At 36.0% G+C, this 144,179-nt stretch overlaps 3 protein-coding genes across 10 annotated transcripts in view; 1 reads left to right on the plus strand and 2 right to left on the minus strand.

The window, feature by feature from the left end:
- Positions 1–22,118: 22,118 nt before the first annotated feature.
- LOC149799862 (uncharacterized) lies at positions 22,119–56,160 on the minus strand. 8 transcript variants are annotated; one of them, XM_089959299.1, is made up of 12 exons: positions 56,048–56,160; positions 46,478–46,555; positions 44,341–44,433; positions 40,645–40,752; positions 39,784–39,852; positions 39,055–39,170; positions 37,004–37,062; positions 36,197–36,360; positions 30,419–30,596; positions 28,864–29,064; positions 26,513–26,633; positions 22,119–25,134 (listed from the first exon to the last, which is right to left on the minus strand). In XM_089959299.1, exons 1-12 carry the CDS (start codon positions 56,064–56,066, stop codon positions 24,988–24,990), a joined length of 1,353 nt encoding a protein of 450 aa, XP_089815425.1. In that variant the 5' UTR covers positions 56,067–56,160; the 3' UTR covers positions 22,119–24,987. The 8 variants fall into 8 exon arrangements, with proteins under 8 accessions (XP_089815425.1, XP_089815424.1, XP_089815423.1 ...); XM_089959298.1 differs by having other exon boundaries at positions 44,143–44,433; XM_089959297.1 differs by having other exon boundaries at positions 43,891–44,433.
- A 44,023-nt stretch (positions 56,161–100,183) lies between these two features.
- Positions 100,184–122,857, plus strand: LOC149799863 (ER membrane protein complex subunit 5-like). The gene is made up of 4 exons (XM_089959300.1): positions 100,184–100,331; positions 106,516–106,568; positions 114,083–114,186; positions 120,886–122,857. Exons 1-4 carry the CDS (start codon positions 100,259–100,261, stop codon positions 120,968–120,970), a joined length of 315 nt encoding a protein of 104 aa, XP_089815426.1. The 5' UTR covers positions 100,184–100,258; the 3' UTR covers positions 120,971–122,857.
- Positions 122,858–140,203: 17,346 nt separating this feature from the next.
- The window catches only part of LOC149799864 (uncharacterized), an 18,171-nt gene continuing 14,195 nt past the window's right edge, over positions 140,204–144,179 (minus strand). The window contains exons 8-9 of the mRNA XM_089957139.1: positions 143,358–143,430; positions 140,204–141,002 (exon numbers count right to left, since the gene is read on the minus strand). Coding sequence (XP_089813265.1) covers positions 140,864–141,002; positions 143,358–143,430 — 212 coding nt within the window. The 3' untranslated portion in view covers positions 140,204–140,863. The remainder of the gene's footprint in view (positions 141,003–143,357; positions 143,431–144,179) is intronic.

Genomic DNA, 144,179 nt, shown 5'->3' on the forward strand with positions numbered 1-144,179 from the left:
AATCGGGTGCTTCTGTTTGTGTTTGAGCGTCCTTCGTTGTTTTAGGATTGCTCTTCACTACAGTGGAGAAGGATGGGCCAGGATGGGCTGTTTTTGCCTGTACAATTTTTCTGGCTTCTGGATAGGGAATATTATTTGTGTATTTTACCCTCTGAATTTCCTTCTCCTGTTTCCAGGTATCGCAATCCTTGGAATTTGCGTGGTGCTCTTTTCCGCAGTTGACACAATGCGGAGTTGCTCTACAATCAGATTCCTGATGAGCATTGTCTCCGCATCGGCCACATATTTGGCTCTTGGAGCAGCGGTCTTCGTGATGGCCGTATTTTTGACACTTATAACACCGAAGGGGGTTGGGAATGTAAATCTCTACCTTTACTTGCAAAAAGCCAACTTTCACCACTTTGGGTACAGTTGGCCTGTTGAAGGTGAGTACAATGGTGTTGGTGTCCTGCAGATTGTTATTACGTTTAATACGTATTCGTCGGACTGCAGTGACACCTTCATCTTTCATTCCTTCGATGATGTCAGCGTCGGTGACTCCAGCCAAGTCACGGCAGCGAATCACGCCTTTGGACGTATTCAGTGTGGTGTGAGCGAATGAGGTTACTGGGATATCAAAGAACGTTTTCATTTTCCTGATATTGTCTGATTGACCTCGTCGCTCACACTCAATAAGAAGACAACCCGATTTCAACTTTTTAACACTTTTAGGTGTGCCAATCGATCCTGTGATAGTCTTTTCGATGACAAATGGAGATAGTGCAGCAAGCGGTTTCGTGGCATCTTTTGACTGTATGACCATGAAGCGTGGAAATGACTCCACACTACATGGTTCATCGTCAGACTCTGATAAGGGTTTCGATCTTTTATTTTGATTTTTTTTGGAATTATCCATGATGGCTAGATTAAAAATTCAGCACCCGTGCTCCCCACCCACCAAGGAGCCCAACAAGGGGACACTTTTCAAGTGTCAGGGATACACAGATGCCATACTCAGTTGATAAAATTACCTTTGAATGACCCTGAAGTCGCCAATTTCTAAGGTCGGTAAAATTACCCCCCGATTGACCCGTTAAGCCACCGCCTTCTAGGAAGCCTTCTAAGACTTGGAAAAGGGAAATATAAAGGAAAAGAATATAGGGGCAACGGTGGTATCAAGAGAGATACAAGGAGAGAGAGAAAGAAGGTGAGAAAGTTAATAAAGACCTCCTAGGGCTCGGCGTGACCAGCCGATTTGTCGGAACCGGGCCCATCCCGACCACCCGTCTAAGAGAAGTAGAGGCCAAAGTAGTGTATTGCAGGGAAAGCCACTGCTCAACTACCAGGATCCTTTCCTCCCCCGACACGGGACGCAACCCACGGCAAACAGGTTGCCTCTACTTAGTCGCCTTTTACGACACGTAGCGAGGCACGTCGGGCCAATTCTACAACCCCGGACCCGCAGGGGGATCATGCAATCAGACGGCAGACTGTTCAACCTGGCACGAACAAAGCAAAGAGCGAAATGCGTGAAGCAAACCATCAGGGACATGCTCTTCGGAGACGATGCTGCCATAGCCACTCATACAGAAGCTGAGCTACAGCATCTGATGGAAATCTTTGATAATGCATGCGATGAGGTTGGGTTGACCATCAGCCTAAAGAAAACAAACGTGATGGCTCAGAACTCTGACCTCCCAAGCATCATCACCAACAACTACGAATTTGAGGTAGTCAGTCAGTTCAGGTACCTCGGCTCTACCTTCACCAACAACCTATCACCCAATGCTGAGCTTAAAAAGCGGATTGGAAAGGCATCAACAACTCTCTCCGGGTTGTCGCAGAGAGTGTGGAACAACTGCATGCAGACGCTGAACACTTAGCTCTCCGTGTATCGTGCTTGTGTGTTAAGCACTCCCCTGTATACCAGTGAAACCTGCCTCACAAGAGAAAAGACCGACCGCCTTTCACATGCGATGACTCCGACGCATACTTTTGATCACCTGGAGCGATCGAGTAACAAACAACGAGGTGCTTGAACGTGCCAAGATTCCCAGCATGGCAACTCTCCTCCGCCAGAGTCGCATCAGATGGCTGGGCCATGTACGTCGGATGGGTGATCTTCTTTACTCGGAACTTGCCCCTGGCAAAAGGTCGATCAGACGGCCACATCTCCGCTTCGAGGATGTTTGCAAGCGCGATATGAAAGCCCTTGACATCGATGTCAACACCTGGGAAGAGCTCGCTCTAGACAGGCCCAGCTGGCAACACGCTCTTATCACTAGTTTGAAAGACTGCGAGGACAAGCTACGCTTGCTAGATGAAAAGCGATCTCGGAGGAAGAAGAAGCAGCTCCAGCTCACACCAGACCCAACCTTCAAGCGCAGCAAGGACTGCAACTCCCATGTTGGGCTACATACCACAGCAGACGCTGCACAACCACCAGCCGGGAAATCTCTCATGGGCGTTTTTCCATCGTCTCTCCAGACTAACCGATGCCAACTATATATATATATATATATATATATATATATATATATATATATATATATATATATATATATATATATATATATATATATATATATATATATATATATATATATATATATATATATATATATATATATGTGTATATATATATATACACACAGAGAGAGAGAGAGAGAGAGAGAGAGAGAAAGAAAGAGAAAGAGAGAGAGAGATAGACAGACAGATAGATATATAATGGATATTCGACTCTCATCCGTTTTTGCATTACGTCCTAGGTTTGTATATAACGGATGATTTGCTGACAGTTATTTATCCTGGCATAAACATCAGTAATATAGTCAGATAGTTGTGTTCAATTCAGTTGTGTGGATTTAATTTGTGTCAATTATTCATTGGACAAAGCGTATACTTTAGATTTAGTAATTGGTTGGAATTACTATGAAGTAATTTAAAGACATTTTGGATGATATGTTTATGATGCAATAAGACTATTAGCAAATCAACACAATATATTGGATTTCATTCGGAACACCACTGTAACTCATTTAGAATAATCGCTTCTTTTGGGCTCGTAATATACCTGTTAGGACTATTTATGATTTCATTCACCTTATTGAAGGCTATTTTTAATTTTCACTTTGTGTTTTAGGGAGAAAAAAATTATTTGTTACATTTTTCAAAACTTGTCTTCGCTCTTTCCTGTTACTTAATTTAAGACGACAGAGTCGAAACATTTGACATGTCAAGTTGTTATGTTCTGACTCGCTTACATCTCTTGGGATCGAAATACATGAAGGCATTATGACTTTATATGCGGTATTGACTCTGAAGTATATAGCACTATGATATTTTATCAGACATATGTCCTGTGTGACTCGCTTTTCTCTATTCGACACTCATTTTTAACTGAATACCTGCTTTATTCAACTCTATACTTGCTTTTCTCTTCTTGATACTCCATCTGTTTAACTGGATACAAGCTTTTCTAAACTTGATGCGGTATGCTCAACTCAGTAACCGCTTTTAAATCCGATCGTCGTTTCTTCAACTTGATAACAATTTTTTTCTACTTTATAGAGTCTTTTTTGACTTGATATTCACTAGTATAAGTACTAAACGTGAATACATATAACTAACATTAATGCCGGTAGTCTAGCGAGTACTAGACAAACGAAAGCTTTTACAATGACATGTTCCTTTTGTGTAAAATTAAATGAAAATATATCAAATAAAATTCATTCTACTCATAATTTACAATAATTTCTAAATGTATGCGCTTTTTATGTAAGTGTACCTGTGCACAGCAATCAGGCAAGTTTTCTAATAGTGCGATCGTATCTCAACACAACGACACTAAACATAATTTAATTTTAAAATAAGAAGAAAATTGGAAACCTGTGTTTTTTCCGGACACTTAATTAAATTGTATTCGTTTTAGGCTACATTATACATGCTGCTGTAATATTTGCTGTACAGCAAAGTTCAATAGCATTTGTTTATGACTAATAATGAATACATGGAAAGCTTGTGACAGTATCTACTACACAATTAAACAAAAATGTCTGCCATCTTAATATACTTGTAACTTTGAGTAGTGATGTCATAGAACAATTATTTCTTTCAATACGAAATGTTTTTTAATACTTCATTTGAATGACATCGTCCTTAATGCAATAGCTAAACAATATTAAAAGCAAATCATGACATAATGTGATTGGTATTTTCTTCTTCGTATTGATCATCTATGGCCGTTCGTTCATTTCATGTCATTACATGTATACTATCTTAATTACAGTTTTCATTTTCTCCATTTTCCTCTCTTGTTTCAATTTCTACTAGAGGTAATATGAAACTTCTGTGAAAATTGTATCTTCATCGTCAATAAATATGCACAGAATATTATTGATATTCTGTCATCCACGGGATATAAACATTCTTATGCATTCTACAGATTTTGATCATCATTCATTTTGTGTTTATCTTTAGTTTACCGATCTTTTTATACTTGATCATTACTCCGTTAGCAACTCAACATATCTGTAGTACATGCTACAACTTCTACACAGCTTTATAACTGGATCTATTTTACACCAGATATTAATCTCCAGTTTTCGGTCCTCATGGAAGGATATAGTACAAATCTGCTGAGCTGGCCAGAAAATTTAGGTTCACAGTTGATTAAGCTTGTACTTCACTCTTGATTTTGTATAAGGTCAAGACCTAATATACAACAAATGATCATATTGATATGGGCACGAAATTCAAAGCCTGAATGTGGTATTTTGGTTTAGTAGTCTGCAGTCTGCTTCAAAATTCCCTTGCACTTTGAAACGAAAGTACAAACATCATTTATGTAAGTTCTGAATTACTTATATTGCAATCGGAAAAGTGTTTTTCCTAACTATGTACTAACACATTCTATAACTTTTCAATTAAATGCCATGATATATGGATGCTTCAGTATCCATTAACGAAAATGACGAATAATGACTTAAGAAAACCATGAAAAACGAGTGTTCATGTCAATAATGAACATATTCTATTTCAAAACATGATTTCTGTAATTACAAATCAAATGATGTATACAGTATTTTGTGATACAGGCCGTTGGTTCATATGACCGTTGCCTATATGTAAGTATACATTACATTTACATCCAAACAGCGTTACAGACACGCGAGGCTTGGGTTAACCTGGGTACTATCAGCATAGACTATGCCAATACTTTTGGGGATTGGGGCTTTTGTGCGTTCACGTAAATTTCAATTATCCTGATATTGAATGTGTCCCTAGTTGAATCAATTACCCAATGTCAGCATGTATTACACTTGGACAAGTGCGTAACGAGGTAGTGTCCTATCGTATCCCATGGACGGAACTTAGTTATTGGGTTATAAAAGAAACTATTTAGACCCCTACCCTATGAACATATATAAATGAAAAGGTTTCTTCGCTCAACTGATCCTAAACCAGGAGCGATTATATGGCATGTTGTATAGCATCCATCCGTTAGCACAAATTTGTCAGCGCTGTCAAATAAAAACTACTCTTAAAATTTCTACAATGGTCCCATTGTCGATATAGCCCCAAACGAAAATGGTGCCGCTTGGACATCCAATATGGCTCCCACCACGGCATATTATTGTTAGTTTTCTTCAACAAAATTCATGTTGACGTAGTGTTTGTACTGCAACATTCTTAAGAATGTTCCATTAGGCCTAAATGAAAACGATTCCCTTTGGAGATCCCATGTCGCCGTTATATAAGCCATCTCGACAATAATTTTATCGCTACCCTTCCTAAGTAAATGGCCACATCAACATAGGGTTTTCAATTACATAGTATGTTGTGATGTCTAGTTGATCATAAATGAAAATAGTGCTGACGTGATATTTTATTTAGCTACTATGTCAGCTGTCTTGAAATTATTGTTTGTACTACTCAACTTTAAAATAAATTTACATCAACTTGAGGATTTTGCCACAAGACACTTTTAAGTGTGTATTCAACAAAACAGTGGTTCCAATCTGAGATCCAATACGGTCGTCATAGCAGCCATCTTTATAATTTAGTTGTTGCTACTTCTCGTGAATGGATGGTAATATAAACACAGGGTTTTCACTTAAATACATTTTATGATGTATGGTTTGTCTTTATTAAAAATTGTGCTGATATGATATCGAATATTGCTGCTGTGGCAGCCGTCTTGAAATCTTGTTATTGCTACTAATAACGGAAATCATGTCGACATGCAGCTTTCACCAGAATAAATCATATTTGTCTACTTGTTCTTTAACAAAAGTATACCAATCTTGCCGGCAATATGGACACCATTGTGGATATCTCTCAAGTCTTGTTAACGCTACTTATTGATCCATGGTCCAATGGATAGTTCCAACATGTCTATCAAACTGGACACATTGGTCGATTAAAAATAGATATAGATTTCAAAGCGTTGTTCAAATAAAACTAATCTCTTACAATTTACTGATTCTAATAGACTTGCAAAATGTTATAACATCAATATATAAAAATAGAACGAGTCACACTAAATAGCGAACAAAAGTCAAAGCGGATGGAAATATATCCCGTCAACGTGTATATTGTTGTTTATTTCGGTGCGCCATTGTTACTTCCTTTTTTATGTATAATGAACGGTTGTACTGACTGAAGCAGGGAGCAGCAATGAGGTCCCCATCCTCAACAATAGTTGCCAAATTATGCATGGCGTTCTATAAGTAAATAGCTTTGGAATCAGCCACGAACCCACCATCACTGTGATTCAGATAAGTGGACGATACGTTGATGACCTACCTGGGTACAGTGTGCAGGAGTTCTCCAATGATCCCAACTCCATTGACTCGCATATTCAATTCGCTTTGGAACAAAAAGAAATAGGCAAACTGCAGAAATGATTATGGATCAGCCAAAGTCAGTGTGTATAGAAAACCATCCCACACTGACCAGAACATTAACTTTTTTCAATCATCATCAAGAACACAAGAAGTTAGTAGTGAGATCACAATTGCACCAAGCTAACACACTAGTCACTGATGGGACAGATCAATTTGAAGAAGTAGCACGTGAATGCTGCACTGCGAGTAAATGGCTAACCAGAGTGGATTTTCAACAATCATGAGAAGAAACAAAGCAAATAAAACCAGCTGTGGCCAAAATAAAAACCAACAACAGTTTGTCACATTAGAAGTCCTAGCAAGAGTATTCAGACAATATGGGATTAACAGATATCATAGAATTATTTAAGAAAGAACAGATTACACAAAATGGAAAATTAAAAATATCTTGTGTGCTTTATCATATCAAATGTACTGTTTGTGCAAATGAATATACTGGTCAAACTGGCAGTGTTAAACACAAGGATTAAGGAACACATCTGTAGAGAATCATAGCTAATACATAAACATTGTAGAAACATGGGAAAATCCATAATTCCCAATCAGACCAAGGTCATCATATCTGAGGACAACACTTGGAACAGGAATGTGGAGGAGGCAATTGAAATACAACAGCTGAGGCCAACACTAGGGGGAGAAGAGGCTTGAATTACCACCCATATACACTAGTCTCCTTGTATCACGTGTCCATTACAAGTAATTTTTTCAAAAGTAAATGCTGATGACGGCAGTGTGTACTGTGATATTGCCGAAAAAATTCAAATATGTATGTTCTGAGTAAGAGAAAAGTCTGAAAATTATATGGGTTTAAGGTAAAGATTCATGGGGAATTATTATACAGGTACGAAGAAGAAGGCTATAATTTCTTAAATCAGATCATTACAGATGACAAACCTGGATACACTATTTTGAGTATGAATCAAAGCATAAGCACTCAAATTCACAAACGTATAAGTATGATTTTCCAAATCTGGTATTCAACACACAAGCAATAATTTTTAACCACATGATACCAGAAAAACCAGTGAATGCAGAGTACTATACCACATTAATCAGGTATACATTATGTGAGGCCATTTACAAAAGTGTCGAGACTTACTTAGGGGTGGATTCTTTCTATACTATGACAGGGACCGCCTCCCAGTCCCAGAATTAGCTCATGCGATTTTCTGGCATTTGCCACAACTGAAAGATTCATCACAGGGATAACATTAGGAAAACAGGAATACTGGCTGATGTATTAGGCTTTCAGTCATACACTGTATTACTACACTTATTGATTGTTTCCTTTTTAAAACAATATTTTTAAATTGCTTTCCTCAAAACACCTGTACAACTAACATTACGCATTCATTTTATGACTGTTTCATTTGCATCTGCAAATTGCATTTCGAAGATAACTGATTATTTTTATATGTACCTGGCTGACCCTATTAATGGATCAACGTAAACTGTTTAGACAATTAATAATATTGCATAGATTCAAAATATAACTCAATGTTCAATGATCTGAGCCATGTACAAGATCCAGGAAGAAACATTCTAGCGGTGCTGAATCACTGCTTTAAATTCCACAGACAGTGTTAGTGGTTACCAAACAGAAGTACTAATTTCAAAGTAGATGCATGCAGGACACTCTCGAGAGACGAGGATGACATCCCTTAAACATTTCTGTAATGATAGAAGAATAATGAAAAGGTCCATCACTGATGCATTTGGGGTATATATGATAAAGATTATTCTCAGAGATTCCATTTTTGGCTGAATTTGTGAGTTTGTCAAAGAGCTCATTAATTTAGCTATCGGCTCATATTTCATTGATAACTAACACACTAATATTAAAATTTAATATTGATAGACACTTGGAAATTTTCACATCAAACCGAAAGTGAATGCAGAAAATGAATTATGGACAAACTTACATATTGCATGGCTTCCAAGAAGGAATTAACTTCTGCTGCATTGAATAGATGTTTCATATATATAACATTCACTTCAATAAATACTGCACCCACTCCCAATCATTTACATCGGGGTTAAGTCTAGTTCCATTTTTTCTGACTTCTCATAGGTTCACCCAATTTTTCATATTATGAAACTGATTCGTGCGCCACTTTTCCAGCTATGTATAAAATCAAATCACGAACCTAACAACAACGCCAAACAAGCCCCAAACAACATGAACTTGTACAAAAATTAACGAAATGGTATCACCAATGATTAAAGACCGCACACCCCAAACCCAAATTTATATTCCTGCGATTTTCAAGCCCGAAGATCATTTTCACAACATGGTCACAACAGGAAAAATCTCAGCCTTAACTGTCGCATAAATAGGTGGTGTACTCCATCAGGACACAGATCACAATTGTTTCTCCTGTATGGTCTCTACGTTTGTTTCTTAAGACCTAACTTTCCACACTATCCATATCCTAACAAATCACATGTTGCTATTTTTGAGAGGTTGAACTGACAACAAAGCACCGTAACAACCGCACCATGATGCTAATTGTTTTAGTTTAACAATTACCTATAAATCAATACACAATGCCTTAATCTAACTCTTATATCACCATCAAAATGAGATAGTTAAAATTGCTTTAAATAGACTGGGACTACATTTGCGGGTACTGAGACACAAGTAACGATTGTGACCCGAGTCATCATAGGCGAAAGACTAAACACATCAAATTGATGTGTATTCCTAAAACCACTTCCGATGTTATTTCACTGCCTGTCGGAAATGGCTGATCTGACTGCGTGTGCCACCACTTCAAAAGTCTGTCCATTAGGTACGGCATTAGCAACTTTGAGATTGATCCTACAGATCCTAATTCCAATGTATGTTGATCGATCAGATTCGGACCACTTTAGCTATTGACCGAGAAGCTACGAATTATTCAACTATATTTTTCATTCGTAGCAATTTGGGTAATCCTATGCTATTCCAACCGCAGAAATAGCCAAGAAAGTCAGAATTGATTAAAGCTTTATTTATTTCCGTCGAAAAAATGTATGTAAATTTGTACGTAAATTAATGCGCTAACTTACAGCCAAGGCATAATTTAGTACTCGGAAAAAACCGAGATTTATCGGAATGCAGGGAAGTCCAAAATATCCCGAATGATGTAAATTCGAATTAACATAATACATTCATATGTTTCTGGTCAGTTGTGGCCAAGTACAAGAAAGCTAACGCGTAAAAAGACACCTGGTCCAATAGATAATCCCCCAAATCTGTAGAGGAGGTTACACATCAATACCATAAACAGTTTAAGGTCGATTTATCGGACTAATAAAACACCATGAAAAAGGAAAATGTTCCATTATCTTGTATTTGCTTTTAAAAAAATTTAACTTTCGCAGTAAAGTTTAAACTAAAGATGAAGAATTTTTTTAATAAACTAACAACCATGAGATAACTGGTTCAGTTTGAAATATAGCACATTGAATTTACATGAAACGAAACAGCCATATCTTTGCAAGTCATTATAGGTAATTTTGTACATGAGATTATGGTTATGACAGGAAATAGATCTATTTAAGTTTGTGAACCAGACAAAGTCTGACACTGCAACCAAATCTGGATGATAGGAAGCCATGGAGCGATGCTGATCACAGGTTCTCGTTAAAGTTAAAGTTTGTTATGATCATTTTAATTCAGCAGAGTGGATGTCAACGTTTGGTTTTGTGATTTACTACAGCCAAATATTTGCCAAAAATACACCTGAACTACTCAGATCAGCGCAGGTATAAAATTGACAACACTACACCTGAACTACTCAGATCAGCGTAGTTATTTAATTGACAAAAATACACCTGAACTGTTCAGATCAGCTTAGGTATATAATTGACAACAATACACGTGAACTACTCAGATCAGCATAGGTATTTAATTGACAAAAATACACCTGAACTACTCAGATCAGCATAGATATTTAATTGACAAAAATACACTTGAACTGATCCGATTGGCGTAGGTATTTAATTGACGACAATACATGTGAATTACTTAAATAAGCGTAGTATATAGTTGTAACAAATACACATGAACTGCTCAGATCAGCGTAGGTATTTAATTGACAAAAATATACCTGAACTACTCAGGTCAGCGTAGGTATTTAATTGACAAAAATACACCTGAACTACTCAGATCAGCATAGGTATTGCATGTTTATTTCCAGATGCAAAATACGCTGCGTGAATAAACAATATTTTTACAACATGATGGTTCATTCAAATACGATAACAATATCAGAGGTATCAATATCAAATATATGATGGTGGAATACAATAGGATAATAATATTATGGTTATGAATATAAAATATGTGCACACATTTATGACGTATTCAAATCAGATTATACTATTAGAGGTATGAGTGTAAAATATGTGTATACAATAATGACGATTCAAGCCAGATAACAATAACAACAAGTTAGGAGAAATGCAGCCATCGTCACAAGGACACGTAATGGGAGTTGGATCAATGAAGGAACGAATGCCAGTTATCAAATTAATATAATTTAAGCAAATATTGTCTAAAATTGTTCTACAATTACCTTAAACACTGCAGCATGAATAACGTGATGAATTACAAAATAAAGCATTGAGAAGTTTTCGACACCATGCCTATTCAACATTATGTACTATTGTATGCATATTCCACACATGTATTATACTATAATTCTGACAACAAAAGGTAAACTGATATCCTGTTCAGTTTGACAGATATAAAACTATTCTGATCGCTAAAGAGATATGAAAGTGGGACCGTATGCTGACTGTATGAAATTATGCAGCTATGCAGTACACATAAAGGACACGAATTTATGAACTTGTAATGTCCAAAACAGCATATATGAATATATGCAAATGCACGGTTCAACAACAGAGATACTCCGGACACAGGCGAAAGTGTAATCATTGGATTATGCATGATGCTACTCTACAATATGGGTTGAAATTCTATTTGTGTACAGGTCACATAATTTGTTCGCTCAGCCTGGTGTATTTTTCTTTAACAGTGTGAATTTTGAAAGACGACAGCGTGTCACGTAATAATCAACACTGATGAATGGGCTTGGCCCGCAACAAATCGTTAGCCAGTGAATGTGTTAATGTTTCTGTTTGGGGCATGATTGATTTTCAATTGAGATAATGGTTAGAGACATAGAGAGACAAGGTTTATTTGAGATTTGTTATGTATATTTAATTTAATTGTCTGTGAGTTTTTCTAATATTTTATTTCATTATATGCTATTGTAATGCAACATTGTATGCTGGACTGGACTTTGTCCAAAACCGAGTTCATTTCCGCTTGACCTGACTGATTTTTTATTTCAGTTTGTGCACACAACGTATAAAAATTATTCTCTCTGTGTACGGGATTAATATCATGATCATTATTAATAGAAAATAAATATGTTTATTTGGCTCACATGTTGGATTTTTCTGTGTAATCCAGGTTATGGGTTTGATTTTGTAAACATCATGATCATTCTAGAAGGATATTTTTCATTAGGTAATGATGTTTGTTTAGCAAATATTAATTGTGACCTGAGGTCAAGTAGAGAACTATAATATTTTATATCTGGGAAGACTTGGTCATTCCTGTTTTAACATCATGCAATTTCAAGTTGTATTATGTTGTGACCAGTTTGGCTGAATTTTATTTCTTCAAATTATTGAATTCAAATGATTATTTTCTCTGGAAATACAAAAGTGTTCTCATACAATTCCTGGAAAAAGACACTCACTGGAATTTACACTGAATTCAAACCGGTTATTAATTTAATGTGATTCAACAAAAGACCGTTGACACATCAACACTCTATAAACTATAACAAACATGTCATCGCCTTCAGTTTCTTGATTCTTCGGGACTTGTACTGACCTTTTTTCATGACTTTAAATTATTAGGACTTGTATCTATAGTTCTTGGATTACTTTGGGATTTAATTTACAATACTTAAGTTCTTTTTTTTCTCATTTTCACTTGTATTTTAGGGAAATAAATTATATTTGTTAACTTTTGTAAAGTTTGATGTCTTTCACTCTTTTATGTTACTTATTGAAAGAGCATAGACTATTAACAGACTGAACAGCGGGAAAATTGTCAAATTTGAAATAATCATGAGAAAATTTGTTGCCATTGGTAATAAGTGTGATGGAATGAGTTTTTCCAGAAATAGCTATTTATAAAGGCTGAAAAGAGATAATTGTTCTCGCTTCGATGAGCGTGTTAAATTTTTGGTGGATACATAAAAATCATTTTGAATGGCTAAGATAAATAAGGAGGACCCAGAAAAAAATTAAATGTTTTAAGTATTCTCACTCGTGAAATTAGTTTTCTAAGTTTATCTGCGGAAGGGGGGTCATGATTTCGCAGGGGGGGGGGGTTAGATTTAAAAAGTATTCTCACGTCATATATTGTCCATGGGACGTGTGTCAGGAAGTTGATGGGCAGAGAACTTAAAGGAATAGAGATTCAGCTGTATAGAAAGAGGGAGTGTCAGGGGGCACGGGGTGGTGTCACAATCTCATCCATTTGTTTACTGATATAAGTTTACAATTCTTTGCTTGAATGTATTTGTTTTAAATTCATAAAACGAAAATTCTGAGTTCCTCAGTTGTTTGCATTAATTTGTCTTGAATATAATATGACTCATGTGTTCTCTAAATCTAGTAAGATAGTTCCTTAATATGAATATTTAGAGAATTGTTCAAATTTACTCGTTGTGTACAATAGGAATCTTGAATTCTAATAAATTCATGAATTGTGAGAACTGTGTAAAGCTATATGTCTTAATGGTATGAATTACGTATTCTAGGAATTGATATTATTATGTCTGGAATATTTAAGGCAATGAATTGCTAGATAGTAAGTAAAGTAGCTAAGGAAAGACGTGAATTCCATTACCGAGAATCGATGGTATTCGTATTCAGTATGCCGGCCGGCCAAAAGTTAGTTCAGTTAGCGATTTATAGCCCAAAGTAGAGCGTGGTACTAGTCTACGAAAAGGTCTAAATGATGGAATAGTGGGTGGCCATCTTAGGGTTGTTGCCTTTGTTTCTTACGTTGTCAACCGGGATGTCGCTGAATTAGTTCAATTATATGGTTGAATTCTCCATGCCATAAAGGTATTTCAGACGAGGGAATAGGAAAATCGTTTGCAGAGGTCAAAGGTGCACCAAAGTATTACAGCTCCTTTCGTATATAGAAGCTTTAACCAATAACCTTGAGTTGGTGCTATACTACCCGACTCAGAACTATGCCAACAAATCAAGTCTAATTGTACATATGTGCCCAAATATTAAAGATGCTAATTGTCGAACTTCTTAGAAACAAGGAAGACTCAAATGAACCCTTTATTACGTTTCCTTACCTTTTAAATTTTCTCATTGGTATCTTTTAAATTTGCTTTGAAAACAAAATATAGGAAAGGCACAAAGAAGCAGTTGCTCTTTAACTACTATATGCATAACTCATAATATCACTGAAAAGGGAAGAAACTCGAATTATTGCAAACAACACTGAATTTTTGTCCCTTGCTTATTAGTTACATTCTGAATATATTTTCATTTGCTTTGTTTTGCTCTACTCAGTGAACTGTTGCTAGTTAAGAATATAGCCAAGCGGTCTAGCTTGAAACAACATTTCGGTTTGTAAAGTCGATGGTAATTTGTCTTATTCGATATAAGCGATCTAGCTTGAAACAACACTTCGGTTTGTAAAGTCGATGGTAATTTGTCTCATTCAGTATGAGCGGTCCGCTCAGAAATAACGCAGTAGTCTTGGAATTCGAGAATATTCTCTTTAATAGTGTGGTCTTGAAATGTTCTAGTTGAATTATGAGATCCTAAAAATGTTACTTTTAAACATTTCTAACTGGCATAGAAACTAAACTTTGATACCTTATATTTTTAAGATGTCGAGAACTCCAAGTGCTTTTATCTTTAAATATGTAATGCATTCCAGAACAGTACAGATTTTCAAAAACTGCTTTAGGATATTAGACTATAAAACTTTAATTTAAAATGTGTACTTTTGTCTTCTTAAAATAAAATTTCTGTATGCATAATTTCTAAAACAAGGACGGTAATGAATGCGTTGCTGTATTTCCAACAGAACTCCAGTAGCTCATGAATGATGTGCTTTCTGCGATCATCAAATTATTGATGGCATTTTTCAGAAGAACGTGCCAATTTCACTTTGAATTGTTTCTGTATTCTTATTGACAGGTGTCTGGTGAAATTTGTAATTAACAGTTTGAGTTATTTCTGTTATCTTACTAACCGATTAGTGGTTATATGTTGGAATACTTTGCAATACTTGTCTCTAACGTTGAGATTCTATTGTTCCGTTTCTTGCAAGTCATATCGATCCATACAAAATGTAAATCTTGTTGTAAATACGCTGTCTCGGCGGTGTCTAAACATTCACATAAACATCGATGATTTCTTTGGGTGAATTAAACATGATCATGCTTTGCGTTATTGTAGTAGCTTTGTCATGCAGTGAGAACACCTCGCAAGTGTAGCCACTCGAAATGGTATTGAATCGATACAGTATCACGAGTCTTACGACTGTACCAACAGCTAGTGTAGGAAATCACAAATGGTATCCTTCTTTTCCATTTAATTAAAGTAATATTCTTAATTATTAGCACACAAAAAACACTGTACTGTAATTTTAAGCACGCTGTTAAATAAAGCATCATGGAAGCAAGTTCAAGGTAATTTTACCGGTGGTATCCTATGATAGGGTATGTCTGTCTATCTATATGTAAGTCTCCTTGCCATAAAGGGATATGACTATATAACTTCTCAAATATATTGTGGAAATTAGATGCATTGAACAAGGTATTTGATATAGTAATGACAGTCTGTCTTGATGTGTATGTATGCATGTATGCCTCAGTATGTATGTATGTATGTATGTATGCATGCATGTACGTAGGTAGGTAGGTATGCATGCATGCATGTGTGTATGTATGGTACGATTTACTTGACAGAAACGTCAACTGTATCTACATTGTATGAAGTGGAACGTGATAGGTCTGAGGAGCATTCAAGCTCTTTCGGTAAATTAACGGGCGTATTTCGTTGGTCTGTTTGTCTACTTGGAATTTAGATAAATAACTACAGAACTTCTAGCGTTTAAGGAACTATGATGAGGTTATGTAATAACGGGACACTGCACAATTGAACTTGCCACTGAAGGGTTAAAGCTTACTCCACCCCCACCCCCAAAATATGACAACACAATATCACAATTATTGTAACTATCAAATGAAAGGCGTGATTCCTTAGGAATTCTCAGTTTAGTTGAGTTTATTTTAGAAATATACAACCTTTTGGTATTTTGTATTTTTCTTTAAGTTATCAAAACGATATACGTAAATATACATGTAAATAGATATACTGATGTAAAATGTCTATAATACTTATACAGTTTGCAAAGACAAACATATACATATATATAATAGATGCATAGGTAGATAAGGGTTTGTAGATTTTTAAGAGAGCGGAGATATTCAGGTAAAAGACCTTAAGCTGAAGTTCAACGTTACACTGAGGAATTTCAGTACATTCCATGTTTACAATAGTACACGTTTCCTGCCTGGAATTCAATTTCTCCCTCTTTTCTCAAAAAAATGCGGGAAGAATTGTAATTATTTCTTGTCATTGTTTTATTTTCTTTGGTGCAGACCTTTTCACAATGCCAAAATATAAAAATTTATTGTTTTACAATAAAGACCCCATTTGTAGCTATATGTTCATTTTCTCCCGAAGAAGACTTTACGTGGGAACATATGGATTCATTCTTATTCACCCCACGCCGTCTTTCAAATTTTGTATCATAATATGTAATATCTGTTTATAATTTGAGTTCCAACGTTTTTATTGAAATTCTTGAAAATCCGTTGATATCAAAGCCTTAGTATTTAATTATATCGGTATGTTGTTTTCAATCCCTGAATGGAATTTCACTGATTCTTTTGCTGTTTTTATGTTGTTAATGATGATTGTCATTGCTATTGTCCTAGCATTTTGGCCACCTTTAAGTCAGATATGGTTTGCCTTTTTTGGTTTGCCATAAAGATTCATTCCAATAAAGTGCATGAATGTGGATGTGACCACTAGAAATCCGTTCTAGAGAAGTGGGTAAATGTTGATATGGTTACCTCTAATCCGCTCTATAGAAATGTGGATATGGTTAACTCTAATCCGTTCCAGTGGAGTGTACTTTTTAACACTATATGTTCTGTATAAAGTTGTATTTTTTGGCAGATGTTCGCATGGCTAATTTTCTGTATCTATCTTTTGAATGGTTCGGGGTTACGTGATATATGTGTAACTAAGTATTGGTAAAATGCAAGAAATGTTTGTGGCATACGTGACTTCATCAGTTATCATATCCAAAAGTATTTAAAAACGTAAAAATGTAAGCAGCTGGAGAAAATGTAACATTTCACTTTGTTTTAATTGAATATCACCACACTATCACAATGCTAATGAGGCATACATGTAAACGCTGATAGTTTAGACGCATTTCGATTAGAACATAGCCATTTAAAACGTGGTGGTCTCCTTAAAGGCGTGCACATTATTGAAATGATTGACTGATTGATTGTTTGTTTTTTAACGGCGCATCAGCACTTTTAGGCTATTTAGCGCCAAACAAAGTGTTACTTGTATAATCTTTTAAAACTTATAAAAGGTTCTATATCGACCAGCGATATAAAAGAACAAATGGTTGAAATTAAAAACGGTAAGATGGTAACGGTGCAAAATAAAGCTTCCCGATCAACGGGAGATGTAAAAAAAAATTAATAGGTATTAAAATGGGACGGTATGTATATTGCATAAAACTGCACAAGGTGATAGCATAAAAGTCAGAGTTTTGAGTAAATATTTACGGCTTTCAAGAACTCGATAATACGAGTGATGTTTATATTATCAAAAAGTTCTTTCATGTCATGCACAACGTAATAACGGTCGCGCGTAGGTTGTAGGTCAAAGCACTCTATCATAAAGTGCTTGACAGTGAATGGTTCATTGCAAGAAACGCACTCTGGTGGGTCTTCACCTTTTAGTATGTGGGTGTGGGTGATATAAGTATGACCAATTCGGATTCTTGCAATGACTACCTCCTCCCTACGAATGGTTCTGTAGGAAGAGTCCATTCTCCTAGAGTTGGCTTGATTGCATGAAGTTTGTTATTCACGGCATCATTCCATGATGCCTGCCACTTCTGACGAAAGAACTTTCTGATACAAGGTTTAAAATCAGTATACGGTATTTTAAAATCAGATGGTTCTTGAGTAAGGGCCATTTTAGCAGCTCGATCTGCTTTTTCGTTACCTTTAATACCAATATGGCTAGGTAACCAACAGTATATTATATTGTGGGAGACACTCAGCTCGGTATTTTTGACGAGTATGTTTTTCAATAATGGGTTCTCCAGTTTTCTATTGTGTAGTGACTGGAGTACTGATAGCGAGTCGGAGAAGATGATACTGTTTAAAATACGGTTCTTTTCTATATGTTGCAGAGCAAGGTCTATTGCTCTGATTTCGGCTGTAAAAATTGATGCTCCATTTGGTAAGCGAACTTGCGTTGTGTGATTTCCACAAACAAAGGCTGCAGCAGCCTTTTCCTCATCCTTTGATCCATCAGTGTAAATTCTGGTGTAGTTTTTAAATTCGGTGAGGAGTTCATGGTAAGAGTTGTGGAAGATAGAAGGGTTTGTTTCGGACTTTTTCCCATCGTGTAGCGTAAAACGTACTTTTGGTTGTTTAATTAGCCAGGGTGGTGTTTCGGAGATGGATGTTTTCTGAATTTTTGAAAGATCTATATTTGCAGTGTCAAAGCTGGATGATATTCTAATGCCAAAGGAAGGTATGGCGTTTGGTTTATTTTCGTATAAAGTTTTGTATTTGGGTTGAAAAACAGCCGAAAAAGCAGGATTCAGAGGGTTTGATTTTAATTTGAGAGCATACTGTGCGGAAAGCATTTCTCTACGATGCGATAACGGTGGTTCATTCGCCTCAGTTAGAAGACTTTCACAGGGGGATGTTTTAAATGCTCCCAGAGCCAGTCTTATTCCCTGATGATGAATTGGATCAAGCATTTTAAGATACGATTTTCTGGCAGAACCATATACAACGCAACCATAGTCTAGTTTGGAGCGAATAAACGTTCTGTATAAATTTAGGATGGCTTTTCTATCAGCACCCCAGTCAGTGTGCGCTACTACTTTAAGTAGGTTAAGTGCTGTTAAGCATTTAGCTTTTAAGTTCTTTAGGTGTGGAATAAAGGTCAGTTTTCTGTCAAAGATTATACCTAAAAATTTGGTTTCCTCAACAACTGGAATAGGTGTTCCATCCAGCGTGAGGTTCGGTTCATCGTGATGTTTTCGTAACTGACAGAAATGCATGCATACCGTTTTTGATTTCGAGAATTTGAAACCGTTTGCATTGGCCCAATTTTGAATTTTGTTTATATTTTGCTGCAGTTGTCTTTCAATTGTATGCATGTGCTTTGACCGATAACATATTAGAAAATCATCAACGTATAACGAACAATCCACACCAGGAGTCAAACACTTGGTGATGCTATTAATTTTGATGTTAAAGAGCGTCACAGATAAAATACTGCCCTGGGGCACACCCATCTCTTGCTCGTGCAGATCTGAGAGGGTACAGCCCACTCGTACTTTGAATTCTCTGTCGGAGAGAAAGTTGGATATGAAAGAGGGCAGACGGCCTTTTAGACCTAGATCGTTCAGGTCATTTAGTATCCCGTACTTCCATGTCGTGTCATAGGCTTTTTCTAAATCAAAGAAAACCGCTACTAAATGTTCTTTCTTAATAAATGCATCGCGAATGAATGTTTCTAGTCTAACCAGATGATCATTGGTGCTCCGGCCATATCGAAAGCCACTTTGGAAAGGAGATATTAAATTGTTAGTTTCCAAATACCAGACAAGCCGAGAATTGATCATTCGTTCCATTGTTTTGCACACACAGCTTGTGAGTGCAATTGGTCGATATCTGTTGGGGTCTTCGCTATCTTTACCGGGTTTGGGGACTGGTATTACAGTTGCTTCTTTCCAGATTTTTGGTACATTACCAGTAATCCATAAATCATTGAAGAGTTTCAAAAGAGATGTTAATGATGATTCTGGAAGGTGTTTCAGAAACTGGTAATGTATCTCGTCAGGCCCAGCGGATGTATCATGGGCCTTATCTAAAGCCTCCCTAAGCTCCGATAGTGAGAACAATTGATTATAACTTTCCGAGTTGTTGGATGTGAATTTTAAACGTGACTTTTCTTTTTGAGTTTTAAGTTTTTGGAAGGCTTCTGAATAATTAGATGATGAGGAATTTTTCGAGAAACTGTCAGCAAGAATATTTGCAATGTCACGTTTTGAACTAAAGTTGTTATTGTTCAGTGTCAGATGTCGGAGAGGGTTTTGCTTTCTCTTTCCGTTTATTTTGCGTATAGTGTCCCAAACTTTTTTAACAGAGGAACGAGAGTTTAAAGAAGAAACATACTTCTTCCATGATGCTCTTTTACTTTCTTTGATTATGCGGCGAGCTTTGGCCCGGGTAATGCGATATATATTTAAGTTTTCGGGCGTCGGTTGATTATTAAATTTCCTTAATGCTTCTCGGCGTAGTTTAATGGCTTCCTTACATTCCTTAGTGACCCAAGGCTTTTGGGTTCTTTTACAATATGGCGAGGACTTGGGAACGGATTCTTCTGCAATCTCTATTAAAATAGATGTAAAATGCTGAATGGTGTCGTCAACATTGAAAACTGTATCCTCATTCAGCCTAGTTTTACAGAGTGTTTCAAACTTGGCCCAGTCGGCCTTCTTTAAATTCCATTGTGGAATTACTTCATCGCCTGTAGAGTTAAGATTTACAAGAAAGATTGGGAAGTGATCGCTGCTGTGAAGGTCATCAGCGACCTTCCATTCATAGTCCAAAAGCAGAGAAGGAGAACAAATTGTCAAATCGATGCTTGTGTATGTACCCGTACCTGGGTGTAAATATGTAGGTGTTTTGGTATTATATAGACACAGATCGTGTCTAGAAATAAAGTCTTCAACTTTGTGACCTCTGTCACTTATATGATTTGATCCCCATAAAATTTTATGGGCATTAAAATCCCCGAGTAAAACAAAGGGTGCGGGAAGCTGTTGAACAAGATTGTCGAGTTCGTTTGGTACTAGGTTAGTGTTTGGTGGTAAATAAATAGAGCAAAATGTAATCACTCGATGTAGAGTGAAGCTTACAGCAATGGCTTGTAAATTGGTGTTTAAATGAATGAAGCTATGAGGAGCTCTGTTGTTTACAATAACAGAAACTCCTCCTGATGCCCTGTCAACATTTGGAGAGCAGGTGTTAAACAGGGAGTAGTTTTTAAATGTGATATTGTCTGTATCTTTCAAGAATGTTTCTTGAAGGCATAGTACCGCAGGATCATGTTCGTTTAAAAGCAGGAGAATATCATTGTAATTTGCTTTAAGTCCTCGACAATTCCATTATATGACAGTGTTTTTCATTATAAATTTAAATTAAAGATTGTGGAGCTAGGTTAGACCTTTCGCAGACGGAATTTGTTTTGTTATTTCTCTGGAGGAAGTACGGGGGTGAATTTTTTGTTTGTAGGTCTGGAGTTCCCTTGGGCGCATGGAGCAGATTCTTCTGCATCCATGCTCTCGATGTCTCCAAACCTCATTATTGAAATGAAGAATCCGACTGCGTGGAATACGTGACAAGTTGAGTTATCAACGATTAAATAAATGTATGGTCACGTTATTTAGTTATATGTTTAGGTTACTTATTGCTAACCCATTAATCGGGTTGTATCAAGCCGGTAAGATTAGAAAAAGCAAAAACAAGAAGAAAACAAAACACCTTGCATCAGCAAAATGCGTAAGATTAACGGTGATCAGCATATAGTATCCTTTCATTCACTTCATTTCTATATTTCAACACAATATGCATTCCGTTTAATTCACGTTATCAAACTGTAAAGAGCAAGCAGTCGAAACATTTAGTACTATTTGACTGCATCCTTAAAATCACTGTATACGTGTCATTAAGATTCAGTTTCATTATAATTATGTTATCTGAAACCCTCTGACATAGGAATTAAGATTAACTAAACATTATATGATTGTTACTTCTTTTGGCTTAAACCAAATAAGCATTACATTTTCCAAATTTATTTAAATAATAAATGAAATCATGCAAAGTGAAAGAGTTAGTTAAAAATAACGTACAGTTTATGAATTGCTAGAATATTACCCTAAATTGTACTTTCAGTTTCTCACTAATTCGGAAACTGTTCAAAAGTATTCCGAATAAAGGTTCGAATCTGAATCAAATATTAACTCCAAATGTTTTTAATTTAATGTAACCCTGTGAATGTATAATATTCAAGTCCTGGAATAATTTCACACAATTCGATATGAACTGACAGTTTTAATTAAATATATTTCTACTCTTCAAACGAATAAATATTGTATAAATAAATCACTATTTCTCCTCAACTAATTTCACGAAGCTGACATAACCGAACCACTGAATAGGCGGTGCTTATTGGAATTATATAGTTTATATATATATGCTTCAATTCAACAAAATCTGATTCACTAAAAGATTCCGGAACAAATAAATCGTGATATTTTAACATAACCCATACGGTCATGCTCTGACTTTCTCAAACTATTGAGACAATTAGCAATTAGGGTGTGCATGATAGCTTTAACAGGGCGAATGCACTGCTAGTTTCAAGTGATATATCGTGTCCATCAGTTGTATTAAAGCATGGAGTACTTGACCGACATTGTTGTGTACATCTTCCACCACCACTACCAAAACCACCATACTATTTGAATGATTAAGACGAATAAATTTCTTTATTATGGGAAATAATAATTATTCATTTTTGGACTAATCAAACAATAGATGGGAGCAAGTGTTAACATACATTCGAACGTGTCAACGGAGGATCATCTTTTTCTCTAAATGAAGAGGGACCTCGTCCACAGCCATAAGTAACACATCTACTAGTGTTAGCAATAGACAGAGCAAATAGTGATTTTATCATACCTATTGTAAACTCTTTGCTTTAAACGGTTGTTCTAGCCTATAACTCAATGGTCATTTTTCTATAACTTTGTTACTCATTAGAGCTGCCTCTTTCATCTCATGAATGAATACCGGCTCATTAAGTCCGCCCAATTTTTCTCTTAAATTCACGAAGACTCGATGGAGCTATTTATTTGCTCTCATGAATGAACGCAGACCCATTACAGCTACCCAATACCTATCAGTAATAAACTCGAACTCATTAGAGCTGTCCAACTCCACCCATAAATGAACTCGGACTCATCAGAACTGCCCAGTGCTTCCCATGAATGAACGCACTCTCATTAGAGCTGCCCAATTAGTTTCATGAATGAACGCTGATTTATTTAGAAATGCCTAATACCACTAATGAAAGACACATTAGAGGTGCCCAGTTCCATCCATGAATGAATACCAAGTCCTTGCATATGCCATAAAGTGTCTCTCTGTAAAATCATCGAGGTTTACTGCTCGGGAAGGATTGTTCCGCGGACATGATCGTGTGGCTGTAGAGAAAACCTCAATGAGTTCTGAATGATTTAGTCGTATCCACAGGTCAAAACATTTAGCGTACCTATTCCTTTTGTATCAAGGCAAATTATTATCTTCACCAGCATTGGTACATACTTATCGCTGTACACGATTCATGGAACAAACAAGTAGGTTATAACTTGACACACTCTGTATTCACAACCATACGAATATGAACAATATTCATATGTGCGACCATACGTGGCCACTAAGTTCTCTAATATCACCAGCCGTACCCTATACCATTCCAGCAAACCATATTAACGGGTGATATAATGGGTTCCCGTAGTCATTCTGTCCACCACAAGCTAATTGAGTTTTATAACTTAATTCCCTTTTAAATAATATGATGGAGCTCTCTGGTAAATGACGATTTTGTAACCTTCTGCTCCGTGATATATAAAAAAGAAATGATTTTCAATTTTTTCCCGTTTCTTGACAGTTAATATAATTGTATAAATACGAATACTAGTGTTTGCTGAATAGATAATAGGCCGTTGAAAGAATGTGCTAAAATAAGGTCAAAAACTGTGACTGTTCGATTTTCAATCGGCTTCTCAAAGGAAAATTGAACTTGCCCTTGGAGGATATGCGATTGCAGTAAACATAATATCCCAAATTAAGTAAAACAATAACATATAATACACTATGGTATAGTTTAAGAAAATCGCGTTGTATTTATCGAAACCTTTCTTATCTTTGTTGGCACAGACAAATCACATGCCCATAGGTAAAGCTGTAAACAACTATATATAGATTAAAAGAATTCGAACACAGGAACTGTTACAAGAGCAAAAGCATATACGCACATGTATATAGACAGATATGGGAATATGTAGAAAAGGTTTAAAATAGCTAGAATTTTGAGAGGGGGGCTTTAATGGGTTGTTTGCACTTACAACTGAAGGATTTATGCCATTGATGAAGGAAATTAATACAACATAATTATCTTCATGTCATTAATGAAATCCAACTGATTGCATCATTTGTCTAACGAACTGTGAATGTTATACGATATCATCTGTCTATTAATTTGTCAATCATTTCACGCATACAAAATGCAACTACTTTTGTCCGTCAGTTCATCGATCATTCCACAGATACATCCACATCCTGTTTTACCACTCCAATAACTGAGCCAGTTTACCTCAACGAAACAAAGTCCGCTGAGGAGTTAAACCAGCTTCACACGTCTCGACGTATATTTGGTTGTCTAGCGTACACTACTAAGTCCCGGCGTAAAAAGGGACAAATGAATAAATATTGTAAAACACAACATACTATCGGAAAGGATAATGAACGTTATGACTAAGCATGACACAATGTTGGAAGTGATGAAGAACTAGATATATTCCTGACCATAACAAATTGTGAAAAGGGATAATGGACTATATACAAAAGTAAAACATAACATTTCATTTGATATAGTCGTATTCAGAGTCGTCCTTTCGACGAATGCCTTCCGCCGCTCGTAGATACCCGTCATCTCCCCGAACGTCTTCCACAGCTCGTATATAACCATCATCCACATTCTGAGCAGTTTTTCCTTGATAGGGATTGTCCTGTATAAAGTAAACATTATCCTGCAAATGTTTCCGTGTTTTCAGTATGCGAAAAAGGAAATGATCATTAATATAGCATTGGTTCATTGAATCATGGATATTAATTAAATCATCAGTAATCTTTGACAATTTATTTTTAATATTGAGACAGACTTACAGGAATAAACATCATTTTTACTATACAATGAATAATGGCGGATTAATGAAATTATAAATTCATTTCAACAGATTTAACCAAAATTACCATACGATCGATTTATATATATATATATATATATATATATATATATATATATATATATATATATATATATATATATATATATGTGTGTGTGTGTGTGTGTGTGTGTGTGTGTGTGTGTGTGTGTGGCTAATTTGCAACAAGATATATAACAGCACTACCGCTCCGGTAGCATAGTGGTTACAGCGTCCGCCTCGGATGCGGAAGATCGTGGGTTCGATCCCTGGCCGAGTCATACAAAATTTACAAAAATGGTACAAACAACTGCCTCGCTTGGCGCTCAGCAATAAGATGTTAGTGTTATGACTTGTCGGCCTGGTGTCTGGATAACGTGACTGAACGTGACATCATACTACATGTCTGAGACATGATGCCAGAGTGCTAGGCATCGCTGTAAACTGCCACGCTGCAGATATCGTAGCAATATGACTAAACAGTTGTTAAAGCTACGTTAAAAATCCTGATCAAACACACACATATATAACAGTACAAAGTTTCGCAAAAACAATAAACGAGCGTGTTCTAGTGTCTGTCAGATAGAGAACCAGTATGGTAAATAATGGTGCGTGGGGATAACGGACGATAACGACAATAATAATAATACCGGTAATAATAATAATAATAATAATAAATGACGTAATTGCTTGAGAAGATATTAGCGCAAAATTTGTTTCAAGTACTAAACCGATGACTGGCTGTAAGTTTGACAAGTCTGCATGAGTTTTCAATTGCTATATACACTATCGTTCCTGATGTGTTTCCACCCCAGGTTAGATTAAATTGGTAAAATTTCGAAGACTCAACTGAATGTCCATTCGAGTTGTAGTGGCTTGTGAATTTCTCGTTGATTTTATTGAAAATGTGTCATTTGAGATAATATGAATTCACTTTCTGAATTCATTGAGTCTGTCAACATATTGAATGACAGAGATCTTGCATGTCTGGAGATAGACTGTATTATTGGCGCGACATCCTAACTTGTTATTGATCGTGTAGTAGGGATGAACATAACAGATATCCAGTTTTATATATATATATATATATATATATATATATATATATATATATATATATATATATATATATATATATATATATATATCTGTCTGTGTGTGTGGATAGACAGAAAATATTTACGGTTGTATCGAAGATATTCTGTCGTTGTCTATTAATAGCCATTTCGTTGCCGTCAGCATATCTGTTGTGTTCATCACGAATGTATTTGACACCTGTCTTGTGTAGCTCGCCTTGCTTCATTCTGTAAAGACCAAAATTGGATGTTTAAAATTGGTGTACAGATACCCTAGAAGAAGAGGACAGCATGGCTGCATTTTACACTGGTATTCAAGTATTCCAAAGAAAGCCAAATGGCTTTATTTTACATTGGACTTAGGTCTTCCAAAAGAAAAACAAATGGCTTTATTTAACATTGAAATTCAGATATTCCAGGGGAAGACAAAATGACTTTAATTTACACTGCTATTCGGTTGATCAAGAGAGAGAATAAATCGCTTTATTTGCCACTGGAATTCAGGTATTCTAGAGGAAACCAAAAGGACTTTACTGGTACTCAGATACCCTGATTTATATGAATTCTCAAACCATTTTGAATGATAGTTATATTTATTTTGTCAATGGTTCAAAGCGTAATGTTTATTTTACTTGTCTATGATTTGCTCTTAGAGTAATCTATCCATGCCAATTTATATGTATGATATTGTAATACATTTGGAGTATGCGCATTTGGTTATAGCGCTCCGTCTTAAGGAAGTCTTAGATATGTATGAATACTTGTTTGATTGTTGTAATTCGGTGCAGTGGAAATATCCGTAAGCCCGAAATAATTAGCCAATTACTAAAAGCAAACAAAGCGGAGTAAAGTGTTTGCGAATTTCCATGATGCCATGGTTCACTAGTAGTGATTTCAGGTCAAACCCGAATGAGTGTCCTATTACATTCTAGTGGTGTACATTAGTGGTGTGACTGCAGTGGCAGTATTTATGGTAGGAAAGCGGTAAATTACACAATGGAATCAATAAGGGACTTCTTTGGGCTTTCTAATTTACAACTGAAGTTAAATAGAAGTCATTGGAAATTTATGGTAAACCTGTGACTTCTAGCGGGAATCGTGCCAGGGTTAACACTGCTCTGTCAAAAAATACCCCTGGCTTGTAGCAATATATATTGTAAGTTATTTCCGGCAAACGACATTAGCCTGCATATATTGAACCGTACCTTAATGGAATTCTCTTCACCAATTTTACCAGCACGTATTCCCCAAAACAAAGGACAGCATGTCCTACGATATCCAGTACAACAGGTGGTACGACATTCAGCACAACAGGCCTTATGACATCCAACACAACAGGAGGAATTAATAGTTTAGTTGACAAAACCATATGTAAAAAACCTAAGACACAATAAAATGACCTGGAAGTGGGTCAGACGTTCTTTTCCAGAACATTCAAACCGTTTCAAAAAAATTAGAACTTTATCTCAGCTATCAGTAAACCACATATGTATAATTTACAAGGAAGACAAAGAGCAGCTACACTACACTCCAAAACACTAACCACAATTATGGACAAAGACACAGTACAAATTAAATTTACATAACAACCTATATATGGTCATACGTTAATATCATCCAATACAGGAACTCATACGACATTCATACGTGATTCTTTAATATCCACGATTTACGTGGATGTGGTGTTAGGCCCCTATCGGTCCGTCTGTAAACTTACGTGTCCGATTGACCGTCATTAAGCTCAGGTTCGTGCCTAATTCTCTTTAAGCTGCTACAACCCTGTTTTAGGTACAACCATAAGCTGCTATGAGCCGTAAAATGTATAACCTTTAAGTCCTTTTACAGAGAAAATATATTGTTCCCTGAGCGAGCTGTCACAATAGTCTTCTCTTCTATGTTAAGAAGCCAAAGATAGCATTATATATCCATACATCTTACATATATCACTTGAATTATGTGCCAAGCTAAAAACGATAAATGTTGCTAACAAAGTTGATATCTATGCTAAAGTATGTGTTGGTTTTACAATGCTGGTTTTACAATGCATTGGGAGTTGCATTTATTTCTGGTAACCAGGGGCTGTTAGAGAGTATTGTGTCTAGTATTCCGGCCACTTATCTAAAGCTGTTAGAGATCATTTTGTTCGTTAATACGACAACTTACTTAAGGCTGTAAGAGTTCTTTTTGTGTGTTAATTCAGCACGTATCTAAGGCTGCAAAGAGATTTTTGTGTTAATAGGGCGCTTATCTTTTTGTTTGTTAATACGCAACTTATCTAAGGCTGTAAGAGATATTTTTGTATGTTATGTGGTAATACGGCAAATTACTTAATGCTGTTAGGTACCATTTTACGTTGCAATATAGCAACTTACTTAAGGTTATTAGAGAGCTTTTGTATGTTAATATGGCAACATTCTTATAGCTCTTAGAGATTTTTTGTGCTAATTCGGAAACCTACCTAAGGTTGATGGAGAGCTTTTTCTTCAAAATTCTACGTTTCCTGTTGATGATACAGACCGTCAACACAAAACTGAAGATGACTGCACCGATTATTGAGCAGGCAATGATAAGATAGAGATTTCTCTCCTGTATTGTCATCACCACCTGCTTTGTCTCACATCGTTCGCCAGTGAATATAGCGCCATCGGAATTAGGGCACCTAAAATGGAAAGATTTCAGTTACAGCGTTTATCGTGTACAAAACCTGCCAACGTTATTTGACATCACTAAAATGAATACAACGCCATCCGAAAAAGTGCACCTGCAAATTCAGTTACGCGAGAAAACGTGCTCTAACGCTAATCACGGAAATGCACGTTAATATTATTTGACATCACCCTCAAGCCCATCATCAGTATATTATTCGTATTAAAGTGTTTTAGAGATCAGTTTATACTATTATATTGCGGGTGCTGGTTTATAGATTTATCAACCCGCAACATGAAAAATTGGCTTATTGGTAAAAAGATCAGCTATTATAGGTCAGAATTTGTGAGTCCTTCCTTAGTTTTGCAGATCTAGGCGCAAAATGACCAATTGCTCTTTGTGAAATCACATGCATTCGGAGGAGAAATAAGGTTGTTACATTTGTTGGGATGCTAAGTCTTTCGTAATGAACAGAAATTCATGTCGATTGCGTTATGCTACATGTGACATGTTTTGCAATAACAAATGTATATTGTGTTAACATACGCGTTACGTGTTTTGTAGTAAAACGAGATCCTCATCTTTTGCGTTAAGTTATAAACGACGTGTGTTTGATTTAACGAATACATTCTGTGAGGCATTAGTAACTATAATACTTAAGTTTCAAGATATAAGTGTGCATACAACTTTCAGTATAAGGATCAAGTATTACGTAAGCCATTTTGAAATAATACCTCACTGCTAAGACAAACTTTAATTTTGAGCGAGTTGTCGTCCTTGTATTATCGTAGCCAAAATACCATGTATAAACAAGAAATACAAATATATGCCTCATATCTGATGTTTCTGTCATTACTTTGTAAGTCTCATGCATTTTGTCCTTCATTTAGGACTCAGTCTTAGAAATAAAACTTTTGCATAGAACTGTCAGACATATTCCCGATAAAAGTAAAATTCCAATGAATGACAATGTAATTGTAATGACTCCTATCAAGGAAGCGTGCATCTTTGTTACAGCGAAATTACTGTATATGTCAGAAGATGAATATTCCGTGTGATAACAGTTATCATCATACCGTTTCGGTCCCATTAATGTTATGTTGGAATATTCCGTGGGATCACATTTATAATCATACACTTTCGGTCCCATTAAGCTTTCCGTTGGAATATTCCCTGTATTTACATTTTACCATCAAACACCTTTATTCCCATAAACCTTTGTTTTGGAACATTCCGTGTGATCACAATTATCATGGAACGCTTTGAAACAAGAATAGCTACTTATACTGAGTTGTACCATTACTGTTAAAATACAAAGTTAATTACCGTACATTATCTCTGTAAAAGACAAAAGTAAATGTTCTTACTTGCACTGAACATCCTGGCTGAGATGTCCGATATAACATAGCCCGTTGTTCTGACACACAGACACGTTACAGCGGTCTATGCACAATAATGTCGCCGTACCTGCTAGCTTGCAATAGTACCCAAAAGGACACAAATTTGCTGAAGCCAGCGAGCATCTGTCTTTTGTCCGCAAACTTCCTGAAAACAAAATATCATCATCCTGTATACTTACTCAACTAAGACAACACTTTTTAATGTTAATTTTATTTAACGCTTATTCAGACTTTGTTATAAATAAATTTGGTCTTAGATGAAATCACAAAAGTTTAAACAAGCATATTTATCTGCTGTAAAGTTAACTTTTATTATTCGCCATGGTGATGGGCAAAACGAATATACATTCATATGCACCAATTGCCAGTATTGTTCACATTGAGAATGCTAGGACAATCATATTATTATTTAGATTTTGTTTCTCTTCCAAAGAAAACTATAATGTGCGTACCACTCATATTTAAAAACAAATACTCAAGGTCTCTACATTATAATATGGACTTGTACTATTATACACAATGTTATGCAAACCTGGACCAATAAAACAGTTAAAGCCGCCAGATTAATCCAGACATTCATTTGTTAATTATTATCCTATGTAACTTTTTCAAGCCATTAATTACTTTTTCTACTTTTGACCTGGACCGTTATAGAAATTTCTGTCTTCTACATTGAAATGCAGAACCACGCATATTATTGTTCGACTGTGATTATCAATTAATATGAAGAACGGACATTTCAATTTATTTCCACAACATTATTAAGGACATAAAACATAATTCAATTCAATTCAACAGTTTTCAGAGCAATGGTAGGAACAAAGCATTACTTTATCAAAAAATCAAAGTAAAAATCTTATCAAACGATAATGAGCATGTGTTTACAATGGGCAATGAATTCAGTTCAGAGACAGTTGTGTAACAAACTAACATATACGACAATACATACGTTTCTCTATTTGAAACACACACACACACACACACACACACACACACACTGCAAAGATGCAGTAATCTACATATTGTATACAATGGTGATATCATCGAGAGTAACAGTATAAACTGTGATTGCAAGATGTGATTGCAATATGTTTAGAACGACACAGCATATGGACGTGCTAACTTACAATGGTGATATCATCGAGATTAACAGTATAAACTGTGATTGCAGGATGTGATTGCAAGATGTTTAGAACGACACAGCATATGGACGTGCTAACTTAAGTTTTGAAGGTGATGGGGTTGCTTGCGTTTTGGTATGAATAAATATTAGGGTAATGTAACAGTACAACTTGAAGGTCTCTCAAACTTCACAATGGTAATATAGAACTATTCAACAAAAGCAAAGACATAATTAATAAGAATACAGTTAGATTTTTTTACAAAGTTTAAGACTCAGAGTTATGGAAGATCTGACAAAAATGTGAATTTGTTTTTATAGTTCAAAAGGGTCAATGAAATGCTTGGCCAAAACTATATATGTATATATTGTATTTATATCCTTTGTTAGCTTGTCGATCAACCAGTCATCTAGAATAACGTATGATTTTGATGCTTCATTCGTTACACTTATGTTCCAAAGTAATCTATCCATCGATACGAGAATAAAGAACATCTTTATTACGATCTTTAAGCTGTTACAAATAACGATCAACTGTACAAGCAAACATGTTGCGAGAAAGAAGTGCATTAAACTGAATGAATGTTTAATTGATGAATCTACTCCAAAATTGCATAAGGAAACAAAAGAAGTACATTTATATTTAAACGTGTTTAAGCTTGTTCCGATGATGATACTTTTTTTAAGTAGACATAGTTGACACGCAGTAATCTCAGAATTAACCAAAATCAGTTGAAATGGATAGGGAATGTCTCATTCAAATAATGTTCTAAGAAGTCGCATGATCATTTTGAACAATCAAAAGTATATATAAAATGAAATACTGTAAGAGAAACTCTTTACAACACTTTTCATTATGATTTAGTGCTTATGAGATATGTTACGAAATGATACGAAGCATGGATTAGACTCTGTTTCACAATGGTCACACACTTGCACAATACAATATCATGTTATTACAATAAAACATATCGTCCTATGGACAATACATATAAGTTTATGTATTGTACTGTACTCTAATTCTGAACTTTACATTCAATTATGTGTAGATAATAGACGTTTCTCATCAGAATTAAAAAACAATACTAAATTTAACTTTTAACGTGCAATGGAACACGAAGATATTATCTGGAAGAGAAGAATGTTTTAATATTTGTATAGAAGAGAAATATAATGAAACAAGTCAGCGGTGTCCAAAATTGCTATTATTATTGAAACATCAGTTAATCATATAGCAATCAACATGGGTCGACCAGACAATAATGGAAAACTTGAAAGTTCATACAGCCTAAACTTCATACTTTTTACCAACCACTAATAATCACTACACATTACCATGGATGTGTATATCGCTTACAAGAGTATTTAAACTTTTCTGGGGTCTTGGCAAGTAATAAACAGAATAAGCCTTTAGCACCATATGTGGTGGTTGCGATGAAATTTGCAAAAGAAACAATAACATCGTAACTTATGGTAAAATATTAACTCCGAAAGACAGCTAAGATATATTACATGGAGATAAATACCTCGATCCAACATATCGTGATTGACTATATTTATTATGACAAATAATACTGAACAAGGAATAAAGAATGGCAAATTGTGAAAGTTACGAAAAGATGCCGGTAATTCTAAAAAAAATACTAATACTAAATCGATACGGCTTTTGCGTATGGAAGTAAGTACATAACTCTAGTTGACTTTTATATTATAACATAACGCATTTTCCTCTTTTACTGTGTTCATCCTCAGAATATTAGATTTAACATTGCACTTCAAAACGCCGTTGAAACTACAGAGGGTTCTAAGCAAGAATATTAACTGGAAAACATTTGTCTGCGGTACGACACAAATATAAATTGATTAGTTATTAAATCATAAAGTGATTCAAACATATATTGAATTCCCCATATATTGAATTCCCCATGTATGCATATATCAATTTAATTGGTTGTTTCTATAGCAAGATTAAGAGGGAGAAAAAGAAACAGAGATCAGAGACTGGGAGGGAAAGGAAAATAGAGGGAGAAACAGAATGCAACATATAAAAACATTGCATCAAATATTGCAGATAAAATCAAACCAACCCTGTCATAAGAACAATATCTTATACAGACAAAGTGAAAATATATACAATCGACAATTTAAAACAAAAACACACAGAAACAAAGCAAAACAAGCAAACAGACAATAACAAAAGAATAAAACATGATCCATCGGAACATGCAGACTTAAAATTCCACGATGAAATAACGTTATATGCATTCCCAACTTCCTTTTCATTCTACTGTACTTATGCTATTTGGAACATATTGCCTTCGGCATGCTCATTTGAACATTGAGTAAGATGTGTACGCTGTCAACAAAAACTCCTTTGCATGCACACACACACACACACACACACACACACACACACATATATATATATATATATATATATATATATATATATATATATATATATATATATACAGTTTTATTTCAGTTTTTTTGGTGTATTACACTATATGTATGTCATTTAATTCGATGACTGGCTTGTGTTGTAGTAAACAAGTATTTACAACACGTGTGAAATAGCCATTCATAAACCAAGGCTGATTGCCGAGCTCAAGTCAACAACTTTTTCTGTCAAAGTACACCATGCATTTGATTGAATAGAGGTCACGAAAGCATCACGTAATCCTAGGAGGACGCGTGGGATTTAGCGATAGTATGCACGCCCTAGATGTTAATTGCTCCAAGGTAATGTTCAAATATGAAAACTCAGTACTCATTGTAAACCCAACTGTATGTAAAGTTTTAGGCAACTGAAGTACTGTTATAATTTATATTTTGTTTATGTTCGTTTTGTGGCTTTTAATTATCTGGCAGCTTCATTGGTAAGAAAGATAAATTGTTTTCATATGCATTTAAATATGTTGTATGTAACAGGATTCTCTAACATAGTCCTGCAAATATTATTGGAATCCACTTCTAAATTACCACCAGTATTACGTTTTGCATGTGTGTTTAAGACACAGTCATAATCATCTGATATTTCGTTGAATTCCCTTGCAGCCTTTCAATTTCTATAACTTTTTCCAAACTTGTTTTAGCTTTATTCACAAAGTCTTAAAGTCTGTAAACTTACGAAGGTACATAATGAATTATCTAGTCATTGTTTCGTGATCTGAATAGCTTTCTTGTATTCGTGATTTGTTTCAGCAAACCTGTCTATTGGTAATTAAACCTCTTTGTCCACACACAATCATCCATAAGCATTAGGAACATTTTATAATATTTTAACAGCTTAACTCTACATTGGATATCTTTAAACGTGCATCGGATTAATGAATTTTTGCGCAAGGCCTTGTCTGTATTTCCTAAACTAGTACATGTGTCACATATCATCAATGTTTCTTTCTTTATGTAATTGTCTTATAGATAGTGTCGTCTTTTTCCTTGATGTCTGATTTTTAAGTAGTGATGAATAAAATTCTGATATTGGTGATATATATATATAGAGAGAGAGAGAGAGAGAGACAGACAGACAGACAGACACAGAGACAGACACAGAGACAAACAGACAGACAGAGTTACCCTATGATGCAACAGTATATTCTCTACCACTAATTTGACTCTTTCTAATGGTTCAGACAGATCATAGTCTATAATTAAATATTTTGTTTCCGATGATGAATAATTCGTACTGTGTCTCCAACACTCCAACAAGAGTATAGGCCTGATAAATCACATTACCGGATTGATACTTGCTCTAACAAGTCTTTATATAAAAAGTTTATTAGGTGAAAAAATACCTTGCTTCAGGTGGAAGCATTTATTCTGTCCTTGGTAAGATTCATTCACAAAATTCTTCGCCTGTAATCTTAGTAAAAAGCTAACATTGTTATGTTTAATAACTTCGTCTTCTAAGAAGAGGTATTAATATTTTTTAAGAAACAAAACAAACTTTTTGCAAGACAAGATAGTAACGTTCATGTTTTTCTGCCTATCGATGTTCGAACAACACCAATGTATAACAGAGACAATGAAACCAAAGATTTATTCATTTTAAAAAACAGTAAACACCAAATTATACTTTAGGTTACGGACTTGAAACTGATTTTCGTTGGAACATGTCAACCTGTCGGACAGTATTTCAGTCCATGAAAATGGGAACGTTTTGTGTTATAAATAGATCAACATGTAAGACAACACGAAGATATATTACAGACAATGAACCGGGGGATGCTTTTGGGTTTGAAAGATAACGTGTGAGACAGCCATAAACTTAGATACCTGGATTGTTTATTTTTTGACGTGTAAGACAGTACCAATGTATGCTCTAATAAACCTTGGGTATTTTTCCCTTGAGAAAGAGGCTATAGTGTCCCGAAAATGTTCCGATACAGGATGTATACCAGACTGTAATAAAGAAGAATATGAATGTTCCAGAACTGAAATTTCGCACATTGATAAAGTCTTTCTTTCTTAATATAATCAATCTCCAACAATATTTTTTCGACGCTGCAGGCCCAGATAAACATTTGTGGGTGACGTTTGTAACTAAAGGATTATTGGTCATATGTCCCTTAACTGCTCAGAGAGAGAGAGAGAGAGAGAGAGAGAGAGAGACAGTAGTTTACCTAGCCGGCTTTTCATAGATGTTCGAGTATACCCTATATCAACGGGCGCGCCTGCAACTTCCTTCAAGGAATCAACAACTTCATTTTCAATTTGGTTTGTAACAGCTAGGATGTCCACTGTTGCATAAACATTGACTGAATAATCCACAATAACAGATCCGGGACTGTAATCGCGAACAAAACAATCTGAAGATAATTACCAATTCAACATTCTTGTGCAAATGAATAAACTTTATAGGTCTAAAATGTTCCTTTTATGTCAAAACTTGGCACAAAGCACGTGCCTTTATTGTCTTTATTATACTAACAGTTATAAGTGAATATTTAATGGCAAACCTAAAATTAGTAAAAATTATTTTGTTTCATGAGCCTTGTAACAGCGAGTTTTAGACAAAGGTGGAACACGGTAATATGCAATTATATCAACAATCGTCTTTTGAGGCTATATAATTGTCATACTTGAACGAGTCAGAATTTATCTCAAGTACGTGAAGGATTGGTTGCCTGAAGACGTTAAAATGTCATTGCTACATCAATAAATCATTCTACATTAATGTTCACAGTGGTATTTGAGAGGATTGTATAGTTTCATATTTGAATCTGCTTTAAAACTTAGAAGTATTACAATTAAAATATACATGAAGGAAAACAAGAACGTAACTCGTTGACGTTCAAAGACAGCAATGCAAATTGATCAAATAACATGTATGCATCGGAAACCATCTGTCGCATTTCAATATTCGAGCTATAGTTCTTCTAGAGCTAAGAATAAACGCGTATAAATTTATTACAAAGTAAAACTGGTACCTAAATTGTAGAATCTCTATCGACTTGAATCCTCTGATGGACCGGAAATGTTGTATCAACTAAAGAGAAAATATGGTTCATGAATTCATGATTTACAACTTTGCTGTTCCGCTGTTACTTATATATAGGGATTTACCAAAATAAATGCAACAAACCGACAATGAACAGTTCGAAACTAGCATCTACCTAGCCTGAGCGCTTTCGACTCTAAGAGTCTTTTTCAAAGGCAAATACAAAACATAGACAAGACAAACAAGCAAAATAGAACAAAAGTTATGTTTGCTAAACTTTACATTGCTGTTCAACAGGAGTTCAAACTTTTAACTATATTATGTGTCAACTAGTTTATTTCAGCTTGTTGCTGATACTGGAAAATATTTGTATTGACCTATAAATTGACGAGCCATAACGCCACCTGTCATTTCAGGTAAATTTATGTAAGCGCTGATTATATCCCAGATATTTCATTGTTTTAGTAGTCATAGGCTATTAAGCAAATTTAGAGATTTATTTAAAAGAAAATGTGTCGGCTTCAAACGATAATTTTATGTGTGCATGGTTGTCTTTTTCTAGTCTTCTTGGTCTAAACCGCTTGGTTTCAATGTTCTAAGGCAGCGTATCCAGTAAGATTCCTTCTTTGTTTCCTGGTTTGGGGATTTCAGTTGGGGGTTGTGAGCAATAGCAATAAGTGTTATATCATCACATGTAAGATCTGTAGCCTTCAGTACGTCGGAGAAACTGAAAAGCTTCACAAATCTGATTGGATGATAAATAAGCTATACAGAAGCCCGGTCGCAAAACACTTCTCCGCCCTATGCAACACTTTCAGTGATATAACACTTATTGCTATTGCTCACAACCCCAACATGCACAAATGAAATTATCTTTTGCAGCCGATATATTTTCTTTTAAATAATTCTCTAAATTTGCTTAATAACGTATGACTAAAATAACAATGAAATATCCTGGATATAATCTGCGTTTACATAAATTTACATCAAATAATATATGTCGTTATGGCTCATCAATTTCTAGGTCAATACCAATATTTTCCTGTATCAGCAACAAGATGAAATAAACTAGTTTACACATAATATAGCTGAACGTTTGAATTCCTGTAGAACAGCCATGTAAAGTTTCGCAAACATAACCGTTTTATCGGTTTTATGTCTTGCCTATGTTTTGTATTTGCCTTTGAAAAAGACTCATTAGAATCGAAAGCGCTCAGGCTAGCTGGATCCTAGTTTCGCACTGTTCGTTCTCTCTCTCTCTCTCTCTCTCTCTCTCTCTCTCTATATATATATATATATATATATATATATATATATAAAGAGAGAAGGAGGTGCAATATGTAGCAGATTGCTGAATTATAAATATTATTCGACGATATCATTTCTATCAAACGAAAATATGTTTGGTTGTATATAGAACGTAAGAAGGTTTGTGAAGCAATGAATGTGTTAACTCACACTCCGGAAGGAAATTACCAAAACAGTATAACTTGTAGAAATAAAATAATGTTAAATGGTCTGTAAATACTCATTGCAGAACATGGAACACGGTCTCAAGAATACACCATGTTTTATATATATATATATATATATATATATATATATATATATATATATATATATATATATATATATATATATATATATATATATATATGTGTGTGTGTGTGTGTGTCTCTGTGTGTGTGTGTGTGTGTGTGTGTGTGTGTGTGTTGGCTGTAGCACATGGTTAATATAATATTTTATGAGTCTTCTGTAAATAATGGCTATAACACATCAAAGCTGTATATTTTAACTACATGTAGATATTATCTGCAGCGATAATTCTTGTCCATCCTGAACAGAACTTTTTATCTGACACTTCAACTGCGAATACTAGTAATTCAAGTGAATTAAGTGTCCTCTCTCTTCTCGTAATTATACTTCGTTCTTAAGATAGTTTTTAAGTCTAGCCTACGTCTATGACATAGAAAATATTTATAAAGTCTAACCTAAGTCAATCACACACTGAAATTAGTTTAACGAGTTTGCCTAACTCACTGACACACTGAAGTTTGTGGCCAAGCTCTGGAATTCTAACGATGTTCTGTCTTCATATACGTCTTTGAAATCCAGATAAACCTTTACATCAAACTGTAGACGTAGGTCATAGTAACCTGAAATTAAAGCACGATGCATTAAATGCTGCACGAAATTAAGGCATTAAACATTACACTGAACTCGAAGTTAAAGCACGAGGCATCAAGCTGTACACAAAAGAGAAGAAAGGTAAAAAAATCATCCGCTTTCCTCTGGTATCATGCTTTGCACAAGTCCATTTAAACAGGTGATACATCATTTTCTGAGAGGAGATAACCTAGCTCTAATTAAGAAGAGTTCATAACTTTCCTGTTTAAAAGTCTTCGTTTGTGCAAGAAAATAAACTTCACGTTTTCACTGGACTCTTCCCACTTACGTTTTAGCATGCTATTTTTATTATTTGCTATCTGATAGAAAACTGCCAGTGAAAAATTTTGCACGTGGCTACTACCTCCAACTTCCAAAAAGTAGTTACCTTTGTAATTCATAACAATACTTATTTGACGTCCGTAACAATAATTCACATATCATCCTCGTTTAAAATATTGCCATTTAATTATTCCAATTTTTATTTCACTCGATTTTATTGCAGTTATGGATATCACTTGATATAGTATTTAACAACAGTTTTAGATGAATGAAATGTTGCTTTAAAATGAAAGGAAGAGGATGAAAGATAAGATGGTCTACCTGGATCAGGTTGATATGACACAGGTTCTTTTGATGGCGTTGAAACGGGACTTCTCATGCTGGTTGTACCTTGCAATTATAATAATAGCTAGAATGAAAAGTGAGACGAACGAATGCACTTATTAGTGTTATTAGTGTAGAGAAACATTCGACGATATTCATAAGAATGAATTTATTGGCTCAATGCTCCTGAGGAAAGATTTTTTTATTCAAAGAGTTAGAACGTTATCACTGGATTATAGTAGAAACTGAGGGTTAGAGACAAGTTAACAATGTTTAAATACCACAATCATCTTGTTTCCCAAATTCGTCAAGCAACGTCTATAAACTCAAATACCCAAACAATTAGTTTCATAATAACTCAAAATGTCTTCAAGTCTATTGAAAGCATTGAAGAAAATTTGCAAATTAGTGAAAATAATAGTACAATCTACAAACACGCTTTGCATGTAAGATATGAAACGATTCCTGTACAGAATGATTTGTGTTAATCAAATGGATGACCCAAAATGGGTAGACATTGCTGGCATCAAAGCATACGAACCAAATACACACACACGAAACGGTACATTATCGTTGTCGATTTATTTATGTATCACGATGTAACATCTCTTAAAATATTATTGGTTTATCATATTATGAAATATGAAGAATTAGGCTTTGGCACATTCGAGGTACTTTTATCAACATATAAAAAAAAAATATTTTACACTGAGACGTGTCATCTTCGTAAACAATCGCAAAATTCGTTTGACAGGTGCGACAAATATTATCAGCATAAAATGTTTAAATGTAAATAAAGCTATATTTAAAATAAAACGGCTTATCCTCGGAAATGTGATCTCGTTTCTAAATATTTACCTTGCAATGTCGACGTTGTCTCCGGGAATATTATTGTCGTTGCATGAATTGTCGGTATAGTTGACTGAGGTGTTGTCGTAATTGTCGTTGATGACGAGAGTGAAGTAGCTGAAATATAGAACATACAAATGTAACGGCAGTCACTTATCTCAGCATGAACAGAACAGAGAACGTCGATGGTGTTAGAAATCTCGTCACCATTCTTACAGCCTGTTGGTTACATTTATCTACAGAAGCATACATCGAATTGGCGTCAACCGACTAATACAGTACCAGGGTGCATTTTGACTGTCAGCACCGACACTACAACACTGTGCTTGTTTTATAACAGTTATTTCTACACGTGTATCCTGCAAATGCAGTATGACAGCAAGGAGGGTATTTTAGTATATTTTGACTTTGCCTACCTTTTTATCGTAATCCGTCTTGGATAAATATAGTTTGGATCTTAATCAAATACACCTGTAATTGGTATTCCAGTCAGATCTTATATCGTCTCATCCGTTTCTTGTAATCCATATACGTTGTCCTGTGTATAGCCACTAGTGCCATAAAAGTGTATGTTTTCGCCATACGTTGTTAAAAGAAGGGTTTTGGTCTAAACATGAATACCAATTTAGCCTGCACCAGTCTTAAATATTTCCAGTTGATCTTTTATTTTACCAAGTATTAGCTAATTAGTTTATGTTTGCAAAAATTAATATCATTTTGATGCTGGTCATATTTCTTTCCGTCCGTACAAATATTTCTTCAAAGTATCCCTTTCTTACTCATTAATTTGATGAAGACTTTCTTCAAATAATTTTATGATGTTTGCTTAAAACTGGTTTAGTGCATTATTTTAGCTATGGTTGTTACTCAAACACGACAACTCCGACTGCACGTAAGCGGACCATTTTTGAAGTGTGCTGCACATATCTCGTTGCTTTTCATGCTGTGTGTGTGTGTGTGTGTGTATATATATATATGTGTGTGTGTGTGTGTGTGTGTTACACATTGCTAGGACTCGCGTGTATAGATAAATTAGCATAAATTATACTGGTCCTAAGAACAGATTTAATAATGGACATAACAAGAAATATTCAGTAAGGTATGACCTAGGCACTCCTTCAATGACTGCCTATCGGTGTGCATTCATTATAGTATCCCTGCAATTCATAACCTGCATTTACTTGCTAGTAGAATTACTTCGCTGTAATATAGTACGATTGTTATATATTATGTTATCAAACACAATGGTGTTACTTAGTATGTATGATGCTGTACACATTGTTGGTCTATGCGATACACTACCTTCATTATTGTCGACTACGTTGCAGAAAACTGAGTTTCTATTTCTTTTATGATACATAATAAGTTTTATTGGCATCATGTATTGGTTTTATATTGGGATTCAGCATTGATCTATACCAGAGCTAAATACTTTGAGAGATTTATTGATTTCTGTTTTGCCGTATATCTTAATCGCTTTATATAGCACAAACTACACAATAAAAGGCATTATAATATCGACTCTGAAATCGAGCGTCATTCCTTTTGTTTGATGGAATCTATTGCTATTGAAGAACTTGGTAGTACTGGCACAGGTGTGACAATGACAGTGGAGTCATTGTCAAAGGTATGAAGATGACAGTGCTGGTTTTGTCAAAGGTATGAAACTGACAGGGCTTGCATTGTAATTTATAGACATTTCTCGGTGTTCTCTAAATGTACTCTTCTCGAAAAACCATGCCGAATTAATTTTACGATTCTTTTCTAAAGTTGTTTCAAAACTGTCATTTTACAATAATGTTCAAGACTATTGATTACTAGTATCTGTTGAATGAAATCTTCATATCAAGTTGACAAGTATTTGGTAATAAACGAAAATATAACCTTCAAACAACCTAAAGGCATGCTTCCTAAGTCCTAAGTGGTTGGCAAACAGTACCACTTACGACAGGTTAGGAATTGGTTCGCAAAAAGCGAAAACGTACAAGAGCACAGCTGACAAAGTCTAACTGTGTTTGTGTATGTGTGTGTGTGGCACTGCAGATAACAAACACTGAAATAAGCATAATCTTACCATGTCTGTCAATATACACATGGTGCTAATATAAAGACCGCATTATTATAAGGAAAGCAAACAAAATAGGCCACTACACGTCTGAATGGTCTCTTGTTTACAATTGGCCGTTTGAGCAAAATACATTTATAAAGATAAATGTTTAACGGTATGGTGATAAAAGTCCAATTTTAATCGATTCCATCTAAAAATCACTCCGCTGCGTATCAAATAGAATCGTGAATTTAAAATTCAAAATTAAATCTATATTATTATCCGAATTACACATATTTATTGTTAGATTTCTTTTACCTGCACTACATTTAGTTTAGTCACCTACCTTCCAATTTTCTTAAACTCACCCTCTACTATGTATTTATAACTGTATCTTATTTTCATTTGACTAATTCTTAACATGCATAAAGATCAATCTATTTCAGAACTATCTATTAATGTAACATACCCGATGTCATCGAGCCTCTTAGATTTCCTGGTGTTAGTACGCAACAATCAGTCAATATAATGGGTGACCTTATATTAATTCGAGTAGTATTATTCATTGTTTTCCTGCAACAAATGAAGAAATTCCAATTGTTGATGTGTACTTGTTTGTTTTTGTTTGGTTTTTTGGGGGGTTTTTTGGATTTGTTTGTATTTTTGTTGTTTGTTTTTTTTTTGTTGTTGTTGTTGTTTCTTTCTTTGCAAGCAATTGTTGTTCGGTTGTTGTTCTAGGGTTTAACGCCATTTTCAGCACAAGATAGGCTATACATAGCGGCCAGTATAACTGGTGGAGGAAGAACCCTGAAAAATCCAGGGAAGAACCACCGACCCACGAGAAGCTACTGGCAGGCTTTCCCACGTACCCACGCTAGCCGAGCCTTGGACTCGAACCCACGCAGACAGAGGTGAGATGGCAGTGATCCGGAACGGTTAGCGCTTTAGACCACTCGGCCACTCGGGGCCCCCTCTAGCAATTGTAGTTCACTGTGTAGTTGTAGTACCTTGAGAAGTTAAAGCAGATTGGGAAGTTGCTGTTGCCTGTGAAGTTGCATTAGCCTCATAAGAAGTTGATGTAACATGCAAAGTTGCTGTAGTCTGTATAGTTGTAGTACCCTGTGAGGTTGTAGTAGTCTGTGGGGTTGTAATGTCCTGTGAGTTTGTGGTAGTCTCTGAAGTTGTAGTAATCTGTGGAGTTGTAGTACCATGTGAGGTTGTAGTAGTCTGTAGAGTTGTAATGCCTTGTGAGGTTGTAGTAGTCTCTGAGGTTGTAGTAGTCTGTGCAGTTGCAGTACCCTGTGAGGTTGTAGTTGTCTGTGAAGTTGTAATACCCTGTGAGGTTGTAGTAATCTGCGGAGTTGTAGTACGCTCTGAAATTGTATTAGTCTGTGGAGTTGTAGTACGCTGAGAGGTTGTAGTAGTCTGTGCAGTTGTAATACCCTGTGTGGTTGTAGTACCTTGTGAGGTTGTAGTACGCTGTGAGGTTGTAGGTGTCTGTGGAGTTGTAGCACCCTGAGATTTTGTAGCGCCCTGTAAGGTTGTAACAGACTGTGGAGTTGTTGTACCCTGTGAGGTTGCATTATCCGGCGAGGTTGTTGTATCCTGTGAAGTTGTATTACCATGTGAAATTGTAGTGAACTGTGATGTTGTGGTACCTTGTGTAGATGTATCAGCTTGTGTGGTAACTTGCGTTGTTGTAGTAATACCCGTAGTTGGATAATCCTGTGACGTTGTTGTGCTTGTCAAACCTGAATTCAATAAAGGATTATTAGAACATTTTGCTAAAATTTTGTCTTAAATAAATGGCATTTGTGCATTTGAAACATGTCATATTATTTAGCAGACCAATTTGTTCTCCTATTTAAATGAGTGTTTAAAAATGTTATGCTCTATTTTGACTATGCAAACACACGTTTTCTGTCGTATCTCTCTGATCATAGGACATTTAGTAACTCTATCGTAGACTCAAGCTGGATATGCAGGAGTTATGGTCGGACTAAGCAAGAGATGTTTTTAAAAAGAGCTATGATTTCTTATACACGAATTAATTCTAATGTTTTTGAAAATTTAAATTAAATGATGCTGAAGACGGTGCTACACATTTGCATAGTTCATTCCATAACTTCAGCAGCACTGAAATATGAACTTTCAATGTTATAAAGAAAATGAAATTGTGATCATTTAGCAGTACTATATCTTACAACCTATATATATATATATATATATATATATATATATATATATATATAGCACTTGGAAAGAATAAATGCAAAATCAGATATCTTCAATACTATGCACTCCAGATATATTAACTGTAAACATTATAAAATCTGACATACTATCAGCATTTTGTGAACATTCTCATATGCAAACACACTTATCTCAAATGGTTAATCAGATATGAACATAACAGCACCCGTGAATAAATAATCATTATAAGACAATTAACAAATCGAACGCATATATACATCTCATATACTTTACTTCCAATGCAAAATCATTTCTCAAGCGTCAACAATAAAGACAGCTCCTTTAACTCTATACAGTTAGTTCCCTTATATTGTGATGCTATTTCCAATCTCCAATAAATACCGAAAATTGTATTGGTGATAACGCTTCACTTTGTATCAAACCTAATCGATATTAAATAAATGATCATGGATTTGCCGACGTGAAACATGATTTAACCATCAACCACAAACCTTTAATTAGAACAATCAAATGCCTTTTGAAAATTAAGAAAACAAGTGGCATAAAAAATGATACCTTCACTTAAATACTTAACAAGAAAGCAATGTAAAACAAAAGCTGTCAGCAGTTCCCACTTCTTTATAAACCAAAACGTCTTCCCACTCGTTTCTTGGAACCAAGTTGAACATCCCATAGTCTGTTATTTTATCTCTGTCCAAATGAACAGTCTTACATTTTAAATTCCGGTAAATAATTTTGGAAAGCAACTAGGTAAAGTTATGCCTGTATAATTTCATGTTTTACAAGCATCGCTAGACGTAAGTATAGATATAATTTACCCCTAGCCCCACTGCGTCATAAAATTACCACTATCGAATATTGCATTGAATATTTTGCATCTATAGTGTCTAGGTATCTCCACCCCATTTCCAAAACACTTATCTAAAGGATAGCAATTGCCCTGCTGTTAGACGTTATCCTCATTATCAGTTATTTATTTATATACCTCTTCAAAAATTGCTAATTGATCCAATAGATGATTTCATATTTATCTCACACAAAATTATTTATTTCTTCATTTGAAAATGACTCGTTCGGATTGTGAAACATACAAAAATATTTGGAAAATTGTTCAGACAAAGTGTACTTTATTAGCGCAAAAGGACCACCAACCCACCCGCTATGAGACAATGTTTATGCAAATATCCTGTTTAGTTACTTGATCTGCCCACCCAAAAGCAGAACATGACATCGAACATAGCCAATACATCACTCACAATAATGTTTATTGATATTCAGCAGGTACAGTTTTCTCAAACTATCACCATATACAACTAGAGTAAGTGTGTAGATTTAACGTTAAAATTCAAAGTAATTTCTTTCTATTTAAGTGAATAACGCTAACGCTCCCCTGATTTCAAACACAATTTGTCTGCTTTTTTATCAGTTATATTTATTTGGAGAGGTTTATTTAAGTATATATCATATTTTATGGTACTAGAAATTTACTCCTAATTGCCCAGTTTAGCCTTTTTGAACTGAGTTGTTGCTACATTCATATTACTGAGAGGACATTATTATAAGGTCAGTAAACGTCCTTACCAACGCCACCTTGTAAGAATGCCATTAGTAGGATTGATGTTCCCAACGATACCATAATTTTGCCGGCCAATAACAAATCTGTAAAAATTATATAAATTGAATACTTTAGTTCAAAATAAACACACACACACACACACACACACACACACATATATATATATATATATATATATATATATATATATATATATATATATATATATATAAATCTGTAACCTCATGGGTCTGGAAAATTACTCAGGGATTTTAGCTTTCTTTTTCAGACCTTGAAGCTACAAGGGTTCGTCTGACTTTAGCAATAGAGATAAAACAACAATAAAGAAAGATTAAAAATCCAGGACAGATTTATTCCAACATTCTCATCTGTAAAACAGAACTACACCCTTTTTACCAGTTTACAGATTCAACTTTTACTTACAGAATTATACCAGTAGATACAACTGTAATGGATATATTTCGATTAGCCAAAAAAACCAATCTAATTTACTAAAAACTAAGCTTGAGTGTTAAACATGTGGGCAATAAGGTTTTGAATTTCGTAATCTAAATTTGGGTTTCCAAATTCGTGTGTAGAAAATTAGTCTGCTTTTGGGAACTTGTAGTTTAAAGTCTAAGTTCCAAATTGTTCTTCAAAATTACATACATTAAATTTTCCTTCTGCAAGAATTACCTCTCATTTTTCTTGACTTAATCTTAGTTCTAGATCTTAACCAGCCCTTTTCTTCTATCCGTCTACTACCTTATCTTTCTACCCCTATCTGTCACCGACTTGGGACAAGGACGCTGTTTATATACAAGTTTGGCACGTGTAAGCATTCTGGTAAACAAAGCATTGATTGGTGGGTATTGCAATCGATCGGCCAATCCAAATCGACCATGCTGACGGAACATGACCGCACGACAGTAATACACACAACTCGGTGTTTTAATCCTTCGAATTTAACCTAGTATTAGACAATATAATCAGTCATGACAAACCTGCCCGAATATATTATTCTCATCTTCGAATGTTGTGCAGGTAATTTAATTTTAAAATCTTGTATTGTTGTACAAAATACGCGAACGGGTAACGAGCATTGTTATGTACGAGGCGACATCTCAAAATGGCTACGCTCGACTACAAGAACGTGTTATGGGTAAAATCAGCGGATTCGAAGGTACATGAAGTAGCGGCATAGCAATATATATATATATATATATATATATATATATATATATATATATATATATATATATATATATATATATATATATATATATATATATTGTCAGAAACTAATCTAATGGATATAAATCATGAGGGTAGATATACAAGACTGGATTATATACATAAAATACGCAAAGCAGTCAGACACATACGCATATTATCTCTTTTCTTCCGTGTGGCGCAGTGTACGACTTTCAATGGATGATTTGGGGGCTTCTGTTCCTCAATAATAATAATAATAATAAATAATAATAATAATAAACTGTATTTAACGAGGATAACACATTTGGTCATGGCTGACCCATCTGCCAAGTGGTCCTAAGTTTTTGTAATAAAATAATAAAAATAGAAGTTCATGCACATAACCATGTATCTCACACACTCATTCGTACATATTTGACATGAATGGCTATGTGTGACTATACTGGGAAACATACAAATATATATCAATCATGGATATGATTTTAAAGTTTTCTATTCAGAGCTTTTAATATATCATTCCAGCTGGTCTAGAAAGAATTTCTTTAATGATAATTTAAAAGAAGCAAGGGATGTTGAATTACGTATCCTCATTGGTAAGGAATTCCATACAGTAGGTGCTGATACAGAAAACGATCTTTTGTAATGATTGGTTTTCGACCAAGGAATCTGGAGATCGTTGTTTGTCGTCGATCGGAGATTACGCTCAGTATTTGATGATCTTACTTCAATTATGTTAGAGGTATAATCTGGAGAAAGACCGTTTAAAGACTTGTATGTCATGATTCCTTTAAAATAAAGAATACGTTTTTGTATAGGTAGCCATTTCAGACTTGAAAATAAAAATTGAGGGAGTCATAACAGGAAGTATCAGTATTATTCGGGCTGCCCTTTTCTGGAGTCTATCAATTCTGGACAGATTATAATTTGATGTGTTTCTCCATATGGTACAGCCGTAATCTATCAGTGGTAGTATATAACCCGAAAAATAAATTTCAAGTGATTGTGGAGTAGAAATTTTGAAAGCAATTTTAATAGAGTTATTTTTATGACTACCATTGCACATAAGTGATCGATATGCGCATTCCAGCTGAGGTGTTGATCAATGTAGATACCAAGAAGTTTTTGATTTTTGACAATAGATACGTCTAAGCCATTTTGAGTTAGAAGTAAATCCATGTTAGTAAATAGACGCTGCCTTGTTCCAATTGTCATACTTTTCGTTTTAGAGATGTTAATATGCATTTTGTTTTGATGACACCAAACTGATATATTGTTGAGGTCGGTTTGAAGTTTATTTTTAATGGAGTCTAGAGATTTATCAGATAAATGCAATGTCGAATCGTCAGCGAAAAGATCTGTGTTAGCGTGCTCTAGATACAAGGCTAAGTCAATGATAAATAGTAGAAAAAGAAGAGGCCCTAATATAGATCCTTGAGGAACACCACTTAAGATATGACTTGGTTCGGATATATGTTTACCCGTGCAAACAACCTGGTGTCTGTTTGTGAGATACGACGTGAACCAGGCAACTGAGTTTGGAGAAAACTTGTAGGCTGAAAGTTTTTTAATGAGCACCGAATGGTCAACCAAATCGAATGCTTTTTTAAAATCAATGAAGATTGCACCAGTAAGTTCACCTGATTCTACTGCTACTAGCCATTGGTCTATAAGTTTTGTCATTGCAGTCTGACATGAATGATTCTTTCGAAAACCTGATTGTGATCTATGGAGGAGTTGGTACTTGTCAAGATACCTTAAAATATGCTTGCTGACATGTTTTTCCATAATTTTTGAAAGTACGGAAAGAACAGATATGGGTCGATAGTTGGATGGGTCATTCTCATTTCCCTTATAAATTGCGAATACTTTTGCTAACTTCAATGACTCTGGGAATTTATTGGAAGTGATACTACAGTTAATTATTTTTTCAACGACTCTGAGATTGATAAAGCCGACATTTTCAGAGTTTTGGGGTGAATTCCATCTAGACCAGCTGATTTGTTTGTGTCAAGTTTATTTATAATATCAAAAGTGGCATTTATTGTTAGTAAGGGAATGTTGAAACTAACATAATCGAGTACCCTTTCATTCACGAATTTATTAAGTTTGTCTAAATTAGGCTCTGTATTCTTAGACCTGTCAAGCGCTTGGGAGATATTAGTAAAAAGATGGTTCAGCTGGTTTGCAATATCGAGCTCTTCAGTATATAGTGCCATCGACTATAATTTCACATGGAGCTAGAGGCGCAGGTTTCGTTGAAGTTAGATTTCGTAAGTGATTCCAGATGGATCTGTTATCGGACTTTGATGTGATGGCTTCTTGATTTGACTTTGTTTCACCATAAACGATAGTTTGTGAAGTCTTTATGTTTATGGTAGTAGTTTCGTTTGCGTTGTGCCTCTGCGATTTCATTAGTATACCATTCTGGTTGTTTTGATCGTTTAATTCTCTTGATGCGTATGGGGGCGTGTTTATTTAGGATAGTAAGAAAACAGTGATTCCAGTTAGACAAGTGATAATCTGGGTCTATGTTAGGGAAATATATTGCGTTAATGTTTTGTGATAGTTCGGAGAGAAATTCATTTTCAGCAAAGTTTCTGAAACATCTGTACTGCATGTAGGAGTGTAAGTTGTTTTTCTTTGCGCTCTGTTGCTTACGAGTTGCACATATAGGATAGTGATCACTAATAGGGAAACATGGTACGTTTATCTCGTAGAGATTGGTTTGATGGGTAGTATAGATGTGGTCGATCAGAGTAGAAGTACAGGCTGTTACTCTTGTTAGAGCGTATATTACCTGTGTAAGGTCGTGCAGTTGTATCATATGTAGCCATTTACTGTTAGTATCAGAGATGAGGTCAATATTAAAGTCTCCCATGATAATTACTTCATTGTTGGAAGATAAAGCAGCCTCTAACTCGTGTTCAAATTGGTCAGTCCATGAGGAGAGGGAGTTTGGGGGTCGGTATGCTGAGCAGATATAGAGTGGTTTGCTAATGAGGAAACTTAACTCGATCCATATTGATTCGATAGTAGAATTTTCAAATTCTGTTCTTCTCTTGTATGTTAAGTTATTTGAAACGTACATGACTATCCCTCCCCTAAGCCTTGTGGTCGATCTCGTCTTTCCAAAGAAAAGTTGCTAATAGAGATAGCACTGTCAGGTACATTACAATCTAGAAACGTTTCGCATAGTCCAATTACTGCAAGGTTGGGTTCATTTTGTATCGTTAGTCTTAGTTCATCGATCTTTGGTAAGATGTGTCTTACATTGATATTGATAAGTTGCAAACCTTTCTTTTTCAGATCAAATTATGTACAGTTTAAATTTTTCTCAGTCGTTATAGGAATGAAGACAGATTTATTAGTTATTCCCGAGTGCGTGGGAGAGACCTCATAACCTTGGCATGTACAATCAGAATTTGTATTTTGAACAGAGATGCCGTCGGAACAAATATCTCCAAAAACATGAGACTTATTATTGGTTGAAGTGTATGTATAATAATCATTGTATCGAGATGGACATACCTAATGGTTATAATTATAGTTTGGTACGCCACGTCTGTCATGTGCGTACTGTTGTATGATCGAAGTGTCACTTTTCCAAGGCCTTATATAACGTTCGAGTCTGCCTCGATAACCATGCCACGTATTCTGTGTATTATGTTGATGATTCTGTTCCCACCCATTTCGAGCTTGCATTGCAAGTCTGTGGCTTTTCTGTTGCTTATGTTGGTATTTAGCAGTTGGGTAGTGCTTACTCACGTTGGTAGGTGTTGTTTTGAGTATAGGAGTAACACTATGTATATTTTACAATAGGTTTGCTGTGCCCGCATCTTTCAGGTGGATCACGTCAGAGTGAAGAAAGTAGATGGTAGCTGACCCGACGCTAGCAAAAAGCTGTCATGGTTTGATACGTATGGCAGGTTGAAGGATCTGCTAATATTTATGAGGATGTCATCATATTGCGTCATATCGACGTCACGTCTTGGAATAAGACCAGATATAACGACATTGTCTACTTGGGCGAAACAACTGGTTAATGAGGGACATGTATTTGACTTCAAATTAGTTTATTTCCAAGTCTCTATCGGCGTCATTTTCACCTACTTGTACAATAATCGTATGGTAATTATTTAGGTCAAGTTTGTTCAGTTCTCTTTTGAGACTGTCAGTGGTGGCACAGGGGTATGACTTCACATGTACCTCACGTGAAAGTCCTCTGGTTTTGATACCTTTCAGGAGAGATGATCCTGTAACCAGTGTCATTAATGGTTTTGGAAGAGAACGACTACGTCGATTTTGATCTGTTTGAGAATGTTCGTATCTGTCATTAGCTCGTGTTGGTTTATCAGTTCTTGGTTGACTCCTGTCAGTCTGGCCTTTGGCCATTTCATTACCTGACTTGGGTATTTTGTATTAGTTTTTAAGCAATTCGATGCATTTTGTGTTTTGTTCAACAATAAAGCTGCCTTTTTGTTTGTTTCAAGTTTGGCATCTAGTGTTTGCTGTTTGATTTCTTCAAGTTGTACTGAGGTTGATTTGTCATACACAGCCATGCGTTTTGTGATGCTGGATATTTGGTCGCTTATGTTTGCAAATTGTGATTCCATTCTGTTTGACAGAATTTGTATTTGGTTTTAAATGACCGTTGTACAAGAATGCATTTCATTTACCGAAGCCTGAATCGTTCTAAGGTCTTTAGGCATATTTCTACATAGAGTACAGAGCCAGAATCCTATTGGGTCTGTTCTGCTAATACCAGCACAAGTATCATGATACCAAGACATGCAAATGTTACACCTTGTCATATTTTTAAATTTTGTTTTTGACTTGCATATTGCTTTACAGTCAGAACTACACTCATTATCAGTCACAGTTTCTGTGTTTTTTTCATATGGATTCGTCGACACACTGCTTGAGGTTTTATGTCTGTTTCAAGTGTGTTATACTGTCGTCTCCAGTGCTTGGTTCGTTCTGTTCTTCGTTCAGGGTATCGCGATATGCGACAATGCTATTATCATCTCGTTCGTCATCTTCCTGTTCTAAATTAGGGTCATCACTTTCTTTGAATGTGCAAGAAGGACTTTTGGCTGGGATTGATTCTTTTTCCTTCTGGCGTATTGATTTTGTTGATTGTTGCCTCCGTTTTCGAGCTTTTAAACGCTGTACCTCATTGTTGAGCATGTTACTGATGTAATGTGCTGCGCTTTCAAGATACGTCTTGTTATGATTGGGTAAATGAATACACATGTCGGCACAGATCTTATCTCTGTATTGAATTTTGTTGAAACAGTATAATTCTTCAAGAGAGAGTTCACTGATCAAGGATGTGTGTTTTTCTCGTAATTCCGTGTCAACTTTTGCAAGATCAGGATCCATTTTAACTGGTACAGAGTGAAGGTCGCAGATTCACTATTTAGGTTTTGTATTTAAGTTGCACTTGAATGCACTTAAAGAAGCTTTGCACAGAATAAACAATATAGACGAGTAGTTAGTAGCGTATATACGGTAATTTGCACTGTTCAAACTTGGCTACTTTGCACACAACGTAGTCAAGGGTCGATAGGCTGACCTAAATCATTTTTTAACTGATGAGCTCTAAAAATAGATGACCTCGTTTAGATGAGAATAGCCCAACGCTTCTTCCGACTTTGATAAAAAAAACAATCTACATGAGAAATAATAAAGTGTCAAAACTTGAGTTTGATTTGGTCCGGTTTTTCCAAGATGAAATAGCGCTTACCTTTACCTTAACTTTCGCAGCAAAATTATTCCATTCCTTTAGGAAAAACTATCGTTTATCTGGCTTTTTGTTGACTAAACATCACTCACAGCTTCCACTGGTATATCCATTGCTTGTTACGACCACTTCTACACCATAAGAATGACTTGCATTGTTGTTTTGTTATGAAACCAGTGACATGCATAGTACTAAATGGATAGATATGGCAAAATCGCGTCATTTTGTGTTATAATGGGGTTAGATTTGGTAATATCGCGTCAATTTGTATTATAAGGGGATTAGTTAGATTTGGTAATATCGCGTCAAATTGTGTTATAAGGGGGTTAGTTAGATCCGGTATTAAATACATCAAGAAATTCAGTTATGAGTAGGTCTGATTCCTGGCATGTATTGGCTGGAGTACACTTATATGTGCATAGGGCAAATTAGTTTATTGGCTTGAGAGATATTTTGGAGATTTTAATTTGCAAATGCTACTTGTTGAATGAAACATCAGTTTACAGACAAATAAATCACTCTTATCCGCATTTCAAACCTCCGAGATATCGGTTAATTATTTCGACTCGGTTTCTCCTTCATTGTTGACTGCAAAATTATGCTGCTTTTTGTGTGTATGTGTCTGTATTATATTATACAATTTAGAAACTATGATCTGTATTCATGCATTGGCGACTTCAATCGATGTTTTCTTTAATGACAGTTACATGAGCACCCTAGAAACCAGACTTTATTCGTCCTTGTATTTAACTTCGGCTTGTATACTTGCTGCGTAAATGTGTTATCTTGAAGTAAATATGTCCTGTATTTCACCCTTGAATGACTTCGGGTGAGCTCAAGAGTCCCATAAGCCCTTGAGCTTTGTTGACCTCATTCATGTGTGTAGACTTCGTGTATAGCTAGCGTCTTGTTGAATGCATCTATCCACCAAAAATAGATCAGTCGTGGTATTAGTGTGAATGAAGCTTTAAAATAAAGTGTGACTAAATGGCACGAGAAAAACACCTGAAAGTGGAAAACTTCCGTAATGATATTCGACCAATACACTTCATCTTTACTCGAGCGTAGCAAATGCACTTGTTAGGGTGTGGAACCCACCTTTTGATACATGGCTCACATATCTCCTGTCCAGAAAATAAGTCTTGTTTACCAATTGTTGTTGTTGTGATTTTGGATTTTTAACGTAGCTTTAACAATTTTTCAGCATATCTCTACGATGTCTGCAATGTAGCAGTTTATAGTGATGTCTAGCACTGGGGCATCATGCCGCAGACATATAGCATGATGTCCCACCCAGTCACATTATTCTGACACCAGGCCGACCAGTCCTAACACTAACCTCTTAATGCTGAACGCCAAGCGAGGCAGCTCTTAGTACCATTTTTGTAAGTCTTAGGTTTTGACTCGGTCGTGGATCGAACCCACGACCTCCCGCATCCAAAGCGGATGCTCTAACCACTAGACCACAGGAGCGGTTTACCAACTAGATACCCATCGCTTCAGAAGAAGAAGAAAAAGAAAAGATATATATATATATATATATAGAGAGAGAGAGAGAGAGTAACAAACATACACACACCAAACAGAACGGAATGTGCTATCCCTCGATTTTACTGGAGGATGTTTGAAAAAGAACTAGGCAGAATTACTATTTAGTATAAATGATACTATCATACAGGTTACAGAATTTTAATTCGTACTCTATGGAGATTTGAATCCAGGTCATTGGGTAAACGGCACCCATTGATTTGCCTACATGCACCAGTCCATATACCACCACCACTAAGTACACATCACCAAAATAAATTTCATGAAATAATGAATTTATTACATGTCTACGTGTAAACAGAAAAACGATATCAGAAATAAAAAAAGTAAATATTTATATAGAGAAGACCTCAACTAATTAAAGAATATTACCTAGGGAATATAATATAATAATGTTACTATCAGTATATATTTTTCTCTAAACAAATGCCATAGCTATGTTTATCACCTCACTAAAGAATTATTTACTGTAATACTGAATATGACGTCACATATTACATCATAAAACCATTCAGAGAAAAGGATAAGGACCGAGGGTCCGAATGTAAATGTAAATCCGTTCACAGTGCTATTTTGAGGTTTTGTCAAACTAAAACAAGAATAGTGTCGTGTGATAAATATAATCCTACATCAATAAATATTTCAAATAAATATTTGCATCACCCAAAAGACTCGTAAACGATAGAAAGACTTCGACTCATTTCATAAATATCCGGAGAAAGGCATCGAATAATTTCAATTTATGCTCGTAATGGATTGTACGAGATAGGAATTACTCAACTCATATCATAAAGTTCATTCGAAATACTCAGTCATGTAAAATCTTCAATATAACAATACTCCCTTGGTCAGAAATAGCAATATATTATTAAATATACATGCAAAATAGAATGTCACCTACCTGTTATGAATCATGTACCGCAGCGTTTCAGTGGAAAGCAGTTTGTTGACGGTTAATGGTAAACTAAATTAAAATATATTACGTCGCAATATTTAAATGTACGTCTAATAGAACACAATATTGAATTACTTACTCGATTGATAAACGTATATATTATTCCATGTGTATCTTCAAAAAATGTTTACTTACACGTTAAAAAGTACGACATAGCAGTAGTATGGAAATGATCAGATAATCTCAAAGATCGTCAGCGCTCAACTGAAAGTAAAACGCCCAGCTATTATTGATCACATGACATCGTGTGATTTACGTATAAAACTCTTCACATTAGATTCGATGGAGCCATCTGAACAGCAAAGATATAATGAATGTAAAATATATCACCGATACCCCTGGGCATATATATATATATATATATATATATATATATATATATATATATATATATATATATATGATTAGTAAAATTAATATGACAGCACAGGCACAAAAAAGAAACAGCACAGAAGAGAAAAAAGTTACACGAATATATATATATATATATATATATATATATATATATATATATATATATATATATATATATACACACACACATAGGTATGAGCCATTTAAACGCGCATGCATACATACATACATACATACATACATACATACATACATACATACATATGTATGAGCAATTTAAACGCGAAGATATCATAAACGTAAAATAAACCACCCATACTCCCTGGCATATATATATATATGTGTATATATATATATATATATATATATATATATATATATATATATATATATATATATATATATATATATATATATATTCTTGGTTTTATGTCTTCTCTGTCTTCGATTGGTTGTAGAAGCCGTGTAGGTCTATACTAGTATTTAACACACACACACATTAAAATCCAACAGCTACTGGCTGCACCTCCCCACCAGTATACATACAGCTGCTGACAACATGGATGCTAGAAGCATGTACCCACCTCCAAGACCGACCGCTCAAGTCCAAGGCGGGAGAAGTCATCACAGACCAGGGGAAACAGGAGCTACGATGGGCTGAGCACTATCTCGAGCTGTATGTAACCCCAAACGTCGTCACCGACACAGCCCTGGACCTAATTCCAGACCTGCCAGTCATTTAGGAACTAGACACTCCGCCTACCCTGGAAGAGCTCGGACAAGCCATCGATTGCCTCGTTTGTGGAAAGGCCCCTGGAACGATGGCATCCCGTCTGAAGTCATCAAGAGCGGGACGTGCAGTAGACGTGTTGTGACCAACAGATGCCCTTCTATATCGCCTTCATAGACCTGACGAAGGCATTTGACCTGGTCAGTCAGAGCGGACTCTTCAAGCTCCTGCACAAAATCGACTGCCCCCACGATTGCTCGGTGTCATCACGTCCTTCCACGTGAACATGAACACCACGGTGTGCTTCAATTGCGCAACATCGGATGCCTTCCCATTCAGCAGCGGAGTAGAGCAAGGCTGCGTCCTTGTGTCGACGCTCTTTGCCATCTTCTTCTCCGTGCTCCTCCAGTACGCCTTCAAGGACTACAGCGAGGGAGGGTACATCCATACCATAGCTGCCGGAAAGCTGATCAACATCGCCCTTCTCCATGCTAATACTAAAGTCATAAAGGTTCTCATCCCTGAATCGCTCTTCGTCGACTATGCAGCCTTGACATCGCACATGCAAGATGGACTTCAGCAGCTGGTATGCCACCTTTCCCACGCCTGTAAGGAGTTTTGACTTACAATCAGTCTGAAGAAAACGAACGTCGTGGCTCAGGATGCAGACTTCCCTCCCACAATCGCCATCGTTGGGTACAACTTGGAAGTTGTTAACAACTTCACATACCTCGGTCTCCATTGATGCTTAGGTGAATGGCAGGATTGCCACATCCGCAGCTGTTAAGGTCAGACTGAACCAGAGGGTCTGGAAAACCCCCAGCCTCACTGAGAAGACCAAATTGCAGCGAGGCATGGACCACCTATGCGAGCCACGACAGGAAACTCAACAGTTTCCACCGGAGATGACTGCGACGCATTCTGCACATCCAGTGTCAAGATAAAGTACTCAACGCAGAGGTTCTGTAACGCGCCAACATGAACATCATGTTCGCCATTCTCAGCGATAGGAGCCTTTGCTGGTTCGGCCACGTCAAGAGAATGGACCCAGGCTGCATTCCCAAGGATCTGCTGTACGGTGAGCTAGCCGAAGGTGCACATTGGACACAAGGACATAAAGACATACACGCGTTTTTGAGAATTGATTATTATAGACCATATAACGCTGTATAAAAGCAAAGTTTTACTTTGGTCCTTGACTTTGTAGGATCAAACGCATAGATCTTGTTTTAGAATATTGAAATATTTCCTACTAGTAGAAAAGAAAGAGTTTCTATCCACTTTCTGTTTAATGAAACAGATGTGATAAATAACTGTACATCATGATCGTTTGTGTCCATCAAAACTTCGTATAAACGCTGGATTAAAAGCGGCTAAAAGATTTAAATGATATTTACGACACGGACTAATGGTTCTAATACATTTCTCAGCTTGAGAAGTAAGGATAATAATATAATGTATATTGAATTATCTTGTTATTTTGTTTCATTTAATTTACAACCTGGATATACAAATGGCAATGTCACCTGCATACAGATTCGGTCCAGCCACACGATAAGTCAATGTCTGTAAATCTAGCTGTATAACAAAGTTATACCGTTCGTACCACTCTATTGGTAACTAACAGCTAAGTCCTGAGGATCTTGTAAACAGACAGCAAAACAAGCTAAATAAACCAAGGTTGTTAGCCAATCCAAAATAATGTAAAGCAAGGCAAGTACATTAAGGCTGCTAGCCATTCAAGCACACTGTAAAATAATGTAAATAAGACAAGGCTGATGGCCAATCAAACCGACCTAAAACAAGTTAAATAAATCAAGGCTATTGGTCAATCGACATTCGGGCAATGATGATATTTGGCTCGTTTATAGATTAATCTCGTGATAGTTAGAGTAAGGGGGGCGGGGGGGGGGGGCTGGTTATATTGTTAGCATGTCGAATTCACGACTGAAACGGTGTGAGTTAGAATCCTAACATTGGACAATCCCGGTTCAGCTACCGTAGCGTGTCCATTGGAAGAGCATTATTCTCCAAGTGCCTCAGCTTTAATAACGTACTCGTGTTGCTATGCTGGAAAGCACCAAAAGCAAATAAAATGTCTACGTCTTACTGTGTGTCTATCTGAACTTTCATGGAAAATAGGCCCCAAAAAGTGCAAAGCAGGAACATAAACCCACAAGAGTAAAGCAGAAACATATACCAGTAACGGTAAAGCTCCAGATATTATTATTTGTGCATGCAAATACATGACATATCTCTATTATTTAAATGTAAAATTTATTGACTCTCTCTCTCACTCTTTATATCTGTCTATCTATCTATCTATCTATCTATCTATCTATCTATCTATCTATCTATATATAGCCAGTTAACCGCGGTAATTGTTTTCGTTGGTAGGCGCCTTGGTACTTTTCACTATACTGTTACATTTGCGGTTTCTGTAAGATATGTACAAATTTTAAAGAATATAATGATATTAACACCGTGTTTTCATTTTGCATAAGAAAATAATGTTTACGAATTAATTGTTTTCAACACAGTTATATTTGTAAACAAAATAATTTTGAATATTACAAAGATAAATACATTTATGATGATATGTTAGTTATATATTTATTAAATGTGTTTTAATGAGCTAAGTACAATTATTCCTTTCTAAGGCCATGAACAATTCTAATATTTTCAGGAGAGAAAATAGTTTTGTCTTGGAATTTACGTAATTTCTCAAGACTGCTAAATATATTCTGGTTTGTTGAGTGTGTTTATGTTTACTGGCCCTCTCTGATAAATATCTTCCCCGAGTGTTTTGGCATACCCATAGTCTCCCTGCCAATCATATCAATAGTACAACCAGTCAATTGTAGGCATTCGTGTCTGACGTGTTGAAATATTTGAATCACATCTCAGAAAACTAATGAATGCATACACACATCAGTATAACTTATATTTGTGTCCTTCTTTATGATGTGCAAACTGAAAAACAAATTAGTACTCATTCCGCTGTTTCTCATCTTTATTTTTATCCATTATATAGCTAATGTAATGTTTTAATTTGTGAAATAACAATCTCTAGATTAACTGCATTTTGCAGAGACGTGTACAGTTTAGGAGAAGATGAAATAACATTTCTGTGTATTATATTTGACTTTGGTCACGAATCCCCAATATCAAAACCACTCTCTTGCTCGTAATTGATTGAAGTATCGCTGTGTACTGGTCGTGTTCCCTCTTCAAACATTGCCGTGTGATGACTTAAATTAACAATATTCGTCCACTGCCAATTGCCGTGTGATGACTTAAATTAACAATATTCGTCCACTGCCAATTGCTATGTGATTACTTACATTGACAATATTCGTCCACTGCTAATTGCTATGATGACGTAAATTAACAATATTCGTCCGCTGCCAATTGCTATATTATGACTTAAATTAAGAGTATTTGTCCACTGCAAATTGACATGCAGCTATTAAATCACACTTTACAGATTACAATAACAAAAATATAATTGTACGAAAGACTGAATCAACTCATTTTACTTTAACGTGAAGAATATATGTTGATATATACGCAGTAAACTGTTACTTAAACTATTCCATCTTCATGCACCCACATCACCCTTAAACCTCATTCTATCTAACCACCTCATGTCTGTTTATGTATATATGTATGCATGCATATATTTAACTTCAGTTAATAAAGAAAAATCTCTATCAGATAATAAGTCGGCCTGGAGGCTCTGGATGTTATACTGGAGAATGTCTGAGTCATACTGGGAACTGTACAATTATTTGGAGACTGTCTGAGTCATACCGGGAACTGTATAAGTTTTATTGGAGGCTGTCTGAGTCATACTGGGAACTGTACATGTTTTTCCGGATCTTTGGTCATACTGGGAACTGTACACGTTTTACTGGAGGCTGCATGAGTCGTAATGGGATCTGTACGTATTTTACTGGAGACTGTCTGAGTCAGACTGGGAACTGTACACGTTTTGCTGGAGACTGAGTCATACACGGAACTGTACCAATGTCATACATTCACATTGTCTTAATCATCACACTTTATCCAACCACCTCATGTCCGTTTATATATGCATGTATACATGTATGTACGTACGCAAGTGTGTATTCAAGTATGCACGAATTGATGAATGTTTGTGGCTGCTTTACACGCACAAACATATCTTTGGTTAGCAAAGAGCAATCTCTATCAAACAATAAGTCATGCTGGTGACATTGCATGTCATAATGGAGACTGACTGAGACATACTGGGAATTGTGCAAGTCATACTGGAGATTCTATACGCCATATTGGAAAGTTTTCGTTGCGCACTTATGAAAGATAGCATATCGTTAGCATGTTTTATGCTCCAATTGTCCTATGCAACGTTAAATAATGTCCTTATTGAGGTTAAATAAACCACTGGCGCAAATTGCATATTGTTTTTATTTAGGTAAAGTAAGCCTATAGCCCAAATTACGTAATAGCTTTATTGAGGTAACATAGCCGACTGGTCAGAATTATAATGTTTTTATTGAAGTAAAATAGGCCACTGGCCAAAATTACATAATGTCTTTATTGAGGTAAAATATGCCATTGGCCAAAATTACGCGATGTCTTTATCCATGTAAAATAAGCCCAGGCCTAAATTTTATAATGTCTGATTTAAAACAAAAAGGCCACTGGCCTAAATTATAATGGCTTTATTGAAGTAAAAGAGTCCACTAGCCCAAATTACATAATATCTTTATTGACGTCCAATAGATAACTGACCCAAATTACATAGTGTCTTCATTGGGGTAAAATAGGCCACTGGTCCAAATTACATAGTGTCTTCATTGAGGTAAAATAGGCCACTGGTCCAAATTACACAGTTTCTTACGTAAAGAGTAAATGCATGCATTGGCTTAATTTTGCAATCCAAATACAACCGTGTCCGTTAAATCCTGTATAGTGTCCAGCGTCTCTAGATTTTCTTTTTACCGTTTCCCATTTCGCCATCCAACTGAGACATATTTGGTTTTAAAGTGTGCTACAAATTTACGGTCTTGCCATTTGTTTACGACAGGAAAAGTCAATTTTCTAATTGTATGGCGTTCTACTAAAAGTCACCGTTTTTACCGCAATACATGCTACTGGCGAAAATGAAAGGTTAAGTGCGTATACATGTCAAATTCGGAAGGAAGGGTACGTCTGTGTTGTGGTCAAGGTAAAATAATATTCTTAATCTGCGTCATCTCTTATATTGAAATCAACAGGATGACGCGATTGTCTGCTTTAGGTTCTTCTACGAAACTAGACCTCACATCTTCATTATTATTCTCATCTGGTTTGCCATGGTGGATTTATATAACTACAAGTCTTTACAAATATTATTCTTGATCTCATTGGCTTAATCATGGTGAATGAATACGACTGCTAGTCTTCATACATGTTATCCTTCATCTCATCTGGCTTGGTCATGGTGGATTCATATGTCTACAGGTCTTCATAAATATTATTCTTGATTTCATTGGCTTAATCATGGTGAATGAATACGACTACAAGTCATCATACATGTTATTATTCGTCTCATCTGGTAAAGGTCATGGTGGATGCATATGTCTACAAGTCTTCATAAATGTTATCCTTTATCTCTTTGGCTGCTAGTATGGGTTTTACATTTGACAGGGAATACAGTACTTCCAAGGATAAAGTGAAGCAGCCAATGTTTATGATAACACTTCAAGCTATAGAGTTGAAAAGTGATCGTAACCTAGGTTTCCCAGGGGTTGACAAGAGCCACTGCTGATTAGTTTTATTTAGTAAGAAACTGGCTGGACAAGGCGATACTGTTATGATTTTCCTATGATTTGGACTTCAGTGAGGAAACATTGCATATAGCCACCCTCAATCTCGTCCAGGCCTGTCTGAGTCCAAATGCATAACAATGTCGATTCGTCTGGAGATGAATCTGGATACACTAGAAGGTAAGTAGGTCCTTCTGTATCTGAATACAATATATGTAATCAGATCCTTCTGTATCTGGATAAAATAGAAGGTAATCAGGTCCTTTTGTATCTGGATGCAATAGATGTTAATCATGTCCTTCTGTATCTGGATGCAATAGATGGCAATCAGGTCCTTCTGTATCTGGATGCAATAGATGGTAATCATATCCTTCTGTATCTGGATGCAATAGATGGTAATCAAGTCATTCTGCATATGGATGCAATAGATGGTAATCGTGTAATTTTGTATATGGGTGCAATAGATGGTAATCAGGTTCTTTTGTATGCCATAGATGGTAATCAGGTCCTTCTGTATCTGGATGCAATAGATGATAATCAGGTCCTTTTGTATCTGGATGCAATAGATGGTAATCATGTCCTTCTGTATCTGGATGCATGGTAATCATGTCCTTCTGTATCTGGATGCAATAGCTGGTAATCAGGTTCTTTTGTATATGGATGCAATAGACGGTAATCATGTCATTCTGTATCTGGATGCAATAGATGGTAATCATGTCCTTCTGTATCTGGATGCACTAGATGGTAATCAGGTCCTTTTGTATCTGGATGCAATAGATGGTAATAGTGTCCTTTTGTATCTGGATGGAATAAATGACAATCTTGTCATTTTGTATCTGGCTGCAATAGATGGTAATCATGTCCTTCTGTATCTGGATACAATAGATGGTAATCATGTCCTTCTGTATCTGGATGCAATAGATGGTAATCATGTCATATATCTGGATGCAATAGATGGTAATCATGTCCTTCTGTATATGGATGCAATAGAAGGTAATCATGTATTTCTGTATCTGGATGCAATAGATGGTAATCATGTCCTTCTGCATATGGATGCAATAGATGGTAATCATGTCCTTTTGTATCTGGATGCAATAGATGGTAATCAGGTCCTTCTGTATCTGGATGCAATAGATGATAATCATGTTCTTCTGTATATGGATGCAATAGATGGTAATCAGGTCCTTTTGGATCTGGATGCAATAGATGGTAATCATGTTCTTCTGTATCTGGATGCAATAGATGGTAATCATGTCCTTCTGTATCTGGATGCAATAGCTGGTAATCAGGTCCTTTTGTATATGGATGCAATAGATGGTAAATCAGGTCCTTTTGTATATGGATGCAATTGATGGTAATCATGTCCTTCTGTATCTGGATGCAACAGATGGTAATCGTGTAATTTTGTATCTGGATGCAATAGATGGTAATCAGGTCCTTTTGTATCTGGATGCAATAGATGGTAATCAGGTTCTTTTGTATCTGGATGCAATAGATGACAATCATGTCCTTTTGTATCTGGATGCAATAGATGGTAATCAGGTCCTTTTATATCTGGATACAATAGATGACAATCAGGTTATTTTGTATCTGGATGCAATAGATAGTAATCATGTCCTTCTGTATCCGAGCTTATGACATCATCTATCCATACAGCTATTTATTTTGCCTTAAGAGCCAAGAGGATGTAGTAATTAGGTTGTGGTGAGGATGCGCATATTTCTTCCTAAGCCTGATGATCAAGACAGGACTTTCAAGAGGGAGACGGGGTAAGCTGTGCACGATGGATAGACAGTGTTACTCGGTACTATCCATGCCTAAATCAACATGTTACTCGGTACTTTCCATGCCTAAATCAACATGTTTCTCGGTACTATCCATGCCTAAATCAACATGTTACTCGGTACTTTCCATGCCTAAATCAACATTTTTCTCGGTACTTTCCATGCCCAAAACAACGTGTTACTCGGTACTTTCCATGCCTAAATCAACATGTTATTCTGTACTTTCTGTGTCCTAAATCAACATGTTATTCTGTACTTTCTGTGTCCTAAATCAACATGTTACTCGGTACTTTCCATGCCTAAATCAACATGTTATTCTGTACTTTCTGTGTCCTAAATCAACATGTTACTCGGTACTTTCCGTGTTCTAAATCATCATGTTCCTTGAACATGTTATTCGGTACACATTATGTGTTAAATCACAATTTAAATGGCGATAAACAAGAAATACATTTATTTGCCCACGTCTACTTATCGATTTTGTAATAAAGTAGAAATAGTTTCGTTCAATAGATTTATTTTACATTGCAAACAGTGCGTGCTTTAACAGTCCAGCAATGAATGACTTTATTCATATGACAAGACTTTAACAAATAAACTCGTGGCATATTGAAGAGCGAACAAATTTAATATATTTTAGATATTGTTGAATAATATATTGGATATATTAAGAGAAAGACAAAAAGGTCTAGTCGAACGGGTCAGATGTTAATTTATCCCTCGTCGACCTATTTGTAGGCAATAGGTAGGTATAAATGTATCATATAAAAAAATTCATCTATATCAACTCCCATTGGGATGTAGAACCAGATTAATTCTGGTGCATATTTAAGCCTAGTTTTTTATTATTTTTTATCTAGGGACAAACGAATAGATGAATAAATTCAGGGAATGGTCAACAGGGCATCTAGAAGCTCTGCAGTTTCGTTATCAAATACCGAGGGATAGTGTTGCTATATACGTTGCTGTGACATTATGCATAGAAACTACTCATGAGTGTTACGTTTGAGGTAAATGTCTTCGGATTACTTTATTTACACTTTCAGGCTTTTGTGTGTCAGTGTTGAGATAAGTCTTCTAATTTTAAATTTTCTTTAGCGGTTTGTTAACAAACATTAGCATCGTGGATTACATATGTGTTGCGTTTACTACTCAATACGTACCGGGCTGGTAGCTATCAAACGTTCACATCAATGATTCGGTATGTGTAGAGTTTAATGTTCTACATGTGCCAGGCAAATATAAGGTTTTAACTACACAACTGTCATTTTCAACAGCATAAACATGACTTCGTCTTGCAAAGGACGTGATCATCCTGATGAAAGATAGCTATGGTAAATGCCTTAGTCTTACAAAGGACGTGATCATCCTGATGAGAGAAAGCTATGGCATATGCTTTAGTCTTACAAAGGGAGTGGTCATCCTGATAAAAGAGAGCTATGGTAAAAACTTTAATCTTACAAAGGGATTGATCATCCTGATGAGAGAGAGATATGGCAAATGTCTTAGTCTTACAAATAGAGTGGTCATCCTGATAAAAGAGAGCTATGGTATATGTCTTAGTCTTACAAAGGTAGTGGTCATCCTGATGAGAGAGAGCTATGGCAAATCCCTTAGTATTACAAAGGACATAATCATCCTGATGAAAGAGAGATATGGTAAATGCCTTAGTCTTACAAAGGGAGTGATCATCCTGATAAAAGAGAGCTATGGCATATGTCTTAGGCTTAAAAAGGACGCGACTATCCTGATGAAAGAGAGCTATGGCAAATGCCTTAGTCTTACAAAGGACATAATCATCCTGATGAAAGAAAGCTATGGCAAGTGCCTTAGTCTTACAAAGGGAGTGATCATCCTGATAAAAGAGAGCTATGGCATATGTCTTAGGCTTAAAAAGGGAGTGACTATCCTGATGAAAGAGAGCTATGGTAAATGTCTTAGTCTTACAAAGGGATTGATCATCCTGGTAACAGGGCATTACGGCATGTGGCATAATCTTGCAAATGTCACGATAAACCTTGATAAGAGAGTATTATGGCATTCAATGCTTTTGACTAGTATTTCATTGCCTAAGATTGTCCACAGTAATTCTGAAATGCACCATGGTACTCTGTATTACAATGCATGAATACTGCATTCCACAGTTCTTCATTTTACTTGATTTGTACAATCCTGTATGTACTCTTTTCAACAGACTAAACGTGAAAATTTATACTGTAGTACCCTTTTTATTACAATGAATCTTATATCTACCATATATAATGTTGCTGGGTGCTTTTTTAATGCTTCGATGTCTTATTTGCAACTCCCTGTGTCAAAGTATTTGATAAATTACTTCCCCTAGTCCATATTGTGAGAAAGAACTAGCATATTGTATAGTTAATAAAAGGTAAACTTTATCACCCAGACAGTATTTTTCTGTATTACAGTTAGAAATTATCAAAAGAAACCTGCCTCTTACTAAACAAGGTGTGTGCGCGCATGTTTTGTCTAGTACTTTTCCAAAATAAGACTACCTGTTCATCATTAAATAGATTGATATTTTTTAACATGGAATAATTCTGAATTTCTAGTTACATCTTTCGTTCGTAGTCAGTGGTAAGCATATCAGCTTCTAAATCTTTTGTTTTTGTTGTCATAGTAACTTGTATTGCACCGAAATCTCTTTCTTAGTACCAGAGCGAGAACTCGGTAAGAGAATGTGAACTTGGTCTTTTGTGACAAGATTTTATTTTTACTGGTTTTGTGATATCTCTCTCTAGTTGTGTCACTTGGTAATCCCATGTTTTGAAGAATATTTCCTTGTCGAAAAAGAACAACTGATTACATGAGAGAACGGCTTAATATACACGTAGGTGAAAACTGGTTACATGACGTCACAAGTTTAATATACACTTTGGTGAAAACTGATTACATGACATGAGAGGTTTAACATACACTTTGGTGAAAACTGATTGCATGACATGACACATTCAACGTACACGTTGGTGAAAACTGGTTACATGACTTTCAATATTTAAATTCAAGAGTATTTTAAAATTCGTTTATAGCTGTCTATTAACACTCACAAACATCTCTTAAATTCACAATTCAAATAAACATCACAAATTAACAAGACACGAGATAAACATATTTGATTCACCTTACAATTAAATATTTCTGGTCATCAGGTAATTAATAAACAAAAATTTTGCCCGACTGTAAATCTCACACCACGTTACATTAGTTTTACTTATATTATAAACCTTGCATCGAACTGTTTTGCAATCAGTGCGTTGCCTCTGCTTTCATTAAAGATATCAGTGTAAACATACTTCAGTTCATTTTGTTTTTTCACTATTTATTCTCCTGTTTGTCAAAGTTGTTGTGAACCATATGTTTTTCTTTTTATTGCATTTTGACTGATTTTGTAATTCTGGATATTTAGGAGAAGTAATTAAAAATAACCGACACATCGATTGGTTAGGTGAGAACTTCAATGCCGGCTTCTTTCCATCACATGTATTGATATAACATTCTAGGTGGAACAAAGTTTTACAAATTCATGGGGAAATGCTCATTTGGAATTTGCGGTTCCTCTTTCCAATTCGATACTGACAATTAGTATATCACAGTGAAACTCTTTGAAGCTGCTTACCAAATTCTTCTAATTTCGTAAACTTCTGTTCCGTATCATTTCTGATTTGCGTATTGTTCAAAGGCACGCAGAAAAAAACATGAAAAATGTATCTGCAAAAGTATGATGAAAATGTGAAATGTGCAGATTTCTGAACGAACAATAAATTAAATACTTTTCTTCTACTTTTCCTCTGAATTTCATGTGGAAGAAATGGCCAAGACTAACTAACAGCCTTTTAAAAGGCGAACATATACAATACGTTTTGTTTAAATTGAAACCTTGAGCAAAATATGATATTCTTGAATGGAACCTGGAAGCAAATGTGCAGTTGTATTTCTCTTGTTCATATCATCACGTATTATTTTCACAGCAGAAGTGTACATTAATACAGATGGTATGTACTACACTAAACTAATTAAGTCTATCTGATCATTCATATGATATATGCCTTGTCTCAGTGTTGTGGTTGAACTATCCTGGAATTTTATGATATTAAAAGTCTTCTAAATTAGAAATCAAGTCCATTAATTTTAAAATATGATGGTCTAAATGACTGATAATTGGTCGCAATTCTTCATCTCATTCATTTGTAATAACTTAAAGAAAACGTTACGATAAATGAAATTTACATCTTCCTATATACTGATGTAAGAAAAGATAGCAAGCGTTTCTGGTTTGACCTTCCAACCTTAGTCAACATATATCCATCTGTGTTCAAACAGAAAACAATTATCACTAGCCTGTCAAGAATAATTCTGATAAATGTATTGCCCCTCTCCTTTATCGTAACTTTGGCTGCAGTCTTGAGAAAATGGAACGTGCATTTTTTAAATATTTAGGACAAAGAGGAAGACTAGAGAAATGGAGTCATGACCGTTGAGTAACATGTGATTCGACTGTATGCAGGTTTTAACTTGTACATGCTGAATGTACGTTTCAACGCCCACATACCGATGGTAGGTTTTAACATGTACATACGTAGGTAAGTTTTAACGTGTACATACTGTAGGTAGGTTTTAACGTGTACATACGTTTATATAGATCTCAGTGTATAATAAGGTAAGTAGGTTTTTACCTGTACATATACTTAAGGTAGGTTTTAACGTGCACATACGTTTAGATAGGTCTCAGCGTGTAATACTGCATGTAGGGTTTAGCGTGTGCATAATTTAGGTAGGCAATAAACTGTACTTATTGTATGCTCATTTTATTTCTCTGTTAAATTTACATAGTCTGAATCATTCAGTATTTTACGATATTGCACACCTTCATTTTGCATTCACTTACATAAAGGAACTACTTTATATTGTAAACAAACAATCGACGCAGACACCATCACTTTTGATTTGTAAACAAATCATGTCCACTCGTAATAGGTGCATTACGTTCTGGTTAAGGAATTTTTTTCTGAATGAACTAAAGCAGATGTTTCGTGGAGTGCCACTTACCAGCTGCTTTTGGCACATTCCGCGTTAACTTTTTTGATACAATGTTTCGGATTTAGGCTACTGTATAGTAGACGCCAGACAAGGATATTGCAAATAACATGCAAGTAACAAGGCATAAATTTGTCTTCTTTAGCTGGTAATAAGAAGGACAAAATATATACTTACAGTGTTACATCCTGAATTTCCTCAAATTGTACTTTCTTAGTTCTGCAGATCCGAATTACATCAGCCATCTCATGCGTTCTCATTTCGAAATTGAACTGTAACTTCGACTATATTCCAAGTGATATTACATCCTCCTGACTGCACTCAAAATGAAATAAACATTAAATTCAATAACGTCCTTTTGGTACTTGCAATTGAGAGACTTCATATTTTCCCACATTATGATTTCAAATACTCAATGAGAGAACAAACACACTTGCAGATGTCAACACGCTTCTCCCGCTCTGCTTCAATTCGATGTATTTCATCTACAATTTGCACAGATGAATCCATTCGATAATCACGAAATTTCGTAGAATCGACATAACTACCAAAGTCTAATCATTCCAGATTGGAAACATTGTTGCAATGCGCATTCATTCACAATATGACTCCAAATTTCAATTTCCAATAGACAACACGTCATTTTCTTTAGAATATTATGTCTAGCGCGCGACAAGTTTAAATTTATCTGGGCGGCGTTATGTGCGCAGTAATAATGTTGTTGTTGTGTAATGATGAATCTGTGCTAGTGTATTTAATTTGGAATACGGCATACATTAATTTACTTTGTTTCTTGTAGTGTATTTTGTTTATATAATTAAGCATTAGGTAGAATAAGAAAATGAGCATACAATATAAAGGTTGCTGTTATTGTATGGGAAAATATGAACTCGTTTTTTCGGATGGATATACTGCACTCTCAAAGTCGTGCAGTATTCCATCCGATTAAACTCGTTCATATTTTCCCATACAAATGCAGTAACCTATACATATTGGAGGTAGGTTTCAGCGTGTACAAACCTATTAAACGTGTACATACTGTAGGTAGGTTTCCATTTTGAAAAATCATAAACATATTGTTATCTACGTTGATCCACAAATCATTTGTAATACTAGTATATATCACATATGTACAAGGCAGTCAAAGAAATAACTCTCAAAAGTATTTTTTTTTAAATTTGACCTCACAAGCCACTTGATATATAATACAAATAAAAAATACCGTATAATGTGACAACTCAATTTTCTTGAGCAAATTAACAGAGAAAACAAAACCAACACATTTGTAAACTTAAGCCATTAATTTACCAATACTTTCGAAGTGATAATTCCAAAGCAACGTACAGTTTTGTTAATTAAATCCACAATAGTCATATCACAAAACAAAATATTGCGATTGTTCCGAATGAATTACCTCAAATGAGATTATTAGCCATCAGTCTTTGTGTATCAGACTGATATATTCTAGAATATCTTTTAATGAATTCGCAATAATTCAAAATAGGTGATTTTAGTCCAAATAGTCAATGAGCCCTTTGTAAATCCAATGAATAGTAAAAACAATGAATTGTCTAAAATTATAAATGAACACAATTAAAAGTCGGATTCCACTCGGCAGATGTTAATATGTGAATGGGCAATTCTAAAGTAAACAAACCTTATATAGATAACTAAAACATAAAATGAAGACCAGGATGAGAGTCAAACATTCATTTCCAGAACATTCTAACTTGTAATTAAGGTTATATGTGCTTACTCAACAGCCAACTAATATGAAATCAGTTAGACAGCAGAATTCCTAGTAGTAACACCGATGACCTAAACTCAAATCCAACTAAATATGTTTAAATATTTTGTCTTAAAATTTCGTCTCCATTCATAAACAAAAGTCAGCTCTATAATATGTCATTTAAAGAAAAGTCGCAGAATCTTCAATCAAGAAAATGTAAATATGCAATACAGATATGTATATATAAAAGCTTTTTAAGATATTTGCCAAATATACGTTTGATAATATGGTAATTAAAATTAGATAGGAAGATATCTTGCAAACCTCACAAAATATACACAAAATAAAGCTATGTATGTATGTACATATATATATATATATATATATATATATATATATATATATATATATATATATGAAAGTGCATCTACAATTATATTTTTTTCCCTTATTCACTTGATGTTCCTAGTGTCAGTGTTATATTCATATTATATCAAACTCTACCTTAACATTCTCTGCTATAAGTTTTCTCTTTTTTAATGGACGTAAGGGGGTACTGATCACTTGATAGAAAACTTGGAGAAGGAACTGAACTAATAAGCTCGTCAAGGTATTGCATGCTGATATAAACGTCAAAAATTGAGTTTTCTTATGTAGATTGCTTCCTTGGGATTTGCTTAGGTTTTGTCTTAAAATTGCACACTAATGATGCACACCATTTTTGTCTTCTTGAATCAACATCCCACCATGCCCGCCATAACTTGCATCAACATATATGTTAAACGATTGACCGAAATCTGGAGCTGAAAAAACGGGTGTGCTCTTGTGCATGCCCATTAATTTATCAAAAGCACCCTCATATTTGTCAGACCAATGATACATAATTTCGTTACTCAGCAAATTGGTCAGAGTTCATCGATCACTGCAAAATGTGAACACAGTTTTCGATAATATCTAGCCATACCCAAAGAAATAGCATCAGTAGCTTTTCAATAATGGGCATTAGGAAAGCAGAAATAGCATTTACCTTAATTTCAACAAGCTAACCAGACCATGTTGCATAATATGTCCTACAAATGTACAACAAGGACGAGAAAACTCGCCTTTTCTTAACTGAATTCATGTGATCTTTTCTGGTGTCGTTGTAGATGATGATGCCATCAATGTACGCATCACAGTTATCTTGATCAGATGTATCCTAATGATTCACAGACGGATTCACTAACAACAAACATCAACAAATGAACTTCACTTTTTCTGGTATCAAAGCAATATCATTTTCAACGTTTAACTTTAACGTTTCCAAAGCCATTTGACTTTAATGGTGATAGGCAAACGGTTTGAACTGTTTTATGCCTAATTCACACTTAAATTGTTGAATGTTTCCATGCATAACAAATTTTCATCGATCAGACTCAACAAATGTGTGAACGCCAAAATATGTAATTAAATATTTACAAAAAAAACTAAACATTATGGCCAAACAGTATTGCTTACCTGACTTAATCATAGGTAAGGGACCGACACATTCTACCATTATTTTACTAATTGGTTCGTCAAATGCAGGAATATGTTGCAAATGAATATTATGTATCTCCTCATTTTGCTTTTCTACCATTTGACAAGTTTGACAAGACCTAAAGTATTTATAAATACCATTCGACCACCAAAAATGATTTAAGATCTTTTGGTAAGTCTTACTAACTCTTAAATAACCAGCCAAGATAGTTTCATGGACTACAATAACATTTTCTTGATGATGTGACTTCGGAACAACACTTTGATAGCTTATTGACCAGTCGCCACCAGCATAACAATAACAAAATGGAACTTGTGTGGTTTTGGAATGCCAAGAACCCTCTGAAACAAACCAGGAGATCTCATGTTCTTGTTCTCGTGATCTTGTTCCTGTTCGACAATTAATTTCTTTTATCACCTTGATTATCATTGAGAGATTGTGTAGTTGAAAGAGGATCATTGTGATAATATCTCCTGATTGATCAATACTAGAAAAGTGACCTCATGAAACAACGTGACACCTTCAAGAAGTTTTCCTTATTAGATAAGTTGAAATGCCCGAAAATTGTATTTTGTTTCAAGCGTGTGGAGACTGTTAATTTTAACGATACTGTTAGATTCTAACGCAGGCGTTACTAATCAATGGCTTTGATGTAATGTTCAATGTTATATATAAAATCAGTATTTTAAATTGTCTATTACTGGTAATTTAAGTACTTTCCCATTGTTTAGTTTAGCCTTATATTTTTACTTCTTTTACCGTAAGCATTTTTTTCAACTAATACAATGGATATGATAGGTTAGGGTTAGGGTTACAATAAGACACGTTTGTTTATAATAGGTTCGTTTTACTTTTGTTCATCAGAGCCAGAATATGTTTTGAAAGCATTCTTTTCTCAAACTATTATAGAGCCAGATTGTTGGATGACTTCTAATTATTTAAGTGACAGTAGTGATGTTGATAAAACACATTTGCAATAACCAGTCTGTTGGTTTATTTTAATTCTCCTTTCATTCAATCAAGAGGTCCATATCCAGTTGAATAAGAAATTGATGCGTGTCCACTCTTGGTCTTTATAACGAATATATCAAACGGTATTTCCTCGATCCAAAACAAAATCGAACTACACAGAAACACGGGTTCATCCTGTGCCGTATAATTTTCGGATGTCCGAGGTAATCAACCATAATTAACGTATATATATATATATATATATATATATATATATATATATATATATATATATATATATATATATATATATATATATATATATATATATATAGCATTTATACAATGTTTGACATATAAATTACATTTAACATACTATCACTCACTGTTAGGGATACTGTGTGCAAAGGCTGAGTTACAGCTGTATTTCGTTCAACAGCCAGCTTCATAGTGGACAGTTAGCCATACAGTCTATAATACACGAAAATATGTTCCATAAGAAAGGATAAAACCATTGGCTTGGTAATAGGTTAATGATAGATTTCTTTATTAAAAGCGAACCTAGGTATGAGTTAAATATATATTCTGAGAAAAGAGATGGGCCTCTTTTATATAGCTGTAGGAATCTGATTTTGGACCAAAGGGGCCATTATTGAACATTGTCCTTCAGTCTCTAAATCATTATTGGTTGTGTGTGGATTTAATTTGAGAGGAATCCTTTGTTTAAGTTATTCATTGGAATTACAAGGTGCTTATTGACATTTAGGGCTAAAATACGTTTTTGCGATTCATGTAAATTTATTAATTGACGTCCTGGATTATATCATTATATATATCATCAAGGATATTGACACCAGCACATTTAATACTGGAATTCGTTTGGAACACTATGAGTTTGGACTTGGGATATAACTTTAAAGATTATGTGGGATTTGTTTAGCGTACCGTAAGCTCTTTTCCTATTTCTAATTTTATCCAGGGAAACAAATACTTTTTCCAATGGGCAGATGGCCAGCTTGTAGTTATTGTAAGTCTAGTTCCTCTTCTGATATACAATCCATTAGAACACGAAACACAATATATTCAGACTGAGCTTAACAGTGGTAGCCCCTTTTTACAAAAGTTAATTGAGTATCCTTTGAACTTATACGTGCTAGAGATATAGTCGTTTCTTTTAGCAAGAACATAATTCTCAAAATTCGGCAAGTGATTATAAATGCAGACAATGTACACGTGTCTCCTTTGAAATTAAGTATACGTGCATTCTAGCTATAGTTATTGAACTATCGTAAATTATAAACATTCATGAACTATATAAATGCATTATACGTAGTTTACGCTAAGTCTGAAACACTAGAGTGGGATCGTGATGTCAACATATTGCAAAATGACGTAATTTGCATAATATCAGTTCAACTTTTGGATGGCACATTTTGGACAGTGTGTACATAATGTTACACGTAACACATGATATTAACTCTATTCCTCCGCCATTCGTCTCAGTCTCTCAACAGTGTTTGAAAGCTGAATACACGCTACAAAGTCCATAATCTTTTTGCAGAAGTCAGCTCTCCTAAAATATGTACTTTCCATCGGGTTCGGATTATCTGATCATTTAGATCAATCACGTTGCTTTGTTTATGTCATGTTCACAGGTAAAACGTGATTGGTAATATCTATTTAAGACCTGGAACAGGCGTCACGAACACCTCAATGTTGCGTAAATGACCAGATTAAATAACAGAGTGTTCATTTTATGAAAGAAAATTGCATAACAAGCATACAAGCTTGCGATAAGTATAATAGTGTATCATTCAGCATATGCTATGAAATGCAGGTGAAACGAAGACACATTGGAGAGTTTAATTTGTAACATATCATAAAGAACCTTGTATTACTCATTGACGTTTCTATGTGACCGCCAAGTGTTATACCACAAAGTGGTGAAATAATTTAAGAAATGAAGTCATGAAGCTAATAAAGATGTGCCTTGCGATACATATTGTCAATACTATTTATCAAAAGATGAAAACTGCAGATACGCCATGCTTCGGGCCATCTTGTTGATTATTATTCATAGAATAAAATGTACATTGCAAAGCTAACTTATTTAATATTATAGAAGGGGGAATTTTTTATTGAATACATGCACCTAAAACTATTTATAAAGTAAAGTTTGACAGATGAGACTAAGATCGCAGCAATAAACATTTATGCAAATGTAATAGCTTACAATCATTTAAAGATATAAATGTGTTAATGGACCACAAATGCCCAATATTAGGAAAACAGATTAACGACAGTGACACTTGTTTCCACAGTTTCTTGCAAATGGCTAAATGTTGGAAGGGTAAGTATTTTTACAAGCCCTTGCCTTTTCTGCATAGCCGCTAGACAATGAAATCTGCATTGCATCAACCTAAATAAGCTTTTTATGGTGTCCGTTTCCAGCAGAAATTTCACTGCGGGTCATGGTCACTTAAAAGAATATCGTTCGAGTTGTTTTTTAAGACCTCGACTATTCCACCGTACGATGTTGTTCTTCATTATGAATTCAAATAAGAGACGTAATTAAATTAGACATTTCGCGACGGAAAACTACGATATACTTATTTATCAGGACGAACTATGGGGTTTGAATTTTAGTCTTGTGCAAGCTTGGGAGCACGAAGCAGTTTTTTTTCTGCATTAATATTCTCAATGTCGCCTAACAGATTATGCAACTTCATAGACTCATCAGACGCCGTGTGCTGTCTTTTAGTATTCTGTTTCTTTTTGTATGGTGCTTGTACTGTTGGGTTATCATTTAATGTTGCCTGTGTTTTTTCTGAGTTTTTCATGTGTCTTTGTACGTTGGTCTCCAGAAAGTGACAAATTGGTATTTAATTTGTCAATATTCTGAAATGCTCTGCAATACAAAATAATTCAACCCATGAAAACTACCCTTTCTACGGTAACAGTTTCTGAGTATAATTTTCCATTGTCAAGTAAATTTCAGAACCAAACTGATTTATACATCATTGTTACCATATTGTGTATCAAGAAGTGTCGATTTGGAAGAAAAAAGTGCGTACCATTTTTACTCCCTTCATTGATGAATATAATAATAAATGTCAGTTACTCGCGATGCCATACATTTCGAATTGGTTATGACATTAATTTCAATTGAAATCATTTTAGACCTTTTACTAAACAAAATAGAAACAGTGCCTCATAAAGCGATCATAGAGCATTATTGATCTCTTGGATTATGCAACAATGATCCTTTAAATGCGTTCATATTATTATAAATTACCAGGCGTGCAGTAGTTTGCTTCCTCTGCATTCAAGACATTTTTTCAAACATAGCATTGTTGAATAGATTAGGATATAAAGAGCTTTTTTTCTTTTATATTCTCCGATTTTGACCATGCAGTCAATGCCTAGAAGAGTGCTGAAAAACAGAACAAGGTGCTATCAGAATAATTGTTGAGCCAACGGTATATTATCGTCTTTAATGACACTAACTTCTAATCTGTTACTATGAGGTAGCCCGTGATTGCATGTATGTATTACTTACACTGTTATCTTCTGCTAATAATTACATGCTTACAAACTTACAGTGTTAATGAAACACATAGAAATGAATCAAAAAGGCGTATATACTACTAACAAAAAGAAACACTTCGTGTTCAATTTCTTTTTTTATTTTCCATTCCATTTCTTTTTCCTCCTCAATTCAAACCGTGTAAATTAATACTTTCTAATCAATAGTATTATTCAAATATATTGATCTTAGTTTGCAAAATGTTAAACACTCACGAGTATGATACCTTTCACCGATACATACAGCATTCCTTATTTTGGTTGTATAATGATTAAACAGGAAATATAAAAAATCTTGTATGAGCATTGGTATTTCGGTAGTTATACGCCTAACAAGTCTCGCTTCACGATATAAATTGATTGCCACGAGGAGCAGCCTCATCATCTATCTCCATTGACATGTTCATAAAAAATTGAGTCAAGTCTTTTCTAGATTGGGTCAAATGCGGGTGAAAATTTGCACATTTAAATTTTCATTCATATTGTCTTTCTACACGCGATAAACTTCACGCAAAGTTACTGTATTTCCATTCATTCAGGTTCATCCAATCGCGTAAGTAAAGCCTGCCAAGCTCATTTACTCTACGACTATAAGGTCTGTTTTTATACAATCCTTGTGGAAAACACATTAAAGATTAAAATGTGTTTGAAAATTAACCCAAGATATATGCATGAACTGACCGAAAATAGTAAAATACAGTTATAAAGAAAGTGCAGAAATCGACTTGAAATTTAAATCAAGTATCTTTTCACTTGTAAAAAGACACATGTCCTAAGTACTACTTCACCGTTTATTACAGGAAAAGATGACGAAATCTGTGCGAAAGTTAGAGTTCGGATAGTACAAGAGCTCGTGTTCACACGATACACTTTTAATGCCTTGAAATCAAGAATGATGAATTGGCTCCACTAGAAAACATTCAAAGTTGAAATTGAAATTAGGCAAACTTTCATAAGTGGTGAATCAGAAAAGACGAAATTTTCCATTGGTAAGACAGGATATTAATTTAACCAACCCACATCCTCTTCTGTTATGCGGTTCATCTGTAAGTGGCTTCCAATAAGAAGTAACATTTAACCTTAGAAATTATGAATTAATAAATACATTTAATCCTAATAAGATAAATGCCTGCTAGAGAAAATATGTATCAGATTAATGGATATCAATCCAGAAATCCATCTCACTCTATTTTGTTTATCACTAGAAAATGTTCCAAACAAATATAACTATATTTGGACCAGTAATTCTCTCTGACTAAAATACAAACATATTCTTTTTTTTAATTGGCCGCTGTTTAGTTTTCTTTTTAGTTCAACAATTTTTAGACAACTGTACTAATACGTTGTTTACAATCTTGTTCTGTACCATCAACTGAGTCCATGCATGAAATCGATCTGGTAACGTTCTCAGTTTGGATGTAGACTTATTACCTTAAATAAAATAACATTTATTTATCCGAAAAACGTATTAAATAACTTCGTCCTTCAGAAACATACTAAGGATTAGGAATCTTACTTTCATTCATTAAATATATTTAGTATGATACCGGTGCTTTTTGCCTTTATTTTTTAAACGGTCAAGAAATCATTAATGACACTGTGTCCATGTAATTTCTTGTCTACAGAGCTTCTGCTGTCATTATACTATAAAGATTAGTATTTTATTTTATCTTAAGATGTTTTTTTTGTAGGAAGAGAGAAGTGATGACCCTCTGACCCAGGATATTGTTGAACCAATCGAACCCTTTTGTTTGGCTGTCATGGCAAAGAAATTTGGATATGGAACTGAACGTGCTTTCAAAATATCATCTGCTCAGCCTAGGATAATAAAAAAAATGAAATGGGGTTTCTCGTCGCATTTAAAATTATTGGCGCTCAACTTGGAAAGAATCTCATTTCACCCTCTCTCACGGTTGATATAGGTGACATCAACTCTTTCGAAACAAAAACTGTAAACTGACTACTAACCACGAAGATGTAAGGTACTTTCTATATTTACAGTGCAACCTTTCAAAATATCAATCATCTTGACGATCCACAAGTATCCCTACTCGACGAACTTAGATACCATAAGCTAATACATTTAATTCGAATAAATCTCTTTTCCGATGACAACAATCTAGACGACTTTCTTACGAATGACGTTGTTGATGAAAATTAAATGCCAGATAGACATTTTAACAGCGCTAATGGAAGTGATGTCTATCCAGTAATTGAAGGTAATGTAACAATATTCAAGCTCTTGGATAAACACACCAGCCATCTTCAAAAATATTTAAAGTCGTGTAGGTTTCGGTTGTCACAAACACATCCTCGTGGTTTTACGCAAGAGTTGAAAACAAAGTCACAAATTCAAACCTGGCCAATAATGAACATTTATTTGTTAAAGGTTATTAGAACTGATGGAAGTGAAATATGGGTGGAGACAAATGCAACACAAACCACACATATCAAGAATATTTTCCTATTTTATTTATTGGAATGTATATCACAAGAAAACAACTAAGCGATCGAACTAAGCAACAAGCTTACATTCGGGCCAAGAAACACGTATTCTCCAAAATTCATTTCTTCCGAATATATGACATCAGTTTCAATTACCGCAGCAATGAGTACCGTGGTCTTGATATTAGAAGCCTATGACATTGATAATGACACATATTCATTTAAACTCGGAAAGAAAGCTCTGACCTGTTTACAGTTGAAAAGATCACTGGGGGAAATAAACGTGGCGAAGAGTTTTGCTTCTTTATGTACTTTCATTTTTGCGGTTGTTGTTGAAGACTATGGTATTCCATCCAAATCATCGTTTACGCACGTGATGATAAATGTAATGGATGAAGAAGTGACCACAACACCTCCCAATATTGGTTTCCTAACAATCACTGGTGTCCGGTGGAAAGTAAACGTGCCCTACTTATCACCTTGTCTTTGCCTCTGATGTAATTAATTTAAGTTGATATTGATTTATTCCAGGATTCAGCAGTACATTCTAAATAGTTACATTTACTTTTGTAAGTCAATGCCTCAGTAGAAGAGTTGGCTCCCCAAAGCCTTAATGTAGATTCGTGTTCTTCTCACCCATTGTAAATGATAATTCCTTTGAGGCATTTTAAGTCACACGCTGGTGAAAATGAAACATTCTTGCTCATCAAGACAACTTGTTTCATTTTGTTTTCTGCGTTGATAAAATCATCATCATCTACATTCTTCTTTCCTTTACACAGGAGTTTGTTAGCAGCTGGAAATAACCACTAAATTTATATACTGGTTTTACTACGTCTATCATCTATTGTGTGTTAAATAACAGTATAAAATACCACAACCACATGATGTTATACGCACTGCCAATTTAGTTCATTCTTGTTAAATTTCATGACACGTTGTACTCTCAATCTATTTATATAATAATCATTGGCAAATTTAAATTGTATTTACTGTTAAACATCTTTTGTGTGAACAATTTATTTTCAGTTTAGTATATTCACATATGCCAATAAATAAATAAATAAATTCATCAAGATACATCAGTTTGATGACTACATACATGCGTGCCATTCTAAAACCTGATGGACCAGCCAGACTTATTTACAAACCAAAAAAAAGATTTTTCTAATAAACAAATTATGAAGACTACCTGTTTACAAATTGTAATTGAACAAAACACTTGCCAAAGTCATAAGTATTTCATTCAAGAGAACACAAATTTGTATTTGTCATTGCTAGCATAAAAAAGTTATCTTACAATATTTCAGATAAAGCCTTAGATTTAGTGATAGTCATAATTAGTCCTAATAGTAAGATTATTAGAACACAACATCTGGAAGAAGTTATTGTCATCTGTTTGGGTACTATTTATATGTGTTTTTTTGTCCGTTCCGTTAATAGTTTTATTTCGGAAAGACATTAATATGATTTTTCCTGTCATGTATTCATTCATGAATTTCATATGTTTCGCTACATCTGTTCACAGACACTTTGGTTGACATTAGTCATGTTAACAGTCCTGACAGCTCGTGATATCTGCAGGAATTACTGTATTATTTGGTGAGTTTGCCACTTCTATGGCTGGAGAGTATGCAAATTAATTATTTCTGCCAGTTTGTGGAAAATGTTCTGTCTTTGATGACATCTGACACACTCTACCTGACAGTTGGGGCCCCGAGTGGCCGAGTGGTCTAAAGCGCTCACCGTTACGGATCACTGCCATCTCACCTCTGTCTGCGTGAGTTCGAGTCTCAGCCTCGGCTAACGTTGGTCACCCGATACGCAGGCTTGTAGGCTGTAACAATGGACGTATCGGGTGACCCGATACGTCCACTGTTACAGCCTAGGTACGTGAGAAAGCCTGCCAGTAGCTTATCGTTGGTCGGTGGCTCTTCCCGGGGTTTTCCAGGGTTCTTCCTCCACCAATTATACTGGCCGCCATGTATAGCCTATCTTGTGCTAAAAAATGGCGTTAAACCCTACAACAACAACAACAACCTGACAGTTTTTGAAATAGTTGTTTACACCCTTTTGAAACGCGTAATTTTGCCAGCTTCATTTACAACACAGAGCTTATTAAATCTGCTTTCTTCAGCGTATCAAGCACTATATGTATGGCGACGATGTCAGTTTAGAATTATGCAAAGTTAGATTTCAGATAGGTGATTTTTGTTTCTAATTTAGTAATCATTTCATCACATGCCCTTTTTCGTCAAATTGGACCAATAATTGGATGCGTAATTAGCTACATTATCGTCAAGTTATGTGCACGAGTTTAGTATCATTGCAATCAGTATAAATCAAAGTCATAAATACAACAAAAGGAATACATTACTAACAATCAGTTTTGAAACAAAGACTACAGAACTCCTGTATACAATGTTTATAGCACTCATGGTTTCTTTGCAAAAAGGGGAAATTATCAGGTTGATACTTAATTGGAACACTGATGAAATTGCCATATGATGCACTCTCTTTACTTTGTTGGCCTTTAGTACTTCTATGCAGAATAATAATGTGTTGCCCGTTACCAATCGCGAGTACAATAATGGAACACCGAGAAGAAGAAAATGTGCCTATTTAAACTGAGGGAAATAAAAGTTTTCTTAATTATTTATTGCTGGAAGTAGTTCCTTTTTGTATTTTGCTTAAATAATTTGCATTAGAAATCATTTTCACAATTATTACTTTGTGTAATTCTACGGCTCAACAAGAGCAGCACAGGATCACACGCGACTCGTCTTCGTGACAGCATCATGACAGGGTAGTTGTATTCTTAGTACCATGGTAGCTGACCCAGGCTGGTCTAATGGTAGGATTCGAACCTGCACCCTTACGATTCTTAGTCAGGCACGCTAACCATTGAGCCACAGCGGCTCCATTAGTAGTAGCAATAATAGTATTTGATGTAGTAATATCAAAATTAGATGAATGAATGATGGAACGTGATTGCCGTTCAGGTTTTGTTTTATACCAGCAAAATAATTGTAATGTACCTTTTTTAATATACATTTAGAGCAGCAGAGGGGGCGAATCGGACATTTTGTCCAATCGTTATTTTGCTTAATTATTACTTCTGCACTCAGCGGATCCGGTGTAATCAGCGCTGGTAAAAAAAAAACGACGTCGGTCCATCTTACACGATGGTGACGTCATTTGGTTTAATTAACACCTTCTGCGCGTCGATCCCCAGCGTCGTCAGCGTCCGGTAAGCACATCGACGACCGCGTCGATGTCATCGCCCCCTCTGCTGCTATGATCTTACAAACAGAGTGATCACTAACTCCTCCTCTTGCAGATCAATTAGGTTATTTGACTGATCGGTGAGTTTAAAATTAATTCTCGTTAAAAACCGATCATGGCATCGCATATAGACCGGATTAATTGGACTCTCAACGATTAAAAATCCCGGAGGGGCTGTTGGTGAAAACGAATAAAGGATATACCCCTGTTGAGCTTGATTTGATTGCTTGGTATCCACCTGGTAACTCCCTTCGATAACATCACACACTAGATTGATTGCTATCACTGATGTGATATTTACGTTGTACGGGGCAATATGCCTACCACCATCTCCGTTATCGTGTTTGAGGATATAAGTTGATGGACCGAGAAAATCATTAAGAGACTTTCTTAGTTCTGGCGCGTTGTATCCTGGAAACTTGAAATCGGGTAAATCGGCTTCTATGATATTATACTCGGTTAGGAATCGTTGTTTATTATCATCGCTGTTATCGGATATTGTTTTAACGATTAGTTCATTGATATATTCCATGTCTGATATAAGTTGATTTAACACCTCAACGTGTTTTCGTGCTTTTGTCTCCCGTAGCTGTTCTAGTTGTGATTGGTAAATACGATTAATCTCGGCAAACGCATCAGTGATATCATTTAAATTAACTGTGACTACGGCGGATAATTCAGGAGTTTTCTTATACTGAAAATACCATTGCATGGTATTCCTGTCTCGAAATGTAAACCAACTGAATAATAACGCGCTCCTTATAACAGACCAATCATCTCGATACCCGGGATTAATCTCATGATACGATTGCTCATTCGTGTGCAAGTCCGCGGGTGGATTCTTAGGCCATCCTAGTATGGTTCTTATTGAACTGTTATAAATATCAACCATATACCCCGGTGTGCTTATTTCAATCGTCGATGATAACGTCGGTTCATGAACCGTAATAGCGATTTTTGATTCCTTTCCTGTGATCGATTTTATTCTGCGTTGAAATTCTTTATTGATTTGCTCTATTTGGTATGACCCAGTTGGTATTGTAACCTCCTCCCAGTCTGGGGTCCCATCGGGTTTATTTTTCCGTGCAAAAACCAGCGAGTTATTAGGTTGTTGTCCGTTAAATGCGTCCGCTCGAATATTAGGCCAACTGTGATATACTCGCAATTTTGCCAGCGCTATTTCCTTCACTGGAACCGGCGACGGGAAGTTCACACTGAATTCGGGTTTCGTTGACGTTATTGATATCATATTTGTTTGTACCGGAGTGGTGTTCTCCGCGATCCGCTGAAGTAATTGAAACCCTTCGGGGTTCAGCGACATTATTATTATTTGTTGTCTTTAGTGTCTAATTTCAACAACCAGGTGGTTCCGGCTTCCAGTTGAAAATCCTCGATTTTTGACATCGCGGAGCTATACAACTGGACCATCGTGGAGAATTCAACATCGGATACGAACAAATTATCAATTGACAACGAGATCAACCCGGATAATTTCGAGTACGCGTCGGATACTATTTGATGTTTTACTGTATACTCGTTGAGTTTTTTCTGAAAACACGATGATATCTTCCTAGTGATTGCGTTGGCGACTGCAGCAACTGTTGTCATCGCGGAGACAGCGATTGGAACAGCGATCGGGGCTATCGTGGTCACCGTGGATAAAATAACACCGGTACCGGCCACTATACCCGACACCGAGTACACGACCGCGTCGATGGCGGTTATTTTTCGGCGGTACTTTTTTATTTTTGCACGGTATTGTTCGGAAAGCGTTTTCAAGTTCGCGGAGAATTCTTTTGCGGTATCGAATCGATATTGATGTGACGTCGGTGATACCTCTGATTCAATTTCCTTGGTGGTCATTTTTATTTTAAAAGAACTAGTGTTTTTAATTACTTAGATTCGCTACAAATTCCACATACCATGTAATGTTTGCCCCGGCTAGATTTCTATCAACGGCATAAATTGTAAACTTTTCAGTTGCGTTCTTGTCTATAATTGTTGATATTGTATTGTTAAACCCGGATGAACTCGACGATAATATATTAAACTGCATCATTGAAATCAGTGTCAATCGATAAATGCCCTTAACAGTTGCGGTGATATTTACTGTATTCTGTGTAGGAGTCCAATCGAATGATCCATGCCGAATTGTGTATACTGTGTTGATGATGTTCTCATGAGGGATTTTTATTTTTTCAAATTGCTCTGCTACTCTCGGTAGCCCGTCTTTAATCGCTTCAACATCAGTTCTGATTATTCCTACTTCCTGCCAATGCGCGTCTATATTATTCTTGTTCGCTGCAACATTAGTTTTGATTGTTTCTATTTCCCGTGTATTCTCGGTCATACTTTTTTTGTTTGCTGCAACATCAAGTTTGATTGTTCCTATTTCATATGTATGCACGTCTATACCTTTTTTGTTCGCTGCAACATCAGTTTTGATTAATCCTATTCCCCGCCAATACGCGTCTACATTTTTTTTGTTCGCTTCGACATCAGTTTTGATTGTTCCTATTTCCTGTGTATGCGCGTCCACACCCTTTTTGTTCGCTTCAATATCAGTTTTGATTGTTCCTATTTCCTGTGTATGCGCGTCCATATTATTTATGATCGTTGTAACATCAGTTTTGATTGTTTCTATTTTCCGTCCATGCGAGTCTACATTATTTATGATCGTTGCAACATTAGCGCCGATTATTTCTATTTCCCGTTCATGCGCGTCTACACTCCTTTTGTTTGTTGCAACATCAGTTTTGATTGTTTTTATTTCCTGTCCATACGCAGTGATATCATTTATAGTTATTGTAATCTCATCCGGCTTGGTATTTTTTTTACCAAAGAATTTATCAAAGTTGTCATCGATCCTGTTAACATTTTTTCGCAACGGGGGTAAATTGGCCGACATCTCCATAAGATCCGAAATAGCATTTTTTATTATTACAAGATTTGGTTCGTCTGCCGTCGGGGGTCCCCGAAAAAAACTATTGACAATGTCTCGCATTTCGCTGACGTGCGTTATCATCGACCTGAACTGTTCTCCATGAAAGTTAAATTCACCACGTAAACCCTTTAACGAATTTGACATGGTTATATAATTGTCGCCAAGTGTACTTATTTTTCCATTTATTGTCAAGATGGATTCACCCGGTTTGAGTCGTCCGTCGCCGGTATACAACGCGATAGTGCCCTCGGCGGTATCACGCTGTCGTATTAAAACGTCATTCAGCGACACATTACTGGATTTCAATTTACCCTGGCGGTCTTGAAATACAACTATTTCATCTGGGTCAACACTGGTTAAGTTCAACGTATCAGCGATTTCATCCTCAATTAGTTTTTTTATGTCATCGGTGGCGGGCGTTTCCGTGGGCTTTTTCAGCGCCGAAACCGGTCGTCCCCAGATATCAATCATCGTTATTGTAAAAAAAACCAGCGTTTCTAATTAACCCGCCGGGCCTCTACGACCCCACTAGTATATTCGTTTACAACCATATGAGGTGGTTTTCGCGATGATGAAATCGCCGCGAGTACGTTCAATACCTCACGGCCACATATCGGCGGGTCACTCAATTGCTGTGTTGGCAGCGTGGAATAAAAAACCCGGGCTGAACACGCCCGGGCTGAACATGCCCGGATATACCGCATAAACTCTTTCGGCGGAGCTAACCCGTATGAATCAAAATAGACGATCGCACGCGGATCAATCGCGTATGCAACCCAATGAGTTCCCGCTCCGGAGGACCCATCGAGGTTAATTATACCGGTTTCAATATTCCTTGGTTTTGTCGGTAATTGATCCCTCATAAAAACACCTCTGAAGTTTTTTATCGCTAACGCGTTTGCGGCGTCTATTAAATCAAAATTAGACATTGGAGTCATTGACTCCCGAGTTAATAAACGGTTCCCGGTAGTCTTAGACCCTTTCCCGAGTACCATGAATACGGGGTTCCCGGTAGTCTTAGACCCTTTCCGGCCACGGGTCGTTTTTTTTGTAGCCTTTCCCGGTTGCCTTCTTCAATGCCATCCCCGCCGCGGTACCAACGGCTCCTAACGCCGCCGCCTTAGCCACTGCTGGTGCGGCCGCGGCAATCAATGCCGGAATCGCAGCTAACAGCGGAAATATCCCACCGGTCTTTTCCATGTTTTTAATTGCTGCGGCCGAAAAATCTATTTGAACACCCTTTTTATTCTTCATCGCATCATTGAAATGTTTTATTTGACGCGCCGTCAACGATATCTTATGATTACCACCCGCCATCTGTGACGGCTTCAGCGTTATTGTGATCCCGCATTGTTTAGCCGACTTTGATCGTAATTTCTTGACTTGACCATCAGTCAACTCTACATTGACGACACTATACGACATTTTATTGTAAACGCGTTTTGTGCTTTCAATTACATGTTTTCCACTGGCGCATCAACGATTCTCATTCGTCCACCAACACCTTCTAGCAGCATTGATTTATCGCTGAGAATGACAGCGACCGCTCTGTAATTAACACCACCTGGGGCTATACGAGCTCGGAAGTGTATATCAACGACGGATTGTCTCGTTAAATCAAGATGTTCCAACGAAAAGTAATAAATCGGATACAGGTTTTTAAAATCAAGTTGTGATATTTGCAAACCAGTGTCGACGTTTTGATCACGACCCATATATGACAGCAATCGATGATACACACGTGCGACATGGTTGTCACCGTAATTAAGCTGTATATCCTCGGATGGTTCCTGTTGTCCGTTTATTCTCAGCGAAACCTCCATGACTCCTAATCGATCAAATATCATATGGCTGCGTTCTTGATTACCCAATCGTTCCCTATTTTGTAGCGCTATGAATATATGACGCGGGGCTGAAACACCCTGTTTTGATGCTAGGTGCCATGTAAACGTATCGGCGACGTTATCCTCTTTAGCATCAGTTGTTACCGCTAGCCAACTCAACAACGATTTCCCTCCCTGTTCCATAAATGCTAACAATCGTGCTTCCGTGGTAACTGATGGAGTCAGCACCGGCATCCACAATGCCATTTTAGTTAAAATGACTTTACCGGCAGCGACGCCAGCAGCATGCCATATTGCATTGTTATCATCGCCCCTTCGCGTCAGCGCGATTGTATGCTTAGCCCCATAGACAACTTTTCTAACATTTCTGCAGAATCCAAATATGTGATGGAGTGGAATCGCGCATGAAAACTTTCGGCGTGGTCCTTGCAACATTCCTACTCGTGCTGCGAATCCTAGATTGAAATCATTGTTGGTGCTTTTTATAACAGTGAAATTGTCACCTGGTTTTGCTCTGCGGTCTGGGTTAGCTGCTTCATCCTGGTCAGCTGCGGTATTTCGTGGTGTCAGCACGTTAATGTACTGAATATGATCAGCGTTATCGGTGGAGTCCTTCGCAAACATCATAGATGGGCCCGCCGATCTTGTATAATCATCCGAGTATCTTGCCAACCCAATTATCGTCGTTGCAACATCAACCTCGCGTTCTATTGATTCAATTTCTCGCCCGTCAATAAGATATCTGGCGCTCTCAAATAACGCCATGATACCGTTGTTGACGAAGCCAACTCGAACACGATGGTCATCTGCGTATGGTGCATTATCGGCGGCATTTGTCACGAGTTCTCCCTCGATTTCGATAAACGCTTCACACGGCAAAAAATATTTACTGGTATCTTGGACTTGAAGTTCAATTCGCGATCGTAGGTCGGGTTGCGCTGCATAATAAGAATAATATTGATAATCACGGACAGAATCATCCCTGCGTACTGGGGCGTCCATATCAAACGCGGGATCAGCGGTACGCGCAAACATTCTATTATTTATCATGTTGATGTTTTCAATTGCGATTTTTTCGTCGTAAATTCTTTGAATTTAAACCACTCCCCGCTATCGCGTTCATGAGCGCGTTGGTTGCCGCATCGGCGGATGGCGAAGTCGTCGCCAACGACTCTAATTTTTCTTCCACGGCGTTATTTATTACTTTACTGACATTTGCAGGCATCACTGTCGTTGATGGCATTACCGGTGGTTTCTGTTTTTTTCTCCTGAATTTCACCAATGACATTAGTTTGTCCCGCGCGGCTGAAAACGCCCTTCCGGCAACATCTCCAATGGCACTAATACCCTTATCACGAATAACATCAATAGCCTTCATTCCTAATTGTTTGGCTAACGGCGCTACTTTTGGAGCCATTCTTGTAAATAACCCCGCAATGGTGCTACCGAGACCATCTCCATAGTACGCGCGGTAAACAGGCAATCGCGAGTTTACCACGTAGACGAGTACTGGTTTATCATGGTTGTAGTGTATGATCATCCTTATTAAAAACACCAGTTTTCCAATTAATCATCCACGAGTTCGTCTATGAGCGTTCGATATGCATTAATGTCCATAATACCGCCTGCAAATAACCGCTTGCAAATATCAGCGGCCTCATTGATTATTTCCGTAGAGTTATTTCCGGCTCGTTTTCCTCCAATTAGTACTTCCAGCCGTGATATATCACTGAGAACACTATTAGGGCAGGTAACGCCGTAGGATTCTTTACCAACAGGGTATCCTTTTCCTTTTTTTGGTGTTCTACTCTTAACTTTCTCGAGGAATTTATCGTAATCGGGATCACCACGATGTGGTAATGCTTCTCTATGTTTACTCGCTAAATACACTATTCTTGCCCAGTTCTCCGTCGAGGTTATTTTTTTCTTGTAACCTTCATTGATATACTCATCTCGAATGCTCTTAGTTGATGTTGTAGCAACAAAATTAACTAATTCTTCATCGTCGTCGATGTCTCTAATTTGATCTATTGCGGACTTTTTAAGAACATTACGGGGTATATTTCCCTCTTTCTTTTTTTCTTTCGATGTTTCTTCGGGTGTTTCTTCGGGTATTTCTTCTTCTGGTTCTTTCGCAGTAGCACCTAATTCTTCCTCGTCGGCCATTGTAACATAAGGTTCTTGTGGTTCGGTTATAGCGAGTGGTGGTGGCCTCCGTGTTGTAGCAGCCGCTATTTTTGCAGGGAGTGTTTCTAAAGACCTTTTTGTTTGTTTTGTCTCTGCCGCTATCTTTTCAAGCGCACCAAGAACGGGTACAGTTGCCGCTGTAACATCCTTAGTCGCTTTAGTTACCGGGGCAAAGAGTTGTTCGCTTCCAACAGTAAAATCGGTTTGCATTTGTTGTCGCATTTGAAGTTTCTCTCTCACCCTGTCTCGTAACGGTATAAACTTTTTAAGCGCTGCTAGCCGCTCTCTGGCTAGCCGAGTAGTAAGTGATTCACCTACCATTATTGTAAATTGATGCGCAATTTTCTAATTTTCCGCCGAGTGTACCATCGGGGGCTCCACGGAGTTTTCGTCTATAATCCTTCTAATGTTTTTGATCTTACTAGAAATCTCCCGGCGTCGTTCATAAACACGTCCGAGTTTTTTTCGTATTATTTCAACGGCAGTGAATAGTCCAATGAATGCATTTGCGTCATTGTGGTACAGGTTCTCATTAATCGTATGTTGTAATCGTTTTATAAAAAAGTACTCGCAGGCCAGGGTAAAACGCCCCCGTTTCGACTGTTCGTTAATAATCTCATAATCGGATAATATTTTTTCACTGTCGAGACCATCAGATAATTCAATTCCTTGATTTTTTAATTTTGAAATCTCAGTTAATATATTATTGATGTCTTCGATATTCATTATTCTTATAAAACATCTTATTTCTAATATCAAAAATTTTAATAAAATTTAATAAAATTATTGGGGGTCATTTTTGACCCCGTTTTTTGTATGGACAGTACAATGCCGTAAATCTCCACTCGAGTGTTGTGGCAGATTACAGGCATACATGGACAGTACAATGCCATAAATCTCCACTCGAGTGTTGTGGCAGATTACAGGCATACATGGACAGTACAATGCCGTAAATCTCCACTCGAGTGTTGTGGCAGATTACAGGCATACATATATACTTAATTAAGGACATTCACATCTTGGAACCCCAAACATACATCTCCGGGAGGGAGGCCTAGGGTGACAAACGTCATCGTAGACCGCCCAGAAGATATGCTTAGGGACATCACTACATGGATGAATATATTTACAATGAAATGATTGATGGATGATGGGACGGCACAAGACAGCACAAACATAAAACGGCGGGGCGGAACTCTACGGCCAATTCAACCAATCAAAAGCAACCCAATTAAATTAACCCGGTTGCATGATTGTGAACAAAAGACAACCACACGCCCGGGTCAAGAGCGTGGGTTAGTTTTGATTAGTTGAATTGGCTTTCGAAAGCCCCAGGCTTATAACGAGTCATCTTATATATAAAGTGACTAATACAGCGGCGTCAGTCACAAGGTGTGTGTTAATTTGAATTCCCTTGAATCGTTAAATCCTTAAATACTTATTAATGGTGTTTCACGGCATTTAAATGAAACCAAATATTTGAATAAAACATTAAAAAAAAGAATACAGCTGTTAGATAATAGCGTGTATTTCATTAGTTTTCATCGTAAAATGATTAATTAATCGCAACATTAATTGGACTTCAAGGGACATAACTCTTGTCATGCGACGCTATCACAAAACGAGTTATCTCCCTTTGATGTTATATATGAAAATCGAATTCTGTGTCCGGTCCTTTTTGAGATCGCTGTTTGATATATTCGTTCTGCAACAAATTGTATTGAGGCGATACAAATGTCAAAATATTTTCCTGCCTCATTCATCGACTGAAATATTTTTTCCTCGTGAGTTGTTGTATCAAATGACTTTACGGGTTTTGCTTTCTTTGAGTATTTACCAGTTTCCCCTTTTTTACTATTTTCACTATGAGAGATGGCTTGCAGATTACACAGTCTGTTATTTTGATAATTAGAATCAATGTGATCAATAACGAGACTATCTTTGATCAATCCGTGGAAACATTCATAGATGATTCTGTGACAGAGATATTTTTTCCCTCCAGCAGTAAACATTAAATACCCGTGATTGTTTTTCCATCCAACCGGCTTCTTCAGTCTGCGGTTTCTAACAATACCGTCGCGAGATGCCTCGTAATTGACGAGCAGGGGGTGCGGCTGAAATTCTTGGTCCATTTGTATAATAATACTACTTGTCTAATTTATTATTTGGTTTAATTATGAATCTTTCAACGTAGTCTTGGGGGGTTTTGATGACGAAGTCGGCGGTGGGGTCAATGACGGCGTTTTTAATTCGCTTGTCATAATAGCGTTTTAGTTCCCTGTATCGCTTTCCGCCACAATTGATACACAACTGCGATTTTCCTCTTACACCGACGTGGCAAACCAAGCACGGTAGGGGGCCAAGAGAACCATTACGAACGCTTTGTAAATGATACCCGCAGAATTCACCTCTACATGATTTATTGCACGGGGTTATCGACCCAATCATCAACCATTTGCATTTGTTCATTATACTATATTCTTTTATTTAAATACTTGTTTTAATTATATGGATGAGTTCGAGAGATTAGCAGCAATTAAGCCCCGGAAAAATATTAAGTTCAATCTCGATAGAGTCCTCAAGGACACACCAAAAGCGTTAATAAACGATAAAACCCTGTTGAGTAAAATACGCGATTGTATCAATGAATTCAAACGTGATGGTGCATCTCATAGTTGGTCAACATTTCGAATTGATGGTGTTGTTGATGCTACCATGAACGACAACCGCGCAGCAATGATAATATCACAACTTGACGGTAAAAAGTATTTCTTCAGAGTAAAATTTATTATCCGGGTGGAATCAGGCGATTGGATCATACGTGATAAATTTGAACCAGTTTTCAGCGACAAGAAAACAGTCACTGTCAGCCGCGACTCCAAGCCGGGGTTGTTAACCGGAATTGACAGACCATACTATGAACGAGCGTATCCTGAAACAGCAGTTGTTTATGGAATATACCCGTTAAATAAGAAACCTGATATCGGAAAACTGAAACCGATGAAACAGTCAACGGGGATAAATTGTGTAGCAGAACGAATAATAGAGCATTTTACAAATGCATGTCGAGGAAACAAATTGACTGATTTACGACGTAGCAAAATCAACCAGTGGGAACTAACCGTAAAAGAGCGTGGAGCAACCATCAGCGACATAGCGAGATTAGAAACGTCGCTGAGATTTCCAATAACCGTTACAACGATAACCGGTGAAGTATTATACGAATCGAAGTATAAATCGAAGGGAGCCCCAATCAAAATTATTGATCATAACGAACACGCATGGACGCCCGCGATCACAATATTTCCACGGGATAGAACAGTAAAGTATATACCCGAAGAATTCCTGGAAGAACAATTCTCCAAGGATGGTTTTCTCGCGGAGAGGAAACTATTTGATGCTATTGCTTGTTTGTGTAAAAACGACCCTGTATCAGTGTGGTTACTTCGCAGCGCTGAAAACGATGCGGATACCTTTGATCAGTTTGTAAGACCAAACGGCGAATTATATCGCACTGAAGCATTTCACAACAGGATGAAAAAAACCGCCATGGAATTTGAAGAGCATGATGAACAACTGCTAACAAATTGTTTTACGATTCCATCGGTTGTAGCTCATGTTGCAGCAAGGAAAAATGCGTGGAGACCAACGCGCAAGGAATTTCTGCCGGATATACAATCCAGTTGTTTGGAATACTATCACGGTGGACTATGGAACACTGAATACAGCCGCGACGCTATGATCTCGGTTGATATGGTTGCCTGTTATCCAGCGAGTTTTCTCGGGTATGGATCCGCAGCTGAGTACTTTAGACGATTTGGACACCCCAGTCATGAAATGACTCGTGTTGCTATTAATGGACCACTGCCTGATTTTGATTTAACGGGATTCGCTCGCATAGTATCATTTGAATTCGCGGCAGGACTCCATCGCTGTTGTTATATTTGGATCGGTAGACACATGGCTGAAAAGAAGTGGCTGCCAATAGCGCTGCTACGGTATATGATTGATTGTAGCATGCTAGTTTCGTTGATTGTCAGTGACGCGATTATATCATACCGGGCACAGACTGAAGTCTGGTTACCAGAACCGGAGCGTCTAGATAGCATAATTGACGAGTCCAGAAAAAACATTGATGCCGACGAGGAATATATCATCGAATGGTCCAGGAGGATATTTAACCAACGAAACCGCGAGGCAAAAGATCTCGGTAGAAGAATAATCGGTAAGTTCACACAAGGTGGAAAAAACTGCGACTACAAACGATATTGCTCACGGCTGATTATAGATGACGCAGAATATGATTTCGTAATCAAGGACGCAGTAGCAAAAAATAGATACGTGAACTGCAAAACAGCTTTCTTGTCCAATGGAACGAGGTTGGGTACAGTTGTTACCTACAGCGATGGAGACAGCCCGGCGTATCCACATTTGAGGGCGTCTATGCTGGGTTACGCCGCTATTAATTTATTCTCGATGATAAATAGATTCCCCGATACCGCGGTTAGAGTAGCCGTTGATTCGTTTTATGTTGACGTAGCGTATAAGGGAAACGTAGCCGAGTTTACTAGTCCGGACGAGAGTTGGGGTACATGGAGAATTAAAAATGAAATACGACGCGATTATTCCCCGTCAGCAGATGTCACCGTTGAAAACAACTACTTACGCGGTGATAAATTGTCAGAATGGTCTAATGCACCATCGTGTTCTGATCCAATTTGTAGACACAAAACAGTTTATTTAAGCGGCTGTGGCGGGTCAGGAAAGACGACTCGGGCAATTGAATTATTTCGTACGCGGGCAAGTATAATCGTGCTTACACCGACCCATAGACTAGCGCGAGAGATAAAACAACGAAATGTTGACGCCGTTACTTATCACAGCTTTTTTCGATACAGCGGCGGTGAGTGGACTCCTGATCGAATGGGTGAAAAATTTATTCCCGACATTATCATCTGGGATGAGATATGTACTGTTTCGTTAGATACTTTACAAATGTTTCTTGAGTGGTTGCTGCGCGCGAATACAGCGGTGATCATGTGTGGCGACCATGGCCAACCACCACCATTTGTCGGCGAGGGTCCACATGATTGGTTGAGCGGGTTCGTAGACTATTATGAAGAAACCGATACTGATTATCGAGCACTTGATGAACAACTGCGCGAGGTTAAAAAACTAATCAGATTACAGCCGGATAGAATTCAATGTGAAATAATCCGCGAGGTGATTCCGGAAACGCCGTTAAATGAATTCTGGGAAACATGGAGACCAAACGATTTGATTGTAGCGAGCAGAAAGATAGTCAGAGACACACTTCAGCGGAAGTTGTTTACGTTGCATAAGGAAAAGTTTCCAACGCGTCCAGTGCCGTTATGTTATAGACCCGCGGACACACGGCGGCAGAACATTGAAGTTGAAATTTCAGCCCCGACAGCGTCGGGGACAAAAAAACAAATTCTCGTGCTGAATGATATCGTGCTCGTTGATATCGGTGTCGTCGAGGACGCGCTACGTGCTGATAAATCCCCGTGGACGCTAGGATACGCAACAACAATACATTCCTCGCAGGGACTAACCATCACGGACACAATTGTTTGGATGGTTGATAATCGCATCGAATGGTCGAATCTAGTCTATCTTGCAGTGTCCCGAGTACGGAGAATAAATCAGCTTCGAAGAATTGTTGTTGACGAAGCCAGTGACGGAGTCGCTGACAAGGTCAGTGACGACAACGACATTATCGATGCAAGCGTCATTGATAGAAAACTCTCGGGTTACCGCCAACAGGATAAAAAAAAACAGCGGCGTTTTGATATTGATGCCGAATTAATAATTGCGTTACGACAACAACAGAATAATCACTGCGCGAGTTGTAATTGTGTAATGCGCTGGCGTTATTCGGATAAAGACGCTCGCCAATTTACCGTGGATAGAATCGATAACAGTCTCGGTCATGTTAAAAACAATGTGAGGTTGACATGTCTTGAGTGCAATAGACGCAACGGCGCTAGTTAAGACCACGCGGGGGTAATTGAGTATCGTCAGGTATCACTTGTAGTTGCTCGCGTGTAAATCCGCGCTGAGGAGCAGTTGAATCCAGTCTGTAGATCGGTGGTCTACCAGTTGATCGTGTTATCGTTGATATGTTATGTGTGGTAACACTCCAAATAGGATCAGTAGCTCTTTTTTTACCGCCTTCAAGCTCTCCTGGTTCATATAGATATCTAACAGTGACATCGCCAAGAATCGGCTTGGAAACGCTATTTATTTTTGATTTTCCGGGTATATACTCGTATTTAATCGCGTCGCTGGGCTTCATGTTGATTGCTCGGGTAATCTCGTTATTTAACGCTCCAATTACACCTGGCAACCTTTTAACCCATTCACGAGATCGTTTTTCTTGGATGAATTCCTTCGCGTATTGATATCCAAATAACCGTTCAGCGAGAGTTCGATTGAATCGTTCAACAATTGCCTGATCACGATGTAGCGCAGTATGACCTCGTCGTATCGCGACGCTATGATGTTTCAGCGTTGATAAAACAGCGCCGCGAAATTCACTACCGGGATCAACTTGTAATAGATTTGGCCAGCGCAGAGGGCCTCTTCGATAAATTCTTTCAAACGCAGCGGCTACTTCAGTTGCCGACTTTGTTTTTAACGGCTCCGCTTGTTTGTATCGACTCGCAACATCAACTACGGTTAGCGCGTATTTGTAACCGTTGTCATGCGGCAGAAATAATATATCAGCCTGATGAACTTCATTAGGTACGCTGACATCAAAGCGCGAGAAGTTGATTTGTTTAGGCGGTGGTAGATAGATTTGCCATATAGCCTGTTTGGATAACCAATTAGCCGCAGTGGTCTTTGTTACCTTTGCAGCGCTTGCAAGCTTACCAATTGCGGCCTTCCCCTTCCAGTATCCTCTCGGAGAATAATAGATGGATTCCATGTTGTTATTAATTACCAGCGCCCATCATTAATTTACCTTTCATAGCCGATTTTACCAACCATGAGGCCAATTTTTCTTTGATGGATTTATCAGGAATAGCATTTAATGCGTGAATTAATTTTACATCCGCGATATGACGCTGTTGCAGATCGCTACTTTTGTAAGCAACATCATGAGCATGACACGCCTTATCGATAGCGTTTATTGGATACTCACCGGGTTTGGGCTGATTTTGATCATCGAGTCTGATATCTAATCGTGTTCCGGGGCCACAGTAGCTATATCCTGGGAGGTGCTTTTCTCCTGGATACTTTGCCCACGGTGTTCCGGGGAGTTTTGCCAATTTGGCTGCGATGTCACCTCCTCGCTTTTTTTTAAAACATCCCCGGGTCTAGCAGAAATAAATCTAAATTTCTTTGTACCGCATTGTACACACTTACCAGTAAGCGCCGATCTATTATTTCTTGTTGTAACGGTTGTCATATCATTTGTGCCAGTACGCACTCTACACTTCACACAATATAGATCCATAATTTATGTATAGAAATATGAATATAATTGATTTTTCGGCGACTAAAACGAGAGAACCAGTTAAGCATGTTGCAGCGTTACCAAACTCGATCCGGATGATTATCATCGGACCATCTGGATCCGGCAAGACGCAATTGTTACTCAATTTAATAATGAGATGGATGAAGTGGGATAAGTTGTATTTGGTTGCTCCTAGCGTAGATGATCAACGATGCTACGAGGTGTTGAAAGATTTCAACGAGAATGCATCAGCGATCGCTAAAAAAAATGTCATCGAGTTTATTACAGATATCAATGATGCACCGGGTATTGATGATATTGATGGCGACGTTAACAATCTAGTCGTGTACGATGATGTTATGTTAGACAATCAAAAAAACCCAGCTAGGATATTTTCCAGAGGCAGGCATAAAAACACCGACGTGATATATGTCACTCAACGATACACTCAGATTCCAAAAGTAATTAGAGACAACTGTAATATTCTTGCTGTATTCAACGGCGTTGATACACACACGCTACGAAATATTTGGCAGACATGGTGCGGCGGTGACATGGACTTTAATGTTTTTCGAAACTTTTTTAGTCATGCTCAGTCGACCCCACATGGATTCGTAACGATAAATTTACATGATCCTCGGACACGATATCGTATCGGACTTGACCAAATATTCGGTTAGTTGTAAATAATTTTCATTGTAAGCAGCAGGGGGGGCGACGACATCGACGCGGTCGTCGATGTGCTTACCGGACGCTGACGACGCTGGGGATCGACGCGCAGAAGGTGTTAATTAAACCAAATGACGTCACCATCGTGTAAGATGGACCGACGTCGTTTTTTTTTTACCAGCGCTGATTACACCGGATCCGCTGAGTGCAGAAGTAATAATTAAGCAAAATAACGATTGGACAAAATGTCCGATTCGCCCCCCCTGCTGCTTTTAGTATCCTCAAATCCCAAGTGTGATATCGATTTTGGTACTAATATAAAGAAAAGGAACTAACTATTCTAGCTGCTTAATTGTAGTAATATGGTTTATAACTGGTAAATTTGTAAGTTTATAGGTACAGATGGTTATGAACGCGGCTGATTTGCATGCGATCATGGATGTGGAACAGTCTAGTACTATGCAGAACACCATTTTTTTCAACAGAACACCACTTTCACCATCCACCAAAGCGAAGATGATAGCAAAATGATCTAAGAAACACTGATTGAACTTTATGGTTTAGGGGACAATGGTCTCGTCTGTCTCAATCGATTTACTGCTGAGTCCAATGATTCGGCTCCATTTCAGGATCTGACCTTTAACATTACTAGCCGAAGCTTAGATTGGACAGTTGAAGTATTAGAAGAGTGAGTGTGACATACTAATTGCGTGGTATCGCATAGTCGGTTCGGTTTTCCTTTTGGCTGTGCAGTTTCATATTTTTTTATATTACCACAAGTTAACATATCACCTTCTGTGATTTTGATTGGTCACAATCAGACCATGAAATTGCTGTGCATTATGCTCTTAGTTAATTGGCCTTAATTGTGGGGAAACATTTTTAACCCCGCCTTCTGGACTTTTTTTATTTTGAAAGGTAATTGGGGAATTGGATTTGGATATTTTTTATCCAACCAGAGCATATTTACGCAGGAAATATGCGGTTCAAGTCTGATTCAAATAGAAATTTGTTTACGTCTTCTGTACAGTCTAATGTTCCAAATCAAATACTGCAAGTATCCAGTCACAAATACAGTACAGTAAACATGTATATTTCTGCATCCAGTAGTCTTCTTTTCACAAATATATTCAACAATGTAATGTTTAGTTGTGATGTAGAATTTCAAGGTAAACACTGGCATTGTGTTGTGTAAGCCAACTCAGACCGGAACTGTGCACCGTATCAAACAATATGACATCACATTCATCGGACATTTTGTGCTGACAAATGATTTTGTCTTTGTAAAATGTTCTGTTTATTTAGACGGACAGTTTTTCTTTGATTTATAGTTAGCAAAAATATATAATCTACTTTTACTATTTCAACTTTGTTTGGGACTATTTTTATGCACAATAAATGAAAGGTACATCGTCTGTCAGAATGAACGAAATTATTCGTTCTTCTTTCTAAATAAATAAGTTCTACTGTAATAAAAAGTATGTTCTAAAAATAATCTCAAATAAGAATTGATTTAAAATTAAATTTATAAAACTCGTTAAGTGTCTTAATGTACTATTTACTTGTATCTTATCTGATCACTTTAATTATCAGCATATGATTTGAAAATAGAAAGAAAGATAAACGAAATCAAATACTCTTTGATTGTATACGGTAAACACAACGCGATGATGCGCTATCGACAATTGCTGAGGGTTAATTCATACACCCATTAATATTATCCGCATTATTCAAACATTGTTTGAAAATAACAAAGTATATTCCAATTAAAACAACATTATTAAAGAGCCTAGTATATCCAGAATAAAAAGTATGTGTCGAAACGTTTCCAGCTGAATTATCCTCACCGAAAGTGTAGGCCGCAACGTCCAGATCGAACTAGTGTTGGGCCGAAATTACCCAGAGCCCTCACCACTACCGGAAGTGTGGTGCTATATGCCGTAGTCAGTGAAAGGTATCCGATTGATTCGAAGTGCATGACTATTTTAACATGGGCTTTCACAAAATTTGTGTTATTGTTGGGCTCGTTGCTTTGGCTCATGCGGCATATTCAGCAGCCCAACGTAAATATCTCTCTCTCTCTCTCTCTCTCTCTCTCAAAATTTCGTGTTGTTGCCTGGGTCAGTAAACCATCAGGAATCCGTCCGTGGAACTCTTACCAGCCTCCCTAGTGAACGCCAATTCAATTGAAGCTTTTAAAACAGAGGTTGGTATGGAGATCGTTTAGCTCAAGACCAGGGATGTTTTTAACCTGTTCTTAGCTGCATTTTGGACCTCCCATCACATGTACATAGTTCACGCCATGTTCGAGTATGTTCCAGAGGAACCCTACACATCATTGGAAGAAGAATTTCGAAAACATACGAGACTCGTAACACAAGAAATATTACACAACTTAGCCTAAATTCGTAATCTCTAAACTTCGAAGGTTTTATATCTCTTCCGTTGTCATACTTTACCTGATCCAAATCTGGGGGAACAAATTCATGAGGAAAAACCAAAGAGTAAATAACAGTATATTCCTTTACAGAACTTGAGATGGAGTATGTTGAATGGTAGTCCGACACATCAGCCGCCCCCCCCCCCCCAAGTGGATACTGATGGACGATATGTGGGTCTGATGTCACCTGTTTATTAAAATATGCAATTTTGCTGCATTTATCAGTGATGGTGCTGGCTTTGAAAATGTTGTCTTAAAAAAATAACCAGCTTCAGTAGCTTGTTGCCATTTTTTTTTAATGTTACCATTTTCATAATACAGTACAGGGCTGAGCAACTTTTTTTTAACCACTAGTCCCACCTTTCTTTTCACTAGTCCCACCTTATTTTTAACTGGTCCCAAAATGGTAATCACTTGCCGAGATTTGATGAGACGTATGTACTTAATCCAATGAAAGAAAAAGAAAAAAATAATTTACAACATAATTATTTCTTAAAAGAATTTACTTTTTCAAAAACGTTGGTTGTTATACATTTGGCATCTTCAGGTTCAGCTGATGGATTTGAAAATATGTCCATGTATATGTCTGCCACCTGCACCAGTACTAAGCCAGCAGTTGATAGTTGTGTCTGGGTTAAAGTCCTCAAGCTTTGGTCCATTTGCAGAAATGTTCATTAGCATTTGTAAGCTCTTTTGGTTTAAGGAATTCCTTAAAGAAGTCTTGATTAAGTAAATCCTAGTTCACACTCAGAAATAACTACTGCACACTCAGTATCTGCCTTACGTTTTATCTCTCCATTTTCAAACAAATTTACCTTCGCCAAATCGCCGTTATTACCTTCCTTGTGAAAATAATTTAGCAAACTCATTTTATCCACAGAGTAACTATCAGCTTGCTTGACAACTACTTCTAAAGTGATCATAACACCAATTTTCTCTTTTAAATATGAACTGAAACAGCTCATTAATTAGCATAATTGTTTCGCTTCAAACACGATATTGCATGTGCAAGTTAATCATCTGTATAATCAATTACAAATTAAAGAATCATTACTGTCATTTTATCAGTTCATAAAGGAAACCAACAATGGTGTTGGTAAAGTACCTTTCATTAATTTAATTATACTGACTCGCTGGATTAAAATCATAGTGAGCCGCTCATTGTGATCTGGATTGAGTAAACTCATTGCAACAAAACCACTTACAACACTGCTAATTGATCATACTGGCTTTCTTTTGTTTGACGTGTTTTGATTTGCCAATAATTTGGTCACTTAGCCCAATATGCAGTCAAGCGAAAACAGGATGTAAATGTATATACGAAGAGAGGTAGAATCAAGTATTCAGTACGCCAGAGAGCATGATTGGCCAAATAAAGGCAGATATAGTTATTAAAGCATGAAAATAAGGACTATCCCAACTTTTTTAAAAAGCACTTGTCCCAGACTGGCGACTTGGAAACTTTTACTTGTACGACTTCAAAAATGACTAGTCCGGGACATCGGGCTATGGGATTTGTTCAGCCCTGCATTACTATCCATTTATCTTGACATCCTATTAGAATGGCATTTGGATATTGACCATTGTTCCAGTGAATCAGAACTTTGTTGGAATTCCAGTATTTAAAAAATTTAAATCCAGAGTTTTATGTTCATTATATCATTTGTTTAGTTTTGTGCATTTGTGTTATGTAGCATGAATATTAAAGGATGTGCTCTTGCTGGTCACAGTACTTCAGAATTTTTCATAACAAATCTTCCCAATGTCGTGTTATATATATATATATATATATATATATATATATATATATATATATATATATATATATATATATATATATATATATATATATTATTTAACTGCTGGAGATTTATTATCACTTTGAAATCTTGAGCAAAGATAGATCTAGATAACAAACAAAAATAACTATTTTCTCATTTTAACTGATTATATGATTATATCCAATTATCAGTTATGTGGAACAGGTTATCAACCATGATATTTTGACTGATTCCCAATGCCATCCTTCAAGGAACATGTGTCACTTCTGTGAGTGACCTGTGTCTTGTATTCTGGAATGTTTTGATTTTATATTATAGGGTGATGTCTGTGTTGATATTACCATTGTTGTAATGATTGCCATTGTAATGTATAAACATGGTGGAACAATAACAAAGAAACAGGTGGTATTCCTTTGACATGCTTAATCTCGGTCTTGTTTTGTGATATTAGAGGGATGATGTATATTCCAACTTGTATCTTACTAAGCTGAAGAAGGCCTTCACTTTAACTTTATATGAGCAACATACTATACATTTCCAGATACAGGGTTGGTGCCTTTTTGAGACCCCCAAAATAGTGTTTCAAAGTCTCAAGGGAGTTAGTGCACATGACATCAATTCAGAATCAAATGGGGGGGGGCAACATTATACAAACTACATCACCAGATGTCTCACTAGGATTTTAAAACTAGGAGTCCAGGACTCCCATTTTGGTAAAAATAGGAGTTGCCCATCAAAAGTTGCAGTACCTTCTTTCCTACAAAATCAATACAGACTGGAGTGCATCTATTTTTAGATTTTCGTAATGTAATCACTGACTTTAATATAGTTTCATTACAACAGTCCATTGACAGGATTGCAAATTTATAGTCTATTTATTTGTCTACGTACTTGTAGTAATTTTATGCAATGGATAAATAGTATTTGATTTGCTGTTTTTTTCTCTATTTTCACAAATACCTGTTAAGTCAGAAAACAGCTTAGACCTTAAAGTGCATCTTGCAAATTCCACAACATAGCATTGTCCCATACCTTTCTGACCTATAAATTTGCATTTTAAAGTTAAATCTTTAATAAATTAATACCTAGGCTTTGCTTTCAATGATTTGTATATTTTTCTGAATATATTTGCCCGATTTATGAAAACAGACAAGCTAATAAACCGGTACATGCCAGACTTAGCAAAGTCCACCATTATTTCCCGTTAGGCCTACTGGTTCACTTACAGTTTCAAACTAATTTTTTGATGAAATAATGTACAAGAGGCAGTTAATATAAATCTAGATCACTGATTCTGATCTTAAAACACATGTTTGAATGTTTTATCATCAAAGTATGTCATGCAGGAAATGAATTGTTGCTACCTTACTTGGAAAAGGGTTAATGGTCAATCAACTATCAAAACATATGCTTGTGAATGGGCAAGAGTTTGTTTGTCAACATAATTGATATTATAACTAGGCCTAGCTGCTGATGTCTTGATGAATACATTTCACTACAACACTAGAACTAACCGGGCTAAGGCAAAGGGCATTTGGAAAAAAAGTATGGTCAGTCAATGTACCTCTTAAATGATCACAGGGTGAAGTCGTTTTCACTTTCCTAACAGAAGAAGGCAAAGTTTACATTTTTAGGCAACTTACTCACCCACTTTGCCTGGTAGCGTGACCCCTGGCCCTTCTCAAAAAACTATGAAAATTAGAAGAACTATTGGTTGCTACTGAGTTTAATTTCTAACACAGACATAGCTCTTTTTCGTCCATCAGAGTGAGACTGAATTTTGTCAATCTAAGTAAGGACTTATTTTCAAGCACTAAGTTAGGATCACACACTTTTTTACACTTAGCTACTGTCCCATCTGAACTTTCAATTCTAGCAGCTTTAGCACTCTTCTGAATCTCGTTACAATCTTCATAAGTTTGCCATTTAACCCTAAAATACTTATCCAGATTTATGAATGGCATTTTGTCTAAGTCTCACTGTGTCTTGATTCTGAGGTCACGTGCACTGCTTATTCCGCTACATTTGGAAATGAACACAATAATGAAAGCTAAAGTTGTTTATTTGATGTACTTTTATAAATGACCACGTAAACATCTCTGGGTCTTTCTGCCTCTGAATTCATTCACTGTAAATATCAGTACATTTTCCCACCCAGCCACCAGTCAGCCTTTGAACTTGCCGTCCAGCTATTGCATCATGTTCTTTTTTATGTACTCTTATAATGGCAACAGGTATGTACATCAAGGGGTCTTTCAGTCACTGAATTCTGTCATTGTAAATATCAGCACAACTAATTGATAATGCATTTTCCCACAAAGCAGGTGGCTGAAGCAGGACTGGAAGTCTTTGAATTTTGTCACACACATATTACATGCATACAGAGGACTCGCATCTCAGTGATTTTCTGAATCCTAAATCAAAAATTGGTGTCCAGATACGCATAATTAAGCGTTTCTGAGACCTCTGATCACTTTGTGTTAATTTGTACAAGGCGAGATGGTGTTTATCTTTTTTACTAACAAAAAGATTGTCTGTGCCTGCATCAGCTATCTCAAGTGAATTCTCAATTTAATGAATTGCATTACACATGATTAGCAATTATTCATGACTGCTGAAGATTAAAATGGCTTAAAACTATTGTTTTCCACCTCTTTTATTGGAATGTGTATTGGCATGGCAAAAGTATTCATACATCGATATATCAATGAATCATTTCACCCATAGATGAAACAATCGGCTTATATCTCTTATCCAGGTGTGTTTAGTCACCAAAGGTTTTATATTTTGCCAACTTGTTATCATAATTGATACAAGCAGGTATTAATGTCTGTAGGGTACAGAGCACTGATTGGCATTAGGAATACTTTTATAGTCTGTGGTATGCTGTCATTAGCATTCACAGTGTATGTATTTCATAATTATATTTTTTATGCAAAATTTTGGTATATTTGTTTTCCTGGATATAATACACTCTTGGTTAAATTGCACCATACACAGTGTCATGCATGAATTGCTGATGCCTTGAAGCAGTTGTTATTTCTCTGTCTTGATTGTGATATTATTGGATCCAATTTCCAGTGTGATAATATATTGAAACACTTGTCCTGGTATGAGAAGAACCAACATGATTCATTTATACGTCTTCAAATCAATAAACAATAAGTCAATGTTTTTTCTCAATAAAAGAGTGGTATACACTTTAGATGTGTATGTTACATCACATCATATGATTTTGGATAGTGTACTTTTGTACATAAATTGGTTAGGAAAGAAACTTAAAATAAATAAGAACAGTACAAGGTGGGGTTTTTTTTCAGTGTGTTATCAAATAAGCATTCTGTATTTAACTACTTATTGTAAGGGGGGGGGGCAGCAAATGCAACACAATTTGTTTGATGTCCTTAAGTTTTGGATATATGATCTTGGTAACAAAGTTTAACCTTAAGTTATGAGACACAAAAAAGTCATTTTTTTTTATCTTGTCTCAAGATATACAGTAAATATGGTAACATCTGTTTTCTTGAAAGCATTTGATACACATGCAAACAAAAAATAGCTGGTGGACTGAGCAGTGTCGGGTATCATTATTTACACATGTATGTGCATCACAGTCACAATGACATTAAATTAAAAAATGCTCAAGTAAATTTCAGTTTTAAGTCTGAATTAGCTGCATTAATTGTTGCTGTCGTTTGTGTTCATCTCAGCACTTATCAGAGGCTGGATAGCACTGGTGTTTAAACTTCACTGCCTGACTGTTTGAGTGAATCCTGGTCAGAATTCTTACTGACCATAGCATTTGGCATTGCCAGAATAGAATCATTTCCAGTACAAGCATACATTGATTTTTCAAGCCCTGATATATCTGCTTGTGTGAAAGTTTTAAAACTAACTACACATCATTAGTAAGGCTGTATATGTTAATGAGTAAATATAGCACACCAGTTATGGAAGTTGTAGGTACACATTCAGCTAAAGGTCGCTTTTCCATTCATGTGATATTTATTCCCTTTTTTGTTGCAGACAGAGCTTATCTTCGCTTGACAGAACAGGAATTCACAAGACTTCCTTGGGATGTAAGATACCACATTAGTCAATATATACTATTCAATTTAATTGTGTGTGTGTATATATATATGTATACATGCAGAGACATATATATGAAAGAGATTTGTCAACTCCTATAGCCTTAAGTTTGTAATAATCTGGCAGCACATTTTAGTTCCAAATCAGGTTGCTGATATGGCAAATGTTGAAGTAAGGATTCCTTTATGCATGCAAGCTGGCTAACGAGTCAAGGATGTGAACTACGAATAACTGTATGTACTGTAGTGAAGAGATGAGTTGTTTAAACATATTAACCCTTGGTGACGAGTTTACGTGGCAGGAAGTAGTAGCCTACTGTCAAGCTCTGTAGCATCATGGTCATGTATAATACACTAAGGTGGGTGGTATTATAGAAAGTTAGACAGATGTAGCTCTACAATAATATCAGATAACATGGAGTTTCTAGTTGCACTACAAAATACAGAGGAAAAAGCTCATTTTTTTCTACCCAAAATTTGCCTTTGGTCAGAATCCGACTTTTTGGTCTCAGATCTAAGGCAGACCAGTATAACTGCAAACAGACAGATGAACCTTTGCAAAAAGTAGGATGGTCATTTGGAATAAAGAGTGGTCTCAATATGAAACAAATGGGTCCGTTTAGCAAATAAAAAAAAAACTCCAACTTTTACATTTCTGCTTATGCGCAACCAAATAGTCAATGAAAAACGATGTTTCTAACACAACTAGGCAGTATGTTATTGGAAGATCACATTGAAGTTGGTGTTTTAGGATGTATTCAGAAATAGCTTTCAAAATGTGTTTCCTACTCAAATTTCAGACAAAAGCAACAAAAACCTCCAGGGGTTGATGTGTTAATGTGACAGTTTTGACAGTAAAGCCAGTTGATAAAAAAAATTGATGATACCTTGCGGTACTGTTCTAAACATTTGCATCAGATATTTCATTATCATTCTGTCATCGATTAAATTTATATTCGAATGGGCAGCCATAAGTCTGATTGACATTGCATTTCTTTCTTGGCTTCTGTCACTGCCATGTCACACACATTATGAAGAATCCAAGAAAAATAAATGCTGCCCGGCTGTCAGTAGTTTCCAATCCCCATTCACCTTGAATCACTTTTTTTTTTGCAAAGAAATGAGAAAGTTTTATTTGTATCATTTGAGTGAGGCAAAGACAAAACAACTATGCTTAGACTGCAAGAAACTTAAACTTCACTTTTTCTGTGGTTGGGTTTTTAAGGTTGCTGCCTGCTCTCCAGTAATTCTGAATTAATTTCTTAGTTCATCCTGAATAGAAGGTTTCGTTGTTGAACATGAGAGATGTATTATAGAATTTCATATTTATTAGCCAGTGGTTTTGTTAGCATATTTTTCAGGATTTTGACTTTAATTGAACTTAATCATTTATTAGCTGCCCTTAAATATTCCTCTAAAAACATCTTAAACAACCCAGTAACAAGTAAACAATAAAAAAAATCAAAATACCTATTCCAAGTGTTTCTGTTGAAATCGATAGGTTGGCCTCTCCTTTTTATCTCCCTCCACCAAGGATCAGCTAAATGGTATTAAAAGACTTGGGGGCCCCGAGTGGTCTAAAGCGCTCACCGTTCCGGATCACTGCCATCTCACCTCTGTCTGCGTATGTTCGAGTCCAAGGCTCGGCTAGCGTGGGTACGTGGGAGAGCCTGCCAGTAGCTTCTCATGGGTCGGTGGTTCTTTCCTGGGTTTTCCAGGGTTCTTCTCCCACCAGTTATACTGGCCGCCATATATGGCCTATCTTGTGCTGAAAATGGCGTTAAACCCCAGAACAACAACAACAACAACAATTAAAAGACTTGAGAGCCATGACCACCTTTGATCTCTTTATTACTTTTAGAACATTTAAAAAACACCCTGCCTTTCACTTTAAACTCTCCAGATTAACAACAGTGAAGTGATCGATTAGCAGCTTGCTGAACACACTTAACCTTCATAATCTGATGACTCAGCTACACATCATGCACCACTATAAGATTTCCGATCCCAGTGGACTGGTTTCTGTAATGGGAGGGATAGAATGCATACCCCTTTTATATGGTATTATAATAATAATTGTAATCATGATAATAATATTCTTATATTATTCAAAAGTGGTATGGTATATTTCAGCTAGAAAACAGCTTGTGCCCAGTCAGTGAAGATCAGAAGGTTTATTGACCATCTGTCTGGAAGAATCAGGGATCTAGAGAATGCATGGGCATTCTTTTCCAGAAGCCATGTATCAGTGAAATTTTCATCACACTGGTTCAGAACACTCCAGTGCTGAGTAGCTGACTTGTCTAATGTGCCCACCTTTACCAAACACTGCCATTTTCCTCCATCCACATGGGTTCAGATCTCAGGCTTGGGCGATGAGGGTATGTGAAAGAGCTTGCCAGTTGCTTCCCATGGGTTCATCTTTGGGGTTTTCCAGGTTCTTCCTCCACCAGATATACAAGATATACTTGCTGCCATAAATAGCCTATCACATGCTGAAAATGGTGTTATACAAATAAAACCACAACCCTTTTAAGATTAACAACTGGCTCTCGGTAAGAATATAACTGTAGTCCATATACCTATATGTTCAAAAAGTGGAAATATGTTTCCTGCCACATCAGAGCTGGTTCAAAATGTTGCCATATCTTCAGTGTTAGACTTGGATTCATTGGTGATTTTCTGATTTGCTAAAAAGAAATCAGACAATGAGCATACCTGGGAATTGTTAAGGTCGTTGACAGGGCAGCTGTATGGTGAATGCCTCTGTGAATCTTAACCTGATATGATATGACACTTATTTGTATTCAGTGTCGCTCAAGTCCCATAATGCCCTGGCATTGTGGATAATGTTATTAGTTGGGCATTACACCTTTGAGGCAGATTTGAAGAAGTTTGTAGGTAGGCAGCTCAGAACTGCCCCATGAACTAATTGTCCACCCCTCACAGTCTTTTAACATCAGTCTCTCCAAGCCAATTCAGAGGGACAGTGGGCAAGCAGAGGAAAAGCAATCACAGGCTCAGTTCAGATCCAAACTTAGTGCCATGAGGGAACATCCTAACCAGTTTAGTAGGCAACCTTATGTATGGGGGCCAGTTGAGGAAGCCTGCTGTTTGCTGTTTCTCATTGTTGACCAAACACTCCCACTACCTGCATACAGCCTACATGTGGGTGCCAGACTCCTGCATTTCCAGTATTGTTTTGTCTACATAATTCGACAAAACGATTGGGTGATCCTAGTTATTTCAGATGTGCTTAGATTTCATTTATCCAACCTCTTTCTTCTCCCCATCTTATGGACATACCATCAGATTGGGAAGAGAGTATTCTACAACAGGAGATATCAGGGATGGTCCTGGCTTTTAAAAAGCTGTCGCCAAAAAAATCGCCAACCTCAATATTTTGTCGCCAATTTTCAAAAAGTGTTGCCAGAACAAGTAGTGTACATTTTCTGAAGTGTTAATTTAGTCTATTAATGTAACAGGCAATGAAAATTATAAAAGATGGGTTAGGTAATACTCTAACAGGGATGGTCCTGGCTTTTAAAAAGCTGTCGCCAAAAAAATCGCCAACCTCAATATTTTGTCGCCAATGTTCAAAAAGTGTCACCAAAACAAGTAGTGTACATTTTTCCAAGTGTTAATTTAGTCTATTAATGTAACAGGCAATGAAAATTACAAAAGATGGGTTAGTTAATACTTTAATTACAACAAGCATTAACAAAACGTTACAAAGTGTTATATGAAGATCTGTTGCGATTTTAGGACTGCCCACTTGTTGAATGCAGTTTCAAAGTCTAATTTTTCACATCTGTACATGCTGATTCTCATTAAATTCTCAAGAGATGAGATGCAGAGCTTATTTCTGATGTCAGTTTTTATGAGGTTCATCTTACTGAATCCACGTTCACAGTCTACAGTGCTGACAGGTGACACCAGTAGTCTCTCGGCAGCCCCACCCCATCTCCCACCCCTTTATGGCTAGCTTCACAAAGCTTGTAGTGAATTGCTTCCTAAATCCCAAGAATGATCACTGAATGCTGTATAAATTTTCTCGACAAGCAAAATAGGATCTCCATTCCCACAAATGAAACTTATACGAGTCAACACCTGGCAATATTGAACCGTATATATAAGCATAAATTCACACCCAGTTTAGGGATTCTTTCACTCCTGTATTTTGAGAAATAAATAATTATTATTAATTATGCAAAACTGTTTTTTTTTGTGCTATTTCTTGTTGCGGAGTTTAAGTCTCTGCAGCCGTAACACGGAATTGATGGCAAAAGGAAAAGATCAATGAGTAAAATGCTGCACTGGCGACAGATATAATTGTGATTGAGATTTTTTCCATTTTATTTGTATTTATACACAGTGGGTACTTCAAAAGTTATCAGTTTTCTATAAAGGTTCAGCAAAACTATTGTATTGGTATATGTAAAAAAAAACAAAAAACAGAAGGATTAGCCATACAACTAAATGTATATGTTCTATTCGCGTCTTCAGAAGTCAGTCAGTTGTAGGTATAGTGTGGTAGCATGACTGACTGTATCGCAGCATACAGTACTCAGCCCAGATGTCAGCATTAATTATGCAAAACTGTTTTTTTTTGTGCTATTTCTTGTTGCGGAGTTTAAGTCTCTGCAGCCATAACACGGATTGATGGCAAAAGGAAAAGATCAATGAGTAAAATGCTGCACTGGCGACAGATATAATTGTGATTGAGATTTTTTCCATTTGCTTTGTATTTATGCGCAATAGTCGGTACTTCAAAGGTTATCAGTTCTATGAAGGTTCAGCAAAACTATTGTATTGGTATATGTAAAGAAAAACAAAAAACAACAACAACAGAAGGATTAGCCATTCAATTAATTGTATCTGTTCTATTCGCGTCTTCAGAAGTCGGTCAGTTGTAGGTATAGTTCGGTAGCATGATTGACTGTAACACAGCATACAGTACTCAGCCCAGATGTCAGCATAAGCAGATTATGATGTAACAATGCACTCTAAAGATGGGGTTGTCAATACGAACAAAGGATCGTTTGTGTAACAGATTGATTCCAATGAATTGCTTAGTCAAGTTTTTGGCTTCCTTTCATTCTCCCTTTTAATTTATCCAGTCCAAATCCATGATTGTATGTACAAATTAAATAACCAAAAAGTCTGTCGCCAAAAAAATCGCCAGATGGGATATTTTTGTTGCCAATAAGGAAAAAAAATCGCAATTTGTGACATTGGCGAAGCCCAGGATGATCTCTGAGATATGGTCGCTCATCAACAAATGGGTGGTGGAGATGGTATGAAAACCAGTCTGCTGGGTTTTATTGAGGTCTTTACCTTTTCTGAAAGCCCAATGGCATGTTGTTGCTCCTCACTGATTTGAGAAACCTCAATCAGCAAATTTTTCCATGAATACTGAAGATAGAGACAGTGAGATTGATAAGACTTGGTCAGTCAGTTTTAATTTGACTGATTAATCATTTCAAGTCCCTATCCACCTGGCATAACAACAATTTCTTACTGCGACAAGGCTTCAAGTTCTTCTCAGCCCCTGTGTCTTTACAAATATGGATTGGATCATCACCCTGTTTTGGTCGACTTTGTCTACAGTGATGGTGGCATATTTGGATGACATCAAGAAGAACCATATGGTAAGCTATGTTCTTCTCAAAGGCAGACATTATCTTCTGTCCCATACATGTCATCTAATTTTTCTCATGACCTGGGAAAAGTCAGACCTTTATCCATCCCAGTGTTTTGTCTGTCTGGGTAGGGGCCATCTATTTAGTACGTATCAACAATCTGGCAAAGCTTGACCCCTTTCCCCCTCCCTGTACACATGCATACTTTTTTACATACACCCCACCTGCATACGTATGCTTGCCACACACACACCAAATTCTATAAAACAACCTATATTTAATCCACGCAGAAACGATCAATGATTAAAATTATTAACGTGTTTAATAAAACCAATAGTCCACAGACGTTTGAATGTCTGGCTTCATTAAAGAAAAATGTTTGTCTAGTGCCAGCTAAAATTCAAACACCGGCTGAACCCAGTTGAATAGGTTACATGTTAGACATTATTATCAAGGTTTGACCATACCCCCAGTTTCCTATGCGTACATATATTCTAACTTGCCCACCCCACCCCCCCAGCAAGCACATTCATTTGGGTGAACCCCACCACCTCCATGCGTACATATGCCATGTTTGGGATTTATCACCAGCCAGAACCTGGTACAACTCCCTCATGTTTATGAAGTAAGGATCATCAATTTCATCAGGTCTGTTTCCAACAGCAATTGGATTTTAGCAAGAATATTCTTGCAACACCGCAGATTAATTAAATATTTGATTCTGCTGGGCCATCTTTTAAAGCGTCTCTTGCGTGTGAGCTTGTTGGCTCTATGGCACCCTTTTTCCAATCCATTCAATCTGGATCATGTATGAGGTATGATCATTGCTGTGTCAGTGGTACAGCAGGAAGTCATCTAGAATAGCCCCAACCAGAATTGACAGTATGTACAGATGCCAATACACATGGTTGGGGAACCCATCTGTTTCTGAGCTTCATTATGATCATTGGCATGTGGGGGCCATAGGAACTTCCTCACCACATCAGCCTTCTCAAATTGAAAGCTATCATCAGAACCTTTCAATTCTGGAAGACCAACACTTGGAAAACAATTCTGATTATGTGAGACATCTCTGTAGTGGTGACCTGTATCCTCAAGCATGCATGGGCGGATACCAAATCACCCAACTTGTGTGTTCTGGTTTGTCAGTTTCTACACTGGTGCTAATAACTGCATATCAAGCTACAAATAGGGCACATTCAAGGTAGACTAGTTGTCCAGGCTGACACTCTCCGGAAAGGATGCAGTCATACAGACAGAAGTTAAATGCTAACAGCAGTTTATCAATACCTTTGGGGTGGGGGTAATTCTGTGTATAAATATGTGACTCTTTTTTTAATTTGGATGATATAAGGAAAAGGAATGAAATATTTTCCAGTCACCTGCTGAATACTCTATGATTTAAATAATTGCCACCTGTTGTGTTTAGCCTCCATTTACAATTTTTGGGATCACTTGTGTGAACATAGTTACATCTATCTGTTCATAACCACAAACCACATATCCTGGAGGGTGCTATTCCACCAGATTTAGTCTATATTTTATGGTCATGGTGAAGGGAGGAAGTCCTGGAGAGGGGGATAGATAATACAAATTACGAAAGTAGCTTGTGGTTTTTTAACAGCATTGAATTCCCTTTATGATTATTAAATAATAACTTGCTATAACAGGTATCATCCTATTTTCTTTACTCACTTCATTATGCCATCTCTAAGCACAGGAACTACAGGTAAATTCATTAATTCTGTAATGATTTCATCCAGCAAACCAATTGTGCTGTAAAGTGATATGTTTTCTGTTCTAAAAAATTGATCTTGTGATGGAATTTTATATTTTTCTTTTATTGTATTTCCTTTTCTTCAGATACTTATGCAGTCATTAGCATCACTGGTGCTCACATGCTACGGAGTTGTGCATGTGGCAGGCAAATTTAAAGAGATATGTGCAAGTGCGGAGTTGGATAACAAGTAAGAGCACAGAAAAAAATCCAGTTTTGTTTCCGTCTTGGTTAACATATTTTGGCATGTATAACACACAGTAATGTATAATGCACATCCTGATTTTCAATCCAGCACGAGGTGAATAATGTAATTTTAACATACATTGTGCATTTTACTTGATGATTTCCCACTATTATCATATTTAAATAGCATTCAGCCATTTTGGATACTATACTGATCATCATTTGTTACAAGATATTTGATTGGTTTACAGAAAACAAATAATTTGACTGTTCTTTTCTGTCAGTGCCTAATACTTGTATGTGGCTATGATATTTAGCTTGTTACTTTCAGTGTTGGAGTTTCCTCTGCAGCCCAGGTTGATATTTTGTCTGGCTGTTCATTCTGATTTGAAATCGAACACAAATGTTCAGGTCCAGTATTTATAGTGTTTGTACCATGGTATGCCATGGTATTTCTGAACCATGATAGGGCTCTAGCATATTCTTCTGAAATAAAGTATATCTCTTCTAAAAAAGCTCACCTTACCCTATTAAATGGTCAGTTCTCTATAATATATGAATTTGTTAATTTTTTTATAAGTTGTACTCTAAAAGCAGTTTTCATACAAATCGCATGGTTTATAGCATGGATAGTCATTGAGAGATTGGCCTTGAATAGCATGTACATAGTTGAATTCGGAGCATTTACATAGCTGCCAACCCTCACAATTTTGGTGGGAATTTCAAGACTTTTTCAGCGATTCATGGATTCATGCCAAATGCAAAAAAAAGTTTCCCAATTCTCAATTATTTTAAATCTTTAATAAAATAACCGATTTCCCATTAAGCGCTAATCATGATATCAGCAGTTGCCAAAACAGTCTGGTACTGCTTGTCACGATATTAGTGGAACTATAGCTGATTGGTACAGTTGGCCTGGTAGCAAGCATTTTAACATATTTATAAAAGTAGTTTTACAAATGCTTTTAAGAGAAACTGGGACCTAACTGGAATTTTGCTCCGTGCATGCGCCGCAAACACTGATTTGAATTACCATTCGGCATTGCATCTTGAAAATGTCTTCACCATGAAAAAGAAATGTATTGCACAAAAAGTGAATGTTTAGTTTGGAATATACCAAAAATTGGCTGTGCATTCAGCCATCAAACACCAATATGTATCATGCTTTTTGCATGCATTGTGCCACATATTTTAGGATTGGGCATGGTGGTAGAGACAGTGTGAGGAAGTACATTGGTAGCAAAAAGCACATAGAAAAAGGTTGGGAAAATTATGAACTCCCAGCAGATTTCAGCTCTGGATTTCAGCTCTGGAATATTTTAAGCCATTGACAGAAGACCTGCAAGCTACCAACGCTGAATCATTGTTTGTGAGTTTTCTTATTGAACACAATCTACCTTTATCAGCTGGAGACCATGTTAAACATTTGTTCCGACAAATATTCCCAGACTTGAAGATCGCTTTGCGAATTCATGTCAGAATTCACCAATTTGTATCCCTATTCTCACTAATTACAAGCCTGGAGAGTTGGCAGCTATGCATTTAATAAATATAACTAATACAGTTTTAAATGGCTTGATTTTGTGACAAGAAATATTTTCATTCAACAGCGTTTATTTTGAAACATCAAAGCACAACATTGACCACTAGCTGCTGGAAACTCATAATTCAAGTCAATTAAGGTTCTACTCTATTTGCTTATTAAGCTAAGGAGTTGGGAGTTGGATGGGTTGTAGGCTGGGAGACAGAGATGGAGTGGAGCTTGAAACAAATACACTTGTTCTAAATTAAAGAAATCAAAGAACAAAGTCAAGATCTGTATCATTGGTCTTTGCGCTTTTTTCCAATTTAAGTTAAACAATAGAGACAGTTGTACACAACACTATGAGAACTTAATATCAAATGCATATTCTCAGTCCAAATTCTTTAATTCACAGACTAACATTTTTGTTTTCAATTTTGTGGTGTTGTGATATTTTCATTCAACAGTTAATGTACATTATAAAATATCAAAGTGCAACATTGAATGTGCATGTGTATGACCTATACTGATTAACTGTTTTGATACAATAGAATTGAGAAGGCACCATAAAACCCACTGCGGCTGCAATAAAATCCATGCCGGACTTAGCTAGATTATGTAGATTTCCACTAATTAGGATGAGTGATATACAAGGCTCAGTAGACTTCCACATCTCATAGGGGGAACTTATCTTAGTCTCTGTCCATGTCCAGCAGATTGATTGGGTGACCTGTAAAATATGGCATGTACTCTACCACTTGAAAATATCAGCTGCATTTTGTGCATCTCTAGAGCCCTAAGTGGTACAAAGCTTTCTCCGTTACGGATCACTGCCATCTCGCCTCCGTCTGCATGGGTTCGAGTCTCGGATTCAGCCAATGTGGGTATGTGAGAAAGCTTGCCAGTAGCTTCTCATGGGTCGGTGGTTCTTTCCATGGTTTTCCCAGGTTCTTCCTCCACCATTAAAACTGGCTGCCATGTATAGCCTGTCTTGTGCAGAAAAATGGCGTTAAACCCTACAACAAAGAAATTGTGCATCTCTAACCATTATGTTGGGCACATATTACCTTTGAAAACACCACTCTGAGTCAGTGAAGTATTGATCATTGTATGATCACAAAGTATCAAATACTGGGATTTAAGATGAGAGATAAAACAAAGAATCATGTTTCTTTTCAAAAGAAAAGTAAATTGCAAATCTTGCTAGACAATGCATTGTTTTTATACTTAACACATCGGAGGTTTTGCCAGTGCTAATTACCTTGAAACAGTGGTGAGTCAGTGAATATTGATAACTGTATTACAAATAAGAAATAAACTAATATAAAAAGTGAAGTTTATTTTACAGTACATAAATTTCAATTTGTCTCTAACCGATGCATTTCACACAAGCTTTAGCCAGCGCTCATTACCTATACAAATCACACTGATTCTATGAAGCACAGATCATAACATCGTCCAAAGAAGTAGGCAATATTGTTAGTAAGATGAGAAATTGAATAAAGAACCAAGTTAATATGGCAAACCAAAGTTAACTAATTGCAAATTTGACTTGGTAACTTATCCTTAGTTTCATGATACTTATCAATCTTACGTTAATCTTGTTTTTGCATGGCTTGAAACTTTCCTTGACAGAGTACAAGTCTTGTATGTATTTTGCAGTTGTGAAAAAAATTTGTTTAATAACTAAAGCATTCATTGAGGAGTACTGCTAAGGTTAATAAGTTTTAGTTATTGTGTGCTCATTTTTTTCTCCATTAACATTGTCAGAATCATTCAGTATTTTACGATATTGCACACCTTCATATTGCATTCACGTGCATAAAGGAACTACTTTTTATTGTAAACAAACTATGGATGCAGACGCCAGCACTTTTGATTTGTAAACAAATCATGTAAATTCGTGTAGTAGGCGCTTTATGCTTTGGTTGATTAGATTTGTTTCTGAATGAAGTAAAGCTAATGTATCGTGGACTGCACATACCAGCTGCTTTGGTACATTCTGCATTAACCTTTCTGATACATTGTTTCGGATTTAGGCTAGCTATACAGTAGACGCCAGAAAGGGTCATTTCAAATAGGATACAAGTGACAAGGCATAAACTGTCTTCTTTAGATAGTAATAAGAATGGCAAACAAAATATACTTACTGTTTTACATCCTGAGTATCCTCAAAATGTATTTTCTTAGTTCTGCAAAATCAAAATTACAAGATCCATGTCATAGGTTCTCTATCTTGATTACACATTTCAAAATTGAACTGTAATTACATCCTCCTTGCTGAACTCAAAATGAAATAAGCGTTATTTTCCATAGCGTCTTTTTGATAATTGCGATTGAATGACTGAATATTATTCCCACATTATGATCTCAAACATTCAGTGACAGAAAAAGAAACACATTTGCAGGTGTCAACATGCTTCTTCCACACTTCTTCAATCGGATGCAGGGATGGTCCTGGCTTTTAAAAAGCTGTCGCCAAAATAATCGCCAACCTCAATATTTTGTCGCCAATTTTCAAAAAGTGTCGCCAGAAAAAGTAGTGTACATTTTTCCAAGTGTTAATTTAGTCTATTAATGTAACAGGCAATGAAAATTACAAAAGATGGATTGGTTAATACTTTAATTACAACAAGCATTAACAAAATGTTACAAAGTGTTACATGAAGATCCGTCGCGATTTTAGGGCTGCCCACTTGTTGAATGCAGTTTCAAAGTCTAATTTTTCACATCTGTACATGCTGATTCTCATTAAATTCTCAAGAGATGAGATGCAGAGCTTATTTCTGATGTCAGTTTTTATGAGGTTCATCTTACTGAATCCACGTTCACAGTCTACAGTGCTGACAGGTGACACCAGTAGTCTCTCAGCAGCCCCCCCCCCCCCTTTATGGCTAGCTTCACAAAGCTTGTAGCGAATTGCTTCCTAAATCCCAAGAATGATCACTGAATGCTGTATAAATTTTCTCGACAAAAAAAATAGGATCTCCATTCCCACGAATGAAACTTACACGAGTCAACACCTGGCAATATTGGACCGTATATATAAGCGTAAATTCACACCCAATTTAGGGATTCTTTCACTCCTGTATTTTGAGAAATAAATAATTATTATTAATTATGCAAAACTTTTTTTTTTTTTTTTTTTTTTTTTTTTGCTATTTCTTGTTGCGGAGTTTAAGTTTCTGCAGCCGTAACACGGGACTGATGGCAAAAGGAAAAGATCAATGAGTAAAATGCTGCACTGGCGACAGATGTAATTGTGATTGAGATTTTTTCCATTTGCTTTGTATTTATACACAGTAGTCGGTACTTCAAAGGTTATCAGTTTTCTATGAAGGTTCAGCAAAACTATTGTATTGGTATATGTATAAAAAAAAAAAAAAACAGAAGGATTAGCCATACAATTAATTGTATCTGTTCTATTCGCGTCTTCAGAAGTGGGTCAGTTGTAGGTATAGTGCGGTAGCATGATTGACTGTATCGCAGCATACAGTACTAAGCCCAGATGTCAGCATAAGCAGATTATGATGTAACAATGCACTGTAAAGATAGGGTTGTCAATAAGAACAAAGGATCGTTTGTGTAACAGATTGATTCCAATGCATTGCTTAGTCAGGTTTATGGCTTCCTTTCATTCTGGCTTTAAATTTATTCAGTCCAAATCCATGATTGTATGTACAAATTAAATAACCAAAAAGTATGTCGCCAAAAAAATCGCCAGATGGGATATTTTTGTCGCCAATAAGGAAAAAAAATCACAATTTGCGACATTGGCAAAGCCCAGGACAATCCCTGGGATGTATTTAATGTGAAATTGTCACTTATAAATCCAGTCCATAATCACAAAATTTCATAGAATCTACAAAAATACCAAAATCGATTCATTCCAGATCAAATGGAAAACTTGTTGCAATGCGCATTCATTCACAATATATGACTCCAGATTTCAATTTTAAGTTGATGATAACACCATTTTCTTTCGAAAATTATGTCTAGCACATGACTAAGTTAAAATTTTTCTGGGTGAAGTTATGTGCGCATTAATAATGTTGTTGTGTAATGATGAATCTGCACTTGTGTATTTATTTTGGAATATGTTATACATTCATTTACTTTGTTTCTTGAATGTATTTTGTTTATATAATTAAGCCTTAGCTAGAATAAGAAAATGAGCATATAATAAAAAGGTTACTGCATTTGTATGGGAAAATATGAACTCGTTTTGTCGGATGGATATAATGCACTTTCAGGGTCATGCAGTATTTCCATCCGAAAAACTTGTTCATATTTTCCGATACAGATGCAGTAACCTATAATTATTTCATTGATAAAGCAAGTAACAATGTGCAATGAATTTAGTATTTCTGCACGACTTGTGTAGGCAGCATTAATGCCATGGTCCTCTCATCAGTTTGATCTGGGAAGAAAAGAAAACACTTTTTGTTCTACCACAGAACAAGCCCACACCCCAAAAATGGGCATATAAAGTGTGCATTATACAGATCAAAATACAGTAAATGAATTTTAAAAATGTCCACATAATGTTATGTTATAAGGAACAAAAAAGCATTTCTGATGCAGGCTTTTATTCTGTAAGATAAGTAAAAATATTGGCTGGACAGACCCAGATATGTCATTGCATAATGTGCCAGCGGTGCCCCAAATGGCCGAGTGGTCTGAAGCGCTCTCCGTTTATGGATCACTGCCATCTCACCTCTGCCTACCTAGGTTTGAGTCTCAGATTCGACCAATGTGGGTATGTGAGAAAACTTGCCACTAGCTTCTTGAGGGTCAGTGGTTCTTTCCGGTGATTTCCCGGATTCTTCCTCCACCATTAATACTGGCCGCCATGTATAGCCTATTGTTGCTGAAAAATGGCGTTAAACCCTACAACGACAACAACAGCAAAAACATAATGTGCCAGCAGGTATGGGTGTATGCAGTTTGTTAGGAGTAATGAGCAGAGCAAACAACATTGAGATGTGCCATACGTTAGCTTTTGATCAATCAGAAGCAAAGAAATTTCAGAAAAATGTAATAATGCCTTTTATATCTTTATAAGATGCAGAGATACATGCCTGAGAGGGAAATAAACTAGTTATATGATATTATGTTGAAAAGAAACATTATTTTCTCTGCCTTCAGATATTGTCATTACACATTTATTTTGTTTTGTAGAACATGGGACACATTGAGCAATAGACAGGCATTTTATAGTTTCAACCACAGAGGGAAAGCATTATACGAGGAAAGAGAAAGATAGCACAATAGAGAAATCAGCACAATTTATTGAAGATTTCAGCAGCACTGTATTTGAGGTTGCAAAATGGAAATATGGGCTGTATCTTTCTACAGTGGTGTGTTCATAATTACAATGTCTTTAACTGACAATTAGCTTTAAGTACTTTACACTTACAATACATTTGTGCAGAATTCATTATAACCGAGTTTCATCAAAGCCCTAGGTCCAGTTTAGCTTACACTATGCCTTGTAGTTAAATCTTTTGGTAATACAGTATAAAAAATGAAAGTTAGAACCAATGGACTAATTCCCACACAACTTTATTTAATAATATCAATTTTAAAATTAAGTTTGTATGGTTTTTTTTATATTGATAAAAGCTAGATTTTAGATGTTTGGTGACTGTTTAAGTGCATTTTTCCATTAAAAACCTTGCACAGGTATCACACAGATTTCAGTATATCATGATGAAAGTGTAAAATTGCTGTATAAATAAAACTTAGGACAAAATTTGCAAAATTGTCTTGATCCTTGAATAGTATGATGTAGACATTAAAGTCTCAGTACTTGATTTAGGTGGATTTTCCTATATATTCTTTATTTGCTGATAGATTATGCAATATTATTTTTGCAAAATAAGTAACAGTTATTACTTTGACATTGGTTTTAAATTTTCATTGTGGGAGGAAGTTTGTAGCCTTTCTGAGATTCCAGAGGTGAAAGAAGGATAAATGCAATTTGGTCTTGCATGTACATAGACATGAGTAACTGGAAGAAATGTATTGTGTAATTGTTGCTATATAGTACGAGAATTACCAGTTGTAAAATCTGTAGTAAAACATGTCACATTTATTTTAATTGCATGTGTAAAGTCTTATGTGTAAGTGTGCAGAGTATGCACTGTGTCACAAAGTATGCACTGTATTGCAAAGTGTGCGCTGTACAAGATGTTGCTGGGTGTGTTAAAATATGTTGTCAATGACTTTATGCCTCCAGAAATATTGTTATTTCATATTATATAGAGACTGTTGCACAATTTTTAATAAAACAAATAATGTAGAAGAAAAGTAAATTGTTAAATAGGCCATTGGTTTAATGCACACATTAAAAAATATCTTTAAAAATCATGAACACATCCTTGAATTTCTTGTTTATTTGTGATGTATTGGAAGCTACAAGATGGTTATGCATGTGTGTATATAAGAGAGAAATAGAGAGGATGTTTATGGTGTTAGGAAAATACTCCAACTTACTAAGAGGTGTGTGTGAGAGAGAGAGAGAGAGAGAGAGCAAGAGAAAGATGGATGGTGCTCCAACCTGAAAGAAAAAAGTGTGTGAGATAGAGAGTGATGGTGCTGATAGCATTAGTGAAAGAGTCAGACATAACCAGTGTGTGTGAGAGAGAGAAGGGGGAAGAGGATAATTTTGTTTAGTAAACATTAAGTCTTGTCAGCTGAACTTTATTCATTTATCTATAAATCTTACAGGGAAAACAAGTATGCTTTTCAGTAATGAGATAAAACTTTTGCAATAAATTCCTTATGACACAAATCTAGGATTTTTTAGTATGCACTTGGATGAAGGTCCATTTAACTATATATGCCATCAAATACTTTTAATAAACATTCCTGCATTTGCAGAAAATTGTCTTACAGCATTTAAGTTCTTTTTTGGAGGATACTTGAATCAAAGGACAGGTTTCTTCATCTTAATTAAATGGTTTTGCAACCTTAATGTCACATAATTCATGGAGTGAAAGTCAAATGTAACGTAAGACTTAAAATGTGACTGAAATTACAGTCCTTTCAGTGGATACATAGTTATGCCAATTTCCTGTATATAAAATATTAAATTTTTCTGTCAATACTTATTTATCAGAATCAGATAATAAATTATTCATAGAAAATACCTATGTTTTGTTGGTTTGGTTTGTGTCTCTTTGTCCTTATCTAAAGAAGCTGTTATTATATACTCAGTTTTGTCTCCTTTAACTTTACATTGTCAGAATCATGCTGCATTTTATAATACTGGACACCTTCATATTGCATGCACATGCATGATACATGTGCCTAAAGATAGTATAGTGTATTACGAACTACTTTGTAAACAAAGCATGTACACTCATGAAGTACACGCTTTCAGCTTTGTTTAAATTTGTTAATGAACTAAATCAGCTGTTTCATCCTTTAATAGTATAGATGATAACATTAACAATGTGGAGGAGTTCACCGAGTCAGAAATGAAACTTTCAGAGAAGCAAACGAATGAACATGATATCTGCAATATCAACAACAAATGTGAGAGAAACAGTAATTGTAAATACCATTCTGATCATTGAAACAATTATTTAGGAGAATATTCATATCTTTTCACAAATAGAATGGTTAAGACTATGACAAGTGCTCTCTGAGGCCTAAGAAATATAGCATAGATAAACATATTGGGGCAAAGGACTATCACATCTACTAGAGACTTACCGTCATACAAGTCTGTAAAAATAATTCATTTGAGAAAAAAAAATACAACTGAAGGATTTGGTAGGAAACTAAGAGTCTCAGAGCCAATAATCCAAGATGACAAAAAAGTATTATTTCCACTGAGTAAATGGTCACACAACAGCTGCTTTTTATTTTTCCCCATGTAACTATTTTGATACAATATTAGGCTAGCAATAGAAGACACATTGTATGGTACAGATCATTGCTAGGGTCCCTCCAACAGCAAGATGGAAGTGACAGGGCATAATCATGTTTTGTTAAAATGGTAATAACTCTACCTATATTTAAGCATTTTGAATTTCCTCAAAATTTACTTTCATACTTAGCTCTTCAAATCCGACATGTCCCTGCACAACCTGATACACCGAAGCTTTACTGGAATTTCGAGTAGCCTATATTTCCGGCTTAAATCATTCTCCTTACTGCACTGAAGTGACCCAATAATCCAGTCCCTCATCAGAAAGCAGAACTGAGTTGATTCAGCATAGAAACAAAATCCATGCACCTTCATTCACAATATGACTCTAAATTTCAATTTTAAGGAGATGAAAATGACAATTCTTTTTTAAACTTATGTAGACCATGCGACTAAGTTAAAAGGTCACTGGGCAGAGCTATGTGCCCATGAATACTGTTATTGTGTACTGATGAATCTACAGTTGTGAATTTATGTTGGAATAAAGTATAAATTCAATTACAATGTTTCTTGTAATGTATTTTATCATTAAGCCTTAAGTAGTTGAACAATGTGAGCATATAATAAAAAGGTCACCGCATTGTATGGAAAAATATGAACTTGTATTTTTTTCTGAAAAATACTGCACTCCACAAGGTCATGCAGTATTTTATCTGAAAAATTTCTTCATATTTTCCCATACAAATGCAGCAACCTATAATTATTCATGCATATCCATTGACTTCTGTCCTTCTACTACATATGTAGGACTCGGGTTGCTACATGGTCTAAAGCACTTGCCCATGCATATCACTCACACATTTCACCTGTCTGCATGGGTTATAGTCTTGGGTTGGCCAACATGGATATGTGAGAAAGCTTGCCAGTAGGTTACTGGTTCCTCCCAGGTTTTCCTCCACCAAATATGCTGACTGCCATATATACATATCATGTGCTGAGAAATGGCATTAAACCACAAAAACAAACAAATAATCTACTATACATGTAGATGTTCCAAGCTAGCTACTACAGCTAAATAATTATGTAAAATGTGAATGTTGGGCCCATGATCTAAGATACCAGATACCTTCAAAGATGTCTATAAATAATTTTCCATGCAGGGTAGATCATTATCTTCCATATTCTTAGTTATTTTTTATGAAGTACCCAATGTATATTTATATTTTGTCTAAGTAGAGACTGTACATAGATATTTTCTCATTTTATTTTGTACTTACATGTGAAATATAAAGACTTATTCCCAAATAATTTTCATATTTTCTCCATTCCTATATTTTCATATGTAAAACAATATCCTTATATTTTCACATGGGAAAATATAAGATTTCCCATCATGCCATGCAGCGCTTGATTGTGTGTCCTGTTACATTTTAGATTTAATTTACATTTGATTTAAGTTTTATTTGATTTGACTGTTTGTGGGTTTTGGAGTTTTTTTATTTCCTTTACATGTCAATGTAATGTAATTTTGTTTACTAGGAATTTGATATTTTCCAGAAAATTCAGTTTGACCTGAGTTTTCCTTAGATACATAATAATAGAAACACTTATTTCTATTTTGGACATATTTCCTGACCTTGATTGAGGGTCAAGTAAGCAACTTTTTCTGGGAGTAAAATGATTGGTTCTTATCAAGGACATACAGGAGCTATGTGACTTTTACATGTAAACATGATAACATCATCCTCTATCTCGCAATTAGGCATTTCCGAAATTGCGAAATACTTAATATTAATAGTGATGTTTAGAGAGAGAGATCTCAAGAGTCCGGGCTTTTAAACACTTGATGTCAAGTTGTTTTCTTCTGTTGTGACCAGTATTGAAGTATTGAAAATTTTGGAGATTTTGAGTTATATGTTAATTCTTCTGATTATTTGGAGTCTAAAAGGTTAATTTGTTTCTCTGGAAATATTGTATTCATACACAATTCTTGAAGAAGGACATTTCTTGAAAATTCTATTTGGATTTCCTAAACAAGTAACAGTGCCTACAAAAGTTGTACCTACAGCAACAGAAATGAGTATACTTTGATCTAGAACAAATAGAAAAGTTCTTAAATTTCAGACATGGAAATTAATCTTTGATTAAGAAATTTGACCAGACATTGATCACATCCCACATGTTATTTCCCCTTACTTCCTTGACTACATCGACAAACCCACTGTGATGCATTGCAGGATCGAACTTGCATTATTTTGAGGTAGAGTAAAATGTTTACACAATTTAAAATTTCAGAATTTTTAACTCCAACAGATTAGGTCAACTTATTCCTACCACTTTCTTAAAATCACGTATATTTATATAATCAGGTTATGAAAGGGAGGTGAATTTATAAATAGGAGGTGGGGGTGAGCATGTTGTGCCAAAGAGTGCGTTTAATCTTTTAAACTTCAATTTGGAAAGAGAAGGATACATAATAAAAAGAAAATTGTCTTTTCCTACATTAATATTGGATATATTTCATCTTGTGGTACCAAAAACTATATATTTTAACGAATGGCAAAGCCACAAGTTAAAATATGTATTTGGTCATCGCTAGCCAAGGTTCTGATAACCATATCTACACCTGGGCAAATCGAACAGTTATATTTGTGCTTTGTCCTAGTGACATCTATTGGATTTTCATGTGTTGCCTCCTTTAGTATGTAATTGCAACTAACCAATAACGGGTGCATTGTACATCAGCTGAAAATGGTGGTGGCAATTGACTTAAAAAGAATACTTTATAGGTTTAACATCACAAGTGTGACTTTGTACCAGAGTGAAGCTATTATAAGTTTATTTGAGTGAAAGGTATTCATGCAGACATGGACCAGCACTGGAAAATTGCTTATTTATCAGTCCATTCAAGTTGTGTACTCCCCTTGTCTTGATCACATAGGAACAGTGTTCAAATTTGAACAACTTAATTTTGATTGGATATGGTGGTTTGCTGCTGCATCCAATGAAAAGCACAGGAATATCTTCTCGATATGCCAAGGTGTAGATAGGCTTATCAGAACCTTAGCAAAGATGGTTTTTGGTACCACATGATGGTTTTTTGTACCACATGATGAAATATATCTGGTATTAACATAGGAAAAGAATATATAACTTGTAATTTGAATGACTGACATGGTTTTTGGTACCACATGATGAAATATATCTGGTATTAACATAGGAAAAAAACATATATGTATTATATATTATCATATCATATGAGTTGAACCACATAAAATGTAATAGTTGATTGTTATGGACATTATATTATGGATGCCATTGTCCTAAACAGTTTTAAAGTCTGTTGTGGGAAATGGACAGCTAGTAGACAATTTCTTTGATTAATATTGTTGTGCAATTTTCATTGCTATATTAAAAATGGACTTAATGAATTTTGACTAGACGGGTATGAACATAGAATTACTTTGAAGTAGTATTACTGACAATAACACTGATATGACAGGATTTACAGTACTTGCCAAAAGCAAAATAAACAGCTTTCAAAAGTAAACAACAAGGTTTAGGATAGTTCATGATGGTCACTGATCACTCAAGAAGCTATCAAAATTGGATGACAAAATATAAGCACACCCAGAATGACATTTCCAAAGTAGAGTACAAAAATTTCAAAATTTTATTTATATTGGGTTGCCAAAGGAACACAAGTAGATATAGTATTGTACTAGTTACTTAGTTACTATTGTACTAGTTACTTAGTTACTATTGTACTAGTTACTTAGTTACTATTGTACTAGTTACTTAGTTATTAATAGAAACATGCTTACAGCAAGTCCAAGAGTGAAACTTGCAGATACATAATATTCATTTGTATGGTAACTTGAACGACTGCCATGATTCAATGCTGTCCACTTGAAATGAGATGTAATGTGATTTGCACTTGACTTTTCTTCCACTTGTAGTGTATTCTCCATGGTAGTGTATCACTTTTTAATGCTGGTACAGTAAGATGTAAATTTCATATCAAACTAATATCAGTAAAAGAAAAAACATGAGCTAAAGACAATGTATACAAGGAATATCAGTATTGAATAGCATATCACCTATAAATGGACAGCTAGTATACAATTTCTTTGATTAATATTGAATTGTTGTGCAATTTTCATTATATATATATAGGAGTAGGGTCACAGGCAGTATACATTTATTTTTGGACAGTGCAGTGGAAAACAATAGGCTTGATTTAATGGGTAAATAATGCTTTGATACAATGCAGTTGTTCATATGATTTAGCACACATCTGGTTAGACAGTCAAACAACCAAGAAAATGCATTCAAATGCCCCAAATTGGGACATTTGATAAGCTGCAGTGTAAAAGGATACCAGTTATATTTTTTACTAAGAGTTGCAAGGTTTAATAGAGACAATTATGTTATTAAAAACGTACACATTTTTTTATGAAGGTTTAATATATAAAATAATATTATTTTAAAAAATACACATTTTTTATGAAGAAATAAGTAGAATTGAAAACATCATACACCACTCCCTCGATAACTCGCGCTCTGATAACTCGCGAACCCACTTATAATGCGATGTCAGGCGTAGATCCCATTTTTTAAACCCGAAAATACCACAAATATTTATCCCTATTTGTTGAACTTGAAGAAAATCGCGATCAAAATTGGTAACAGAAACTTTGATGTATCGCTCGTTTTATCGTTGAAAACGGTAGATAGGACCTGGAAATTTTAATCAACACTATGAAATATCAAATTTAAGAATAGCTCATACAACTTTTTACATTTTCTTTCCAAACAACATTCCTAGTACCCCGCAATTAACGATATGTAAGGAAATTTTGATCAATGAAAATGTCACTTACGCCGAGTGGAGGCAGTACTTTAATAAATAAATACAAATTAAATAATTTTTTTATCAATTGAAATTTGTGTTCTAGTTCCATCTTTTAGTTCCTTTTAAGTGTAATCGTCAAAAATGCAATGTGTCCTCTTGTAGTTAAACATAAAATGTGTCAATATACCATAACAGCTATGTCCGCAAGCGTTTCTCTGAGAACCTAAGTACGGGAACCAGACTCATCAAGAAAACAAAAAGCAGTGATGTAATACACAGATTTTTCACGTACACATGATGGTTGCTCAAACCAGTTGGAATTATCTTTCATATGTTGGATATTTTGAAGAAAAAAAAGTTATTTTAACAGAATAACGAACAACTTCATTGAAAAAGCACATTATTAAAATTTATTATCGACGTGATTGTAAAATGAGGATTCAGTCATTCAATCATTAAACAGCCCAGTTCCCTAATGCCGGCCCCCCCCCCCACACACACACACAGTTTTCTCAATGTCAAAGCGATTTTTTTCCAATTTTTGGAGGTCCCTCGGTAACTCGCGCCTCGTTTATAGTGCAGTCTATGTTTGTGGACCCCGTTGTGCGTGAGTTATCGAGGGAGAGGTGTAATTGTTTGAAATCAATGTGTTGCATGACCTCTAAAAATAAACTTAAAATGCAAAAGAAGCAGTAAATCCTTAATATTAATTAAAATTCTAGATCACAGCAGTTTTCAGCTGGTTTGATAAATGTATTGTGTGTGAGTAGGATTTTTAACATAGCTTTAACAATTTTGCAATCATATTGCTACAATGTCTGCAGTGGCTGTTTAGAGTGATGTCTAGCACTGGGGCATCATACCACAGACATTTAGCATGATTTCCCACCACATTTCATTATTCTGACACTAGGCCGACCAGACCCAACACTAACCTCTTAATGCTGATGCCTAGTGAGACAACTGTTAGTACCATTTTTATAAGTCTTTGGTATGACTCAGACAGGGTTTGAACCCACAACCCCCTGTATCCAAAGCATACACTCTAACTACTAGGCCACCGAATCAGTTCGATAAATGTATTTTTGTAATGTCATCTGTGCTCAACACTAGCATTTCATGAGCTCGTTAAGTACAAGGTTTATTTTGGTCTTTAAAATCATGTTCAAGTACCCACTATGTCATTTACTTACCTAGGAATTTATTGATAATGAATAATAATAATAATACATTTGCTGTGAGCAGTCTTTGTCAAAAATCTGAACAGAACAATCCACATGTTATGTCTATAGCAGATGATAAAATTTGAAATATCTATTTAAGATACTGCAAGGGAATCCGAAGTAGCTCAGTGGTTAGTGTGCCAGACTTGCAAACCAAAGATCAATGGTTCCAATCCTGGCTAGGCCAGCTTGTGTGGTTTATGAAGGCTCACATTGCTTGATGTGCCATTAAGCACCAAAAGGCAATACAAACTAGAACACAACTGTTTCAGTTCAAAATTCTAACACTATACTTCATCTAGTTAACATCTTTTATCACATATCTCTTTTGTTACAAGTTGTTTTCTTTGTCCACTTTTCACTGTGAGACTTGTATCAGTATCTTAGATACTTTGAATTACACACTTATGTCTTTGTATCAGTATGATGGATACTTTGATTTATCAACTTATTTGTTATCTCCTCTTCACATTAAACCCAGTCTTTGACAAAACTTTTATAAACCAGAAATTGAGTTGGGTCTTTTTGATGTATGTGTGTACATGAAATTAAATATTTAACTGATAGTAAATCAAAAATTATTAGAAATGATTTTGTCTGCACACAATTGGCTAATTAATGTATCAGAACATAAAAATAAGAAACTTTAAGGTTCAAAATATTATAACCATCACTAAGGCACAGATTCTAAATATCAAAACTGTCAAATTAGAAGGGTATTGTAGCATATGCAGGTAGTCTAATATAGTCTTGTGTGTTGGTGTGTGGTGGATTTTTTACATAGCTTGAACAATTTTTCAATCATATGGCCATGATGACTTTAGTGTGTCAGTTTATAGTGATGTCTTGCACGGGCATCATGCTGCAGACATGTAGCATGATGTCCCACCCAGTCGCATTAACCTGACACCAGGCCAACCAGTCCAAACACTAGCCTCTTAGAGCTGAGTACCAAGTGAGGCAGCTGTTAGTACCATTTTTATAAGTCTTTGGTATGACTTGGCAGAGGGTCAAACCTGCGACCTCCAGCATCCAAGGTGGACACTATAGCCACTTAGGCCACTGGAGTGGTCAATATAGTTTAGTAAATGAACAACTAAACTTTAAGTATAAAAATATACAATTGTTCTATAATTAAGGTAAAAAAGACCTTATTCAATAATCAAAAAAGGACATATTGACAATTCTTGTGCACTGTGCTTGACAATATCGCTACATTAATCACAGTATATGCAGACTATGTAAAAATATTTATTATACCAAATTAGAATGAATTATTTTATGCTTAGCAGTGAAATACATGATTTTCTAATTAAAATAATATTGATATTTCACTGTAGTGAAAAAATAATATTTTTACACTACAGGAACTATTTTTTTAGTGAGAACATACTTACCTCCCTTTGATTTTGCACCTGAGCAAATTAATAATTAATACTTAATTATTAGCAGATTAATAATCCCTGTCTGGTATCCTTGAAACTTGTAGTTTGTTATTCTGGAAATATCAGTTGATTTTTATCAATCTGATGTGGAACTAATTTTGTGCGCAGGTACACATAGCACAGCATATCATGTACGGTAAACAGCTGACATTACCGTAAGAAATATGTTAATCCAGTGTGTCACAAACTTTAGGTAGCCAACGTATGTGAGCATAAAATAAAAAGAATATTTGCTTGAAACGAGTGAATAATGGATACATTTCATCTCGTGGGCGAAAAACTATTGCATTTTTACTCGTGGCTTCGCCACTCGTGAAAATACTGAGTTTTTCATCCACTCGATGAAATATATCCGTTCTTCACTCGTTTCAAGCAATATCCTCTATGTATTGTTAATTAAAACAGTAAAAAAAAATAAACAGTGGTTAGGAATATGTTACTATTCATTTCTAGTTATAGTCTTCCATTTTCATTGAGAACTTAACCTTTTATTGTCTAGTTCATGAATGGCCAGAGAAATGTCACTTTTCTGTCAGTGGTGGTTTCCTAAATCATCAGCATAAAAGAGAAAGCTATTTTATCATGGACAAAATAGCATTATGCAGAACACTTTTGTATCAGCAAGTTAAATTCTTTTATACTAACAGGCCTTATTGTAATTTTATTTTAATTTTCTATTGTTTTCTGAAGTAATTTGAGTATAATTGTGGAAGGCTGTAAGTTGGAGTTGCCTCCCTTGTGTTTAGTTAGCAAATTCAACATCTTGTTTGAGTGAAGGTAACCAGTAATGTCATAAATAAATATTATATAACTAGAAAATACTCAACATTTCTTAAGGATTATATGGAATACCAAAAAATGATACAGAAAAATCAACATGTATTGATGCTATTTATAGTAAAAGAATATATATATATATATATATATATATATATATATATATATATATATATATATATATATATATATATATACACCACCATGTCGGTCAATTCTGCGAGTCAGGTAGTTCAGTGCAACGATATGTCATTTCTGTAAACATTGGATCACATGTTATTGTGGGTCAAAATTCAAAATTCCAATTTGTGTCAACATAGAACGATCGTACTTTAATTAAAAAAGTGATATTCATAAATTGTACGAAACTATCCCGCATTTCGACTCGAAATGCATATGAAAATGTGATTTCTAAATGACAATATGAAGACCCACTCCATGGCCTTCTTGAACCGGTAACCCAGAAAATCCTATTTACTATGTATCTTTTAGAATCGTACAAATAAATACATTATATCAAAGATTGAAAGGTATACCTTAAAAACAAAATCTGCATTTTAATCCAAGTTTCCAATTTTGCAAGAAGTTGTTCCACTTACAAAATCGTCTGCTACCCAACGTATCAACTTGCTGCTAGAACGGGATTCTCAATAAATTTCTCGGCGTATAGTCTGTTTCTAAATTCTTTAGTAATTTTTCCCCATAATCATGACGTTGTAAATAGATTATTACTTCCTATTAATTGTTGTTTCTCTTCCTCATAATAGCTTGTTTTTATAAAACGTTGAACTTTACTAATTTTTTATAAGATCGGTTTAGTTTGCTTAATATCTCTTGTAACGTTGAGTTTTTTTAATAACTAGCTATAAACCTGACCTAATTGTAATATATATATATATATATATATATATATATATATATATATATATATATATATATATATATATATATATGACTGAACTGCTGACATAAACAGTCAAAAGTAAAGTATTTCATTTATATAGCCCGATGGATAAATATTACATCTTTTAAAAACTGTGCACAGAATAAGCCGACATATCACGAGACATAAAAACACGAGGGTGGTATCCCGCGTGTCCAAAATTAATATTATTTTGAACAGAATATTTTGATGACAATTGCCTCTTTTCAGATGGTAAGTATTGCAGTATTTTATTTTAGTCGAATTGTTCGAATTCATTATTATGTGTTTTTGCTTCAGTATTGGAGACGGAAACCTTACGTGCGCAGAAATGCCCGAAAAGTTCGTTGGAGTTATTGTTCCACGGGGAAATACTGTAACTGGATACCTTTCTGTCATTTGGAGACTAGTTTATGTCTATGATCTATGATCTATGGCGAGTTTATTTTCTCTTACGACTTTCCATTTAAACCACGCTTGTCATAGGCTGTTTTCCATGTTAAAGTTTACCCCACCCCCACCCCAAAGACATCTATCCATTGACCTATAACTTTAGTTTTATATGCAGCTAGACCCCGTGTGGTAAATTGGTCATAATCCAACGAACATGACCTTTTTCCTAATGTCCTCTGGACAATCAACTTAAATACTTGCCGCCAAAATGTTAATAGTAAAAAAAATGAAACGTTCTGGAAGGAGGGTAAGGAAAATTCACACGGTCGCCGTCAATCATTAAGAAAAAAATATTTGCGGAAGAATTTATTGGGCTTATTTGAACCAATCAAAATTACGTAATGTTAATATGTTATTATGCTGTGATATAAAAATGTTAAATTAAAAGCACTATGTGCAAAGTATTCCAGATATGTGATAAATTGACAATTTTCAATCTGACTCAGCTGAATATTCAGTTTTCTCCTCACTTGTAGACTTTAAGTTAATTTCATCAGACGCCATGGTTCTTAGGTCTGCAGCAGTACTTTATCCATGATGTTTGTTAGCTACTAACGCATTAGCTGGTGGAGGCTTCCTAATAGTCCTCTGTTTCATTATTTCTAAAGTATTTGTGGGGTATTTTAAATGTATCTCCAATCAGGAGGATGGTTAACGTTATTTCCGATTATGTCGAATCGTTTCAGACTTTTATTTTGCAGATTTGGGAGCCTGTTGATTAAATAAAGATATTGCCCCATTTTAAATAGCACTTTTGTATCTGAAAGTAAATGTGAATCTTATAAAGACTGACTCTGCAAGGCAATACAAGATTTAGATCTGTGTTTACATGCCAATGTGAAATCCGAAAACCAGTTGTTACCATCCATAATGTCAGTTGATTTTGCCAAAACGTCATGTCACTTTATGCTCTGTATGTGTTTATTACGCCATTATTATCTAGTTAAATTTTGATACATATTGATGAATATTGTTCAATGGTTTGCATTTGACAAAAATAGCATTCTGAGTAACAGGTTTTAACAGGTTTTAATCTCGAGTGACGATTCTGGTCTTTATGTGAAAGAAAGAAGCAAAACTAAAGTGTTTTGTATTTCAACAAATAATTTCCCTAGAATACAAAGTGAAACTTTAGAAGGAACATAAAATCTCAATATTGCTAAAACGTTACCACAAGTCCAAAGGGAGAGTCTTATGAATAAGTTCAAATATTGAATGCGCTGATATACCAATATCTTTGAATAGTGTGATGTACCGATAGTCTGATTGATATAATCCAGAATGTATATGAATGATATGAAATATATTAAAGTGTACATGTATATTATCTCACCCTCACTCCAGCAATGAACCATACGAGTATAGCTGTTAAATATTCAACGCGATACATAACAGTCAGTACTACCATAATTAACTAAAGTAATCATATACCACTGTGATATATTTGAGTAGTCAAATACTAGCGTGATTCGTTTCAGTAGTCAAATACTACCATGATAAACTCAAGTAGCCAAACACTGTTGTACTAAATTCAAGTAGTCAAATACTACTGTGCTACACTCAAGTAGTCAAAACACTATTGTGCCAAAATACAATATGACTAACAATCACATGAGTCATTATTATTATTATTATTATTAGTATGCTGCTTTCAACATAATAGTCCAATGCCTGGGTCTGACTAGTGGCTCAGGCCTCTCGTGTACAACGTTACTGCTGCCAAACATTTGAATGGGTAAACTTGGTAACCATTCAACCGTCAACTTCAGGTCCAATACCACGTGGCTACATAGCTACGTTACTCCTAATAGTTCCTCTTTGTCACTCTGAGCTTCATGAATGGCGTTTGGGGGTGGCAAGTGGGGCGACCGCCCCACCGCTCTTGAGGGGGCCCCGGGCTTCAGGCCTAAGGTCGTCCTTATGAGTTTGTCAAGCTGTATTCTCCGGAAAATTGGAAACGCTGATACAGGCAGCACGTAATGCACGCAAAGTTGCGAAGTCAACTTAGTCAACTTCGTAATGCAATTAACAGGTGGCAGCACAGATACAGACAGGTGCAGCCATTTTCTCAACGCCACTAGCGGGCAACGGCTGTCAATTAACTTGGATCTCAGTTTTTCAAATTTTCGTAGGGTTGCGCGGGAGCCGTTGGGCTAGGCGGGCGATGTCCCGTCTATCTCTAATCTATAGTCATTCCTATCCAGGTATCCGGATAGCCTATAGGTACCACAGCAACTTAGTTCAGTCTGCTTCTTGAAACACTGCGTTCAACTAGTGTCTCAATAGTGGTGTGCGCGGTAACATTTATTAATAGTGTTTCAAAGTGGTTTCGCCGTCGACGCCATGAGTGGAAGGGACCGATATAGATTCCGCAAGTATGAATCAGGTGCAACAAAAGCTAAGAAACGCAAGTTAAGATAAGAATTTGATAAAACTCAAAAAGGGGCATTGGATAAGTACTTTCCAAAAGAGGCAGTCAAACAGCAAGAGGATTTCGATTTTGTTCTGGATTCAAGCGTTGCATTTGTGGATAGTGCAGCGAAGACTGACAATGATAAAAGTGATGTTGATGGTAACAAACCTTTGACTGCATTATCGTCGGCTGCGAACTCCCCGAACTTTGAAATTATTAACAGTGAAAGCGTCTATTTTGAAAATATTTCTAAGAGAATAATTCATGCCCAGAGATTGCAAAATACATCTACGAACCAGGTAATTGGGAATGTAACCTGTGCTATACGTGACTTGCTGGTTGAGAAAGGTCCGATTAGGTTATCTGATGACCATAAATATCCTATAAATGAAGAGAAGAGGAATTTTTCAAGGAAGTTTTATATTCTGAAGATGCCAAACAAAGAATGTGTAGATAGGCGATGGTTGATTTATTCACAGTTAAAATATGCAGCGTTTTGTTTTTCTTGCAAAATGTATGGGAAATCTTCCACGGGACAATCGGCAAACGAAGTTTGTAATGATTGGAGAAATCTTGGAAGAAAACTGGAAAAACACGAGCTCACTACAGAGCATATTAAAAACATGAAGACATGGCTTGAAACTTTAAAGCGGATGTCCAGGAATGATGGAATAGACAATATGATGCTGGAACAGATAAAGGAAGTAAAATTTCATTGGCGTGCAGTCCTGACAAGAATTCTGGCGGTTGTGCAGTATGTTGCATACCAATCGAGATACTGATACTCTGACCCCGCGCGGTCATGGTCGGCCCTAGGCCCCAAGTACTCCTAACGCCGCCTCTGCCGAGCTTAGATACTCCTTCTCCCATCTTGTTAGCAAAACATAAGAATATTTTACAAATAATCTGTTTCACGACCGCTACCTAAATTAATAAGTACAGATGGGTTCTACAATACACATCCAAGAATATTAATCGGTACATACTGCAAGCACTCCCATACGTATGAACCCCAGTAGTGCATGAATGACACATTGATATACTGTTGATAAAGCCTAAAACATGCTTTGTCAAAATATGATACATATAACAACATTTCATTAGTTATTACTTAGCATTACAACAAACTCGACTTTCCAGTTGCAGCGCGCAGGTGCGCATAACTATATTTATGACAAACAGAACCGCACACATCACCCATAACCACGTTACATAAACCATATATACTCGATGCATTACGTTAAATATACGGAAGTAATTTGTAGCAATTGTTGAAAATAAAACACCAGCGCAAACCTTACAACATTGCTCCTAAATACGAAACTGAGCACGAACCCATCAATTTCAAATATAATAATAATATGAAACATAATTCACCCAACTTGTTGGCTCGTACTAGAAGAAAGACATCCACCCTCGCAGCAGTCACACACTGTCAGCTAGGCGTAAAATGATCCTCTTAAGTAATACTGTACCAAAAAACCATATCACTAACAATCGCATGAAAATAGTACTATTATTATAGTATTATTGTTGTTAATCGTAAATCCTTAGATCTTGCCACAAATTTCTTTCTCGCAAATATCATTAGGGGAAAAAATCGTGGAAGAAATAACATTACAAAGCTAAAAAAGGAAAGAGGTTTGCATAAACACCAAGAAGAAAAAGAAAAAAAAAAAATATATATATATATATATATATATATATATATATATATATATATATATATATATATATATATATATATATATTGTTTCAGTCCGTGGCATAAATGAGACTAATCATGGATACAGATAGAAGATATTTTTTTCCTTATATTTTGAATGTTCGTTAGAATTCGAGAAGAGCATCATTACATGGCTGAAACTATTATTTTACTTTCATTAATAAGCCAAAGGCCCCCACCACCCTGTCCTGTCCTCTGATGTTTGTGATTTTAGCTTTTCTTTACGTGATTGTTTCTCTGAATAGAAATTTGGTATAGAGAATATGTAGGATGACAGGAACATCCTCTAAAACTATTGTGCAGTTTATTTTGTTTTTTCTCCATACCATCCATTAACTATGAGAAAGATCATATATCACTGGGACTACTATCCATGTAGATAGTGAACAAAGGCGTAAGGATCTCAGGACCTTAACCAAGTCAACTGGAAGGAAGAACAAGGGGCAAAGAGGTCTCTCAGAAGTGTTCATTATTTTATGACTCGGAATGCCCTACCAAGAGGTGACAATTTAAAGATTGAAACTCACGAGGTAAGACGCAATTTCCGAGAATGGAAAGAAAACTAGTGCTTATCATTTGAGTTCTTTATAAAACTTTCCAAAGGAGAAACGACCAGTCAACTCCTTTGGCAACTTGTTTCCCTTGATCTGACTTTGAAAGGACAACAAGTCGTAAACCTGTCCTCGTTGTATTCGAATAAAATCGCCCGTTCCGACTGCTGAGATGGTCACTATACACACCACCAGACCAATGGAATTAGTCTGCCTGGATTCCTTGTCACTTGAGAAGTCCAACGATTGTTATAAAAATACCTTTGTCATGACGGGCCATTTCACAAGATTAGCCCACGCGGTACTAACTCGAAACCAGACCTCAAAATGCTATTGCAAATGTAATTTTTCCGAAAACTTTGTTGTACGTTATGGACTTCCAGAAATGATACACAGTGATCAGTTACGAAACTTTGAGAACACACTTTAAAAGGAACTGTGTAACCTGGCTCTTGTTAAAAAGTCCCCAATAACTGTATCATCCAATGGGAAATGGAATGGTGAAACGTCTAAACCAAACTTTACTGGGCATGTTCGGAACTCTTGAGAAGATCCAGACATATGACTAAATATCCTATGTAGCTTCTTTTATATATGCTTATAATGCTCCAAAGCATGGCCGTAATTGATATACGGTAGGCATCCTAGACTAGCGATTGATGCATGTCTTGGACACAGAGAACCAGATAAGAATGTAGGAAGTAAAAATGAGTTATACTGAAGGGCTAGAATGTATGCTTGATTGTCTACGTACAAGACGGCTTCAAGAGCAGCACAGACAATGGCAAATGAAACAACACCGACTATGGCATAAGATGTCGAAAATAAACTCCACAGAGAGTCGACTGAGTTCTGGTAAGAAACATTGGTATCATGAGTAAATCCAAACGAGTAGACAAGTGGAAAAGAGATACGTATACAGTCATTAAACAACCTAACTCAAATATACTGGTCTTCAAGGTGAAGATGGAAAATGGGAAAGGTCCGACACAGACATTCTACAGAAATTTGCTACTCACATGCGTATTTATTTGGAATGAACACGAGAATGCAGTAAGGCTAAAATGACGCGACTTTTCGCAACAAAATAGTAAAAAACAGATAAATGAGCATACTCGAATGATGGGTGATCAATATGTGCAGAAACCCAGTGAATCAGTATCGTTGTCCTAGTCAGACTCATAAAATGATGCTTCTACTGGGGTATGTATAATTCCTTAGCGTAAAATATGGAACGAAACCAAACACATGTTGAAAAGACCTATTTTGAGCACACAGTATAAAACTTATACATTGTAGTTGTCGTTTCCTTCAATCTCCCACCGTTCTCTTCTTCAAATTCAAATAGTCCTGCTGGTGATTACTAAATACAAAAAAAAAACTGCTGTCGTATCTACTAGAATTCAACTGGCAAGACCGCCTCTTTCTTTCTCGCTTTCATTCTAAGATTATACATTATACTCCATGGACCCATAAGGATATGACTGTTATACTTTCTTCCCTGAATATAGAAGTAAAATAACGTATGACCCATACTTACATAAGATTCATTATTTTGTACCTGGTCGTTCAGTTTGGTTCGTTTTCTCTTTATGGTCGTGACTATGTTTTGAGCTAGTAAGCATGTCATGAATTTGAAAATGACTGATGAAGTTGGCATACATGCGTGACCGAATCTTCATATAGTATCAATGGTACCATGGGCCATACCACTCATGACCTGCTTTATTAAGTGCAAAATTATGGGTCAAAGGATTTTTTAAAAATATGTAATCCCGTACTTCTAATAGTCTTGACTGCTCCGGTGGCCTAGTGGTTAGAGCATCCGCCTCGGTTGCGGGAGGTCGTGAGTTCAAACCCCGGCCGAGTCATACCAAAGACTTACAAAGATGGTACTAAAAGCTGCCTCGCTAGGCGTTCGGCATTAAGAGGCTAGTATTACGACTGGTCGGCCTGGTGTCAGGATATTGTGACTGGGTGGGACATCATGCTATATGCCTGCGGTATGATGCCCCAGTGCTAGACATCACTATGAACTGTCACACTGCAGACATTGAAGGGATATGACTAAAAAAAATTGTTAAAGCTACGTTAAAAATCCAAATCAGACACACAGCAATATAGTCCTTATTGCAAATGCTATTCACAGAATCAATATTTTTTTACATTTTCCTTTAAAATACTTATTTGTATACTCAACGTGTAATAGGGATTATGTAGAAACCAAAACCATGCAGGAAAATTAATCTGGAATATTGATATTTTATTTGTAAATGAATAAATAGGCAATTAGTGAAAGTGTATCTCTATCATTCTAATGTACACTACCTCTCCCATTGTTACAATCTGAATCATTCTAGTACAATAAATATATTTTTAAAACACAGAGATATTTTATATTACCATGAAACCATTTTAACCATCCCTGTGAAATGCTGAATATAAAATAGGAGAATCGTACTCAGATTTTAATCCAAAGTAGGCCACACACATTAGCAATACGGTATTGAAACGTTTTTTCCATGATCCGGCAATATGCATTATGTAAGAGTTTATTTCAGAGCGTGGTTCGTGTCTCAGGTAGCGAGACGGAGTGAGGAAAAATGTTTCCTTTGTATCTATTCATATTGAGGCTGGTAAATACATTATCAATTATCTCATTTATAATCGTTCGTTCACAATCATCGGATTTAAGCAGGAGCAAAATCTAGCGTCCGTGGAAGTATGAGCTATACACAGTTGCATAAGTATGTACGGCAAGTAGTTGTTACAGCTGTTAAGTATTTTGATTTTTAATAGAAGTTATATATATGTACTCGTCACAAGTGCTTTTGAAGTATTATCTTCATAACCAGTTATCAGTCTATGCAGTTGGTAAATCCTTGCTTGTACTATCCACACGCAAAGCTGGCATCTTAGTGGACACGCTGAAAAGGGGTCTCCAAATCCCAAGCATGGGGGATGTGAGATCTGGGCACATTCCGTCTGCCAGAAGATATCTTAGTGCTTATGCCATCTTCGCTGGGAACAACATGAATCACGTTAGTAGTACTCCTGCAGAAAAAAGAAGAAAATGCAAAGATGCACAGCTGTACGTCTAAATCAGGATTTAAAGAGTCTACTATTATTATTTCAATCTAATTAATAAATTCTCTGAGTTAAAATAAACCTTTCTGGTCTCGTTTCTGTTATTTTCTGAGTACTTTTGATGACCGAATAGTTATCGTATATCCATCTTCGTTGTTGTTTTTTCAAGTTTTTAATATAATTCATGTGACGTATATTTTAACGTCACAATAAGAGATCTCCTCAGTTGATTATATATATATATATATATATATATATATATATATATATATATATATATATATATATATATATATATATTGTTAAACTGCGTCTACTTATTGTATCTGACATTGATTGAAAAACGTTTGGCATCCTTCAAAATCATTGTATGTTGCTGTTTCTCATAGTATGCGGAAGTTCGCTACTTTCCGGAAATGCATACATGGTTCGTGTCCATGGTATATATTTCACTTGACATAAGATTGATATTTGCCAGTTACGCAAAGGTTTTGAAATAGATCCATGGTTGCGTCTGTATTTTGTCTTAATTCACATCCCTTTATTTCAGGTTTGTAAGAAACAAGAAGAGTTTCAATTGTATGTTTAAGTTATTTTATTGCCTTTAAAATCATAAAAAGTTCTTTTAAAACATGAAGACAAGATAAAATAGTGATGACTGAAATATCAAATTTAAGGAGCATGTTGCCTCTTTGTAGTTTATTCCAGGTTACACTACAACAAATATTTAGTATTTTCTATTTTAAAATACTCCAGAGAACATTTCCGTACCTTACATGGCTTCCGAGTCGATAATTTTCTGAGATGGATTAAGAAGCATTCGTGCGAGGAAAAACAAAATTTGTTTCTTGACATTTATATTTTTGTAAAGATAGTGCTTTCCATTTATAACAGGTCAAATAAAGAAACGTATTGCCTCTTTTGAACTTCTTGTATATACACATTTCTTTTCATAACAATATCTACCAGTAAGGAAAATTATGGGAAGAACTTTTATTTCTGAATCGTGTACAAAACTGCTAAACTTCGGAGGGGAATTAATGTCGAAAATATGTATGTTTCGTACGGAAAACTGATTGTATTTCGTTTGTAGGTACTTTGTGACACGACACCACGGCAAAGCACCAAAGTAGCCCTTAAAGCGCCAAAATGCACCAACGATCTCGCGTATTCATTGTCCATTTGTGGCTTTCTGACGTTGAAGTTCATATATTTGTCTCTTTATCGCTTTGTAGAGCTGTCGCCTTTGCCTTTGATGCTTTATAACTTTGTCACGGTGGCGGTTTCTCCTTGCTCTCCTTGTTGTCTTAGCCTGTTAGATGTACAGCGTGTGTAAAGTAGCGTCAGCTTTCATAATTCTATTGTAAGCCCATTTTACTTATATCGACTATGTTTCACTTTTGAGAAAGCTTGCCAGTAGCTTCTCGTTGGTCGGTGGTTCTTTCTGGGGTTTTCCCGGGTTCTTACTCCACCATTAATTCTGGCCGCCATGTATAGCCTATCCTGTGCAGAGAAATGGCGTTAAACCCTACTACAACAGCAACAAATGTTTCACTTTCATCTGCTTAAACCCATAGCGCACTGGATTATGTCCAGTGCTGATGTTGACAAAATGGCGCTAGCGCGACTTAGTGACAAATTTACAAACTTGGGAAGACAAAGTGCCAAAACAAAGGTATCAAAGGAAAATATGAACTTCTGTTATTATTTGAAATATTAAGCTGCCATCGTCATAAAGAGTTAATTTTATTGTATACGAGATGAAGATGACTTCTTGCACGTCGTGAAGACGAGTTATCAATTGTAATGTGTTTACATAATCATTACTTTATGAAATGTATGTGTTTATGTTGAATTAATGAGATGTTGTCATAACATACCAACCTAATTACGTATATATGTCGTTATGTCTATATAATTATGAAAATACATTACAATCGGGAACTTGTTTTCTTGACATTAAAGACGTCATCTTCCTTTCGTATGCCATAGAAATATCTCGTCATGACGATAGCTGCCTGCTAATTCTATAGTCATTTCAGTATCAACAGTATCCATCTGTATTTCTTTTGGAACCTGAATATTCCATCGCAACGAATATGATTGTAACAAATCCTCTTCCCCCCCCCCCCCACCCACCCCCTCTCTCCAGTTAAAGATAGGTACCTTTCAAAGCTATTCCATCTACATAACAATTCAATAATAACATATAGGTGATGCTTCTGGTTCAGATAGATTTGTTGTGGCACGGTATTCTTGATGCTTTTTTAATTATATACTTTTGTTTAAAATGTTAATGAGGGAGTAGATAATGACGGTTACCTGCTACGATGCTTCTTGTATAAAAATATGACAACAGCTAAGCCAACTACTGCAATGCCGCCGACACAACAACCTTCACAAACGAAGAAGGAAATAACTTTAATAATAATAATAATAATAATAATAAACAAATTGTCTAGTCATTTAGAAATAATTCTTGTTTATTCTTTTATACTTTTTTGTAAGTACGTGATTCTTTGAGCCAATCCCAAGAACGTTGGTCGACTTCAAAGATGTATTCAAGATAGAAGGCTTAATTATGTGAGGGAAAATGAAATGTGGAGCAAATCGAATCTATTTTTGAACTCTATTTTCGAACTGCCAATCCTTCAAAATATATATATATATATAAAACATTATATTTCAAATCGTGATTAATAGACACACACACACACACACACACACACACACACATATATATATATATATATATATATATATATATATATATATATATATATATATATATATATATATATATATACTGTACTATAGTGTTGACTCACAACCACTTACAGAGATTCGATAAGAAAGACAAAAATCCAAGCATTCGTTTAAAGCAAGTTCAAGTTTCTTTCGTCCTAAACGTCTTCTTGTAACTGCATGCTGTGCATCCCAACATAATTTAGATTTGACGACATTTAAAGCATATGTGAGATGGAATCTTTTATTTGAACCTCACATTTCATTACTTTCTGCTGCGGTGGCAAGAATATAACTTGGTCAAATTGTTTCTTGATGTGAGTTTCATACTTCGTCTTAGGTACATATTATAAATATAAACGTAAATTGTTACAAGTGTCTGTGTATTGGAAATATGCT

Source organism: Sinohyriopsis cumingii, chromosome 5 (genome assembly GCF_028554795.1).
Source record: "Sinohyriopsis cumingii isolate HCF-2022 chromosome 5, ASM2855479v2, whole genome shotgun sequence".
Lineage (NCBI taxonomy): Eukaryota > Metazoa > Mollusca > Bivalvia > Unionida > Unionidae > Sinohyriopsis > Sinohyriopsis cumingii.

Coding starts and splice junctions, on each gene's coding strand:
- LOC149799862 (XM_089959292.1), bottom strand. Junction 40,753..43,689: donor ATCTGCTTTAACTTCTCAAG/GTACTACAACTA, acceptor TCTATATTTCAG/CTACTTCACTCTCGTCATCA. Junction 36,361..37,003: donor ATAGAGATTCTACAATTTAG/GTACCAGTTTTA, acceptor TCGCGATTACAG/TCCCGGATCTGTTATTGTGG.
- LOC149799863 (XM_089959300.1), top strand. CDS start 100,259: ATGGGCTTTCACAAAATTTGTGTTATTGTTGGGCTCGTTGCTTTGGCT. Junction 100,332..106,515: donor GGCATATTCAGCAGCCCAAC/GTAAATATCTCT, acceptor TTTTTGTTGCAG/ACAGAGCTTATCTTCGCTTG. Junction 114,187..120,885: donor AGTGCGGAGTTGGATAACAA/GTAAGAGCACAG, acceptor TTTGTTTTGTAG/AACATGGGACACATTGAGCA.